This window comes from Hypanus sabinus, chromosome 2 (assembly GCF_030144855.1).
Source record: "Hypanus sabinus isolate sHypSab1 chromosome 2, sHypSab1.hap1, whole genome shotgun sequence".
NCBI lineage: Eukaryota > Metazoa > Chordata > Chondrichthyes > Myliobatiformes > Dasyatidae > Hypanus > Hypanus sabinus.
The window spans coordinates 83,323,683-83,441,672 of NC_082707.1; the positions used below are offsets into that span (position 1 = coordinate 83,323,683).

Consider the following 117,990-nt stretch of genomic DNA (forward strand, 5'->3'; position numbering starts at 1 on the left):
AAGGAGCAATTTATTTCAGAGATGAGTGACAGACTGGCAGTGTTAACTGTAATATCCCTTGTGACTGGTGAGCAAGTCAACAGCTGGGATGGTCAAGACTCAGTTCTTGTAAGACTGTATGTCCAGTGGCCAAGTACATGGGTAAATACTATTCTGCACACAAAACTGAATGGGGAAACCGATTTCCCATTTAAGTACAGAGCATCCTCACCAATATGGGATTGTCAGCAACCTGTTCTCCCTCCCCCTGTATCCACACATCTTCAGTCTTTTACAGACCTGCAAAATTACACTCCTGACGTGATCAAAGATTGAAGATCACAGTTCTGTGAAGATCTTCACAGAAGATCACTCCATAAGGTACTGGTTAGGCACAGGAGTACATTCAGCCAGAGACTCATTCCACCGAGATGCAACACTGAGCGTCATAGGAAGTCATTCCTGCCCGTGGCCATCAAACTTTACAACTCCTCCCTCGGAGTGTCAGACACCCTGAGCCAATAGGCTGGTCCTGGACTAATTTCCACTTGGCATGATTAACTTCTTACTATTTAATTATTTATGGTTTTATATTGCTATATTTCTTCACTATTCTTGGTTGGTGCGGCTGTAACGAAACCCAGTCCCCCCTTGGGATCAATAAAGTATGTCTGTCTGTTAACTTGTGGCTGCTATTGCCAAGGAGGGAGGGAGAGCAGTCAGATGTCTTGGTATATATTGGTACCAATGACATAGGAAAGAAAAGCAAAGATGTCCTGAAAAGAGAGTTTAAAGAGCTAAGTAGAAAGCTGAGAAGCGAGACCTCCAGGGTAGTAATTTCTGGATTGCTGCTTGTGAGGGTAGAAATGGAATGATTTGGCAGAGTAATGCAGGGCAGGGCTTCAGGTTCTTAGATCATTGGGATCTCTTCTGGGGGAGGTATGACCTGTTCAAAAGTTCCGGGTTGCACCTGAACCCAAGGAGGAACCAATATCCTTGAGTGTTGGTTTGTTAGAGCTGTTGGGGAGGGTTTAAACTAATTTGGCAGGAGAGTGGGAACTGAGTGAAGGGACTCAGGATAGGATTTTTGGTAAAAGAGCAAAGATAGCGTACAATCAGCTTGTCAGGAAGGGCAGGCAGATTGGAACATAAAAATGCAGCTGATAGGGTGAGTATCGGTCCATTAGGGATGCAGATCAAAAAGGGCAGAAAACAAAGTGTTGTATCTCAATGCACAGAGTATAAGAAATAAGGTGGATGATCTTGTTGCACTTTTACAGATTTTCAAGGTATGATGTTGTGATCATCACTGAATCATGGCTGAAGGATGGTTGTAGTTGGGAGCTGAATGATCAAGGTTACTTGTTGTATCAGAGGGATAGGAAAATAGGCAAAGGGGGTGGGGTGGCTCTGCTGGTAAAGAACGGCATCAAATCATTAGAAAGATGTGACATAGGATTGTAAGATGTTGAATCCTTATGGGTTGAGTTAAGAAACTGTGAGGATAAAAGGAGCTGATGGCAGTTATATACAGGTCTCCCAACAGTAGCTGGAATGTGGACGACAGATTGCAACAGGAAATAGAAAAGGTGTGTCAAAAGGGCAACGTTATGATTGTTATGGGAGATTTTAACTTGAAGGTGGATTGTGAAAATTAGGTTGGGAATGGATGTCAAGAGAGTGAGTTTGTTGAATGCCTAAGAGATGGCTTTTTAGAGCAGTTTGCCGTTCAGCCTGCTAGGGGATCAGCTATACTGGATTGGGTGTTATGCAATGAACCAGAGCAGATTAGGGAGCTAAAGGTAAAAGAACCATTTGGAACCAGTGATCACAATATGATTGAGTTCAACTTGAAATTTGATAGGGAGAAAGTGAAGTCTGACATAGCAGTATTTCAGTGGAGTAAAGGAAATTACAGTGGTATGAGAGAGGAGTTGGCCAAAGCAAGTTGGAAGGACCTGCTGGCAGGGATGACAGCAGAGCAGAAATGCCATGAATTTGGGGAAAAATGAGGAAGTTGCAGGGTAGATAAATTCCAGAAAACAAAGAAATACTCAAATGGCAAAATGGTACAACTGTGACAAGGAAGTCAAAACTAATGTAAAAGCAAAAGAAGGGGCATACCGCAAAGCAATATCCAGTGGGAAGACAGAGGATAGGGAAGCTTTTAACAACCTACAGAAGGCAACTAAAAGAACGATTAGGAGGGAAAAGATGAAATATGAAAACAAGCTTGCAAACAATATCAAAATAGATAGTAAAAGCTTTCTCAAATATGTAAAAATTAAAAGAGAGATGGGAGTGGATAGAGGACCAGTAGAAAATGAGGCCAGAGAAATAATAACGGAGGACAAGATGGCAGATAAACTGAATTAATATTTTGCATTAGTCTTCACTGTGGAAGACGCCAACAGTGTGACAGATGGTGAAGATGTGAGGGAAGAGAAGTGAGTGCAGTTACTATTACAACGGAGAAGGTGCTCAAAAATCTGAAAGACCTAAGTGTGCATAAGTCATCCAAACCAGATGAACTGCACCCTAGGGTTCTCAAAGAGGTAGCAGTAGAGATTGTGGAAGCATTAGGAACGATCTTTCTAAAATCAGTGGACTCCAACATTGTGCGAGAGGACTGGAAAATTGCGAATGTCACTCCACTCTTTAAGAAAGGAAGAAAGCAGCAGATAGGAAATCATAGATCAGTGACACAGGATAAGATAAGACAAAGTTAGCAGGGTTTCCTTTTTATTGTAATTTATTTTTTTATTGAAGTTCATCAAACAAACATTTCCATAAGATGTATTTCATACATTGTACATATATATCACAAAATCTCCACTAAGTATTTATCTGGGGTATACACTTATAGAAAAGAGTGAAAAGAAAAAACAAGCAAAAGGAAAGAACTATGTACAAGTAGGGAGTGATCTTTTTTTTTTACAACAGATTCATTGATTTGTGAGAATAAAATCAGGCCTATGAGGCATTATGTAGTTAAACCATTTTTCCCAGTATGAATCAAATTGTTCCAGCTTATGATTAACAGATGATGTTATCTTCTCCATTTTGTAAATGTCCATTGTAATTTCCATCCATGTATTTAAAGTTGGGCTCTCCTGTGATAACCATTTCCTAGTAAGAGTCTTTTTACCAGCCACCAAGAGTATATTCATTAAATATTTATCTCTCTTCAACCATTCTTGAGGTCTATATCCAAAATATATGGTCTTACTCTCCAAGGGTATTTCACATTTAAAGATGTCTTGTAGGGCAATGTGTATCCCCCTCCAATAGTTTTTGATGACAGGGCAGTCCCAAAAAATATGATAATGATTTGCATTTTGATTTCTACAATTTCTCCAGCAAACAGGGAGGTTACTATCATAATGGGATTTCTGAGAGGGTGTAATAAAATATCTTATCAAGTTTTTCCATCCAAACTCCCTACATTTCTGTGAATTGGTACACTTCCATTGATATCTCCATATTGTTGTCCATTCTTCCTCAGATATAATTATCCCTCCTTCCTTCTCCCATTTAGCAGGGTTTCCTTAAGAGAGCATCCTGTCTGACAATCCTGTTGGAATTCTTTGAGGAGAGTACAAGTAGGATAGATAAAGGGGATACAGTGGATATTGTATATTTGGACTTTCAGAAGGCCTTTGACAAGGTCCCACACATGAGGTTGCTTACCAAGATAAGAGCCCATGGTATAACAGGAAAGTTACTGGCATGGTTAGACCATCTGGCTGATTGCTAGGAGGCAGTGAGTGGGAATAGAAGGATCCTTTACTGGTTGGTTGCCAGTGACTAGTGGTGTTCCGCAGGGATCGGTGTGGAGACCGCTTCTTTTTATGCTGTATATACATGATTTAGAAGATGGAATAGATGGCTTTGTTGCCATGTTTGCAGATGATATGAAGATTGATGCAGGGGCAGGTAGCGTTGAGGAAACAGGTAGGCTTCTGAAGGACTTAGATTAGGAGAATGGGCAAGAGAATGCCAAATGAAAAACAATGTTGGAAAATGCATGGTCATGAACTTCGGTATAAGAAATAAATGTGCAGACAATTTTCTAAGTAGGGAGAAAATCCAATAATCTGAGGTGCAAAGGCTCTTGGGAGTCCTCGTGCAGAACACCCTAAAGGTTAACTTGTAGGTGGAGTCAGTGGCAAGGAAAGCAAATGTAATGTTAGCATTCATTTCAAGAGGTCTGGAATACAAGAGCAGGGATGTGATGCTGAGGCTTTATAAGGTACCTGAGAGGCCTCACCTTAAGTATTTTGAACAGTTTTGGGCTCCTCATCTAAGAACAGGTGTGCTGGTATTGGAGAAGGTTCAGAGGATGATTCCAAGAATGAAAGGGTTATCATACAAAGAACGTTTGATGGTTCTGGGTCTGTACTCACTGGAATTTAGAAGGATGGGGGAGGGGATTTCATTGAAAGCTTTCAAATGTTGAAAGGCCTAGACAGAGTAGATGTGGAAAGAATGTATTCCATGGTGGGGGGTCTAGGACAAGAGGGCACAGCCGCAGGATAGAGGGGCATCCATTTCAAACAGAGATTCAGAGACATTTCTTTAGACCAGGGGTCGGCAACGTTTACCACTGAAAGAGCCAATATGGACCCATTTCCCACAGAAAAGAAAACACTGGGAGCCACAAAACCCGTTTGACATTTAAAATGAAATAACACTGCATACAACGGGTTTTTTTGCCTTTATGCTATGTATAAACAAACTATAATGTGTTGCATTTATGAAATTGATGAACTCCTGCAGAGAAAACGAAATTACATTTCTGCATGCAACAAAAACATTTTGAACTCCGAAAAAAAGACGTTGGGTTGAAGGTTACTCCATAGTTAGCCAACCTTGGATCGAAGAATTAAAAGAAAGCGCGCACTGGCGGGTGTCAGGCATTGGCAGTGGTGATGTATATTAATAGCGATAAAAAACACGTTGTAGCGGTGTGCTACACGCAGCGCTAAAATAAAGACTGCAGTCAAAGGAAACTTTATTCGAACTAAACAGCCTTGCTTTAAAGCCTCCCTCAACCCGCCCCCCGTGGGCGCGGATGCTCCAAAAGACACGTACTCACAAACCCCCGTAGGCTATCTCCCTTAGCCGGAACGGTGGCTAATTGTGAGCCGGTTCGGATGTGCCAGGAAATGGGGTCTCCACAAAGTTTTTAGATTGTACAAGATCACCATAATCTTCAAATTTCAAATTACATTTCAAAAGCTAACAAACCACGGGGAGCCGCATCACAGAGATGAAAGAGCCGCATGTGGCTCCGGAGCCGCAGGTTGCCGACCTCTGCTTTAGACAGAGCATGGCAAATTTGCGGAATTTATTACCTCAGGCAGCTGTGGAGGTCAGGTTGTTGGGTGTATTTAAGGCAGAGATTGGTAGGTTCTTGATTGGAGACAGCATCAAGTGACATGGGCAGACTTAATGGGCCAAATGGCCTAATTCTGCCCCTATGTCTTATGGTCTTATTATTGCCTAGGAGGAGTTTGTATATTTTTCCAGTGATCTAGTTGTGCTGGTTGTAAAGTTCTTTGGTTACTGGAAAATGTTTCCATTGTATGTGAGTGGATGGAGAATCAGTTACAATTTTCTATTCATCTACCTGTCCAAATGTCTTATAAATATTGTAAATGTACCCCCCTCTTACCAGCTGCCAAAAGAAGTGGTATAATGGCAACATTTAGAAGACATTTACACAGTACATGGATAGAAAATATTATGAGGGTTATGAACAAAAGCAGGTGAATGGCAGTGGCTTAGGAGGGCACATTGGTTGACACGGGTGAATAGGGCCAAAGGAGCTCTTTCAATGCTTTCACTGTTAACAGATTACAAGGAAGATTTATCATTCTTCATAGTGGAAGAAATTCAGGGGGCAGATCTGTGTGCAGTAGCCATTATTAAGAAGGTACAGCATAAGCTAAAAGGTCTGAAGGTGGATAAGATGCCTGGACCAGTTGGACTATGCCCCAGAGTTCTGCCAAAGATAGTTGATGAGGTAATGGTGGCATTAGTAGTGAGCTTTCAAGAATCACTGGAGTCAGGGAGGATCCCAGAGGACTGGAAATTGCAAATACAACGCACCTGTTTCAGGAGGGAGGCAAAAAGCAGAACATTTTTGGCCAGCTAGCCAGACCTCAGTGGTAGGTAAAATTCTGGAGTCCATTATTAATGAAATTTTGGAGTACTTGAAAGATGTCGTAAAATAGAGAAAAGTCAGCATGGTTTCATTAAGAGGAGATCTGTTAGAATTCTTTGAAGAGGTGTCAAGACATAGAAGACAATATTTACTTGGAGTTTCAGAAGATTTTTGACTGGGTGCTGCACACAAGACTGCTAAACAAGATACGAGCCATTAGTGCTAAAGGCAAGTCATTAACATGGAAAGAGGACTGGCAGAAGGCTGGGGGGATATAAAGGTGTCCAGTTCTGACGGCAGCAGTGGCTAGTGGAATTCCACTGGGGGCAATGGGGGACCGTAGAATTTCATTTTATATCTTAATAATCGAGATGAACCAAAGACACGATAGCCACATTTGTAGATAATCTTTGATAGGTGGAGGAACAGGTAGTGTTGTGAAGTCAGGGAGTCTGCAGAAGCATTTGGACAGCTTAGAAGAATAGGCAAAAGGTGGAAAATGTGCATAAAGAAGTGTGGAGTACTTTTTTTTAAAAAGAAGAATAGAAGAGCAAAGGTTCATTTATTATCAAAATATACAACTCTGAAATTCTTCTTCTCCAGACAGCCACAAAACCAAGAAAGAAAAGAAAGTCAACACGATCATTAACCCCCAAATCCTCCCCCCAACAAAAATGAACCAAAATGGAATAGGCATATTAACCCCAAATACCCCTCCCCACATCCACAAAAAATTAGAAGGATCAGGTGAAAAACACAGAATACAAAAAACCATAAGACTGAAAAAAGTCCACAGTCCAAATATACATCCAAAACGCAGACAACCTGGGCAACATTCGCCCTCTCCGTAACAGAGCTATCTCACTAGTAACAAAAAAGCAGTCTCCCCTCTCCAGTAGCAGAGTGCTCTCATCAGTGAAAGAAAAGGCAGGCAGCTGGCGTTTCAATCTCCCTCGTCACTTTAATCTGTGAATCATGGAAGCTTCAATCGCCGAAGTAGACAATAGACAATAGGTGCAGAAGTAGACCATTCGGCCCCTCGAGTCTGCACCGCCATTCTGAGATCATGGCTGATCATTCACTATCAATACCCAGTCCCTGCCTTGTCAAACGTCAGCTCGTAGCCTTTTTGCCATGAGGTTCCTGCACACTGCATCTGCCTTCCGGAAACCCCTTGGAGACTGCAGAGTGCTGAAACACCCAAACATTCTCCAAATTGCAAACCACAGGCTCCAACTCTTCCAGAGTCACATTCAAGATAAAAATCCAATGTATAAGACATAAAAGAAGTGAAATACATGTTTTCAGGATCTGTCCAGAAGACGTCAACTGAAGGAGCGTTGTCTGTAGGTGCCATTTTTAAAACTATTTGCTACTTAGACTATTTTCTAAATGAGAGAGAATTCCAAAATCAGAATGCAAAAGGACTTGGGTTTCCTTAAGGTTAACTTGCAAGTAGAGTTGATAACAAGGAAGGTAGAAATGCAATGGTAGCCCTCATTTCGAGAGGACTGGAGTATAAAAACAACAATATACTGCTGGAGTGTTCCTCTAGTTGCATTTGGAGTATTGTCAGCAACTTCTGGCCTTGTATGTGAGGAAGGATATGCTGATCCAGAGTGGATTCAGAAGAGGTTCGTAAGAATGATCCTGGGAATGAAAAACTTAACATTTGAAGGATGTTTGATGGTTTTGGCCCTATGCTTGATGGAGCTGAGAAGATGGCGGGAGAGGCACGGGGAATCTCGTCTGTAAGAAGGCTTGCCCTCAGAATAAAGATGAATGAGGAAGAAGTTCTTCAGCCATTTGCTGAATTTGTTGCTACAGAGAACTGTGGAAGCCAAGCCATTGAGTGTTTTGAAGGCAGAGATTGATAGATTCTTCATTGGTAAGGGGGTTGAAAATTATGGGGAGAAGCTGAAAGCGATTAAAAAAAATGATTGAACGGTGAAGCAGGCTAGATGAGCTAAATCATCTAACTCTGCCCCTACAGTATATCTTATGATCCTATGATGAGAGTGCTCTAAGAGCTAACATGGACCAAGTGGGCTGTCTGGCTTCTTTCTATTTTGTGTTTCATAATAGGAAATGAGCATGAAATTAAGGTATCAAAATAAATGGTATTGAGAATCATGGGGAAAACTTAGCAATAGCTTGAGTCATATCAATCACCAAGAAAGAAATTTGTGGCTACCAGAAGAATATCATCTTTGCCCTGGGATATTGCTGCAGGAATTGCTTAGAATTGCTCAATTGCCCTTGTATCAAGCGTCTTCAGCAATTCACTTTCAAACATGTGAAGATCAGATGTTTTCTAATATTGACAGTGTACAATTTGCATCCATGTCAAGCCAGAATTAAATCACATCCCCACTTCTCCTGATGGGTTACAAGTAATGTTTGATATTAACAAGGGACAGTTCATAATATCATCATTAGAAAATTTAACATAACAGTTCGCCATTTAAAGTGTTGAATTCTCCACCATCAACACCCTTGGGGCCACTATTGACCAAAATCTCATCTCGACCTTTTGTTTGAGCACTAAGGGCAGGCCAATGGTGCCCTGACTCCCACAGCCCTTTCCCAGCATTTACAATGACAAGTCAGTTTTCCAAAATATTTCCCACATTCTTGAAGAAGCTCTGCTCCGCAATCACCCAAAAATCTTCATACAACTTTCAACCTTAGCAGTTCACTATACCAATGTTAAAAATGTATTCCCTCCACCCCCATACACCAGAATTGCAGCCTGTAATATCTATAAGATGCAGTGCAGAAATGCACACATCTACTGCGACACCAGCAGGCACATGGAGACACCTGTGCCTCGAATTTTGTCCCCTGCTCAACTCTCCTGACTTGGAAATGTATGATTATCAATTTCTTCACAGTTGATGTGTTAAAATCTTGTAACTTGCCACTCCATGACAATGAGTTGCTTAATACATAGAATGCAACAATGAAGCAGTAGTTCACCTTCTTAAAGGCATTTAAAGGTTAAAAAAATGTTTGTCTTGCCCATGATGACCACACTCAATGAATAAATGTAAAGAAAATCCACACCTTCAAAGGAAATGAATAGCTAAGGTAGGATTCTGATCCTGTCTCTTCAATTAAATATTATTAAGCAGATCACATCACATTTGATCATTGCATCTGAGACTGAAATAATTCCAGATGACAGCCTGGTTACTGAAAGATTACAGCTGTTAAATCTCAATTTCTGTTTGTTCTGGTAAATTTTTGATGAATTGCTATAGGGTTTTAATAAATAGAACATTCAACACAAAATGCACGAAATTTATGTGATACTGAGCTTAGTCCCATCACACATAATGACACACAAACTCTGAAGTTTCTAAAGGATTTATCGGACAATGATTTACGTTCTAATTTTATCAGAGACTGTTTCAACTCATCATTTAATTTTGCTCACGAGTAATTAGGGAATACTGTCAGTAGCCCTTATTTATTAACTGTGTTGCATCAGTATTTTCCTTGCAGAACTCAGAATTATTTTGTTTAGGTGCAATGAAACATTGGTAACAGTTGTTTGGGTGTTTCAGAGATCAGGGCTATTCTGCATTGCACTCTTTGATCTCTATCACAGCACATACAAAACGCTGGAGGAACTCAGAAGGACTCAGGGAGCATCTATGGAAATGAATACATAGTTGATGTTTCAGGCTGAGATCAGAGTTCCTCCAGCATTTCGTGTGTGTTGCTTCGTATTTCCAGCAACTGCAGACTTTCTCATATCTTTGTCCAGTGTTCACTTTCTCATGACACTGATAATATGATTTATTATCTTGTCAGAATCACGTGGAGTGGTTAAAACTATGTTCCGTTGGCCTGTCTCAGCTGCCATTGTAGATTTTTAAAAAATGTCTCATCATAACTCAGCCAAAATACACTCAGTGACTTTATTAATGCTAATATCTAATCAGCCACTCATGTGGCAGCAACTCAATCCATAAATGCATGCAGACATGGTCAAGAGGCTCATTTGTTGTTCAGACCAAATAATGGAATGGTAAAGAAATGTGACCTTAGTTACTTTGACTATGGAATGATAGTTGGTGCCAGATGTGGTGGTTAGAGTATCTCAGAAACTGCTGACTTCCATGCACCACAGTCTCTAGAGTTTATGTAGAATGGTGGAGTAAACAAAAACAAAAAATCAGTAGGTGTCAGTTCTGTGGGCAAGAATGCCTTGTTAACGAGAGATGTCAGAGGAGAATGACCAGACTAGTACAAGCTGACAGAAAGTGACTGTAACTCAAGTAACCACATGTTACAACGGTCGTGTGCAGAAGAGAATCTCCGAATGCACAACATGTGGAACCTTGAAATGGATGGGCTACAGCAGCAGAAGTCCCTGAACATATACTCAGTAGCCTCTTTATTAGGTACAGGAATCACCTATTACAGTGCCCATTAAGTGTATGTAAGAATATAGTAGCATGCTGCATGACTTTGACTTTGCCCTTCAAATAGGCTTCCTGGTTTTATGTCAGTCAGTGGAAGAAGGAATGCGAACTTTGTTTTGAACAAGCTGCCAAAGACTAAGTCAGTGTAATGCGAATTTGGGGAACTCTCTGCGGTGGAGGTCAGGTCCATAATACCATAAGACATAGGAGCAGAATTAGGCCATTCAGCCCATCGAGTCCGCTCCACCATTCCATCATGGCTGATCCTGGATCCCACTCAACCCCATGCATTTGCTATCTCGTCATATAATTTGATGCACTTACTGATCAGGAAATGATCAACTTCACCTTAAATAAACCCATGGTCTTGGCCTCCACTGCAGTCTGTGACAGAGCATTCCACAGATCTACTACTCTCTGGCTAAAAATAGAATCCTCCTTACCTCAGCCCTCAATTTTGAGGCCGTGCTCTCTAGTTCCAGATACCCCCACCATATGTGGATCCTCTCCACATCCACCCTAACTAGTCCTTTTGGCATTCAGTAGGTTTCAATGAGACCCCCAAGCATTCTTCTAAATTCCAGTGAGTACAGGCCCAAAGCTGCCAAATGCTCCTCATATCATTCCTGGAATCATCATTGTGAACCTCCTCTGGACTCTCTCCAATGGCAACACATCCTTTCTGAGAAATGGGGCCCAAAATTGTTGACAATACTCATGTGCGGCCTGACTAGTGTCTTATAAAAGCTCAGAATTATCTCTTTGCTTTTATATTCTATTGCCCTTGAAATAAATGCCAATATTGCATTTGTCTTCTTTTCCAAAGACTCAACCTGTAAATTAACCTTTGGAGAGTCTTGCATAAGAACTCCTAAGTCCCTCTGTACTTCTAATGTTTGAGCCTTTTCCCCATTTAGATAATAGTCCACATTATTATTATTTTTACCAAAATACATCATCATACATTTCCTTACACCATATTCCATCAGCCACTTTGTTGCCCATTCTTCCAATATGTCTCAGTCCTGTTGCAATCGCATTGCTTCATCAGCACTACCTACCCCTCCACCTATCTTCACATCATCCACAAACTTTGTCACAAAGCCATCAATTCCATTATCCAAATCATCGACAAACATTGTGAAAAGTAGTGATCCCAATACTGACCCCTGAGGAACACCACTAGCCAACCAGAAAAGGACCCCTTTATTCCCACTTGCTGCCTTCTGCCTGTCAGCCATGCACTATCCATGCCAGTGTCTCTCCTGTAACACCACAGGATTTTATCTTGTTAAGCAGCCTTCTGTGTGGCACCTTATCAAATGCCTTCTGAAAATCCAAGTAAATAACATCTAGTGCTTCTCCCTTGTCCATCCTGCTTGTTACTTCCTCACAGAACTCTAGAGATTTCCCTTTGTCATTAGTCTCCAAGTACTCCGAAATCTCATCATTAATGATAGATTCCAATACTTTCCCAACCACTGAGGTTAGGCAAACTGGCTTATAATTTCCTCTCTTCAGCCTTTCTCCCTTCTTAAACGGTAGAGTGACATTTGCAATCTTCCAGTCCTGCAGGACCATGCCAGAATCAAGAGGCATTGAGGTCAACATAGATCAGCAATGATCACATTGTTGGCCAGAAAGAACTACAATCTACAAATCAGTGACCAAGAAAGAGGCAAGGGTGGTGGAAACAAACAAAACAAAAGTCTCCGTTCTTGCCATGTGGTTGCAGGAATGGAGGCAGCCATTTTACAAGACTGTCCTTAGAGCTGCCATTTTGTGAACTGATTCTTGTTCTGGGATATCTTAGTTGGAGCAATTGAGCACGGACACAATAAGTTTTCTGCTGTGACCATTTTCAGATAAGAAGCTCTTTATTATTAAAAGGCAGGCTTGCAGCAGGCACAGCCTGTTGTCTGGTTGTCTGGCCCAGAGTTTGGCTGATTTTGAATCAGTCTGCGTTGGACAGAATAAAAGACACAAGGTACAAGGCTGCAGGGAGAACCATAATGCAATACTGCTCGTAGCCTTGGGTCACTTCTAGTGATAATCAGCCACTGGTCAGTAAGGTGACTTTGAGCCAACAAATTTGATATATTATAGATTCATAGGATAAGGACAAGTATAAGAATGGAAGAAGGATCTTGTGCTTTCCTGGCGTATATGATGAATAAAGTCTTCTCGGGCTTCCACCTGGATACAGGTATTGATTTTAACTGACGTTTCGATGACAAACGCTACTATCTTCATCAGGAATGATGCCTGGCACGTGCAGTCTGGTGGTACCTATACAACCGTTGTTCATCAGTCCTGATTGGTTATCCCTCATCCAATCAGGTTTCCGTTGTCTCACCTTCCTTAAATCAAATTCCAGTTCTTGCTTTGAGTGAGATCTTAATCTTTGTTGAAGTTCTTTTCGTCCAGTTTTATTTCAGTGGCTTCCTTCACCAGGTGCTCCCAAAAGCCATTAGTGCGGCACAGTAGTTGGTGCCATGAAAGTCAATCCTACGATCATTGTGAATGCAATGTCCTCCTACCACCGGTTTCTCCAAACGGATATTGATACGGGTTTCCAGCTTGTGTCCCATCTGGCCGATATGCACTGCTTTGCATTCACGGGGAATCCTGTAAATCCCAGCTGTCCTGAGTCCCAGGTCATCTTTGACCTGCTTAAGCTGTGATTTGAGCTTCTTTACAGATTTGTGGATGGTATTAATCCTGGTGATCCTTCCAGAAACCGTGGAAATATAGGGAAGCAGGGAGTAGCGACGGATTCCTCCTCACTGTCACGTTGCTTGGTCTTTCCGCCAGCCCTTTTCAGAGCCTAATTGATCTCCTTCACCTTCTGGCCATTCTGTAGGAACGCCGTGCATAATCATCTTATTTCCTCGAGGAGACTCTCCAAGTCCAAAATATCAAAGAATGGAAGATCTCGGGAGTGCAGGCAGTGACAGTTCTGTGGAGACTAACTATTACAGAAGTGGATGACCCCACACCAGAGATGTAGGACCTGCATAAGGATCAAGAAATACGCCTGGCCAGCCTAGACTCCTTTGCCTGGGTATTACCTTTTCCCTCCTTGGAGTGTTCGTGGAGGCTCAGGGAAACCTACTGAGTGTACATGCAGGCACTTCGTTTTGTAAATTCATGTGTTTGCCAACTGAGCAAATAAAGGGTACTTGTCAGTGAATATCTCTCTGCAACATTCGTTCCCGTCTTCACGCTGTGCTTCTGGTACTGAGTCCCATTTCCATCTCATCTGTAGGTTTGCTCTTTGATGTTTCATCTGGATTTGAGAGGGGTTCAGAATTGGCCTGAAGCTCAAGGGTTTGGGATGAAAGGTATGCCAAACATTTTATGTTTCTTCATTACTTAAAGAGTGGACACCAGAAAAAAAAATGGATCCAGTTCGGCTGCAATCCCGCTCACTTTAACACAAATCTGTCAAATTTAACCTTATATCAAAGTCTGCTCTCCTTAAATCCTTCAGATACTGGAAGCAGCCAATTTATGTCTGGTTTGTCCCAGCCCCTCATGATTTGAAATGTTGCTCAAATCTAGCTTGTAATTATTCTACTTTAATAAAACTATTTAAGACTTTTCATAGCTCTAGCTTTGAATTCCTCCTCTTTCATGCAGTTACAAAGTGAATTTCTGATCTCTTTGGTTTTTACAATCTATCAGGAGATACTTAAAAATTCTAAAAAGACTAAAAAAGACAAATGTATTAATCATAGAGTGAAACAGCATAGAAACAGTCCCTTCAGCCCTACTTGTCCATTCTAACCACGTTGTCTGTCAGGGCACTTGCCTGCATTTGGACCATATCGCTCTGGGTCTTTTCTATCCACTTGTTTATCAAATTATACCCACCTCCACAGCCATCACTGGCAGCTTGTTCCATATGCCAACCACACTCGGCATGAAAAAGTTGTCTCTCAGATGCCTTTAAAAATTTCCCCCCTTTCTGTTTAAGTCTATTGGCCGGCTGGTGGCGTAGTGGCATCAGCGCTGGACTTCGAAGCAAATGCTCCCGAGTTCAAATCCAGCCGGCTCCCTTGCACGCTTTCCACCCGTGCTGGGTTGAGCGTCGAGCTAGCAAATCGGCCTTGTAACAACAAGAAAGCCATTGTGACGGCATCCCAATAACTCAACTCAGAGTTCAGGGCTCTCTCCTTCTTTAAATGTATGCCTTCTAGTTTTGGACTCCAATATCCTGGGAAAGAGATTGTGACCTTTATCTGTGCCCCTATTTAATGTACCTTTATAAGGTCACCCCTCTATTTCCTACACTCCCACCGATCCAGCCTTTCCTTATAACTCAAGCACTCCAGCCCTGTTAAGATTATTGTGAATCTTTACAGCTTAATGACATCCTTTGTTTAGCTGGACAACCTGAACTGCAACAATTCTCCAAGACTGGTCTCATCAACAACTTAAACAGTTGTGACATAACATCCCAACTTCTGTATTCTGTGCTCTGACAGAGGAAAGCAGATGTGCCAAATACTTCACCATGGTATCTACCTGTATTGGCCACTTTGAGTGAATTATGCATGTGTAACCCTTGCCTCTTTGTTCTACAACACTCCTAGAGTACTACCATTTATTGTGTAAGCTTATCCGTATTTAAATGATCAAAATGAAACTCCTCAAAATTTATCTGAGTTAAATTCCATCTACTTCTCCTTGGCCTGCTTCGCTAGTTAATTTAGATCCTGTTGTAACTTTCTTCACTGACAACTACACCACCAATTTAATACTAATCATATTAAGTTCAAACCACATTGTCACATTGTCACTCAAGTCATTAATTCAGATGACAAAACAGTAAGAAATAAACTGTTGACTATTTAATCCATGAAATTATATTTTTTCTTGAAACATTAGAGATAGAGAAGATTGTCAGGGAGGCCAAAACACAGTACTTTAAGTATCAGATAGTCACTAGTAAATTCAAAGAGCATTTTGAGAGCAATTAATCCTGTAAATTGTGAACCTTGTGATTAAAAGGAAAAGTAGGGGCAAAAAAGATCAACTTGCATAAATTAAGATGCATGCTGATGAGGAAAGAGGGAGTTCTTGCAGAGCCCAATCATCACCACAGATTTGTAAATAGTGTGCAATTCTAGTCAATGCAATCACCCGGACAAAACTCAAGAAATCTGTTTAAGCTCTTCATATTTATATGTGCATTATAATCAGGTCCATTATTTAAGAAAGGACCTTTCACTACGCTCCCAAGCATTTTAAAACTTCTCAAGTGTTCTGACCTGCAACACAAGAAAAGTGGCAAATAATATTTGCACAGTCCACTCCCAGTTTTGCAACTTGCCAAATATCAGATCTTTTGTGTTATTGGTTGATAAGTAAACTTTGGCCAGAGCAGGAGGAACAACCATTATTCTTTTTCAAATAGAGCTGTGGGAGCTTTTACGATAATCTCAGATGGCTGCTTTTTAGCATGTCATCCAACAAAAGCATCTTCAGCAATGATACAATTTCTCATTTGTATTGCAGAATTGGGCTAAGCATTATGCTCAGACCTCTCAAATGGAGGAAAAACACAGATATCTTCCCAGTCACCCAGGGCAGAGAATACAAATGCACAATCCCAAATGACATAACTGCATAGAGAAAATTAATCTTGATTCCTCTGTGCTTCACATTACAGAAATAGAAGAAAGTACACAGTAACTGAGAAACAGCCACGATCACCTTGCACCATTTCTTTGAGAATCCACACCACTTAGATGTCTCTGAAATGATGCATGGACAATCTTATCTATAACCCAAAATTAAATACATCCAGATTCATCCTTGGTGGCAAAGAGAAAATAATGCAGTTTGAACATCATATCCAGTAAAATGTTCTACATGCCAGAAACTTTAAGGCTCACCTACTACTCCACTATAGAAAGATGTGAAATTCTTTGCATCCATTTCAATAGTGTTTGCTTATCATAGAATCAATACAGCATAAAAAGGCCATTCAACCCATTGGGACTGTATCAGCCTTTACTAGAGAGAAACTATTCCCTTCTCTTTCCCATGGTCCAATTTGTACTTGAAGGCAGCAACTTATTTCCATCACCTCTCTGAACATTAATTTCCAGATGGTGAGAAACCTTGGAGGGAAAATGTTTGTCCTCACATTCCTTTTGAATCTTTTGCCCAAAAATTTAAGTATGTGTCTATTGATCTTTGAACTATTTTCTAATGGGAAGAGCTTCCCTCAGTGGAGCCAATCTAAATTGGTCATTATTTTCTGCTATTGCAGTGCCTAAAAATCTTCCTGACTCCTCACCACAGGTTTGAGCTGGGGGTGGTAATGGGGACAAGCTCCCACTACCTATTAAATGCTCCCAATGGCATGCACCTCAAATAGTCTCTGATAGCCAAGTCCAGCTCCTGGCCTTCACATGTGGCTTAGGTACTAAGCCCAGTGGAACCTTTTCTACTGAAAGGAGAAAGGGCAAAGGGGTTACTGGTACCTTAAAACCAGTTGCTTCGGAGAGATGGGGGTTATCAGCCATGATTGGCAGCTCATCTAGGAGAAGGGAAAAAGGAAAAATCTGATCTTAAACCTCTGCAGCCTTGCATCTGCACCCACTCATGGGGAAGGTTTCAGGAGTAAACTCTGAGAAAAAAAATCCAGAGCTGGAGTTCCTAAGGCAGTCCTACATGGAGTTCAATGCCGACTGGCAACTCCTGCGATGCTGCTGGTGCCAAACTGTATCGGTCTCTGCCATTCCTTTGAGTTCATCAGCTGCGTGGAGAGGGGGAGCTTGCTACATGGGCGACAGCTTGCTCTCCATATCGTACTGCCCTGGCTTGTGTATCTGGACAGCTAGGATGCAAAATCCGTTGTTGACCCTGACTGAATGAGGCTTCACTTACTCACTTTCCACACTTGCATCCACACTGCATCTTGCATAGATTTAGAAATTTTATTCCATACATTGTACTACATAAACAAAAAGATAATCCCAGCACTGGCCACTATCCTTTAAATACCCCAGCCTTGCAAACAACCACCACTCTTGTCTACCTTTAAGTCAGTTTCCCAGCCACCTTGCGGCTGACCTATTAATTACATGAACTTCCATTTTACTAACAGCAGGTTCATAATCGCGTTGTTCAGATAATATCACCTCGTCTTCTCTGGAGAACAGAAGGCCGAGGGGTGATCTGATTTCAGTGCATAAAATTATGGGAGGCCTAGGTAGGATAGTCAATCCTTTTACAGAGGAAAATGTCAAGTACTAGAGACTGAGAGGAGAAAAGTTTAAAGGAGATTTACAAGGCCTGTTTTCTGACACAGAGTGGTGGGAGCCCAGAACGTACCCGCAAGAACACAGGCAATGCTGTCAACATTGGCACACCTCAAGGTGCATACGAAGACCACTGCTCTAATCTATCTACACCCACATCTGTGTGGCTAGGAACATCACAAATGCTATCTATAAACTTGCCTGCGACACATCTATTGTTGACAGAATTTCAATGGTGATGAGGAGGTGGACAGAAGTGAGATAGATCAGCTGGTTAAATGGTGGCACAGCAAACTGGCACTCAATGTCAGAAAAACCAAGGAATTGATTGTGGACCTCAGGAAGGGAAAGTTAGGGAAAACATACCAGTCCTTATTGAGGGATCAACAGTGGAAAGGGTAAGCAGTATTAAGTTCCTGAGAGTCAGCTTCTCTGAAGATCTACACTGGCCTCAACATATTGATGCAATTACAAAGAAGACATGACAGTGCCTGTACTTCATTAGGAGTTTGAGAGGATTTGGTATGCATCACAAAAACCTGCATAAAGTTGTAAACTCAGCCAGCTCCATTTCGGGCACTAGCTTTCGGGCACACATCTTCAAAAAGCGGTCCGTCAAAAAGGCAGCATCTGTCATGAGAGGCTCATCATGAGGCACATAAAGACCCTGCTGCCCTCCCCACTGGACCCCCTGCAGCTCGCATATCGTCCCAACCGCTCAACAGATGACGCCATTGCCATCACCCTCCACCTGGCCCTAACCCACCTGGACAAAAAAGACACATATGTTCAAATGCTGTTCATAGACTTCAGTTCAGCATTCAACACAATCATCCCTCAGAACCTATTTGGAAAGCTGAGCCTACTGGGCCTGAACACCTCCCTCTGCAACTGGATCCTAGACTTCCTGACTGGGAGACCTCAGTCAGTCTGGATCGGGAGCAGCATCTCCAACACCATCACACTGAGCACGGGGGCTCCCCAGGGCTGCGTGCTCAGTCCACTGCTGTTCACTCTGCTGACCCACGACTGTGCAGCAATACACATCTCAAATCATATCATCAAGTTCGCTGATGACACGACCCGTGGTGGGTCTCATCAGCAAGAACGATGAGTCAGCTTACAGAGAGGAGGTGCAGTGGCTAACGGACTGGTGCAGAGCCAACAACCTGTCTCTGAATGTGAACAAAAGAGATGGTTGTTGAATTCAGGAGAGCAGGGAGCGACCACTCTCTGTTGAACATTGATGTCTCCTCGGTTGAGATCGTTAACAGCACCAGATTTCTTGGTGTTCACCTGGCAGAGAATCTCACCTGGTCCCTCAACACCAGCTCCATAGCCAAGAAAGCCCAGCAGCGTTTCTACTTTCTGTGAACGCTGAGAAAAGTCCATCTTGATGCACCATCAATAACCCTCGGAGACGTGAGGCGAGATATAGGCTTTTATTGGCTGGAAGAAAGAACAAGCAGCAAGTGACCACCAGACTACATCCTGGAGACTAAGGCCGGGGCTGTGTCTCCAATTGCCTTTATACCTGGGTCCATGGGAGGATTCACAGTCAGTGGGAGGAGCCACAGGAGCAGTCAGCGGGGGGGGGGGGGGGCGTGTCCAGACAGGTATATGTAGTTCACCACACATCTCCCACCCCCCATTCTCACCACATTCTACAGGGATTGTATTATCCTGAGCAGCTGTATCTCTGCCTGATTCGGGAACTGCACTGTCTCGGATTGCAAGACTCTGTAGCGGATAGTGAGGTCAGCTGAGAAGATCATCGGGGTCTCTCTTCCCGCTATTACAGCCATTTACACCACACGCTGCACCTGCAAAGCTAACAGCATTCTGAAGGACCCCATGCACCCCTCATACAAACTCTTCTCCCTCCTGCCATCTGGCAAAAGGTACCGAAGCATTCCGGCTCTCACGACCAGACTGTGCAACAGTTTCTTCCCCCAAGCCATCAGACTCCTCAATACCCAGAGTCTAGACTGACATCTACGTCATTTATTATTATATTGAAGTTTGTCCTCTACTCTGCCTATTGTCTTGTTAATTAATCTATTTATTTATTTATTTATTTACACTTTATGTAGTCTAGTGTAGTTTTTAATGTTGTTTTACATAGTCTAGTGTAGCTTTGAGTTGTCTCACATAATCTAGTGTAGTTTTTGTGTTGTTTCATGTAGCACCAGGGTCTTGGAGGAACGTTATTTCATTTTTACTGTGTACTGTACCAGCAGTTTATGGTCGAAATGACAATAAAAAGCGACTTGACTTGATAGGACCTCCATCACCTGGGACAAACCCTCTTCTCATTGCTACCTCAAGGAGGAGGTACAGGAGCTCAAAGACACACACTTAATGTTTTGGAACAGCTTCTACCCCTCCACTATCAGATTTTTAAATGGGCAATGAACTCAAGTATACTACCTCACTTTTTTCCCATTTTTAACTCTCATTTCAGAATTATAGAAAACTGCAGCACAGAGACACATCCTAAGGCCCATCTAGTCCATGCTGACCCATTTAAACTGTCTAGTCCTATCAACTTCATCTCATGTAGCCTTCCATACCCCTCCCATCCAAATACCGAACCAAACTTCTCTTAAACGTTGAAATCAAAATTGCATCCACTACTTGTATTTGTAGCTCATTCCCCTCGTATTCTCCTTAAACATTTTACCTTTCATCCTTAAGCAATGACCTCTAAATGTAGTCTCACCCAACCTCAGTGGAAAAAGCCTTTTTGCATTTACCTACCTATACTCCTCATAATTTTGTGTACCACTATCAAATCTCCCCTCAATTCTCTACATTCCAAGGAATAAAGTACTAAACTATTCAATCTTTCCTTATAACTCGGGTCCTCCAATCCTGCCAACGTCCTTGTGAATTTTCTCTATATTCTTTCAATCTTAGTTACATCTTTTCTGTAGGTAGGTGACCAAAACAGCACACAATACTCCCAAATTAGGCCTCACAAAACATCTTATAAAACTTCAACATAACATTCCAACTCCTGTACTCAATAAAAACACAAAATGCTGGCAGAACTCAGTAGGCCAGACAGCATCTATGGGAGGAGGTAGTGATGACGTTTCGGGCCAAAACGTCGTCACTTCCTCCTCCCATAGATGCTGTCTGGCCTGCTGAGTTCTGCCAGCATTTTGTGTTTTGATTTATTTCCAGCATCTGTAGATTCACTCGTGTTGCTCCTGTACTCAATACTGCGATCTATGAAGGCCGATATGCAAAAGATAGTCTTAATGACCCTATCTACCTGTGACACTGCTTTAAATGAATTATGGACCTGTAATCCCAGAATGTTTTATTCTACTGCACTCCTCAGTGCCCTACAGATCACTGTGTAAAAGTTACCCTGGTTGGTCCTCCCAAAATGCAACACCTCACATTTATCTGCATTTAATTCCAGCTGCCATTTTCAGCCAGTTCTTCTGGTTGGTCCAAACCCCACTGCATGCTTTGATAGTATTCCTTGCTGTCCATTACACCCCCAGCTTTGGTGTCATCCACAAATTTGCTGATCCAGTTAACCACATTATCATCCAGATTGTTGATGCAGAAGACAAACAACAACCGATCCAACACAGATCCCTGCGGCACTCCACTAGTCACTGGCCTCCAATCAGAGAGGCAACCATCTACTACCACTCTATGGCTTCTCCCGCAAAGCCAATGTCTAATCCAATTTACTACCTCATCTTGAATGCCAGGTCATCTTGGACCTTCTTGACCGACCTCACTTATGGTACCTTGTCACGTGCTGTGCTGAAGTTCATGTAGACAACATCAACTGCCTTGCCTTCATCAACTTCCCTGGTAACTTCCTCAAAAACTCTGTAACACGACCTTCCACACACAAAACCATGCTGGCTATCCCTAATCAGTCATCATCCAAATACTCACATATCCAGTCCCTTAGAATACCTACCTCCCCATAACTTTCCCACTGCTGATGTCAGGTTCAACAGCCTAAAATTTCCTTGTTTATTCTTAGACTCTTTCTTAAACAACAGAACAACATTAGTTCAACACACACAAAATGCTGGTGGAATGCAGCAGGCCAGGCAGCATCTATAGGAAGAAGCACTGTCGACATTTCGGGCTGAGACCCTTCGTCAGGGTCCAGACGAAGAGTCTCGGCTCGAAACGTCAACAGTGCTTCTTCCTGTAGATGCTGCCTGGCCTGCTGTGTTCTACCAGCATTTTGTGTGTGTTGCTTCAATTTCCAGCATCTGCAGAATTCCTCGTGTATGAACAACACTAGTTATCCTCCAATCCTCTTTTACCTCACCTGTTGCTAAGGATGATTTAAATATCTCTGTTTGGCCTATCCAATGGCATCTCACAAGGCCCTAGGGAACACTTGGTCAGGCCCTGGGGATTCGATCTGGAATCTGTATAGGGTCCATGACCTTGCTGCTGCTTTGCCTCACTTCTAAAGACCATCTCCTAAGTAAATACAGTTGCAATAAATCAATTTATGATCTTCCCCATCTCTTTTGGCTCCATGGATAGGTTACCATTCTGATCTTCCAGAGGACCAATTTTGTCTCTTGCAATTATTCTTACTCTTAAAATATCTGTAGACGCCCTTGGGATTCTCCTTCACCTTGTCTGCTACAGCAACCTCATGCCTTCTTTTAGCCCTCATGATTTCTTTCTTAAGCGTTCGCTTGCAGTTTTTATACTCCAAAAGCATATTATTTGTTCCTACCTGTCTATACCTGCTTTGCATCTCCCTTTTTTTCTTAACCATGGCCTCAATATCTCTTGAAAACCAAGGTTCACTAAACTTTTTAACCTGCCTCTTGACAGGCACATACAAGTGTTGTACTCTCAAAATTTTACTTTTGAGGGCCTCCCACTTACCAAGTATACCTTTGCTAGAAAACAGCCTGTCCCAATCCACACTTGCCAGATCCTTTCTGAGATCAACAAAATTGGCCTTTCTCAACCCGAGGACCTGTCCTATTCTTTTTCCATAATTACCATGAAACCAATGGCGTCATGATCACTAGATGCAAAGTATTCTCCTACACAAACTTTTATCATCTGCCCTGCTTCATTCCCTAATAGTAGATCAAGAATTGCACACTCTCTCATGGGACTTCTATATACTGATTAAGGAAACTTCCCTGAATACATTTGACAAACTATCCGATCTAGTGCTTTTACAATATGGGAGTCCCAGTCACCTACTATCACAACTTCTTGTTTCTTGCAACAGTTTGCAATCTCTCTGCAAATTTGTTCCTGTAAATCCTGTGGACTTTTGGGCGGTCTTTAATGTAGCCCCATTAACATGGTTATACCTTCTTTACTCCTCAGTTCTACTTGTAAAACTTCACTTAATGAGTTATCTAGTCTGCTATGATTGAACTCTGCCATGATATTTTCCTAGACTTGTAACACCATCCTTCCCCCTTTAATTCCTCCCACTCTATCATATCTAAAACAGCGGAACCCCGGAATACTGAGTGCCAGTCCTACCCTCCTACAACAAAGTCTCACTAATGGCTACAATATTATAATTCCAGGTGTTCATCCATGCCTCAAGCTTATCTTCCTTTCCTACCATACTTCTGCACTGAAATATACACAATTCAGAACATGAGCCCCACCGTGCTCAACCTTTTGATTCTTGACTTTGTCTGAGGTCTTAACAGCATCTGTTTCCACTACCTCTCCACTATCTGTTCTGGCACTCTGGCTCCCATCCCCTAGCAACTCTAGTTTAAGCTCCCTGCTCCCCACCGCCCCCACCGTGCAGCACTAACAAACCTTCCCACTAGTATATTAGTCTCTCTCCGATTCAAGTGCAAACCATCTCTTCTGTACAGGTCCCACCTTTCCTGGAAGAGAACCAAATGTCGCAAAAATCTGACCTCCTCCCTCCTATACCAACTCCTTTGCCACATGTTAAACTCTATGACTTTCCTATTTCTGGCCTCACTAGCATGTGGCACAGGAAGCAAGCCTGAGATCACAACCATAGAGGTCCTGTCCTTTAACTTAGCACCTAGCTCCCTGAACTCATTTTGCAGAACATCATCCCCCTTCCTGCTTCTGACATTGGTACCCACATAGTCACCCTCCCACTTAAGAATGCTGGGGACTTGATCCATGATGTTCCTGGCACCCAGGAAGCAACATACTTTGCAAGAAGCTCATTCTCGCCCGCAGAATCTCCTTTCTGCTCCCCTCACTAACAAACCTATCGCTACAGCTCACTTCTTCTCCCTCTTCCCTTCTGAGTCAGACTCCATTCCTCGGGAGGGCCACCCCCCTCCTCCACGCCCAAAAGTATCCAAAAGGTATACTAGTTGAGCGAGATGACCACAGGGATACTCTCCACTGGCTGTTTAAATCCTTTTTACCCTCCTGAATGTCACCCAATTTCCTGTGTCCTCCAGTGTAACCACCTCTCTAGATGTCATGTCTATCACCCCCTCACCCTCCCGAATGATCCAGTTCATCCAGTTCCAGCTCTAACACCTTAATTTGGAATACTGCTTTGTACTACTTATTGAATTTAGTTCTATATATATTTCTCATTGTTATTTACATTATTTTATTGTTCTGTATTATAATGTACCACTACCACAAAACAACAAATTTCACGATATGTACAGTGATATAAAATTTGATTCTGATTCTGAAAGGTGGCAGCAGATATGAAAGCGATGTTTAGAGAGACACATGGTAAGCTGTGTCTTTCTAAGTATCACTTTCATATCTGCTGGACAGGGAGTTGAGAAGTATGAGCCAGGGGCAGGCAGATGGGATTTGTTAGATAGGCACGATGCTCGGTACAGATGTGGGCTGAAGGCCCGTTCTTGTGCTATACTTTAATATGTCATGTTTTTTTTTCTCCTGATCAATCTGTAGTGAATTTCAAATATTTTATGTCTCATAAAACTGTAGTATAGATGAAGCAAGGAATTCCAGTTGCTCAGATTAGCAAGTGTGTGATTCATGGGTGGTATGATGTTCTTCCATTTCTTATTTTAACAAAAACTGGACAGATGATCCAGGGAATGAAATGGTTAATATATGGGGATTATTTTTGGCTCTGGACCTGTACTTATTGGAGTTCAGAACAATGAGGGGCATCTCATTAACTAATGAATACTGAAAGGCCTATATAGAGTGGATGTGAAGAGGATGTTTCCAATAATGGAAGAGTCTAGGAACAGAGAGCGCAGCTTTAGATTAAAAAGGTGCCCCTTTAGAACAGAGATGAGAAGGTATTTCCCTAGTCAGAGGGTGGTGAATCTGTGGAATTCATTGCCATAGACGGCTGTGGAAGCCAAGTTATTGTGTATATTTAAAGAGAGGGTGAACAGATTCTTGAATAGAACCTGGACCATAAGACCGATCATAAGACATATGAGAAGAATTAGGCCATTTGGCCCATCTAGCCTGCTCCACCATTCCATCATGGTTGATCCTTTTTCCCCTTCACAGCCCTGCTTCCTGGCCTTCTTCCCGTAACCTTTGTTGCCAGGTCCAATCAAGAATGTATCAATCTCTGCCTTAAATACACTTAATGACCTAGCCTTCTCAGCTGCCTGTGGTAACAAATTCCACAAATTCACCACTCTCTGGCTATAGAAAGTTCACACATCTCTCTTTTAAAAGGACGCCCCTCTATCTTGAGTCGGTGCCCTCTTGTCCTAGACTCCTCCACCATGGGAAACATCTTTTCTCCGCCTACTCTGTCTAGACCTTTCAACATCTGCAAGGTTTCAATAAAATCCCCCCTTTCTTCTAAATTCCAGTAAGTACCAGCCCAGAGCCATCAAATGTTCTTCATATGATCGCCCTTTTGTTCCCAGAATCATCCTTGTGAATTTCCTCTAAACCCTCTCCAATGCCAGCATATCTTTTCTTAGATAAGGAGCCCAAAACTGTTCACATTACTCAAGGTGAGGTCTCATCAGTGCTTCATAAAGCCTTAGCAACACATCTCTGCTCTTATATTCCAGACCTTTTGAAATTAATGCTAATTTTGCATGTGTCTTCCTTACCACCAATTTAACCTGCAAGTCAACCTTTAGGATGTTAGAACATAGAACATAAAACTCTACGGCATATCACAAGCCCTTTGGCCCACAATGTTATGCCAGCCATGCAAACTACTCTAGAAACTGCCTAGAATTTCCCTAGCACATAGCCCTCTATTTTTCTAAGCTCCATGTACTTATCTAAGAAGCTCTTAAAAGACCCTATCGCATCTGCTTCCACCACTGCCGCCAGCAGTGCATTCCACGCTACCACTCTCTGTGTGAAAAACTTACCCCTGACATCCCCTTGGTACCTATTTATAAGCACCTTAAAATGATGCCCCCTTGTGTTAGCCATTTCAGCCCTGGGAAAAAGCCTCTGGCTATCCACACGATCAATGCCCCTCATCATCTTATACACCTCTATCAGGTCACCTCTCATTCTTCGTGGCTCCAAGGAGAAAAGGCCAAGTTCACTCAACCTATTCTCATAAGTCATGCTCCCCAATCCAGGCAACATCCTTGTAAATCTCCTCTGCACTCTTCTCTATAGAATCCACATCCTTCCTGTAGTGAGGTGACCAGAACCGAACACAGTACTCCAAGTGGGGTCTGACCAAGGGATTATATAGCTATAACATTACCTATCAGCTCTTGAACTCAATCCCATGGTTGATGAATGCCAACACAGCATATGCTTTCTTAACAACACTGTCAACCTGCGCAGCAGCTTTGAGTGTCCTATCGACACAGACCGCAAGATCTCTCAAATCCTCCACACTGCCAAGAGTCTTACTATTTATATTATATTCTGTCTTCAGAATGGACTTACCAAAATGAACCACTTCACACTTATCTGGGCTGAAGTCCATCTGCCACTTTTCGATCCAGTTCTGAATCCAATTGATGTCCCACTGTAACCTCTGACAACCCTCCAGACTAGCCACAACACCCCCGCCCTTTGTGTCATCAGCAAATTTACTAACCCACCCTTCTACTTCTTAATCCAGGGGTCATTTATACAAATCACAAAGAAGAGGGGTCCCAGAACAGATACCTATGGAACACCACTGGTCACTGACCTCCATTCAGAATACGGACCATCTACAACCACCCTATGCCTTCTGTGGGCAAGCCAATTATGGATCCACAAAGCAAGGTCTCCTTGAACCCAATGCCCCCTTACTTTCTGAAGGAGCCTTGCATGGGGAATCTTAGCAAATACCTTACCGAAATCCATATACACTACATCCACTGCTCTACCTTCATCAATGTGTTTAGTTATATCCTCAAAGAATTCAATCAGGCTTGTAAGGCATGACCTGCCCTTAACAAAGCCAAGCTGACTATCCTTATCCCTAATCAGATGCACAAGGACTCCCAAGTCCCTTTGTATCTCAGATTTTTGGATCTTCTCCCCGCTTGGAAAATAGTCTGCACATTTACAGTATTTCTTCTGCTAAAGAGCATGACCATGCATTTGTAACTTTGTATTTCATTTGCCACTTTCTTGCCCATTCTCTGAAGCTGTCTATGTCCTTCTACAGCCTACCTGTTTCCTCAACACTACCTGCCTCTCCACCAATCTTCGTATCATCTGCAAACTTGGCAACAAAGCCATCTATTCCATCATCCAAGTCATTGATATAGCATAAAAAGAAGCAGTCCCAAAACAGACCCCTGTGAAACATCACTAGTCACTGACAGCCAACCAGAAAAGGATCCTTTTATTCCCACTCTCTGCTTCCTACCAATCAGCCAATGCTCTAACCATCTTAGTAACTTTCCTGTAATATCAAGGGCTCTTAACTTGGCAAGCAGCCTCACATATGGCACCTTGTCAAAGACCTTCTGAAAATCCAAATATACAATGTCCACTACATCCCCTTTATCTATCCTGCTTGTAATTCCAATAGTTTCACCAGGTAAGATTTTTCCTTAGGGCAACCATGCTGACTTTGTCCTATCTTGTCCTGTGATACCAAGTACACCACAACCTCATCCTTAACAATTGACTCCAACATCTTCCAAACCACTGAGGTCAGGCTAACTGGTCTTATAATTTCTGCTGCTTCCCTCCTTTCTTAAAGAGTGGAGTGACATTTGCAAGTTTAGAGTCCTCTGGAACCATGTCAGAGTTCAACGATATTTGAAAGATCATTACCAATGCCTCCACAATCTCTACCGCTACCTCTTTCAGAACCCCAGGGTGCAGTTCATCTGGTCTGGTCTTTCAGCTTTTTGAGCATCTTCTCCCTTGTAATAGTAGCTGCACTCACTTCTCTTCCCTCACAATCTTCAACAACTGGCCCACTGCTAGTGTCTTCCACGATGAAAACTGATACAAAATACTGATTTAGTTCATCTCCCATCTCCTTGTCCCCTGTTAATTTCTCCTGCCTCATTTTTTAGCAGTCCTATATCCACTCTCATCTCTCTTATTTTTTTATATACTTGAAAATCCTTCTCTATTCAACTTGATATTGTTTTCTAGCTTGCTTTCATATTTCATCTTTTCCCTCCTAATGATTCTTTTATTTGTTCTCTGTATGTTTTTTAAAGCTTCTCAATCCTCTAACTTCCAGATAATTTTTGCTTTATTGTATGCCCTCTCTTTAGTTTTTACATTAGCTTTGATTTCCCTTGTTAGCCACGGTTGTGCTATTTTGCCATTTGAGTATTTCTTTGTTTTTGGAGTACATCTGTCCTGCACTTTCCTCATTTTCCCCAGAATCTCAAGCCACTGATGCTGTGTTGTCATCCTTGCCAGCATCTCCTTCCAATTTACTTTGGCCAATTCCTCTCTCATACCACTGTAATTTCCTTTACTCCACTGAAATACTGCCAGTTCAGACTTTACTTTCTCCCTATCAAATTTCAAGTTTTATATTGTGATCACTTTCTCCAAAGGGTCCCTTTACATTAAGCTCCCTAATCGCATCTATTTTGTTACATTACACCAAGTCCAGTATAGCTGATGTTGTAGGCTCAACATCAAACTGCTCTAAATAGCCATCTTGTAGATATTCAACAAATTCCCTCTCTTGAGATTTATTACCAACCTGATTTTCCCAATCTACCTGCATGTTAAAATCTTCCATGATTATCTTAACGTTGCCCTTTTGTCATTCCTTTTCTGTTTCCCGTTGTAATCTGTGGTCCACATTCCAGCTACTGTTGGCAAGCCTGTATATAAAATGCCATCAGGGTCTTTTTACCTTTTTAGTTTCTTAACTTCAACCCACAAGAGTTCAACACCTTCCAATTCCATGTCACATCTTTCTGATGATTTAATGTCATTCTTTACCAGCAGAGCCATGCCACACCCTCTGCCTACCTTCCTATCCCTCTGATATAATGTGTAACCTTGGACATTCAGCTCCCAAATACAGCCCTCCTTCAGCTACAATTCAGTGATGGCCACAACATCATACCTGACAATCTTGGAATAGTGCAACAAGATCATCCACCTTATTTCCTATTCTCTGTTCATTGATATAACACTTTGAGTATCCCTAGTGCACTGATACTCATCGTGCTGGCTGCAATTTTGTCCTATCATTTGTCTGCCCTTCCTAAATCTGACTACACACTCTCTTTGCTTTTTTACCATACATCTTAACCTGAGTCCCTTCACTCTAGTTCCCATCCCCCTGCCAAATTAGTTTAAACCTTCCCCAACAAACCTTCCTCTAACAAACCTGCTCATGAGAATATTGGTCTCCTTCGAGCTCAGATGTAACCAGTCCCTTTTGAACAGATTATACCTCCCCAGAAGAGATCCCAATGATCCAAGAACATGAAGCCCTGTTCCCTGCACCAGCTTCTCAGCCACGTATTTATCTGCCAAATCATCCTGTTTCTGCCCTCACAGGTATGTGGCGCAGGAAGCAATCCATAAGTTACGACCCTGGAGGTCCTGCTTTTCAGCTTTCTGCCTAGCTCTCTAAATTCTCTATTCAAGACCTCTTTGCTTTTCCTTCCTTATGTACCAATATGTACTGAGACATCTGGCTGCTCTCCCTCCCCCTCCAAAATGCTGTGGACGCAATCTGAGACATCCCTGACCATGACACCTGGGAGGCAACGTACCACTCAGGTGTCTCGTTCACGTCCACAGAACCTCCTGTTTGTTCCTCTGACTATTGAGTCCCCTATCACCACTGCTCCCCTCTTCTCCCTCTGTCCTTTCTGCACCATGGACCCATGCTCAGTGACTATAATCTGGTTCCCATGGTATTCCTCTGGGAGGTCATCTCCCGCAACAGTATCCAAAACGGTATACTTATTATTGAGTGGAATTGTCATAGGGGTGCTCTGCACTAACTGCCTATTCACCATCCTAGTCCTTCTCCTGGTAGTCACCCAGCTACCCACCTCCTGCAGCTCTGGTTATCTCCTCATTCTCCCATGAAAGCTGAAGGTCATCCAGTTGCTGCCCCAGATCCCTAACATGGTCTTCAAGGAGCTTCAGCGGGATGCACTTCACGCAGATGCAGTTTCCTGGGAGACTCCCAGAACTCCAACATCCAGCATGAAGTACACACAATGGCCATTTAAACTCCACTACATACCCCTGACACTGTAAGAAAAATGGGAAACTTAACTGAACAACTTACTCAGAGCCGAGCCTCCTTTGAGACAAAGCCTGACTCTCCCACTCTCATCATTGGCACACTACCGTCACTGATTGGGATGCCAGAATGATACTGAAAGGCCGCGAAGCTCTCCCTTTAAACAAGAGCTGCCGACCTGTGAGAAACCTCCTCTCTGCACTGCTCGCACTGCTGATTAGGATGCTGGATTACTGAGGGCATCAAAGGTTACGGGCAGAAGGCAAGGAAATGGTTTTGAGAGGGAAAATAAATCAGCCATGGAAGAATGGTGGAAGGGACTCGATGGGCAAAATGGCCTAATTCTGCTCCTGTGTCTTGAGGTCTTATAGATGAGTGAGAGAAATCTTATGCAGAGAGATTAAGCATTTGTTCAGTGTTATCATCAAAAGTGAAATCTAACAGTTTAATCCTGTGGGGAGAAATGGTACTTTCGAGTGCCATAAATAAATGTAATGCAGGTTGCTATATTTAAATGAAAAATCAGGTATGTCAGACAATAGAAACTTTTGTGAGTTGCATGCTCTTAGAAAGATTCAGCTGACAACCTTTAATCTGAGTTTGTAATCAGTCATACTGTTACTGATTATGAATGCTACTTCTCATATATTGTTGTCATTGCCATTTGTGCTGAGTGGACTCTTCTGCATATTAGCACTGTGGCGAAGTAATATCCACAATCAGTGCACAAAAAAAAATTGAAAACGGTGACAAAATGCCAACAGTGAACTATTTATCCACCTAAAATCTGACACGGCATTCACAACCCAGTACAGCAATGTAAAGATAAATATGATGTTCTTAAGTTATTTGAGTATAATTTTAATCTGTTTTGTACTTATTTTTTTTTCAAATTGGCAGGATAATCATACATAATTTTGAGATTTCAAAATATTTCCAGTGTTTAAATGGGGTCAGGCAAAAAGAGGTTAAAAAACGCTGGCTAACAAGATGGTTTACATTTCAAAGTCGATTGTGTAAAAAATATTAAATATGAATACCACAGCATCATTTTAAAATGACCCCATAAGAATCCCACCATCAGCAAACACTAGCGCACCTACATTCTGCAGTCCGCTCCCCATGACTATATGACAGTATATGTTTCAAAATTGGACCAGAGGCGTAGTTTCAGAAACTTTCAAGGAAAGGGGGAAGAAATTCCCTCACAGTTAACAAGGTTGCATTCCTGAAGAACACTCAATTATCTATAAATTCATTCAGTGGAAGGTAGCTTCCTATTATTTTCCAAAGACAAGTGTTCAGTTTGGTATCTAGGTCAAAGAGAAAGGTTTTGGAGTGGATCCAGTCCACTGACTTGTGACCTCCAGTTAGTTTTGCTTTGCCAGGTTGACAGTGGAGACAAAGGTATTCATGTAGATTTGTAAAAATATAAAACATATATTTTTTAATTTTATAAAGTTCATTAAATCCACATCAAAATATAAATAAATAAAACCATTATTTTATAATAAAATAAAATTAGCCTATTCAAATAAACAAGTCACTTTCTTATGACAGTACTGATTGAAAAGCTGAGGGAGTGAGTGTCTCTTCAAGTCACTTCTCCACTGTTGGTTACAGTGGTGAATACAGTGATGGACATGGAGTCTCAAATGGCCTGACATCAGATTTTCACGATACAGTACCTTGCAAAAGTATTAACCCCCCAATCCTTTGTTAATATACATGAAGTTACCAGGGAGTTTGATCTAGTTAACCGAGAATTTTTATTTAAAATTCACATGCTCCTTTTTTCACAGTAGAGCCCCCCCCCACAAAAAAAGGGAAAATTGTGAAGCGTGAAAAACTAAAATTCAAAAACTGAAATGTCAGCAGTTCAAAAGTATTCATCTCCCTTTGCACAGTACTTAGTTGAACCATGTCTCACAACTACTACAGCCAGTAGTCTTTTTGGATAAGTCTCTATTAGTGTGGTGCAATGTGATAGAGCAAGATTTGCCTATTCCTCCTTGCAAAATTGCTCAAGCTGTGCTAGGCTAGTTGGGGATTGGCAGTGGACAGCAATCTGGAGTTCTTCCTAGAGATGTTTAATCAGGTTAAGGTCAGGACTCTGACTGGGCAACTCAAGGACATCAATATTCTTCATTTGCTCTGATAGTGTGCTTTGAGTCATTGTCCTGCTGAAAGACAAATTTCCTCCCCAGTTTGTGCTTTTAAGCAGAGGCTAGCAGGTTTTTATCCGGGATCTCTCTGTATTTAGCAACATTCATCTTCACATCAATCCTGATCAGATTTCCAGTCCCTACTGCTGAAAAGGATCCCATTAGCATGATGTTACCTCCACCAGACTTTACAGTAGGGATAGCACTACCTGGTTGCTGAAGAATATGAGATTTACAGCACATGTACCACTTCATGTTGCGACCAAGAAGTTCTGCTTTAATCTCTTATTAGAGTTTTTTGAGGAGGTTACCAGGAAAGTGGATGAAGGGAAGGCAGTGGATGTTGTATGCATGGGCTTCAGTAAGGCCTTTCACAAGGTCCCGCATGGGAGGTTAGTTAGGAAAATTCAGTCACTAGGTATACATGGTGAGGTAGTAAATTGGATTAGACATTGGCTGAATGGGAGAAGTTGGAGAGTGTTAATGGAGGATTGCTTCTCTGAGTGGAGGCCTGTGACTAGTGGTGTGCCACAGGGATCAGTGCTGGGTCCAATGTTATTTGTCATCTATATCAATGATCTGGATGATAATGTGGTACATTGGATCAGTAAATTTGCTGATGATTCAAAGATTCGAGGTGTAGTGGACAGTGAGGAAGGTTTTCAAAGCTTGCAGAGGGATTTGGACCAGCTGGAAAAATGGGCTGAAAAATGGCAGATGGAGTTTAATACAGACAAGTGTGAGGTGTTGCACTTTGGAAGGAAAAACCAAAGTAGAACATACAAGGTAAATGGTAGGGCATTGAGGAGTGCAGTAGAACAGAGGGATCTGGGAATACAGATACAAAATTCCCTAAAAGTGTCATCATAGGTAGATAGGATTGTAAAGGGAGCTTTTGGTACATTGGCCTTAATAAATCAAAGTATTAAGTATAAGAGCTGGAATGTTATGGTGAGGTTGTATGGGGCATTGGTGAGATCGAATTTGGAGTATTGTGTGCAGTTTTGGTCCCCAAATTACAGGAAAGATATTAATAAGGTTGAAAGAGTGCAGAGAAGGTTTACAAGGATGTTGCCGGGACTTGAGAAACTGAGTTACAGAGAAAGGTTGAATAGGTTAGGACTTTATTCCCTGGAGCGTAGAAGAATGAGGGGAGATTTGACAGAGGTATATAAAATTATGATGGGTATAGATAGAGTGAATGCAAGCAGGCTTTTTCCACTGAGGCTAGGGGAGAAAAAAAAAACAGAGGACATGGGTTAAGGGTGAAGGGGGAAAAGTTTAAAGGGAACATTGGGGGGGCTTCTTCTTGCAGAGAGTGGTGGGAGTGTGAAATGAGCTGCCAGTTGAAGTGGTAAATGTGGGCTCACTTTTAACATTTAAGAAAAACTTGGGCAGATACATGGATGAGAGGGGTATGGAGGGATATGGTCCATGTGCAGGTCAGTGGGACAAGGCAGAAAATGGTTCATCACAGCCAAGAAGGGCCAAAAGGCCTGTTTCTGTGCTGTAATGTTCAATGGTTCTTTGGTTCTTCTGACCCCAAGACCTTCCATGTCCTTACATTATCATCTAACTGACTCTTTGCAAAGTCTTTATGGGCAAAGATGTGTTTTTTTTAGCCAGGGCTTCTTCTTTACCACTCTTCTATTAATACCCTTTTTGTGCAAGGTAATAGGGATTGTGGAGTCATGAACTTCTTTTCCATTTGTAGTCACTGACTTCAGCAGCTCACACAGAGTGACTGTTGTCATCACATCAGCCCTTCCTACAAGTACAATTCTTTTTCAGTGATTAGGCTTACAGGGGTGGCCTGGCCTAGGTAGTGTGGCTAAGGTTTCATATTTTTTCCACTTTTTCATGAGGGACTGCACTGAGCTCCAAGATATGTTCAGTGCCCTTGAGATGGTCTTGTACCCTTCCTTCCCCAGATCTGTGCTTCTCTATTATCATTCCCTGACTTGTGACCTAAGTGACTTTGACTATGAAACGACTGTTGGTGCCAGATGGGGTGGATTGAGTATCTCAGAAACTTCAGATCTTCTGGGATCTTCACACAAGTCTCCAGAGTTTACAGAGAATGGTGCAAAAAAAGAAAAAAAAAATCCAGTGAACAGCAGTTCAGTGGGTGAACATGCCTCATCAATGAGGGAGTTCAGAGGAGAACAGCCAGACTGGTTCAAGCTAACAGGAAGGTGATAGTAACTCAAATAATCACGCATTACAACAGTGGTGCTCAGAAAAGCATCTGTGAATGCACATGTCAAACCTTGAAGTAGATGGGCTTTTGGAGGTGCCACATAAAACGGCCACTGAGTGTACGTATTAAATTGAAAGACACTTATTCCTTTCAAGGGAGTGATATCTACCTCTCTAGGACTGGAAATGAATTACATGGAGTCTCATTCTATAAGTTGTTAACTGCTTTTATGTTCTTCTCACTTTTACTTCTGTCCCCCTTTTTTCTCAGCCTAGTCTTTCACTTTATTTTGCTTTGCACTGGATTCACTATTCTCACTTGTATAATATGATTTGGTGACTGCACTGTGTACAGTAATCCTTGATTAATTTGTCAGGCAAAGAAACTCTTACAGATGGAGATCATAATCAATTTTCCCTGTGTTATGCATAATGCTTTCTTGAATCATTAATAGACTTTCTCATAGAAAGAGATAAATAGAGAGATAGTGAATTTGAGACATTTTGAAACCTCACTCAATCTTGCTAATTTCTTTCTCTACCCTGTTAACATATTCTTTCTTCTATTCAATGGAATTATTTTTAAAAAGACGGAGTATACAGTTATTTATTTGGAGCATGTTGCTTTGGTATTCAAGATCAGATTATATGTAGATCTTCCATGTTTAGAGGCATAAAGAGTACAAACCCTCTGAGGCACTTTGAAATTATAGATTACAAAATCAACAATCAAATACTGGAATATTGTGTTATTTCAGTATAAAGTTTGAAATCAGTTTCAAGAAGTTATTCCTGCATGTGATCTCCACTCATCCAAAATGTAAGAACATAAATTTAGTAGCACCAAGTCTGAAAGTTAGTACAGAGCTGTTTCTATGTATTTTCAGATGAGGATAATGTTACTCCATATGCAGTTCTTTCTCTAAACAATGTATGTATTTGCTGAAAGAAACTATTGGCACTTTTAAGTGCAGAGGCTTTCTTTTTGCATCATATTTACATATTCTGCACAAATAACTCTACCTTATTCTCTGTAAAGCAGTATCCACTGACACCTCTCCCTTGCCTTATTTCAAAAAAGGTCTGCACATGTATAAATTATCCTGATAAATACTAGGGTAAATGGCTTAAAAGAAAGTCAAATAATTACCACAGATTATTTTTCAGACATCCCACATGGCTGCCTAAAATAAGCATGTTTCTTTACATATGTAAATTAAGGGTCTTTTAATCTGATTAACATAGCCAAAATAAAATTAGAAACAAACTTTGATTGATTGCACAACAGATACAAGTCGTTATTAGCAGCCTAACATATTGTTGCCCACACCAGTTTATCCTTGTCTCAGATTACCACTGTGAGACACTTGGTCCAGTATTCATTCTACTCAAGTGAGCAAACTTCCCAGATGCTGCCCAGTGAATGGGTAGTAATGAGAAGATCGAGGTAGTTATTCACTGTACATGAATGGAGAATTAAGGTCTGGTTGCTGGTTTTAAACTTAATGAATTCTTTATAGTTATACCAGACAGGTCGATGTATATTTACTTCCACCCAATCCTCCCGCTTCTCAGCAGCTCACTTTTACTTGGTGAAGATGTTGAGCAGCATTCATCCAACTATCACAAATTCTAACAAGCACTTGGCTTAGAACTGTTGGACTTCTTGTGAACTGTCTCAGCAGTAGAAAATAGTTAAACATGGAAATAATTACTGTGATCATATTTTGCATCACTTCCAGTGACAGTAGCCTTGTCATTAACGGGTAACGCTTGTTTCCCATTATAGCTGACAAAGAAATTGCCACGACAAATCACAGCAGCTTGTATTTACTAGAGATCAGAATAAGAATGGGGTCACTGAAATGTACAGGTTTCTTAATGAGCTGTACAGACAATATGCAGGTAGAGTAATTTCCCCAGCTTCAGAGCTGGTGGGATTTAGGATAAAAGATCACAGTTCATATTTAGAGCAAATCATTAAAGATTGAATGAGGAAACCAGTCATTGGGGAAGTAAACCTGTGGAATTCTCCACATAGAAGGCAGCAGAGGGAAATTGTTAAATATATTTTAAGAAGGAGGAAGAGATATTTCTAGATACATAAGAGTATAGGTTGACAATGTGTTATTGAGGTGGAGGATCAGCCATGATTGTGTGAATGAGTGGTAGACTAAGCCAGTTCCATCGAAGGTATGGTCCTCTCCTCCAATGTGGACATCTACAAGAGGTGATGTCTCAGAAAGATGGCATACATCACCAGAGACCTCTGCCTCCTGGGCCAATGCTCTCTTCTCAATGCTGCCAGATGGCAAGAGGTACAGGGGGATAAAGAACCACACCTCGACGTTCAACAACTGCCTCTTCCTCACTCTCATCACGTTTTTGAACTGACTTTCAAAACCGTAACAACACCATTTTCATTCTAATACCCATTCCCATTCCGACATGTTGGTCCATGTTCTCCTCAACTGCCATATTGAGCAGCTCTCAGGATGGAGGAGTAATTCTTCATCTACCTGGGTAGCCTCCAAACTGAAGTCAAGAGCATTGATTTCGCTAACTTTTGGTAATTTCTCCCCCTCCCTATTCTGGCTCCCCGCTTATCTCTTCTCTTCTCCTAACCTCATTTTGGTCCCTTTCCTTTGTGATCTACTCTGCTCTCCTATCAGATTCGCTTTTCTTCAGCCCTTTAGTTTTTCCACCAGCTTCTTACTTAATTCCTCTCTCCTCCACCTAAGCCATCTCCCCCCTCACCTGCCAGTTTGTATTCCTTCCTCTCTCCCATTTTCTTAATCTGACTTCTCTCCCTTTCCTTTCCAATCCTGGTGAAAGGTCCTAGCCTGAAACATTGACTTTTTCTTCCCTTCCACAGATGCTGCTGAACCTGGTGAGTGCTCCAGGAATTTGCATTTGTAACCTGAGACTACTTTTGTTTCTTTTGATCTTACACTAGTATTCTTGTTTATTTTTTACATGTGTACATTATGTCTAACTCATGTGCATATTAACTTGTGTTTGTCGTCATCTTATAACGTACTGCGCTGTTGCATAGTATTTATACCAAATACATACATGCCCATGGCTACAATAAATTTAAACAAACTCAAAACGCTAAGTGGTCTACTTCTGTTCCTGGTTTCACTTAAAAATATAATAATCTGTCTTGAATACGCTCATCGAATCAGTAAGAAGTTGCGAAGATTCACCGATCTGCTGATCTTCTTTTTGCCCTGCCCTGAGTGGCCCACACCCTTCCACTGAGACTATGCCCTTGATGCTGGCCACAACAACAGTACACTGTTTTTCGGACCAGCGCTGACGTGGAACTCTGGAAACAGCCTAAACTGAAAAAAGTATCAACGACTCAAGAGATTCTGCAGGTGTAAAAATCTTGAATAACACACAGAGATGCTCGAAGAACTCAAAGTCCAAAATAAATTTTATTACCAAAGTACATACAGTTGCAAGAAAACATTTGTAAACCCTTTGCAATTACTGTACCTCATTTTCTAGATTAATTACTCATAAAATGTGGTGATTTTCATTTAAGTCACAACAATAAATGAACACAATTGGCCTAAACTAATAACACAGAAACAATTGTTCTTTTCTTGTCTTTATTGAACACGTTGCTTATCCATTCACAATCCAGGTTGGAAAAAGTATGTGAACCCTTGTATTGAATAACAGGTAGAACCTCCTTTAGCAGCAATAACCTCCACCAAAAGTTTCCTGTAGCCGCTGATCGAATTTGTGCAATGTTGAGGAGGAATTCTAGACCATTCCTCCACACAAAACTGTTTCAGTTCATCAATATTTCTGGGATACCTTGCACCAACAGACCTCTACAGGTCATGTAACAGCATCTCAATTGGGTTAAGGTGACTTGGCCATTCCAAAACACAAGCTTTCTTCTTTTTAAATCATTCTGTTGATTAACTCTTGTGTTTCAGACCATTGTCTTGCTGCATCATCCAATTTTTGTTAAGCTTCAGATGACAGACCACTACTCTGACATTCTCCTGTAAGATTTCTTGATAAAATTTTGAATTCATTGTTCCCTCAAACCATGATGCTTCTTCCACCATACTTCACAGCTGGATAAGGTTTTGGTATTGGTGGGCATTGTTCATTTTCCTCCAAACATAATGGTGTGCATTTCTGTCAAAAAGATAACTTCTGTCTTACCTCTCCCACAGAACATTGTCCCAGAAGCATTGTAGAGCATCCAGATAGTCTTGTGCAAACTTGAGACATGCAGCCACGCTTTTTTTAAGATACATGCACAGAGCTGATGCTTTTTGCTGGTGGGGTTGTTGCCTTGCTGCTGCTTGTGTGTGGGAGGGGTGAGCTGAGGGGTTGGGCTTTTAATGTATAACTGTCATTCATTCTTTGGGGCACTCCTCTTTTTGTGGATGTTTGCAAAGAACAGGAATTTCAGGATGTATATTGTGTACAATTCTGACATTAAATGTACCTATTGAAACAGAGACCTTAGCAAATTAGAGATTTCTGCTGATCTTTTGCTGTTACCCTCCATTTGTAGACAATTTCTTTTACTATGGACTGACACTCATGTCACTAGAAATGTTTTGTAGCCCTTTCCCACTTCGTGCATCTGTACAATTCTTCTAAGATCCTCTGAAAGTGGTTTTGATTGAGGCATGGTGCACGTAAACAGGTGTTTCCTGAGAAGAGCAGGCTCTGTCAGTAACCTGAATTTGTGTGTCTGTTTTACAGAGCAGGACACCTCTACAACCCACACCTCCAATCGCCTCTCATCGATTGGAACACTTGACTCCAAACAGCTTTTGCAGAGGGCATTATCCCTGAGGTTCACATATTAATTTTGAACCTAGACTGCGATTGTTTAAATGGTGCATTCAGTATTGACAAGAAGTACAATTGTTAGTGTGTCTTTAGTTTAGGCAGATTGTATTTGTCTATTATTGTGACTTAGATGAAGATCAGACCACACTTTAGAAAACCTACAGAACAATACAGGCCCTTCAGCCCACAGAACTGAATTTCTGCATTTTTTGAGTAATATAGAAAACCAGGTAAATGCAAAGGGGTCACAAACTTCTTCTTACAACAGTATATGTAACTATGTACAACCCTGAGGATCATTTTCCTGTGGGCATTCTCAGCAAGTCTATAGAAAACTAACAATAACAGGATCAATGAAATATTAATCAGAATACAGAAGACAACAAACTGTGCAAATACAAATATATAGAAATAAATAATAAGAACATGAGATGACAAGATAAAGAGTCCTTAAAGTGTGATCATTGGTTGGGAGAATATCTCAATGGATGGGGAAGTTAAGTGTAGTTATCCCATTTTGTTCAAGATCCTGATGATTGAGGAGTAGTAAATGTTCTTGAACTTGGTGGTGTGAGTAGTCCTGAGGCTCTTGTACCTTCTACCTGATGGCAACAGCAAGAGGAGAGCATGGCCTGGCTGCAGGGGACCTCTGATGATGGATGCTGCTTTCCTATGTCTGTGTTTCATGTAGATCAAACTCAGCAGGTCAGCCAGCTTCTATGGAGGGGTATAAAGAGTTGATGTTTTGGGTCAAGATTCTCCATCAGTCCTCTAATATATTTGCTTCAACCATTATAACAGGAAGTGCATTTCAAGCGTCCACCACTCTGAGTGAAAAAAATTACCCCTCACACCCCCCTTGAACCTACCTTGTCTCACCTTCAATATGTGTCCTCAGGTATTAGACATTTCAATCCTGGGTAAAGATACTCTCTGTCCACTATCTCTATGCCTCTCAAAATCTTGTAAACCTCTACCAGAGAACTCAACCCAAGTTTATCCAGCCGCTTGTGATAGCACATGCCCTCTAAACCAGGCAGCATCCTGGTAAACCTCTTCTGCATCTTCTCCAAAGCCTCAACATCCCTCCTATAGTGGTGCAACCAGAACTGTATGCAATCCTCCTGATGTAGCCTAATCAGTTTTATAAAGTTGCAACAGAAACTCCTGACTTTAGAACTCAATGCTCAATTAATGAAAACAAGCATTCCATGAGCCTTCTTAACCACTTTATCGACCTATGTGGCCACTTTCAATGAGCTATGAACTTGGATCCCAAGATCTCTCTGCTCAGCAACACTGTGTAAAGGGCCGTGTAAATGCGTCCTGGCGCTCGGCCTACTGAGATGCAACACCTCACATTTATCTGGATTAAACACCGCCTGCCCTTTCTCAGCCCATATCTGCAACTGATCTATTGTGTGCTGTATTCTTTGCCAGGCTTCTACACTATGCACAACTTCACCAATCTTGGTATCATCCGTAAATTTATGTTTACCCATCTGCAGTTTCATCCAGGGCATTTATATACATTACAAACAGCAGAGATCCCTGCGGGACACCACTAATTACAGACCCTTAGCTCCATTAAGTCCCTTCAACCACTACCCTCTGTCTTCGATGCGCAAACCAGTTCTACATCCAAGCAGTTAATTTGCCGCGGGTGCCATGCATTTTGATCTCCTAGATTAGCCTCCCATGAGGGATTTTGTCCGATTATAGAGCTAATCCCAGGAGAGGCGCTTTCTGACCGACAGCGGCCTTCCTGTTCTGGCCCCGCCCCTTTCCGCGAACGTAATGACGCTGCCGACGTAGGGCCTGGTTGGCGGAAGTGAGGTAAGGCGGGCAGGCCGGAGGTGTGCTGGTCTTGGAGTTACTGCGCAGCGCCGCCGATGAGAGCTTGAGCCCGGGGGTAAAGTCGAAGAGTGAAGCAGCGACCGTACCCGTAGCGGAACGGAGTAGAGTAGAACAGAGGCTCCATCGCTGTGATAGGTGAGTCAGGGCCCTCCCTGGAATCGCATCTCTCAACCCCGCACCATCCCCCGCGCCCCATTTACTGGGCCCGGGCTTTATTATTGTTGCTGTGCGCGGAGGCCCCGGCTGTCGGCGACAGGAGCCGAGCCCCGCTCTCCTACCGCGCTATAACCTCATCCGCCCCTGACGCCGTCCCTCACCCCCTTTGCCTGACAGGGAGAGTCGTTCGGGGGTGGAGGGAGCGAACACCAGCCTTGCAGGCAACGCTGACCCTGGGTCAGTGGCTGTGCCTCGGCTCTGTAACCTGCTCTCTCTCTCTCTCTCTCTCTCTCTCTGCTGGTTGCCATTGGCACCCTGTCACTGGGAACGCACGAAGCGTGGCATCCATCGGTCTGGCAAACCCGGGCCAGCAGCCTCGTTGGGTGCTGAAATTAAATGTTATAGGCCCAGAGAACAGTGCAACTGCTTTTCATTGCACTCAGTTTTTTTGGTATTGACAGCAGCCCCATCGCCTAGTAAGTGATGTCTTAAGGTTCATTGTGGCCAAAACTATTTTTGCCAATATTAGTTTAGCAACATGTTTTACTCTTCGTAACATTGGCACCAAAACCTTGCAGTGATTCTGTTTTAGTTGCTTAAGTGCACTTTTATTCTTAATATAAGAACGTGAGAAATCAGGAATCGACCCTCAAAACTACTCTGCAGTGAAATCATGATTGATCTAATTTTCACCTCAGCGTTGTTCTCATTCCTTGACTGCTTTGCAGATTAAAAGTCTGTCACTCTTGAAATATATTCAACATTTCTGCCTCCACACTGTATGATAGAGAATTCCAAAAATTAATGATTCAAAAGGATCCTTGTCTCTTGCCAAGATGGATGATCTCTCTGAAATTTACTTGCTCTTCTGCATACCTCAGCAACTACACTAGCAATCTCCCTCAGAATTATGTGCTAATGAAATTGCATCAAGGTTTCCCCATTTTTATGCTCTCAATCCCTTTAGCTTCCCTTACCTGTCATCTTTGTATGTAATTCAGATGTAACCTTTTTTCTTGCGCTTTAATATTTTTTCATTCTTCCTTCCAATGTGAATAATCTTGCATTTTATCACATACTGCATCTCCCAAATTCTTGTCTTTGGACCATCAGACATAGGAGCAGAATTAGGCAACTCAGCCCTTCTAGTCTGCTTCACCATTCCATCTTGGCTGATTTATTATCCCTCACAACCCCATTCTCCTCCCTGTAACCTTTGACATCTGATTAATCAAGAACCTGTCAACTTCTGCCTTAAATATACCCAATGATTTGGCCTGAAAAGCTATCTGTGGCAATGAATTCCTCAGTCACCACCCTCTGGTTAAAGAAAAAATTGCTCATCTCTGTTTGAAGTGGATGCCCCTCAATTCTGATCCTGTGCCCTCTGGTCCTAGATTCCCCTATTATAGGAAGCATCCTCTCCACATCCACTCTGCAAAGGCTTTTCAATATTTGATAATGTTTCAATGAGATTTTCTCTCTCCCATCTTCCCCCCCCCCCCATTCTTCTAAATTCTAGTGAGTACAGGCCCAGAGCCATCAAATGATTCATATACGTTAACCCTTTCATTCCTGGGATCATTCTTGTGAAGCTCCTCTGGACAATTTCCAATGCCAGTATGTCCTTTCTTACATAAGGGGCCCAAAAACTGCTTTCAGTACTCCAAGTGTTGTCTGAAAGGTGCCTTATAAAGCCTCAGCATCCTTTTGTATTTTAGTCCTTTCAAGATAAATGCTAACGTTGCATTTGCCTTCCTTATCACAGAATCAACCTGCAGGGTAACCTTTAGGGCATCCTGCATGAGGACTCCCAAGTTCCTTTGCAACTCTGATTTTGGAATTTTCTTCACATTTAGAAAGTAGTCCAAGCTATTATTCCTTCTGCCAAAGTGCATGACCATGCACTTCCCTACACTATATTCCAGCTGCCACATCTTTGCCCATTCCTCCAATCTAAGTCCTTCTGCAGCCGCCCTGCTTCCTCAACACCACTTGCCCCTCCACCTATTTTTTGTATTGTCTGCAAACTTGGCCACAAAGTCATCAATTCCTTCTTCCTAATCATTGATGTATAATGTGAACAGAAGTGGTTCCACCACTGACCCCTGTGGCACACCATTAGTCACTGGCAGCCAACCAGAAAAGGTCCCCTTTATTCCCATTTTTTGCCTCCTGTCAGTCAATGCTCTATTCATGCTACTATCTTTCCTGTAATACCATGGGTTCTTGTTAAGCAACCTCATGTACGGCACTGTGTCGAAGGCCTTCTGAAAATCCAAATAAACAATATCCACTCATTCTCTTTTCTCTATCCTGCCTGTTATTTCCTAAAAAATTCCGAATGATTTGTCAGGCAAGATTTCCTCTTAGTAAACTGTGCTGACTTTGGACCATTTTATCATGTTTTTCTAAGTACTATGAAAGCACATTCTAAATACTAGAGTACAACATCTTTCCAACCACTGAAGACAGGCTAACTAGCCTATAATTTTCTTTCTTCTGCCTCCCTCCCTTCTTAAAGAGTTCAGTGACATTTGCAATTTTCTAATCTTCAGGAACCATTCCAGAAACTAGTGATTCTTCAAAGATTATTACTAATACCTTCACAATCTTTTCAGCCACCTCTTTCAGAACCAAGGGGGTATATTCCGTTTCGTCCAGGTTACTTGTCTTCCTTCAGACTTCTCAGCTTCCCAAGCACCTTCTCCTTATTAATAGCAATGACACTTCTGTCCCCTGGCACTCTGGAATTTCTGGCATTCTGCTCGTGTCTTCCACAGGGAAGACTGAGGCAAAATTCGTCTGCCATTTCTTTTTTTCCCATTGCTACCTCTCTACCATCATTTCCAGATATCCACTTTTACCTCTCTTACTCTTCTTATCTGGAAAAGAAACTTCTTGTATCCTTTATTATATTATTGGATAGCCTACCTTCATCATTTCTCTATGGCTTATAGTTTTTAAATGCTCCCCAATCCTTTACCTTCCCACTAATTTTGCAATATTATTTGCCTTTTGTTTGTGGCTGTATTTAACTTCCCATGTCAGCCACAGTTGCCTCATCCTCCTTTTAGATTACTCCTTCATCTTTGAGATGTATTCCTATGGCTTTTGGATTTCCCTCAGATATACCAGCCTTCATCCCTGTTAGAGTCCCCTTCCAGTCAACTTTGGCCAGTTCCCTTCTCATGCTTTTGTATTTCCCTTTAATGTAAAATGGATACATCTGTTTTCAACTTCTCAAACCGCAGGGAGAATTTTATCATATTAAGAAATCTGCTTCCTGAGGGTTCCTTTACCTTAAGCTCCCTAATCAAATCTGGTCATTACACAACACTCTTTGCGGTTCCCCTGTTGGGCTCAACCACAAGCTATTCTAAAAGGCCATCTTGTAGGTATTGTACAAATTCCCTCCAGATTTTCCCAGTTTACTTGCATATTGAAATTTCACATGATTATTGCAACAATGCCCTTTTTACATGCCTTTTTTATCAGCTGTTGTAATTTGTAGCCTATATCCTGGCTAAAGTTCGAAGGCCTATATATAACTTCTATCAGGCCTTTTTATCCTTACAGTTTCTTGTCTGCCTGCAAGAATTCTACAGCTTCTGATCTTATTGTCATCTCTTTCTAAATATTTGATATAATTGTTCACCAACACAGCCATTCCACCAAGGATCTGATTTATTTATTTTTTACCACCAGAGCCACACCACCCCCTCTGCCTACCTGCCTGTCCTTTTAATACAGTGTGTATCCTTGGATGTTAAGCTCCCAACTATAATCTTTCAGCTATGACACAGGTGTAACCATTGTTTTTATATAGGTCATAGCTTCCACTAAAGAGATCCAAATGATCCAGAAATCTGAAGCTTTGTCCTCTGCATCAATTCTTCAGCCATGCATTCATCTCCCAAATCACCTTACTCTTATCTTCACTGGCACAGGCAGCAATCCAGAGAGTACTACCCTGGAGGTTCTGCTTTCAGCTTTCTGCCTAACCCTGTACTCTCTCTTCAGGACCTCCTTCCTCTTCGTACCCATGTCATTAGTGCTATTAAGTACCACGACTTCCGGCTGGCATGGACCTGATTTGGATTTCCCTACCCTGGCACCTGGGAGGTAATGTATCAACCAGGTGTCATGTTCACATCCATAGAAACTGCTTTATGCTCCTCTAATTATGGAATCCCTTATCACTAATGTGCTCCTCTTCTCCCCTACCCTTTCTGAGCCACAGAGCCAGACTCAGTGCCAGAGACCCAGTTGCTGTGGCTTCCCCTGAGAGGTTGTCCCCCTCAATGGTATACTTATTATTGAGGAGAACAGCTAGAGGTATCCTCTACATTGGCTGCCTATTCCCTTTTTTTCTCCTGTCAGTCACCCAGGTACCTGCCTCCTACAGTGTAGGGATGACAGCCTGTCTGTAGCTCCTGTCTATCATCACCTCATTTTCCTATATGAGCTGAGGTCATCCAGCTTCGGCTCCCAATTCCTTAATGCTGTCTCCAAGGAGCTGCAGCACAGTGTACTTCACGCAGATGTAGTTAACAGGGATTGGCAAACTCCTAGAGTTCTTGCATCTCGTATAAGGAACAAACCATGAAATATAGGCCCATTCTGAGTGTACTAGGTATTTACTAACAAAAAACTTTAAACTAACTTAGATCTTCCACTGTGCTTGCCCGAGCCTATCGAGTCAAAGCCTGGCTGCTCCGCTTGCACCTCCCTTTTTATCTGCCCCGTGTTGATTGTAGGCCGCTGAAATCCTTGGAGTTCTTTTTAAACCTCGCACTGCACCACCAGTGAAGAACCTCTCGTGCTGAATGCAGGAAGTCGAAAGCACTCAATGTCTTTTTAAACCGAGTTGTGCCACCGACGAACTATCACTCTTGCTGATTGCAGTTTCTTTCTCTCCCTGATAACTTGCTAACCCACTTATTTTTGTATCATCGACAAACTTACTGCTGTACACTTGCCCCCTTTGTCCAAGCTATTAACTGGTTTTAAATATTTGAAGTTCCAGCACTGATTCCAGTGGCATCCCAGTAGTTACTAATCTATATGGAAATAACCAGATTGTCCTGATTAGTTGTCTTATTCGCTACTATCCTATACATTCAATAGTTTGCCTTCAAGCTTGTGCATTCTTGTACAGTAACTAGAAAGACCTGTAAATCCAAACATGCTACATCTATTTTTCATTTTATCCATCCTATTCTTTTCATCACTAAAGGAACTCTAGAAAATCTGTAAAACATATTTCCCTTTGGAGCTTATAGACTGTATGGTTTTAGATATTTTTCTAAACATCCTGCTTGTAACTTGATAACAGATTTCAGCAGAATGGCAGAGGCTAGGCTAATTGGTTTATAGTTTCCTGTATTATCTTCGTCCTTTCCTGAATAGTGGTGTGACATTTTTGTTTTTTTTATATTTTCTGGAACTCTCTAGAATCCAGGGAAATTTGCTTGGTACATTATGACCATTGTATTCATTTAAGTCCCTATTTGGCTATCTTCCATACTTTGTCATTATCAGGATTAAAGGAAGTAGTTAGGATTAACACAGTGGTGGCACAGTAGGTTATTTAGTGGACTAGTAATTCAGTGATCTGAAACAACAATTCAGACAACCTAAAAGCTATGGAACTACAAATAATCTGGAATGATCAGGTCTTCAGTACTGTGTCTGGGGTCTTGTAACGATTATGTATAATGTGGAATAAATTGTATAGGCAGAAAACTAACCTTTGTGAATGAGAGGATGTCAGTCAAGATAGATCACCTACTCAGCCTAAATGCATGACCATAGACTTCCCTACACTATATTTCATCTGCCACTTCTTTGCCCATTCCTCTAAACTATCTAAGTCCTCCTTCAGACTCCCTGCTTCAACACTATCTGCTCCTCCACTTATCAATTCCATCATCTAAGTCATTTACATACAATGTGCAAAGAACCAGTCCCAATACAGACGTCACTGGTCACGGGCAGCCAACCAGAAAGGGCCCTTTGTATTCTGACTGGCTCCGCCTGGTCAGCTAATGTTCTTTCTATCCATGCTAGTATTTTTCCTTGTAGCACCATGGGTTATGTGCAGCACCTTGTTAAAGGCCTTCTGTAAATTCATGTAAACAACAACCCCTGTTTCTCCTTTGTCTATCTTGCCTGTTATTTCCTCAAGGAATCCCAACAGATTTGTCTGGCAAGATTTCCCCTTAAGAAAATCATGCTGACTTTAGTGGCCTACTTTATCACTTGTCTCCAAGTACCCCAAAACCTCATCCTTCAAAATAGACTCCAGCATCTTCCCAACCATTGAAGTCAGGATAACTGGACTATAATTTCCTTTCTTCTGCCTCCCTCCCTTTTCCACTAAAAACTCAATGGTAGTGCTTGTAGTTGTGATCAATTTTGTATCCATGTTCTTTATCAACTTAAGAATTAATCAGTTCATCTGGCTTGAATGAGAATTTTGTGTACCTTTTACTTGACCAGTTAGACCTTTGTCTTGCAAACCAATGTTGTAAATTGACTTGTCAAATTGCTTTGGACACTAGTATTTTCTTTCGCCCAGTCTCTTTTTATCCTGGTAATTCAAAAATTCAATCTGAATTTTGTTTGAAGCTAGATTTCCGATTTTTCTTTTTAGCTGACTCATAAATTAAGTTGATGAATGTAGGGAAATTTTTATAAAAGAATATTGGAGCAAGATTTGAAGAACATCATTTTTACCTTTTCAGTCCACGGATTGGTCATTATTTAACATGCACTTTTATATTTGGTTTTCAAATGCTATGGTTTCAACCCTTTAATAATCTTGAGCTGAAAAAAAGAGGCAAATTTGCACCTTCAAATGAAATTAAAACAAGTTAGGCAAATCTGTGTCTAAAGTAGCAGAGTTAATGTTTCATCAGAACTGGCAGTGCATTCTCTGCATTCTTTTTAGTCTTTTTTGACAGTAGTTACATATAAATGCATGAAGTTGTTTTTCTAGTCATTAAGCAGCATTTAAGGTTTGTAGAAAGATTTGTCAAGTCAATCCAAAATGTACATTTCTGAGCTATAGACTGCACTGCATCTAAAACGCCAGTGATATAATACTCTTTTCACCCATATCTCCTCCATTTCCCCATACATCCATCCTCACCCCATCTTCCTGCCACTATAGTTTAACAGGGAAAAGGGTTCCCTTACTTATCACTCTGTGAGCCGCTGTATCTTCTGCCATTTCCAACAAGATGTTACCACAAAGCACACCCATCCCTGCTTTCCATAGGGATCTTTTCTGTGATTCCTTGTCCACTTATCTCTTCCCATTGATGTCCCTTCTGACAGTTATCCCTGCAAGTGTAACAAATTCCACACCTTCCCCTACATCACCTCCCTTATCACTATTCCCCAAACATTCCCTCCAGGTGAGATGACAGTTTACTTGTGAGCCTGTCAGGATCATCTGTTGCATCCAGTGTGACCTCCTCTTTGTTGATGAAATCTGATGCAGATTGCGAGACCACTTTATCTAGCACCTTCACTTTCTCTACCATAAAAGGCAGAGATTTCCAGTGGCTACCCTTTTCAATTTGACTTCCCAATCCCATTAAGACCTGTCTGTTCATGACCTCCTCTACTGTCACGATGAGGCCAAACGCAAGTCAGAGGAGCAACTTCTCATTCCATCTGGGTTGCCTCCAACTTGATGGCTTGAACATCAATTTTTCCAATTTCTAGTAATTTCTCCAGCTCCATCTTCTCTATTTTTCCATTTCACTATTCTGGTTACCCATTCACCCCTTCTGTTCTACTCACCTGCCCATCACCTCTCTCTGGTTCCCCTCCTTTCTTCCATTGTCATCTCCTATTAGATTCCTTCTTCCATCCATCCATCCCAATTTGATATATCATCTCCCTGATATGGTCTCATCTGACACCTGCCAGCTTGTACTCCTTTCTGTCCCCAACCTTGTCTAGCTTCTGCCCCCTTCTTTTCTAGCCCCGTTGAAGGGACTTGGCTTGAAATGTCAACTGTTTATTTCCCTCCACAGATGTTGCCTAACTTGCTGTGTTCCTCCAGCATCTTGTGTGTGTTGCTCAATTATACAATTGATGGCTTTTGAACATAGAAATCCTGTGAGTTTCCTGCTGGTCTGTGTGTCTTTTTATTATGGAGAAAATGTTATCTGCCAATAAGGGGCTGCAAGAAATGTTAGTGTTTAAAATTCTGATTCACTTAAGCAATAATTATAACCAACACTAAAACATGTTCTCTGATTTTGATGTTGCTGCAAAACTCAGAGTGTAATAAGAGAGACTAATTTAGTTTGTTTTGTACCTTCCAATGTGGGGGACAGAGGATTTCATTCTTAAACAATGTTTAAACTATAATTGCTATTGAAATGCAGGAAACGAGGTGGTCGATATTTGTAATAGTCCTTAAAACTTAAGACAGGAGAGGTTGTAGTCACTGGAAATCTGGATCAACACACAAAGTACTGGAGGAGCTCAGCTGCACTTGAACGGAAATGTTGACTGTTCATTTCTCTCCATAGATGCTGCCTGACCCACTGAGTTCCTCCAGCATTTTGTGCGTTGCTTCATAAAACATGATGTTTTCAAAAAAGCAGGATTTTAAAAAAAATGTTAATATGAATGAGGCATAATAATTGAGACTAGCTGGCTACTCATCGCTTTCAGAAAGTAGTGACAAGGGGGTTTTGGTCCATATATTTGAGAGTTTAGATGGGTGCCTCAGTTCAATGTCTCATCTGAAGGACTAAATTCCAAACAATACTTACTTCAGTATGCAAATTGAGTTTCAGTGTAGATCTTTGTGCTGAAGCATCAGAGTGCGACCCAATCTGAGAACATTAGGAATGAAATAGTATTTTACCAATAGTGCTAGGGTGGACGTGAGGAACAACATTAGATGATCTCCACAGGACATGTATTCCAGGTGCACATCAAGATTTCAGTTGGAATGTTGCATTGCAGTACTTGGTTTATATTGTGTTTCATTGATAAAGATATAGGACCATTATTGAAGTCTGTTATCATTGGCTAAAATTCAGATTTGCTATTGATGCACATGGTTTTGATACAGTTTCTTAAATTGTTGAGGGTATCTTGGTTTTATCAGAAGGAAAAAGTGTTAGCTTTAGTTAGTATGAATGCAGCTTCCAACGGGTTCTTAGATGCGAAATGCAGTTGTGATGCATCAATTTGTTCAGATCAAATGTTAATTTAATGTTTTTAAAAACAAAGTACCCGATCGCCTTACCTCCCTACCCTAAGATTCACAAATCATAGAAAACATCGTAGATTTCCCTTGCCATCATTTTCAGAAGTAATAATTATTAGTATTCTAGTATTTTAATTTTTTGGTGTGCAATATTGATCTTCAGCTGTAATTTGTAAGTGCCCTTCCTTGCAAGGCTATGAATCGCTGCAATTGCTCTTTACTGTTGTACCATGTTATAACTCTTACTAGAAAAAAAACAAACCAAAGCTTAACATGCATTTAGTCTGCTCTTCACAATGTAGTTGGCAGGAATAGGGTATACACAAAACGTTACTGGGTGGAGGAATGAATGGTTCATTTTTATAGAAGGGAGAAATATGTCCTGACTTGCATTACTGTATGTCCAAATTGGGGTGAAGTAGACACTTACGTCAAGTCTGTATGTGCTGAAATCTGCAGCTGAAAAATGAGATGGCAAGAACGCAGTTCGTCAGGCAGCTACAATAAATGGAAATTGAAAGTCATCATTTTGGATCAAGACTCTTAATCTGATGCTGCGTGTTCTGAGTTACTCCAACTGCTCATTTTTGTATCAAGAAAGATGTTTTCTTACAAATTTCAAATTTCATTGGTTTGGATGTACAGTTGTATGAAAAAATTTGTGAACCCTTTACAATTACCTGGTTCTCTGCATTAATCCTCATAAAATGTGAGGTGGCGGTGTGGCACTGCTGATCAGAAATAGTGTCATAGCTGCAGAAAAGAAATCATGGAGGGATTGTCTACTGAGTCACGGTGGTGGAAGTTAGAAACAGGAAGGGGTCAATAACTCTACTGGGTGTTTATTATAGACCACCCAATAGTAACAGGGACATCGAGGAGCTGATAGGGAGACAGATTCTAGAAAGATGCAATAATAACAGGGTTGATGTGGTGGGAGGTTTTAATTTCCCCAATATTGATTGGCATCTCCCTAGACCAAGGGATTTAGATGGGGTGGAGTTTGTTAGGTGTGTTCAGGAAGGTTTCCTGACTCAATATGTAGATAAGCCTACAAGAGGAGAGGCTGTACTTGATCTGCTATCGGGAAATTAACCTGGTCTGGTGTCAGGTTTCTCAATGAGAGCATTTTGGAGATAGTGATCACAATTCTTCCTCCATTACCATAGCATTGGAGAGGGATAGGAACAAACAGGTTAGGAAAGTGTTTAATTGGAGTAAGGGAAAATGTGAAGCTATCAGGCAGGAATTTGGTAGCATAAACTGGGAACAGATATTCTCAGGGAAATGCATGGCAGAAATGTGGCAAATGTTCAGGGGATATTTGCCTGGTGTTCTGCATAGGCACATCCCAGTGAGACGGAAAGGATGGTAGAGTACAGGAACCATGGTGTACAAAGGCTGTTGAAATCTAGTCAAGAAGAAAAGAAAAGCCTACAAAAGGTTCAAAAAACTAGGTAATGATAGAGATCTAGAAAATTATAAGGCTAGTCTGAAGGAACTTAAGAATGAAATTAGGAGAGCCAGAAGGGGCCATAAAAAGGCTTTGGTGGGCAGGATTAAGGAAAACCCCGAAGGTATTCTACAAGAATGTGAAGAGCAAGAGGGTAAAATGTGAGAGAATAGGACCAATCAAGTGTGACAGTGGAAAATTGTGTATAGAATCGGAGGAGATGACAGAAATACTTTATGAATAGTTTGCTTCAGTATTCACTATGGAAAAGGACGTTGGCAATTGTAGGGATGACTTGCAGTGGACTGAAAAAACTTGAGCATATAGACGTTAAGAAAGAAGATGTGCTGGAGTTTTTGGAAATCATCAAGTTGGATAAATCACTGGGACTGGAAGAGATGTACTCCAGGCTATTGTGGGAGGCAAGGGAGGAGATTGCTGAGCCTCTGGCGATTATCTTTGCATCATCAATGGGGACAGGAGAGGTTCTGGAGGATTGGAGGATTACAGATGTTGTTTCCTTATTCAAGGAAGGGAGTAGAGGTAGCCAAGGAAATTATAGACCAGTGAGTCTTACTTCAGTGGTTGGTAAGTTGATGGAGAAGATCCTGAGAGACAGGATTTATAAACATTTGGCGAGGCATAATATGATTAGGAATAGTCAGCATGGCTTTGTCAAAGGAAGGTTGTTCCATACAAGCCTGTTTGAGTTTTTTAAGGATGTGACTAACCATGATGAAGGTAGAGCTGTAGATATAGTGTATATGGATTTCAGCAAGGCATTTGATAAGGTACCCCATGTAAGGCTTATTGAGAAAGTAAGGAGGCATGGGATCCAAGGGGACCTTGCTTTGTGGATCCGGAACTGGCTTGCCCACAGAAGGCAAAGTGGTTGTAGATGGGTCATATTTCTGCATGGAAGTTGTTGACCAGTGGTGTGCCTCAGGGATCTGTTCCGGGACCCCTTCTCTTTGTGATTTTTATAAATGACCTGAATGAGGAAGTGGAGGGATGGGTTAGTAAGTTTGCTGATGACATAAAGGTTGGGGGTATTGTGGATAGCGTGAGGGCTGTCAGAGGTTACAGTGGAACATTGATAGGATGCAAAACTGGTTTGAGAAGTGGCAGAGCTATATAGAGGGCTATGGGTAACCTTATAGGTAATTTCTGAAGTAAGTACATGCTTGCCACAGCATTGTGGGCTGAAGGGCCTGTATTGTGCTCCAGGTTTTCTATGTTTCTAATGTGGTCTGATCTTCATCTAAGTCACAATAATAAACACAATCTGCCTTTGCTAATAACACACAACTGCATAATCACTCAAAGAGTTGATCTACAAGTGCATGTAACGAGAGTTGTGTAACTCATCTCCTACCTTAGGCCACAAACTTATCAATCACTCTTGCTGTGGACACTTTATGGAGGTCCAAGATCCGTATGCTCCACAGCCACTGGACTAGGTGTGTAAATGTAGGAGGGGACTATGTTGAAAAATAAATGTGCTAGGTTTCCTAAAATTGACTCCTTCTACCTTAGGCCATGAACCTGTCCATCACCCCTTGTATTTAATAACTGGTAGAACCTCCATTAGCAGCAAGAACCTCCACTAAACATTTCCTGTAGTTGCTGATCAGACTTGCACAACAGCGAGGATGAATTTTAGACCACCCCTCCATACAAAACTGTTTCAGTTCATCAGTATTTCTGGATTACCTTGCATGACTAACAATCTTCAGGTCATGCCGTAGTAAATCAATTGGGTTAAGGTATGGACTCTGACTTGGCCATTTCAAAACACAAACTTTCTTCTTAAACCCGTTCTATTGATATACTCTTATATTTTGGATCATTGTCGTGTTTCATGATCCAATTTCTATTAAGCTGCAGGTGACTGATTGCTACCCTGACTTTGTCCTCTAAATGTCTTGATGCAATTTGGAATTCATTATTCCTTCAACAATTGCAAGCCGTCTAAGCGCTGAGGCAGCAAAGCATCCCCGAACCATGAAGCTCGTTCCGTGATGCTTCGCAGTTCAATGAGATTTTGGTGTTGGTGTGCAGTGCCCTTTTTCCTCCAAAATGCACTTCTGTGTTTCTGCCAAATGGTTTGTCTCATTGTCACAGAATATTGTCCCAGAAGCACTGTGGAGCACCTGGGTGGTCTTTTGGAAACTTCAGATGTGCAGCAATGTGTTTATTGGAGAGCAATAGTTTCCTCTGTGGTGTACTTCTATGAACACAGTTCTTGTTCAGTGTTTTCTTAAAGTGGACACATGAACAGAGTTCTAGAGATTTCTGTAGTTCTTTTGCTGTTATCCTTGGGTTATTTTTCACCTTCTCTTGGTGTGATCTTTGCAGATGCCCACTCTGAAGGAGAGCAGCAACAGTACTGAATTTCTTCCATTTGCGGCCAATTTCTCCCTCTCTGGGCTTATGAACACTTGCGTGTTTAGAAATGCTCTGTGGCCTTTTCCAGCTTTATGCAACTCTACAAATCTTCTTCTAAGGTCCTTTGAAAGTTGTTTTCATTGAGGCGTGGTGCACATGAACAGATCTTTCTTGAGAGGAGCAGGCTCTTTCAATAAACTGACCTTATGTGTCTTTTTTCTTTACCCCCCTCACCTCCAGTCTCATCTCATCGATTGGAACGCCTGACTCCAAATAGCTTTTGTAGAAGACATTACCCCAGAGGGTCACATACTTTTTTGAACCTAGACTTGTGATTGTTTAAATGGTGTACTCAATATTGATGAGAACTAGTACAATTTGTTTGTGTGTATTAGTTTAGGCAGATTGTGTTTGTGTTATTATGAATTAGATGAAGATCAGAACACATTTTGTGAGCAACTATGCCGAAAACCAGTTAATTGCAAAGGGTTCACAGACTTTTTCTTGAAACTATTTATTACTTAGCATTCTTAATTTTATTATATCATCCTGTATGAATAAGAAACTTTACAAAAGTCCCCTTTTGTTGGATATTCACCTGGAGAATGTGAAGAATGGACCTCTGGACACTGTCAAACATATTTTTGAAATTACTTGGTTACTTGGCTCCCTTATCTACCAACAGGAAATTGGGTGGTGACTGTAGTCACCAGTTAGCTAAGTGTCACTGAGAAGCAGTTCTAAGACTGGTGATGTTCTTGATTTACAGTTAAATGTTCATTAAACAACAGATACAAGTAGTACACATTTTCTCTCCTTAACATTTTAAAGCAAGTATATGCACTTCGGAGTTTGAAGATCACTGATTAATAACTGAAATGCTATCAGTGGCTTCCGGTAATTGGCAATGCAGTTTTCTCACTTGCTGAGTTGTGGCTGTAACAGTAATCAAACTGTATGCATTAAACTGAGTTTGGATGAAATTGTTTAGGGCATTGATTATTTTTCTCTGCAGCATTGTCAGCCCCATCATTGGTCTCTGTCCTATTGCAACCATGTTTAGGTGACATACACAAGAACTAAAGCAGTGAATTAAATACATAATGTACACATCAGTTCATTTCAGTTAATAGTGCAAAACTCTAGGTAGGACACAGTAACTCCAAAATATTTAAGTTGCTTTACCAGGCACAATAACAGTTTGGCGCTTTCTAGATTGGCTTTATTCTGCACTGTAGCGCTGTATAACATTTAGGACATTGGAAGTTGCATTCTAATCTTAGTGATGGAGTAACAGGATGTATCATCCCAGTGATCAAAGAAGATAGTTCAAGAAATAACATGCTGATAGCAATTTTTGTTGGTATAGCACTTTAAATACAACATTATGAATCTCCTTGGGGCAATTTGTTATCCAAGCAAATGTTACCAATGCTGCAGGGATTAATTTGCACCGCTATCAGTCTAGCTTTGTGCATCTAGTGTTCATGATGTGACTTTGTAATAGGAGAAAGCAAGTGTGGATTTAGTAACTACATTGGGGAGAGCCTGTGCTTCTGATTGACTTCTACTTGAAATCTTCATTCCACTGCAACTCTGATTAATTTGTGGCCTCCTGCACTGTTTAATTGAGATCCAATGCAAACTTGAGCAATTTCCCTTTTATGGGCAACATCAGATTTTTAACATAAAATGTATTAAAAATGTATGTATTAGAAATGGCCTTTTCTGTCACTAATGCATCTACGATTTTTGGCTCAGTTTTTCTTTTCCATTCATCTGCTGGGCTTGTCTCACAATCATGCTATTAGCAAGACATATAACTGACAAAGAAACATCATAACCGTCTTGTTTCATTGATCCAATTTACCTGGTCTCACCCAATCACAATATTCCATTTTGTCTATTCCTACCCCCACATTCTCTGCGAATTAAAATAAACCTGTTTAAATGTCATTTCCAGGCTTGACAAAGGGTCTCGGGTGAGATTTACTAGGAAACTGGATTAGAGAGCATGTCTTATGAGGAGAGGGTGACCAAGCTAGGGCTTTTCACTTTGGAGTGACGGACTTGATAATGGTATACAAGATAAGAGGCATAGAAGACAGCCAGAGACTTTTTCTCAGGGTGGAAGTGGCTAATACAAGGCTAATTTAAGGTGATTGGAGGAAAGTATGGTTGGGGGGAGGTGGGTAGGATGGTGTGTGGTGGATGTATGGATTGCACAGCCAGGGGTGGTGGTAGAGGCAGATTTATTAGGCATATTAAGAGATTCTCAAATAGGCATATGGTTGAAAGAAAGATGGTGTGGGAGGGAATGGTTGGATTGATCTTACAGTAGGTTAAAAGTTTGACAAAACATCATAGGTCAAGTGGCCTGAACTGTGTTGTACTATTTTATGTTCTATTAAAAATATTTTTCCCAAGTATTCTGAGTACTTGGACAAATATAGACAAATCAAGAAAATTAGTGTAGGGCTAGTCACATTTAATCTAGTTAAGTTAATGGAGGTTTGTTATTTTCAGAAAGCATTTGCTAAGATCTGCTTAAGATGGTGTAAGTAAATAGAAATAAATGGAGTTAGGTAATTTATTGGCTAACATAATCTTCCACTCATTAGCTGTTTTTTTGTGTCCCTAAAGCAACCGTGCATTGTCCCTTAATATTACTGCAGATTTCCAAAAGGCATCTTGCCATTTAGCATTCTAGTTTTCAACTGTATGGATTACCAGTAGTGATGGCCATCCGTAAGCACAAATACTGAGAGATTTTGAGCTTCAGATGAACTCAACAGTGCAGTGAGAGACTGAATTGAGTACATAACGATTGGAGAGTTAACAGTCGGTATGGACCCTGTCAGAAAGGCAGCTAAATACCAGCATTTACTCAACAATCACTGTTTGGTGGATAGGACAATTTGGTCCCTTGGCTTTGCAAGCCATTTAAATGAAAGGTAGTGGATGCCAGGTAGCCCTATGTCACAGTATTTATAAGAGATTAGATGAAGGAATGATGCTACAAATCTCAGTTTGCTCACAATTTCAGCATGCATGGCAGAGTGATGTACATAAGGTCAAAAAGACAGATGTTGATTTATAAGATGAAGGTGAAAATTTGCCAGGTGAAGTTCATTCTGAAAAAATGTGAGACCTTTAGCTTCAGACATAAGGTATATCAAAGTATTTTTAAGCAATGAAGAGCTAGCAATTGCCAGTGAGTGAAGAGATTTAAAGGCCCTAGTACAGCAATGGTGAGGCTGTTGACTTCCATATTGTGATCATCAACTAGCCACTTGCTGTTAGTATTGATTTCTGAAAAAAAGTTCCTTATAGTTTTTTTTTCCTACATTTGCCTTTGTTGTAAGACCATCCCTCAGCGGAGTGTTCTGTTTAGGATGTGGTTGAGCAAGCGCACTCATCAAACTGATGGGGAAAGAAAAAGCCAACAAGTCTATACCTTGTTATATCAAAGTTATCAAGCATGATCTAGCTTGTTCAAACAGTTTAAAAAAAAATCTAATTACTTTGAAGTTGTTTCAGCTTCATAAAGTCCAAACCATGAAAATGCTGGCAAACTATTCTTTTGGAAGTTGTACTACTTTGTTGATACATGCTTATGGTGGATAGATTGAGTCAAGATACAGTATTGTCTCATTTCATATATTAACACAACACAAAGGTTTACTCCTGTTACTAAGCTCAAGAATATGTGGAGCTGACCAGTACAACTAGATTCCAATCTTTTCATTAAAGTTACAATGTTGTGTCCTCATGTCTTGCAAAATATATTCACTTTCAAGGCTAATGGAGTAGGGAGGAGAGCATTAAATTTAGTCCATTTTGGGGCATCTGCAGAATACCACCTTTGTCACACAGAAAATACTGATCATTATTAAACTCATTGACGTGCAAGCGTCCTTATAAAATGGGTGGCATGTGCCTTTAGAAATAATTGTTCAATTATATTGCCTTCAACACATGGTTATGGTTCCGATGCAGTGGTAAAGTTGGTTCTGTTCATAATCCAGAAGCTGGAGTCCAAATCCCATGATTAATCTTGTCATTGTTGGCTGCAAAATGACTGGATTGTTGCAGTCCACTTGGTTTACAAAAGTCCTTTGGGGAAATATTCTGCCCTCACCCATCTGGCCCCCATGTAACACCAGATCATAGCAGCGTGGTTGTCTCTATTCAGAAAATTATCAAATAGATGTTAAACTCTGGCCTTGCCAGCAGTGCCCATGTCCTGAAAAATGAACCAGCCAAGCAAAGAAGCGGTTAATAAGTACTGCCTTGCTGCTCAAATTGGTTAATAAGTACTGCCTTGCTGCTCAAATTGCAAGAAAACAATGAATTATCACGTTGGGAAGTTTCACTTGTTTTGAATTTTTCATGGAACAATAGATCATGATTCCCAAATTTGGGTGCATTTTTAAATATTACACTTAACTCTGCCTAACTCTTTACTGTTCCATTTTGTTTATAGCCTACATTACCACAGTATCTTGAATTGTCATGAGCAATGTTACAATTTAGTGCTATTTCAGTGAAAACAAACTTTGACTTCAGTAGTAAAGAACTGCATTGGATGATAAAATGCTCTTTTTGATCATACAAACAAGATCAGACTCAGTATCTCAAATTGGATCCACTTTCAGTTAACTTATTTCTATAAAACTATTTACCTATTGCTACTTGTGTTTATTGATCTGACTTGAAAAAGTCTGAGGTAATGAAGTAAGAGCTGATCTGTTAGTGAACTTTTATAAGTGAGCCAGTTACTTTGTATCTTCCAACTATTTGCAGAACTTTTCAAAACTCTTGTCTCCATATTGAATAAGCCAGGCAAGTTGCTATCTGTCAGTCAGCAATACTTGTCTATGCTTCAGGGAAGGGAAATGTCAGCTTCATCTTTAGAAGCTTTTCTTAAGTTTAACAAATAAACTTTTCTTTACATTGTTGAGTGGGTGTTACATAATAGCTATGGAATCTCTGCAGCATTTTGGAAATTTTCAATCAATTGACATTCATTGAATTGATAGAAATTAGTAGTTACATTGTACTATGATTTTTTTTGTCAAGTAAGTGTGAGTGACTTGCCCATTCCTACCCTCAGATTATGCAAAGATCATTGTTAATCCTAATACAGAACCTCCCAGTATGCACTTGTTAATTTCTCATCTGAGCTGACCTTCCTGTTTGTGGAAAGTGGTCAAACGTCATTCAAGATTGGTCAGGTCTTATTCTTGCTGTGGAGTCATAGAGCACTATTGCCCAGAAACAGGCTCTTCAGCCCATCTAATCCATGCTGAACTATTTTTCTGCCTAGTCCCATTGACCTGCACCATAGCCCTCCATGCCACTCTTACCCATGTAGTTATCCAAATTTCTCAAGTGACCTCTAGTTCTAGTGTCACCCGACCTCAGTGGAGAAAGTTTGCATTTAACATATCTATGCCCTCATAATTTTGTATATATTTATCAAATCTCCCCTCATTCTCCTGCACTCCAGAGAATGAACTTCCCTATATCTCAGGTCCTCAAGTCTCAGCAATATCCTTGTAAACGCTCTCTGTATTCTTTTCAGCCTTATTGATATCTTTCCTTTAGTAGGTGATCAGAATTATACACAATACTCCAAATTAGGCACCTCCAACAGTGTATTTGTGTATCTATGTCTGTTCATTGAGTGTGCCTTCAGGCTTTGGTACCTCCCTCCTGATAGCAACAATAAGAAGAGGGCATGTCCTGGATGATGGATGCCACCTTTTTGAGGTACCGCTTCTTGAAGATGTCTTGGAGCTGACTAATTTTACAGCTCTGTAGCTTACTTCAATCCTTTGCAGTAGCCTCCCCTCTCCCCACATACCAGACGGTGCTGTAGCCAGATAGAATGCTCTCTACAGTAAGTCTGTAGAAATTTGTGAATGTTTTAAGTGACATACCAAATCTTCTCAAACTCCTAATGAAGTATAGCTGCTGTCTTGCCTTCTTTCTAGCTCCATTAGTATGTTGGGACCAGATAATACCCTCAGAGATATTAACACCCAGGAACTTGATCCCTCTGAGGACTGATGTGTGTTCTCTCGTCTTAACCTTTCTGAAGTCCACAATCAGCTCTTTGGTCTTAAAGATGTTGAGTGCAAGGTGGTTACTGCAACACCACTCAACTAGCTGGTATATCTCGCTCCCATACACCCTCTCATCACCATCTGAGATTCTGCCACCAATGGTTGTATCATCAGAAAAATTATAGATAGCATTTGAGCTCTGCCTAGCCCAGGGGTCGGCAACGTTTACCACTGAAAGAGCCAATATGGATCCATTTCCCACAGAAAAGAAAACACTGGGAGCCACAAAATGAAATAACACTGCATACAACGGTTTTTTTTTTTTGCCTTTATGCTATGTATAAACAAACTATAATGTGTTGCATTTATGAAATTGATGAACTCCTGCAGAGAAAACGAAATTACATTTCTGCATGCAACAAAAACATTTTGAACTCCGAAAAAAAGAAGTTGGGTTGAAGGTTACTCCATAGTTAGCCTACCTTGGATCGAAGAATTAAAAGAAAGCGCGCACTGGTGGGTGTCAGGCATTGGCAGTGGTGATGTATATTAATAGCGATAAAAAAAAAACACGTAGCGGTGTAGCGCTACACGCAGCGCTAAAATAAAGACACTGCAGTCAAAGGTAACTTTATTCGAACTAAACAGCCTTGCTTTAAAGCCTCCCTCAACCCGTCCCCGTGGGCGCGGATGCTCCAAAAGACACGTACTCACAAACTCCCGTAGGCTATCTCCCTTAGCCGGAACGGTGGCTAATTGTGAGCCGGTTCGGATGTGCCAGGAAACGGTGTCGCCACAAAGTTTTCAGATTGTACAAGATCACCATAATCTTCAAATTTCGAATTACATTTCAAAAGCTAACAAACCACGGGGAGCCGCATCACAGAAATCAAAGAGCCGCATGTGGCTCCGGAGCCGCAGGTTGCCGACCTCTGGCCTAGCCACACAGTGATGGATATAGAGAGAGAAGAGCAGTGGGCTAAGTACACATTCATGCGGTGTGTGAGTGCTGATTGTCAGTGAGGTGGAGATGTTATTTCCAATCTGCGCAGATTGTGATCTTCATTTAGGAAGTCGGTGATCCATTTGCAGAGTGAAGAACAGAGCCTCAAGTTCTGTAGCCTTTTGATTAGGACTGTGGGAATGATGGTGTTAAGCGCTGAGCTATAGGCAATAAATAGCTTTCTGACATAGGTATTTGCATTATCTAAGTGATCCAAGGCTGTGTAGAGAACCATTGAGATTGGGTTGCCATAGACCCTGGCTTTACTACTTTCTTGCCTCAGTTCTAAAGACCCTGTGTCTGACTTCCAAGTAAACACATATGCAAAAATTTAAGTTCCCACCACCCCCCATCTCTTTTAGCTCCATGCATCGATGATCTTCAACATGACCAATTTTGTGTGTCTATCCATTTGCACTTAATATGCTGTATCTAGATGCCCTTGGGATTCTCCTTCACCTTGTCTGCTAGAGCTATCTCCTGAATTCTTTCAGTCCTGATTTCCCTCTAGTGTTCTCTGGCATTTATACTCAAGTACCTCATTTATTCCTTACTGCTTATATCTGCTATGCACCTCCTTTTTCTTAACCAGGACTTCAATATTTATTAAAAAACCAGGTTTACTAAACATGCTGGACTTTTGTTTTATCCTGACAGGAATACTACTATCAAAATTTCACTTTTGAAGGCCTCCCACTTACCAAGCACATGCTTGCCAGAAAACAACTTGTCCCAATTCACATCTGCCAGTTACTTCCTGATACCATCCAAATTGGCCTTTCTCCAATTTTGATCTCAACCAGAGAATCAGACCTGTCCTTTTCCACAATTATCTTGAAATAAGGCAATTATCATCACTACATCCAAGGTATTCCTCTACACATATTTGTCATTTTGCCTCATTCCCCAATAGGAACTTTGGTATTGCACTTTCTAGTTAGATGGGGCCTTTATGCACTCAGTGGCCACTTTATTAGGTCTTCCTGTGCACCTGCTCTTTAATGCAAATATCTTATCAGCCAATCAAGTCAATGCATTAAAACATGCAGACATGGTCAAGAGGTTCAGTTGTTCTTCAGACCAAACAGATGGTATGGCTTCTATGGAAGCAGAATTTCTTGTTCTTTATGACATTTTCCTATTGCAGAATGAAGTTGGGACCAATCAGGCACCTCCCTGATGGTATTGTATGACGGATGAGAATCTGACTGTACTTCTCAGCATTGATAATTCCATTAATTTTGACCAGAGCACCAACTCCATTTGCAGAAATGCAATCCCAGACCTTTAGGGAACTTGCACACTGTTTTAGAGTTGGCTGCTGACACTCCTTGTAGCACTTTCTATGGACAAATTGCCTCCTGTTTGAGCCAAACATTTCAAGTTTTGACTTGTCAGTCCAGAGCACTTGCTGCCATTGTTCAGCACCCCAGTCATCGTTCTTGTGTGTAGATGAGTCTCTTGGCTTGTTTCCACTTCAGAGGAATGGCTTTTTGGAAGCAACTTTTCCATGAAGACCATTTCTTATAAGACTTCTCTGGACTGAAGAGGTGTCTACTTGGGTTCCAGTGGTTTCTATGAGTTCAGAGCTGATAGCAGTGCTGGACTTCTTCTGATTTAGAAGGGGTGTCAGTTTGATATATCTCTTGTCTTTCTGTGGCTGACCACTACATTTCTTGTCCTCAATCGTGATTGTTTCTTTGTGCTTCAGAAGAGCTTGGACAGCACATCCTGAAGTTTTGGTCTGCTGCAAAATTTTTGCTTGGGAAACCCCTTGCTGATGCAGGATGTCCACCTTGCATCTTGTTTCAATGCTCCTCTTGCCATGGTGTAAGAATTGATGATTTGAAGGGTAAACTATCACATCTGCCAAACCTTCACCTTTTAATTTGGTTGTCCTTTGCCTAGTTTAATTCCTTTTGCACCCATTTCTGTTTCAGTTAATCAGTTTAGTTCATTCAACTCATTATGTCATTGATCATTTACCATCCTGTTTGGTATCATTGTTTAACCAGTTCACAGGGCAATCAATATAATCAAGTTTTTATTTGAAAAGTGGTCTATTATAATGCTTTAACAAAATACAAAAAATTCTCTAACATTTAATTTTTTGGAAAATTACTGTTTAGGAATCTACTGCCAAAAATAAACATCTAAAACAAAATATATATGTAAATCTAGGGTGCCTGAGACTTCTGCACAGTACCCTATATCATAGGTTGACAACAGTTCTACCAAGTTTGTATTATCTTGCCATAGAAACAAATAAAAGTATAGCATTGAACCCATGGAACCTGCCCTATTATTTTGTATATTTATTGCTGAGCATAGAAATTCATTTGTCATGATATATTGCTGAGATAGGTTTCATGCCAGCATTCTCAACAGAACAAAGAAATTCAATAGAATTAATGAAAAACTGAAATAGTGACAGTCGATATGAAAAAGACAAACTGAGCAACACAAAAAAACACTGATAATAATAAATAAGTGATTAAATTCAGTATCCTATTTCAGCTTTCTTTCCATTTCCTTGGAATCTCAGATTTCCCAACATTGGGAATACACTCCCTGCATCTGTCTGGTCCTTTTGGAATGTTATAGGCATCTGTGGGTTCTCCTGTCATTCTTCTAATCTCTGGTAAATGTTGTGGACTTGAATAACTTCAACTATTGGTAAAGCTTCATTTGGTTTCTCACTTAATTGGTTCATAATTAAAATTTGAACAAATTACTTGCTAATTAGAGGCTAATATTTGCAATAGCAAATAATTTTATAGCAATTGTGCAAAGTATATCAATTTAAATACTTGTGGTCCATTTCGGCCATGTACCATATGAATCATACAAATTTACTACATGAAAGGAGAGCATTTGATCCATTGGTCCATTACACCTATGCTGACATGTAAAGGTCTGTGTGACTAATATAATTTCTAGCTTTAATTTTTTGTCTGTAGTATCATAGATGCTGGCTAGTGGTATAGTCACATCTGCATTGGATTGGTCGCAGCTTTGAATCTGGCTGGCTCCTTGCACGCTTTCTATTCATGCAGGTTTAAGCATTGAGTTACCAACCAGGCCTCGTCAAAAACAGACAAACATTAACCAAATGACAAGGTTGCAGCCTGATGCACCACAAAGCACAGAAAGGAACAATAACCGTAGATGTTGAGTGGGGGGTAGAATCTTCATCTCCATCACCCTCCCCTTAACCATTCGACAATTAAATCTGTGTTCCCTATTCATCATCATCTCTGCTGAAGGAGGAAAATCCTGTTTACCTTATCGTTCTCTCATAATTTGCTTGCACTTTATGAAATTTTCCCATTTTTATTCTAAAGTAAACAATCATGGTGTGGTTGGTCTCTTGGATGTAACTTGTCAGCCCAGGTGATACTATTGTAAATCGTCCTTATCTGTTAGGTACTGTCGATTCCCCATGTTCCTCCTTGCATAGGCATTCTGAGGACCTCTTTCCCTCTGCATGTCTCAGAATCTTACTATTCACAATGTATTCTTTTGCCTTACTTCCCTTAATAAGTTATCCTTATTCTTTTTTCCCCACCCATCAGTCCATTGGTCTCTGACCTGCAAGATTTTTCACTGTAAACCACATGGTCAATTTTAGTGAAATTTGCTGTGTTCTCAATAATTACACTTACATTTTGTCCAATTTATAACTACCTAATTGCCTTAAACAAAATTGTAACTTTCTAAATAATTTATTTTTTGCCTTAGAAAATTTATAGTTTGTCCATCTCCTGTGCCAGGCTAATCAGCCTGTAGTTATTTTTTCACCTTTTGAAACTACAGTGAAGCATTAGTGGTCTTTCAGATCTCTGCCACCATTGCTGTAGGCCAAGAAAGGATTGAAGTATGATGCTTATATCATCAGTTATTTTTTTCCTTGGTTTACTTGGTTTTAAAACATCCTAGACCCTTTTTATCATATCCATTACAGTTAATTCCAGTTAAGTGGGACACATCAGGACCAATACATTCTGGCTTAGTTAAACAGCTGCCTCATTTAGCCAGTTTCATAGAAATAGTTAAAATGTATATTTAAAAAAAAGCCAACTATGGTTTAATTGAGTGGCAAATTAAGTATTAAAATGAAATACAGAACAAATTAGAAACAGAGTGCCAGAATAGATAGTGGAGAGGTTGTGAGGATACATTTTGTTAAGAACTCAAAGTCAGAAATCACATGGTTGAGCATGGTATGACTAGTGTCCTGAGCAGCGTACAATATTGTAGTCATTAATGAGACTTGGTTACAGGAGGGGCAGGACTTGGCAGCTCAATATTCTTGTGGTCAGGTTTAGATGGGACAGAGTGGGAGGGGAGGTAATACTTGTCAGGGCAAATGTCACAGCACACACATTTGGCCTCCATAAATCAGATATTGAGTACAAGAGATGGGATGTTTTGTTGAAGTTGTATGAGACTTTGGTGGCACTTTATTTGGAGTATTGTGTACCTTATTTCCTTGTTATCCAGTTTGCACTATCAATGGTCAGCTGCTGTCACCCTGAATATTTCCTCTCCAAGTATCTGTCAATAAACCTAACCACAGATTGAGCACCGCTCTGTATGTCTGTAGACTTGTTAGGCTGTGAAACAAATGACAAAAGTCATATCAACAATGCTGTGATTTATCAGATATTGTAAAAGAGGAACTTCTAATATCATTAACCGCCCTATCAGCATTGTATACTTAATCTTTTTGCATATTGGTTATATTAAAGACTGATTCTATGTGGCTCTTTTTCTCATTCCAACAGGTTCAGCAATTAAACAGCCATCTTGCAGCACTCTGTCATTCAATGTTTTCATTGTTTGCACTTGTTTTACATTTTGAGCACATGGAAATAATGCACTTTGTTTAATATCACTGGCACATGTCATTGAATTTCCTGTTTTGTGGTAGCAATACAGAGCAATCCATTAAAAAAAGCTATAAATTATTAAGTAGTACAAAAGAGAGCAAAGAAAAGAGATAATTTACATGGGTTCACTGTCTGTTCAGAGATCTAATGGTGACGGGGAAGAAGCTGTTCCTAAAACATTGAGTGTGTGTCTTCAGGCTCCTGTACCTTTTCCTGGTTAGTAGCAGTGAGGAAAGGGTTTGTCCTGTGTGATTAGGGCTCATTAATGATGGATGTTACCTTTTGAAGCAAAACCTTTTGAAGATGCCAGGGAGGCTAGTACCCATGAGGGAGCTGGCTGGGTTTGCAACCCTCTGAAGCTTTTTTCTGATTATGTTTAGTGGCCCCTCCATACCAGATAGCGATGTAACCAGTTAGACTACTGTCCACAGTACATCTGTAGAAATTTGCTAGTCTTTGGTGACATACTAAATTCCTTCAAGCTTCTAATGAAATATAGCTACTGTCAATGTTCCCTCTAATCTTCGTTACAAGACATCTGACATAAAACTGCTCAGAATAACAACAAAATAACATACATATTTAAGTAACTCAAGTTATTTTTTCTCTCTCCTGTCTTTGGCATTTACCTATTCTTTGTAAACTATCTAGACTAATACAACTTCCGTCCAATTGATGGCTTTTGATTCTCATTAACATATCCAAATGACATTCACCTAAACGGTTTCTCAGCTTGTTTTTGAGTTGATTCATTAGACTCAAACCTCGCTCACAGTCTGCACTAGACACAAGAAAGGTTCCCCCAATGTCCATCAACTGTGCGGAGTTGCAAAACTGTTCATTTTGAAGTACAAATGCCACCATTTGAGCAGAGTTTGAAATCAGTTTGGATTTAATTTTTTTCTTGCACGGAAAATTTGAGATCATTAAACTGTCTAACTATTACAGTATTTTCAACTAGAAAATCATGATATTTTAGACTTTGATCTCTGGGTTTGATTGTTTTCACTCTTACTCATCTGCACTCAACTGTAACATGCATAGCACTCCTGTAACGGCTAATTATAGGTTCTGTTGCCTGAGCTTTTGTACACCGTCCAAATGCGACTTACTTGCTTCAAAAAGTCAAGTTTCCAAATATCATCCCACTTCTCTCCACTAACAAATTTGCCAGCAACTTTTGCATCATGACAATACAAACATACAGTGGCAGGGAAAAGTTTGGGCACCCCAGTCAAAATTTCTGTTACTGTTTTAACTTCTATTTTAAGTTCTGTTTTAAATTCATCAGTCCACAGGACTTGTTTCCAAAATGCATCAGGCTTGTTTAGGTGTTCCTTGGAACTTTTTGGCTGCAATGATCAAAGGTATGTTTGGAGAAAAAAGGGTGCCGAATTTCATGAAAAGAGCACCTCTCCAATTCTTAAGCATGGGGGTAGATTGATCATGCTTTGGGCTTGTGTTGCAGCCAGTGGCACGGGGAACATTTCACTGGTAGAGAGAAGAATGAATTCAATTAAATACCAGCAAATTCTGGAAGCAAACATCACACCGTCTGTAAAAAAGCTGAGGATGAAAAGAGGATGACTTCTACAAAAGGATAATGATCCTAAACACCTCAAAATCCACAATGGACTACCTCAAGAGGTGCACGCTGAAGGTTTTACCATGGCCTTCACAGTCCCCCGACCTAAACATCATCGAAAATCTGTGGATAGACCTCAAAAGAGCAGTGCATGCAAGATGGCCCAAGAATCTCACAGAACTAGAAGCCTTTTGCAAGGAAGAATGGGCAAAAATCCTCCAAACAAGAATTGAAAGACTCTTAGCTGGCTACAGAAAGCGTTTACAAGCTGTGATACTTGCCAAAGGGGATGTTACTAAGTACTGACCATGCAGGGTGCCCAATCTTTTGCTTCGGGCACTTTTCCTTTTTTGTTATTTTGAAACTGTAAAAGATGGAAATAAAAAAAGAAATCTTGCTTAAAATATTAAAGAAGTGTGTCATCTTTAACTTTCATCTTTTACTTGCTTAGCTATTCACAGTAACAGAAATTTTGACCAGGGTTGCCCAAACTTTTGCAAGCCACTGTAACCTCAGTTTCCGAATCATATATAAATATTTCTCGTAGCTGAACGTTCATGACCTCATGAGTTTTGGATGTAGCAGTTTCTATTTTGTTAAGTCATTCAACTTTAAACAAAATTAAGGTTCTTTTGTGCTTCACACCCTTCATTTCTTTTGAATTCGACATGGTGAATCAATATTTTTTCAATAACACTTCGTAAGCTATCTACAGGATTTGAAACAGATATTTGTAAACTTTACGATATGAACACTGTCCGCCAAAGATGGCTGCCACCATGATGCAGCTGTACAAACCGGAACAGGAAAGGTGAGGTGACGTAAATTAGTGATGTGCATTGTGGTATTTGAAAAACTGACTAACTAGTTAATAGAAACATTTAGCTAAAAGATTATTTTCAGTATAATTATTAATTACTACGTTATTTTAGGTAACTAACATTTTGTGTGCACATTAATTTCCTTTGTGCACTGGTTGAAAAATGTGTGCGCGCGCGCACAGTTTAGAGAGAACATAGGCTGCTGTCATGCCTTTTTTGACAGCCAGGAGTTTGAAACTGCTCACTATTTCTACTGTTGATCTCAATGAGGACTTGTGTTTATAAAATGACAAGCTAACTTATTGGCATCATTGGGATGACTTGTATATAGGTTTTCCCAATGCTAAAAATGCAGTGGAAGCACATGATTTGGTTCTCTGATAAATGAAATAGCAAAATGCAAATGACATATTGTTGGTCGTTCTCATCTTTCTTGTGCTTATCGATAGCCTTATCATTGCAAGCACCTGCAGGGACAGAATCTTGCTTTTTAAATTTTATTCATTTTCTTTCTTTTTCAAAATTCATTACTACAACTCCATGCAATGCAAATGTGGCCTTGACTTAATTTTTATTGCATTATAGCATAACGGCATGCTTGTTTGCTTCTGTGTAGTAATATGGTAACATAATGCAGTATGTTTGGCTTTGGATAATTCATGTTAAACTGAAGAGCAGATAAGACCATAAGATATAGTAGCAGAAGTAGGCCATTCAGCCCATTGAGTCTGCTCCACCATTCAGTCATGGGCTGATCCAATTCTTCCAGTCATCCTCACTCTCCTGCCTTTTCCCCATACCCTTTGATGCCCTGGCTAATCAAGAACCTAACCTATCTATCTCTTCCTTAAATACACCCAATGACTTGGCCTCCACAGCTGCTCGTGGCAACAAACTCCACAGATTTATCACTCTCTGACTTAAGTAATTTCACCTCATCTCTGTTCTAAATAGATGTCCTTCAGTCCTGAAGTTGTGCCATCTTGTGACTCCCCTACCATGGGAAATAAGTTTGCCATATCTGATCTGTTTAGGCTTTTTATGAGATTCCCCCCCCCCCCCCCCCATTCTCTTGAACTCCAGGGAATACAGCCCAAGAGCTGCCAGATGTTCCTCATACGGTAACTCTTTCATTCCTGGAATAATTTTCGTGAATTTTCTCTGAACCTTCTCCAATGTCATTCTATCTTTTCTAAAATAAGGAGCCCAAAGCTACACACAATACTCTGTGTTATCTCACAAGTGCCTTACAGAACCTCAACATCACATCCCTGCTCTTATATTCTATACCTCTAGAAATGAATGCCAACATTTTATTTGCCTTCTTCACCACTGACTGGAGGTTAACCTTTAGGGTATCCTGCACAAGGACTCTCATGTCTATTTGCATCTCTGCATTTTGAATTCTTTCCCCATCTAAGTAATAGTCTGACCATTTATTTCTTCCACCAAAGTGCATGACCATACACTTTCCAACATTGTATTTCATTTGCCACTTCTTTTCCCATTCCCCTAAACTATCTGAGTCTCTCTGCAGGCTCTCTGTTTCCTTAACACTACCCGCTCCTGCACCTATCTTTGTATCATTGGCAAATTTCGCCACAACTCGATTAATCCCATAGTCCACATCTTCGACATGCATCATAAAAAGCAGCGGTCCCAACACCGACCCCTATAGAACTCCACTGGTAACCAGCAGCCAGCCAGGATAGGATCCCTTTATTCCCACTCTGTTTTCTGCTGATCAGCCATTGCTCCACCCATGCTAGTAACTTCCCTGTAATTCCATGGGCTCTTATCTTGTGGCACCATGTCAAAGGCCTTCTGAAAATTCAAGCATACCACGTCTACTGCATCTCCTTTGCCCTGCTTATAATTTCCAAGCAGGATTTGGGGTCATTTAATGTAGCGCTTGTAACCGTGTGATTATAATATGGAAACTTTTTTAATGTGCTAAATTAACTTCAAAGTTTAATGTTCTTTGCAGTACTTAGTGACATTAATGCACTGTTTAAAGAAGATTTGAAATACCACTTAGAAAAATGCCTTCAGAAAGTGACATTGGCCTTGGAATACAAGGATGTCCCTTTAAAATAGAGATAAGGAGGAATCTCCTTAACCAGAGGATGGTAAATCTGTGGAATTAACTGCCACAGTCGGCTGTGGAGGCCAAGTCATTAGATACATTTCAATGTGAGAGAAATCCATGAAAACAGAGGAGTGCGCCAAAGAATGAATGACAGCTAAATGTTAGAACCCCACAGTCCCCTCCAGCTTCCCCCTCTTGCGCGTAAGCGAGCAACAATCCCCCCCTTCCCCCATCAGCACTGCCACTGAGCACTCAAGTGTGAGCAAAGCAATAGCAAAGACACAGACTTACATTTGCCCCAAAGACTTTGCGTTTCACCCGGCATTCGACATGCCACAGGCTCTCTCTCTCCCTAATAAGAGAGAAAGAGATGACTCCATTTCCCCAGCGAGAAGGGAGACATAACAAACAACTCGCTGGTTTATGATGTTAAAAGTCCATTATGTCGCTTTTTTCGAGCTCTGTGCCTGAAAATCGCAAAGATTCTGAGTCTCCAGGCATGCAGTGAATATCCCAGCACCCTTCCCCCCCAACCCCCAACCCGAACGCCACATGGGTCTCCTGTTGTGACACTGACCCTTGATCTGCTCGTCTCCAGAGCCCCGAGATCTTAGGCTTCTGAATTTGAGCCGGACTCTTAGGCTGAGCCCTTAGTGTGCCGAACAACGGCCGGTTATGGAACCCTGAGAGTTGGTCCTATTCTCTCATAGTATCATAGTCAGCATCTAACTCCAGGTCAGGGTCTTCAGAAGAATCCTGAAAGGGAAAAATAAGATGGAAATAGAGCTGTTTCCAAATATGCAAGTAAAGGAGTTGCCATTAGGCGCCATTATCCCTCCTAAGCTCCTTGTTTATTTATAGCAGGTTGATTCTTGATATATATAGCAGGTTCTTGATTAGTAAAGGCAGGAAAGGTTATGGGGAGAAGGCATAAGGATGGGATTGCAAGGATAACAAATTAGCCGTGATGGAATGGTGAAACAGAGCTGATTGGCCTAATTTTGCTACTTCTTTATGGTCTTAATCCATTTCAAAGTATTTTGCATTCCTATTTGCACTTAACCCAGCTCAAAACTTGTAGTAAAATAATTGCTTTTTGGTCATAATCTTTAATGGTTGCTTCAAAATTGACCCTGACTTTTATTTCAATATTTGAATGTGGTGCTTGTAAATATCCTTTTGAATAACCATGTTGCTCAGGCAATACATTATCCAAACATTCAGCTTCAAATCATGATCATGTGAGATAACTTTATGGATTAGTGATCCATCAGCAATAATACAGCCATGAGATGGGGTTTAAAATTTCACTTAAATGTACAATGTCCTGTGTATGTTACTCAAAATGTGTTTTTTGGTTTGTTAAGAGTAGGAATGCTTCTTTGTCTGATAAGTGTTTCTCTTGCAGTTGTTTTGCTTTATACTTGTTGATATGGTAATTGTATTAATTTGTTAACCAATGGGGAATGTTATTTTGTCTTGTGAGGCTGGGAACTTGGGGGATGGGTTTTTCGCGGGCTTTTGGGAGAGAGCGGGAGGAAGACGTTGAGGAAGGTGGACGTGCGCTGCACTGCTCGGAAGACCACCGGGCGTGGTCCTAGATGCGAAGATGTGGAGGTCGGAGGCAAGCGACGAGGGGTCAAATGGTTCGATGTTTGAGCTCCAACGATGTGCACTAAACTGACTGAACTTTGATAAATTGGCGCCTTTCTGTTTTTTTCCCTTGCATATATATTGTATTGCCTAATACTCTTTTAATTTTAGTAAACTCTTTAAAGTGTATTTCATAATGGTATTTGTTGTGGGTTTGATACTGTGGGCGGGCATGAGGCATAAACTTGATTCTCACAGCACCTGCGTGTACGGGAGGTGGGATTGGTGTGTGGCTGGATCTCCTTTTCCCCTAGACATATACCAGCCTGTTGGGTAAGTGTTACATAAATTTGCCAAATTTAAATGTCTTTGTAGAAACCTGTCCTGTTAACTGTACATTGAAGAGAAATAATTTTATTGTTCTTAATCTGTATGTGGTGCATGTAAAGTTTAATCCACAACAATGTGGTTGACTCTGAATTCCCCTCAAGCAGCAACTCAGACAGACAGACAGACATACTTTATTGATCCCGAGGGAAATTGGGTTTCCTTACAGTTATTGAGAGGAAATTTAGGGTAGGAATTAAACTCTGGCATTTTAAAATCTAGTAGCATTCATATATTATTTATCTAAAAAGAAATTCCATGGAAAGAAGTGCCATGGAAAGCTAAAACAAAATTACTATTGTAAGAGTTAAGAAAAATATTCTCCCAGCTTGTTATTTTTAGCACCAAAAAGGTTCGGGTTATTAGAGGTCATTCATCTCAGTCCCAAGACAATGTTCTTAAGACTCCCCAAGGTTTATGAACCATCAACAATGCACACCAGCAATATGTTGAAATATGATCCCTCTTTCTTGGATAAATACACTGGTAACAACAGTCAAAACTTTTCAGCATCCAGGACAAAACAGCTTGTATGATTGGTTTCCAGTCTTCTTCCCCAATTCCTTTCATTACAGATACAAGATAGGCACTTTCTCTTGACACTTTCCGAATTCCTATAGAACAGATGCAGCTATATGCCACCATCTGCAAGTTCCTCTTCAAGGTACTCCAGTCAGGAAATGTGTCACTGCATCATACATTTCCTATCCAACAAAACTGGAATATGGTATTAACATGGACACAGCAGTTCAAGAAAGCAATGTCTCATGTTCTGTAGATAAAGAAAAGAAATTAAGTGCAGCAAAATCATTGTATATTGTTTGTAAATAGTTAATCATGTATTCCAGGTTTGATCCTAACTTTTGAGTATTTGCAAACACAGTTCATAAGACTTCCAAAAGAATATACAAGTCTGACCAGAAATGTGCAAGCTAGCTGAGCACAATTCTGCTGAAAAATAGTATTTCTATATTCATACCTAAAAGCTCATATTAATTTTTAATCAAACATTAAAATTAAAAGTGGCAGTTTACTTTACAAAATAGAATGACTAAAGAATCTTCTTGGCCAAGATCTAAAAAAGTATTTAGTCGAGACAGCAAAGTTGTTTAGTTTGGAACTGCCTTGATCTAGCTTTAGTAATTGGAAAGGACAGTGTAAAACAGAAATTCCAGAATCTGGGACTAATAATTTATATTTATTCAGCATTGCAATAGATGTGGTTATCCAGATCTTCTAAGTATTTTAAGACAAAATCAGGTTTACTATCACCTATATATTATGTCATGAAATTTGTTAGCTTTACAACAGCAGTACATTGCAATACATGATAAATAGAAAAAAGAATTACAGGAAAAAATATATATATTAAATCAGTAGTGTAAAAACAGAAATAGAAAACTAGTCAGATAGTTGTGATGGGTTCAATGCCCATTCAAAAATTGGATGTCAAAGGGGAAAAAGCTGTTCATAAATCATTGTGTGTGCGTTCAGGCTTCTCTACCTCCTTCCTGATGGTAACAATGGGAAGAAGGCATATCTTGGTTGATGGGGGCCACCTTTTTGAGGCACTGCTCCTTGAAGATGTCTTGGATACTATGGAGGCTAGTACCCATGAAAGACCTGACTCATGTTATAACACTCAGCAGCTTATATTGACCCTGAACAGTAGTTCTCTCCCCCCCCCCCCCACCCCAAACCAGATGGTGATAGTCAATTAGGATGTTCTCCATGGTCCATCTGTAGAAGCTTGCGAGTGTTTTGGGTGACGTACCAAATCTTCTCAAATTCCTGATGAAATTTAGCAGCTGTCTTGCCTTCTTTGTGGTTGCATTGATATGTTGGAATAGATATCAGAGATATTAACAGTCAGGAACAGTGAAATTGCTTCTGGTCCCTCTGAGGACTAGTGTGTGTTCTTACCCTTTCTGAAGTCCACAATCAGCTCTTTGGTCTTACTGACGCTGAGTGCAAGGTTGTTGCTGTGACTCCACTCAACTAGCTGGTTTCTCCCGTTCCTGTACACCCATTTGTCTCCATCTGTGATTCTGCCAGCAATGGTTGTATCGTTAGCAAATTTATAGTTGGCATTTGAGCTGTGCCTAGCCCTACAGTCATGGGTGTAGAGAGAGTGGAGTACGGGAAGTGTTACACAAGTCAATCTTGCTTCTCTTTTTCCCTGTACATTGTTAAGGGTAAATTGTTTTCTTTAAATTTTTATTTAAAGATGCACCTTGCTGTTAAATTATTGCATTGCATTGTTGCTACAACATAGCAGATATATTTGTAGGATTTTGTGTAAGACTGGGAGATGAGTGGATTTTTTAAATGTACTACACATCCTTCAGTGCTTTGCATGGAATGGGCAATAACACCATATTTTAAGTCCACCTTTCATAATTTTTATTTGTGATTTCATTGGCGCAAGTAAATAAAATTGTGCAAAGAAGGAATATTAAGTTCACTTGCTGTTTTCATTTTGGGAAGCTTTTTTAAGCCCATAATTTTCTTGTCTGAGGGATATATAAAAACTGTTTTGGTGTTATTTTGCTACAGTGGACAGTTCTTTTGTTTCAATGTATATGACCACCATGTTTGTACGTTAAAACTTAGTGCCTCTAGCTATGTTTCATTATAATATTTACCTATAATCATATTGTTTTATGAATTCTGTCATTTGCAAATGGGCCTATTGGATGTATATGGAATTAATATTTTGAGAGCAAAAGTGTGCTTTTCTGTGAAGTGGTAAAATGTGTTGGTGGTTTGATTTATCATTATTTCAAATCTGGAGTTGATCTTCAATGATGTTTTGTTGGACTATTTTAATCTGTCAATTCGATTTATTAAACAGAAGACGTCAGAGAGTAAGGAATTTATTAGATGATAATTGTCTAAAGCAAATTGACATACTCTGCTTTTTTAATATCTAGCCTTTGAAATTTATTTAAAATGTTTGATGTAAAAATTGCTGTCATATTTAAAAAAAAATTATAGCCATTGTACAGCTATACCTAGCTTCTTAAATCTGATATTTTCTTAAAATACTATCATCTGAGTTCATCTGCTCTGAATGTTGATCTGTTGAAAAGACAGTAACCTCTGTATACATTAATTCTGTTTCACATGAATCCTGAAATTATTTGAGCATTTTCTCTGAACTAGCCTCTTTCTACCACTGCTGCCACATCAGCCCTCCCCACCCTAACTCGTCATTCAATATTCTGTTTCAGTTTCAATTGAACTTCTACAAAAACCATTTGAGACTAAGGCTCAAAGGTTAATTTATTATCAAAGTGTTCAACACTGAAATTCTTCAATTCTCCAGGTAGCCATGAAACCAAGAAAGAAAGGAAAGGCAGCAAGCACGATCATCAACCTCCAAATCCCACCTCCTCGCAAAAGAAAACTGAACAAAATAGACCAGGCGCATCAACCCTCAAAGCCCCCCCCCCCCTCCTCGCACAAAAAAATGAAAAGTTCATGCAAAAAACACGGTATAAAAACTGTAAGACTGAAAAATTGAGTCTATGGTTCAAAGTCCACATCTCAAACACAGAAAAAAAAACCTGGACAATACTCTCCAGGCCAGAGTGCAGCAGCAGGCTTTCCCGTTTGCAGTTCAGAACAACCAATTAAAAGATAAGCATCTGGTGCTCATCCTCCGCACTTGCTTCAATACTTCAGTCTCCCTTGTAGCTTTAATCGGTGCAGAATGGGAGCTTTAATCTGCAAAATGAGGCCACGCTTTGGCTTGCGCACCATCCTGCAGCATGCTTGCTGTGAGGTTCATATATACTGCCTCCTGGAATTCTTTCGGAGACTGCAGAGTGCTGGAACACCCAAACGATCTCCAAACTTCCATACACTTCTTGATGTTTCAGTTGCCCTTATCACTTTAATCGGTGAAATGGGATCAAAGGTTGGCTCATGCGCCATCCTGCAGTCTTCACTCCGCGAGATTTGCTCATGCTGCTGAGTGAAAAAGCTGGTTTCATGACTACAAGAGTATTGTACACAGGTGCCATCTTGACTGGACTAATTAGAATCTTAAATGTTGGTCCATCTTAATGATTTGTAGAGATTATTTTTGGAAGATAGGTCTTCTATGGAAGCTAAAATTGTGTTTCTTACAAAATAACTAAAATGAGCCAAAAGGGCGGGATACACTAGTCCTGATACGCGGGTCACGGCCTGAAATGTTGGCTCTTTATTTCACTTCATTGATGTTACCTGACCTGTTGAGTTCCTCCAGCATTTTATGTATGTTACTTGGATTTCCAGCATATGTAGAATCTTTAGTGTTTAAGTTTGTTGATGTGGTTTGCTAGTTCTCTGAATTCCAAATTGGGTAGAATTGAAACAAATCTTGTGTGAAGAATTCTCTGAAAAATTTAGTACTCTCCTGGGGGTGCTTTAACAAAAAGGAAGTATGGCAAGAAAAGGCTTTGCTTACAGTAACTGGAATAACCTGGTCCAACCAACATATGTGAGAACTTCAAAGAAGTCTTGGAGTACAAGGGAATACTGTAGAATACAGTCACAGCTTGATTTGAAGGTTCTGTACCACATAGTTATTTAAGCCTTCAGATCAGCTGCACAAGTCTGGTTTTAATTTATAAAAATGTTTTTGTTACAAACCAGTCATAGGTGTAATGGTTCTGTAATCCCAGTGAAGTGTCACCATCTATAACACACTCCCAGGTGTGTGTTATAGATGGTGAACGTTGAGGTCAGCTATAGAGGTTTTCAGTGTTGATCTGTTACAATAGAAAATCTGAAACTTCAGAAAATTTGGCAGCAAAGTCATTTTGGCGCTTGATAAGGAATTGTTTTGCCACTGAAAGTATTTCACATAGTATTGAACTTTGCGCATTGCTTCCTGTAAGCAATTCCTGCTTACAATGAAAAGCAAAGCTTTATTCTCCAAAGCTTAAGTTTGGCTAAAAAACATAATTTGTTTAAAAAAAACATTGCTAAGTTAATACATCTGAATTATTTCCTGGTGAGAGGGAGTCAAGGGCAATGTTATTCATCGTATACACTTAATAGGAATTTGCCTTGTTGGTGTGGGCATAACATGCAACATTAAACAACATTCAACAATTGTAAAGAATTCTATAACAAAATAATCTTAGAGATTAATGGACTGATATGGAATAAAAAGCATAAATACCAGCAATTATTTACAATGTAATCAGCATTATTAAAAAGTTATCTATGTGCAGTGCAGTCATGGGGTATTAGATGGAGAGGGGCAGTGGGGAGGAAGGGCTAACTACAGTACAGGTGGCCCCCGTTTTTCAAAAGTTTGCTTTACGACAGCTTGCTTTTACGAAAGACCTATATTAGTACCTGCTTTTGCTAACCAAAGAGGATCTTCGCTTTTACAAAAAAAAAGCCCACTTTATACATGTGTTACCCCAAGAAAGACCAACATGACTGTGAAGCCTTGTGCGGGCTGTTATGCACGCATGCGTGTACATGCTGATTTTTTTTCTCCACGTTGATTTTGGCTCGCTGTCTTCCCGATTTTGATAAGTGAAACTACACAGTACATACAATATTTCTATTTTATATAGGCTGTATATTTATCATATCATTCCTGGTTTTACTATATGTTTGTGTTAATTGGTTTGATTTGGTAGGTTTTTTTTGGGTCTAAGAACGCTCAAAAGTTTTTCCTTATGAATTAATGGTAATTGCTTCTTTGCTTTACGGCATTTCAGCTTACAAACAGTTTCATAGGAATGCTCTACCTTTGGATAGCAGGGGATCCTGTAGTTGATCAGATTAATTGCCTGGGGGAAGTAACTTTTAAGATGGTATGTTGTTGTAATAACCCTTCATTGCTTTCCAGAAGGATCTTTTTGGAAAAGGCTGTTTGCAGGGTGGATAGTGAATAGTGGATAGTGCAGGGTGAATGATTTTTTATGCCCTCTTTTTAAAATCCTGGACGCATGCAAATCCTACAATGATGGTAGACTGCAGCCAATGTCTTTTTCTGCCAGCCTGACAGTTCACTGTAGTTTTCATATATTGTGAAAGGACGCTGTACCAAACCAGACAGTAATAGCTCCACAATCATTGGGAGAACATATAAACTGACAGACAGTGGTGGGAAAAATACTTAATATGTTTTCTATTCCACAGCTCCTCAGAATAAAAACCATGAACCCAGTCTATAGTTCAGGTGCTTCAGGGGTTCCATATGCGAATCCAAAAGGAATTGGATATCCAGGTAAACAATTAATTTAATTTGCTAAGTTAAGAAAAAATGCTCATTTGTTGTGTGGAAGGTGGCACCAAAGGGAAGGAGTGAAAAATCACAGATAAAATCAGCACGAAGATTTGATGTTTAACTGCAGGAGCTCTAAATTTCATTTCATTAGATCTCAAAATTTGCAAAGACCCAAGTTTAAAAAAAACTAGTCAGTAATATGTTTGAATTGTATATTTCTTGAGAATGGAATGAAGTTTGTTTCTTTGAAATGGTACAAGTCATAGTAATATTCAGTGAGTCATTGACTTTGATTTCCACTTAACTTTCATTATTTCACTTTGTCATCAGCAATGAGAATGTTAATTGATCATTGTGATTGGAGAGAGAAGCTGAAAATAATTTTTAACTGTTGGAAGTGATTCTCAGAAGTATGGTTGCAATTTGTGCCATGGGTTTTATGAGTAATAAATTTTGTTTTTTTTTACTGTTATATTTTTAAATTGCTTTGGATTAATTTGTCCGTTTATTATTTTTTTGAACAAAGCAGGTTTTCCGGTTGGTTATGCAGCAGCTGCTCCTGCCTTTACTCCTACTGTGTATGCTGGTACAAATCCAGCCTTCCCAACAGGTAATGCACCTTGCTAATTATTACATGTAATCAGTGACCAGCAAAAATAACTATTTACCCATGTAGCGGATGTCTGATTCAGAAGGTACCCAGTTATTCTAATGTGTTTATTAGGACTGAAACTCAATTATATAATAGGCCTTTTTTGTTCTTGTTGGTTTTAATGAGCGGAGTGATAAGAACTGCACTGTGTATTTACACACCAAGTAAAGCTCAGAGATAACAGATTTCCTTTAACATTTAATTTAATAAATATAGAAGAGTGTAATTATGGTAAAGAACTTCCCCACAGAATTGAATGTGTATCAGTAGGCCTCCATTAGTCTCAATAGACCATGGATTTGTGCATTGGAAAGTTTCCAGGGCGCAAGCCTGGGCAAGGTTTTTTTTTATGGAAGACCAGCTGTTGTCCAAGGTAAGGGCATTAGGACCCATACAGCTTGGCACCAGTGTCATTGCAGAGCAATGTGTGGTTAAGTGCCTTGCTGAAGGACACACATGCAGCCAAAGCTCACCTTCAGATCACTAGAAGAGCGCCTTATCCACTTGGCCACGCGCCAATGCAATGTGCATCAATAATTATACTTTATTCTACTAAAGATCAATCAGCATAGACTCAAGCTAATCATCCTTTCCTCATAAAGTAACTCCTTCCTCCTAAGAATAAATTTAGTCAATCCTCAATTGACTACCTCTAGTGAAAGTATATCCCTCCTCCATAGGAGATCTCAATTGGAATGTATTCATGTGTGCCCACCAAAGTTCTAATACAATGGAAGCAAGACTTATTTGCTGAAGACTGTTCCCCATTTGTGGTATTCTCAATTCTGTTTAATAGAAGCAAGACTTTTCTGGTGTATACTCAAACTCCTTTGCAACAAAGCCAGTTATTCCATTTACCTTCCTTACTGTTTGCTGTTTCTCACTCTGAGCTTTCACTCAAATATTATGAAACTCGAATTGGCATCTTAATAGTTAATATTATGATTATGTATCGTCCTTAGTTTGCAGTGAAATATATATTTGCTGAAATAGTTTTTCTGTTATTTCACCAGCTCTTTGCATCATTTTGGAATGACTCGCGCATCCCTGATTAATGGTTATTCTACCATTCTTGGATTCTGCTTTGTTTCAGGTTATACACCGGGCACACCTTATAAAGTTTCATGTTCTCCGACCAGTGGAGCTGTACCACCCTACTCCTCCTCTCCCAACCCATACCAGGCAGCTGTATATCCAGTTCGAAGTGCCTATCCACAACAGAATCCTTATGCACAGGTTTGAGATAGCAGTTTGTTCCACAAACCTATTGAAATTAAAATGTTTGATGGTCTGCTCTTCGATTAAGTGTGACTAGTGATTATTCTGTTACTTAATGGGCCAAAGATCTTGTTTCAGAACTTGCAACCAATTTGTATTTTGTATTGCAGATAGCCTTGAATTTCAGCTGTATAAATCCTGGCATAAGATGTTTGTTTTCAGCTGTTTGGACTGCAGATGTATTATCAAAGCATCATAGAATTGTTTATGCTTCCCTGATGCTTCTGACAGTTTTAGAATCTTTGTTTCTGGTTATGCATCAAGCGTTATTTTCTGAAGCATTTTTCCACAGCTGAAGCATTACAGAATATTTTATCTGGATTTTGTATTAAATTAATTTCTTCCACATAACCAGATTTACATCATGGCTTTACATTTATAAATGACTTCTTTTTTTGTTCATTATTAAAATTTGTGGTACTAAATCATGTGGCTTCAGTAAAGTATCTTTGTTAAATCTGTGCAAGTGCAGACCTATTGTGATGTCAGTGCATTTTAGGTAGAACCTTAGGTCAACCAATTGCATTTTCAATGTTGGGTGATCAGCCAGCATTTATTCAAAATGCTTCAAGACAGAGTCTAATCTGGATCATGTGCTTGAAGGCATAGAATGTATTTAAAGTGTTTTAAAATTAATTTACTGTGAGATGGCTGAATGGTAGGTGGAGTATTCCCACTGGAGTATGATATAGAAAATCAGCTTTTGCAAACGCTGAATTTCCAGAATTAGCTAGTATGTTGAGATAATCCAACAATGAGTTAATGATCCAACTTAGAATAAGCATAAAATATATAGTATCACAAACATGAAAAATCTGCAGATGCTGGAAATCCAAAGCAACACATACAAAATGTTGGAGGAACTCAGCGGGTAAGGCAGCACATTTGGGAAAAAGTAATCAGTTGATGTTTTAGTCCTGATGAAGGGTCTCGGCCCAAATCGTTGACTATTATTGTTTCCCATAGATGCTGTTTGACCTGTTGAGTTCCTCCAGCGTTTTGTGTGGGTTTTTTTAAAAACTTTTTTTATTGAGTTTTCAAATAATTACAGAAAGAAAAAGAAAATATGTAAAAAAAAAATACCCTTCCCCCTCCCCTTAACCCCTCCCTCCTAACATCCCTATAGAAAAAAAAAGAAAAAAAAGATTGCCTGGATATCGGAAGATCCCCACATGCTCCATGGAGTTCATAATAACTTTAGTATATATATTTATTTCTTTCCCCAAATAACCAATTATTTTATGTTCGGAGCACTTATATATTTAATACTGCCTTTTGTAAATAAGGGTGCCAAATTTTCAAAAATGTTTCATATCTATCTCTTAAATTATAAGTAATTTTTTCAAGTGGAATACAGCTGTAAATTTCATTCTTCCAATGATCTGTACTTAAGTATGCATCCGATTTCCAAGTAACTGCAATAGCCTTTTTGGCTACTACCAGTGCAATTTTTATAAATTCTTTCTGATATTTATTCAATTTGGGTTTCAATTTTATCCCTTCAGTGTCACCTAATAAAAATAATATTGGATTATGTGGAAGTTGTGTTCCAATAATTTGTTCCAATAAAACTCTTAAATTTGTCCAAAAAGGTTGAATTTTAGAACAAGACCAAGTAGAATGTAAAAAAGTACCGATTTCTTGTTTACATCGGAAACACTGATCGGATAAATTTAGGTTTAATTTAATTATTTTTTGTGGCATAATATATAATTGATGTAAAAAATTATATTGCACTAATCTTAACTAGACATTTATTGTATTTGTCATACTATCAAAACATAGTCTTGACCAATTTGTTTCTTCAATTTTAATATTCAAGTCACTTTCCCATTTTTGTCTTGACTTATGGACTCCTTGTTTAATTGCCTGTTTTTGAATCAAGCTATACATACAAGAAATAAATTTTTTAGTCTTTCCTTTTTGAATTAAAGTTTCTATTTCATTAGAGTTCGGCAATAACATTGTTTGACCTAATTTTTCTCTTAAATAAGCCCTTAATTGGAAGTAACAAAAAAGAGTGTTGTTTGATACTTTATATTTATTCTTTAATTGATCAAATGACATTAATATACCTCCTTCAGAACAATCTCCTATATATCTAATCCCTTTTTAAAACCAGTTATATAAAAGTTGATTATCCATTGTAAAAGGAATATTTTGAATTAAAGATCTCTTTGCTAATAAAGATTTCTTTGTCTCATCATCAACATTTATCTTATTCCATAAGTCAATCAAATGCTTTAATATAGGAGATTCTTTCTTTTCCTGTATCCATTTAGATTCCCATTTATATATAAAATCTTCTGGTGTATTTTCTCCTATTTTATCTAGTTCTATTCTAATCCATGCCGGTCTATCTCTGAAAAAAAGATGCAATAAATCTAAGTTGATCTGCTTTATAATAATTCTTAAAATTTGGAAATTTTAACCCTCCTAGATCAAATTTCCATGTCAATTTTTCCAACAATATTCTTGACATCTTACCTTTCCAAAGAAACTTCCTCACATATTTATTTAACTCTTGATAAAACTTCTGGGGTAGTTGTATTGGTAGTGATTGAAATAAGTATTGTAATCTAGGGAATATATTCATTTTTATGGTATTTACTCTACCTACTAATGTTATTGGTAATGCCATCCATTTATCAAGATCTTCTTGAATTTTTTTCAATAATGGTAAGTAATTTAATTTATATAAGTTCTTTATATCATTATCAACCCTTATACCTAAATATTGTATATCATTTGCCGGCCATCTAAATTGAGTTATTAATCGACATTGATTATAATCTCCTTTAGTAAGAGGTAAAATTTCACTTTTATCCCAATTTATTTTATAACCTGATATTTTCCCATATTTTTCTAATCTATGGGATAATTTACGCAACGAGTGCAATGGGTTTGTTAAATAAAACAGAACATCATCAGCAAATAAGTTAATCTTGTATTCTTCCTGATTAACTCTGAAACCCTTAATATCTGGGTCCATTCTAATTAATTCAGCTAATGATTCTATCGCCAACACAAATAAAGCAGGTGATCATGGACAACCTTGCCTAGTTGACCTTGTTAACTGAAATGGTGTTGAAATTTGACCATTTGTCACTACTTTAGCTTTGGGATTAGTATTTAAGGTTTTAATCCATTTTATAAAAGATATTCCTAATCCATACTTTTCCAATACCTTAAATAAAAAATCCCATTCCAATCTATCAATTGCTTTTTCTGCATCTAAAGCAACTGCCACACTCATTTCCTCCCTCTTTTGCGCCAAATGAATTATACTAAATAACCAAGTTATATTATCTGCCAATTGTCTATTTTTAGTAAATCCTGTTTGAACCATATGTACTAATTTTGGTAAGTATTTAGATAATCTGTTAGATAAGATTTTTGCTAATATTTTATAGTCAGTGTTTAATAAAGAAATAGGTCTATATGATGCTGGCTTTAAAAGATCTCTATCTTTTTTTGGCAATACTATTAAAATAGCTGTCGAAAAAGATTCTGGAAGTTTATGCGTTCTTTCCGCTTGATGTATTAACTCCATAAAAGGAGGAATTAATACATCTTTAAACTTTTTATAAAATTCAGGTGGAAAACCATCTCCTGGAAATTTATTACTTTGAAATGATCCTAGGACTTCTTCGACCTCTTTCAATGTAAAAGGCATATCTAATCCCTTCTGGTCTTCTGTATTTAATTTTGGAAGAGTTATTTGTGATAAAAACCTTTCTATCTTGACATTATCATTTTGTGATTCTGATTTATACAACTCAGAATAAAAATTCTTAAAAATTTCATTAATTTCAAAAGGTTTATAAGTAATTTTATTTACTCTTGTTCGAATTGCATTTATTGTTTTAGAAGTCTGGTCTGTTTTAACTGCCATGCAAGGACCTTATGTGATCTTTCACCTAGTTCATAGTATCTCTGTTTAGTTCTCATAATTGCTTTTTCTGTTTGATATGTCTGAAGTGTATTATATTGTAACTTCTTATTAATAGGTTGTCTTTGTTTTTCTTCTGTCATATTTCTTTGAGATTCTTTTTCTAATTTTGTGATCTCTTTTTCCAATTGATCTATTTCTATCATATATTCCTTAATTTTAGAAGTATCTTATTATCTGACCTCTCAAATATGCCTTCATTGCTTCCCACAATAGAAATTTATCATCAACTGAATGTGAATTTGTATCTAAAAAGAACTGAATCTGCTTTTTCATAAAATCACAAAAATCTTGAAGTTTTAGTAATATTGAATTAAATCTCCATCTATCAAATGATTCCTCTTTATCTATCATTGTCATTATCAAAGGAGAATGATCTGACAATATTCTCGCTTTATATTCCATATTTTTCACTCTATCTTGAATATTCGTTGATAATAGGAAAAAATCTATCCTTGAATATGTTTTATGTCTATTTGAATAAAATGAATCTCTTTCTTTTGGATTAATTCTTCTCCATATATCAATCAAATTTAAGTCTTTCATCAATGATAGAGTTAATTTTACTACTTTTGATTTTGTGACAACCTTTGTTAATCTATCTAAAACTGGATCTAGACAAAAATTAAAATCTCCACCTATTAATATTTTGTCATGTGCGTTAGCCAAATTCAAAAAGACCTCTTGTATAAATTTTACATCATTTTCATTTGGTGCATAAATATTCATAAGAGTCCATAGTTCTGAAAAAATTTGACAATGTATTACATATCTTCCCGCCAAATCAATACATTTTGTATTTTAATTGGTAAATTTTTATTAACCAAAATTGCAACTCCTCTTGCCTTTGAATTAAATGAAGCTGCAATAACATTTCCAACCCATTTTAATTTCTGATGTTCTATGTCTGTTAAATGTGTTTCTTGTAAAAAAAGCTATATAATGTAAAAATGTTTTCATTTTTCTAATTTATGTTAAAATTCTTTTTCTTTTCACCGGTCCATTAAGCCCATTAACATTAAAACTTAAAAAATTCAGTAAATTAGTCATTATTTTTAATTATGTTACTCCAATCTATAATAATACCTAATCTTTCAACTTTCATGGTATCTTCGGAAATCTTTTTAAGATTCTCCATGTTGCTATGTGTGTCCCCACCGATCATCCAGGCGGAAAGACAGAAGAAAAATAGAGTATAAAGAAAAAAACAAAATACCCCCCTACTAATGTTGTGAAAAAAAAGAACACAACATTACCACCCTCTGCTGTACGGGTCATGGCGATCGCCATGATTACACACGTGAATCCCGTAGTAATCGATCCAAAGCTCCTCAGCCCCCCTGCAACATAAACAAGTGTATGTGTATATGTGTGTGTGTGTGTGTATATATATATATATATACACACACACACACACATACATATACAAGAAGAAAAAAAATACTATTCTCAATTAGTATTTCTGAAATTTTGCTTTTCTCCCCTGTATCATCCTTAAATGTCCATCACTTCCATTCACTGTCTCTATCTTCATCTTTAATCCATTACGCTTGGAAATCTCTATGTGTAATTAGCAAATAGATGAAAGTTTTTGTGCGAACTCCTCCGCTTCTCAATAATCGGTAAAAAAATCTTCTTTTTCCCTCCTCCAAAAAAATTATCAGTGTTGCTGGGTGACGCATTATAAATTTATAATCCTTTTCCCATAAAACTTTTCTCGCTGGGTTAAGTTCCTTCTTTCTCTTCAAGAGGTTATAACTTATATCAGGATAAAAAAGAACTGCCTTCCCTGCTATCATCAATGGCCCGTTTCTCTTTTTGGCACGTTGGGTAGCCACCTTCAGGATCTTTTCTTTATCTTGGTATCTTAAGCATTTTATCAAAATTGATCGTGGATTTTGATCAGCTTGAGATATTGATGTTAAAGCTCTATGAGCCCTTTCAATCTCAATTAGAGTTTCTCCTTCCATTTCCAATTTTTCAGGGATCCATTTTTGAAAAAAATTTATTGGATCTTCTCCTTCTATATCTTCTTTAAGTCCAACAATTTTAATATTGTTTCGTCTACTAAAATTTTCAAGCTTATTAATTTTTTCCATGAATTGTTTTCTTTCTTACGTCCAGGCAGTAGTATCATTTTCCATTTTATTCATTCTTTCAACCATGTCTTCCGTTTTAGTTTCCAAATCTATAATTCTCTTTTCCATTTTTTCCTGTCTTTTTGTCATTTTATCAAACATAATCTCCATATTTATCACTCTTTTTTTGATTACTTTTAATGAGTTTAATTTTTCTAATTTATGCATTATTTGCATCAAAGTCTTTTCTATATTTCCAGAAAAACTTTAACCTCCATCTTCGTATGATTTTTCCAAAGAATCTGACTCTCCCTCAGATTCACTTTCACTTTTGGTTTCATTCGTAACTGGGATTTGTAGTTCTGGTTGCTCCCGTTTGCATATGCTCCTTCCTTCATGTTTGCGCAGTTCTCGTTGGTCTTTTTCTTTAAAATTGTCAATGTTGCCACAGTTTCCTGTTATGTATCGCCAGTAGTATAGTGTACCTGAGCCCACGGTTCTTTGGCAGAAGTGGGCCTTGATTCTGTTCCAACTTGCGTTGTTTTCACGGTAGTAGTTTTCTTCATCTTCTGTTTGTGAGGCATAACTTGAAAAATCCGGAGTAGTTTATAAGTAACTTTTAGAAAGTATTGACTAACTTTTCTTCACTTAAACATTAACTTATTGATTTTTTATGGGAGAGCTGGGTTCCAGCGTCTCGATCCAACATCGTCACGTGTCGTCCCAGCATTTTGTGTGTTGAATAAAATATATAGGTTATATCCTAGCAGAAGGAAACCTTTTTTTTTTCAAGCAATCTACATTTGTGTTTTACCCCATGGGAAGTTTTTTGTATAGAATGGACAAATTTGGTAAACAGATTTGGATGGGGAAAAGACATTATTTATTTTAAGTGATGTGCAGGATCATGATTGAAGAGATCATGTCTGTTGTCTTTGAATTTGATCTTTTTTGTGCTAATCCTTGAATTCACTGCTGAACTGTGATGGAGGAAACTGTGGGTACATGTGCTGTGCCTATGTTTATACTTTGCCATAATACAAAATAGGTGCAAATCAATTTAGTAGCACAAACTGTATCACCTTGCCATAACCAAATGACTTTTAACCTGGATTTATCCTGAGAATGACATTAAACATTAGATTACAAAAAAATGCAGAGGAAATGCTGAACCTCCAAAATATTTGTTGCTACATTTTAGTCCTGATCAAACGGTCAAATGTAGAATGTGTGGTTAATGAAATCAGATTTAGAATTATATGTGCTGAACTTGCCACTCTAAATTATTTTGATAATTGAACTGAGAAGAAAATATTCTTTTCTGTTGTTAAAGAACCGAATCAATCTTAAGATATAAAAGCTTTTTCAAGTATGTTAAAAATAAAAGAGAAATGAGAGTGGATATAGGACCGTTAGAAAATGAGGCAAGAGAAATAATAATGGGGGACAACGAGATGGCTGCTGAACTAATTGAGGTTTTTGCGTCATTCTTCACTGTGGAAGATACTAGTCGTATGTCTCATGTAGTGTGTGAAGGAAGAGAAGTGGGTGCAGTTGCTATTAGAAGAGAGAAGGTGCTCAAAAAGTTGAAAGACCTGAAGGTACGTAAGTCACCCGGACCAGATGAATTGCAACCTAGGGTTCTGAAAGAGGTTGATTTAGAGATTGTTGTGGCATTAGAAATAATCTTCCAAAAATCATTGGACTCTGGCAGAGGACTGGAAAATTGCAAACATTAGTCCACTCTAAGAAAGGAGGAAGGCAGCAGAAAGGAAATTATAGACCAGTTAGCCTGACCTCAGTGGTTGAGAAGATGTTAGAGTGATTTGTTAAGGCTGAGGTGACGGAGTACTTGGTGACACAGGACAAGATAGTGCATAGTCAGCATGGTTTCCTTCAGGGAAAATCATGCCTGACAAACCTGTTGGAATTTTTTGAAGAGAATACAAGTAGGATTGATAAAGGGGATGCAGTGGATGTTGTGTATTTGGACTTTGAGAAGGCCTTTGACAAGATGCCACATATGAGGCTGCTTACGAAGTTAAGAGCCCATCGTATTACAGGAAAGTTACTAAGATGGTTAAAGCATTGGCTGATTGGTAGGAGGCAGTGAATAGGAATAAAAACATCCTTTTTAGTGACTAGTCGTGTTCTGCAGGGGTTGGTGTTGGGACCACTTTTTATGCTGTATATACATGATTTAGATGATGGAATAGATGGCTTTGTGGCCAAGTTTACAGATGATGTGAAGATTGGTGGAGGGGCAAGTAGTGTTGAGGAAACAGGTAGGCTGCAGAAGGACTTAAACAAATTAGGAGAATGGGCAAAAAAGTGGTAAGTGTCAGAGGGCAGGATGTCAGGAAATGGATGGTCATGCACTTTGGTATTACAATTAAATGTGTGGGCTATCTTCTAAACGGAGAAAATCCAGGAATCTGAGATGCAGAGGGACTTGGGAGTTCTTGTGTGGAACACCCTGAAGATTAAGTTGCTGGTTGAGTTGGTGGTGAGGAAGGCAAATGCCATGTTAGCATTCATTTCAAGAGGTCTAGAAAACAAGCAAGGATGTGATGCTGAGCCTTTATAAGGCACTGGTGAGGTCTCACCTTGAGTATTGTGAACAGTTTTGGGCCCCTCATCTTAGAAAAGATGTGCTGGCATTGGAGAGGGTCCAAAGGATGATTCCAGGAATGAACGGATTATCATATAAGGAACATTTGATAGCTCTGGGTCTGTACTCGCTGGAATTCAGAAGGATGAAAGCTCATTGAAAGCTTTTGAACGTTGAAAGGCCTAGATGGACTAGATGTGGGCCCCTGTCCCCTCCTCCTTCAGTCAAATGGTCTCAGTTTGAAACGTTGACTGCTCATTTCAATGGATGCTGCCCGACCTGCTGAGTTCCTCCAGCTTGTTTGTACTTGTTGATTGACCACAGTATCTGCAGTGTACTTTGTGTTTAGTAGATGTGGAAAGGATGTTTCCCATGGTAGGAGAGTCTAGGACAAGAGGGCACAGCCTCAGGATAGAGGGGTGCCCTTTCGAAACAGATGCGGAGAAATTGCTTTAGCCAAAGGGTGGTGAACTTGTGGAATTTGTTGCCACGTGCAGCTGTGGAGGCCAGGTTGTTGGGTGTATTTAAGGCAGAGATTGATAGGTTCTTGATTGGAAATGGTATCAAAGGTTACGGGGAGAAGGCCAGGAACGGGAGTTGAGGAGAAGATAGAGAAAAGGATCAGCCATGATTGAATGGCGGGTCAGACTTGATGGGCCAGATGGCCTAATTCTGCTCCTAAGTCTTATGGTCTAATGTAGCTGAGCTAGCTTCAGATCGGGTCTCAATCAATAGGGTTTCAATAAAATGTGAAGTGTTTGCAATGGAATAGAACAAGCAGGGATAAGATTCATCAGATTAAATAAAATACAATGAGTCCAATCCAAATCATCTTCCTGCTTGCATCCTCTCCTCTGACATCTCCCCTCTGAACTATAGTGTTTGTGAGGCTATTAATCATATCTGTTCTATTTACATAGATTTTGTTCTCACTTTGACTCACCCAAGGACTGGGTTCCATTTATCTTTGCCTTCCACACCACCGTGCTCTTCAATTAGAAAACTATTGTGTGAAATTTCCAACACCTTAACTTTGATACCACCACTTTCCTCCCCTATCAGCATTCTCTCTGGCACTCTTAACTTTTCCATCCCTACCAAAACACACTCTTCATGCAAGAGTATTTTCCAGTATAGCTGTTGGGCGTGCAACGTCTGTCCACTTACAACCTCACCTACCATCATTTAGAGCCCCAAGCAACATTAAAGTAAGGTAGTTTAATATGTTGCATTTGTGGTTAACATTGTGATCTCCTTGACATGCAGAAATCAAATACGGATTGAGTAAACATTTTGTATACCCCGTCCACTCAGTCTAGTAGTGTTCACCTAAGCTACTAGTTTAATTCCCCAATCTACTTCCATTCTGATCTATGTTCGTCAAACAAAGCTCAGGCAGCTCTGCTTGGAGCTCGATTCATTCCAACATTCTGGGCTCCTATACAGGAGTTTGGTAATTTCATATGATCAGCAGTCCTTGCCTTTGTATCTCATATTTCCACCAATCAGTATTTTTCTTCTGGTGGTTTCAGATACTGATTTTTCTATCCAATTTACAATGCTTTGAGCACCACCAGTGATTGACCATTGCTTTTGTTAAATTCTTTTCCATCTTTTTTTTGTTTCTTCATCTTCTATGTCTCTCCATTTTCTCTGCATCTCAAGGTTTGTTTAACTTGTGACACTTCTAAGTTTCAAAGACAAGTCATTGACTTGAAACCTCATTTCTCTTTGCATGGATGCTGCCTGGTTCATTGAGTATTTAAAGCATCTTCACTTTGTAATATAATTTACTAGGAACAGTTTTTCTAATTGAAATGGCTTTGAGCAGTTTATATTACAGATTCTGTATGTTTATGCTACAACATATCTATGCTACACTGTCCCCAATGTAATATGTCAACTGTTTTTGTGAAATTGTATGATATTTGAGAGTATTTCATTTGTCTAGAATTTGAAGATTCATATTGTGTGTTCTATGAATGTCCTAATTTACTCTTTCAATTATCCCTCAACAGTTTCTTTCACTTTTTTTTGTTAAATAGCAAGGCACTTACTATACACAGCCACTATATGCAGCCCCACCTCATGTAATTCATCATACCACAGTTGTCCAGCCGAATGGAATGCCTGCTGCCATGTACCCACAACCAATTCCATCACCCAGAGCAAATGGTGTTGCCATGGGAATGGTAGCTGGGACCACTATGGCAATGTCAGCAGGTGGGTTTCCGTTTTTTCAAGACCAATGTTACAAGTATGATTGTCAACCAAATCTAATGCACAGTGTGCTACTAATGAAGTAAGTGGAAAGTGAAGTGTTAAAATGTTAAGTGGGGAGTCAGGCAATTTAATACTTCAAGTTGTTCAAGAACATTACATTTTAAAAGAAAGTGAAGAAACAACAATTGTTTAGTTCGTAGCTGGGAAATTTAATTTCAGTTAATATGACATTACCAGTGTTTGGAAAACTATAAAGATTATATGAAGTGGTTGCAAATTTATTGAGTTGGTGCCTTCCAACCTCATGTCCAATTGTCCATTCATTCAAATTCCTGCCCCTCCAAGTTCCAGTAACAACCTTGCTGTTTCTCAATAGTTAAGATCTAGTGACCATTTACCTCCAAGTCCACTCATTTTCTTCCAATATGTTGGAAATTCCCTTGTCTAATATTCTATATAGTCATAATTGCTCATTTCAATTATTCCGTCTCATACGTACATCGGGATTCTTCAAAGTATATTTCATTGATCTTTGCTTCTTAGCAGCAGCATGCAGTACAACCTTTGTATTCTGATGATGCTGTCCTATCTTTTTAAGTCTTCACTGTGGTTCCTCGACACTGTTTTCTGACACCCAGTTTTGAATAACTAGTAATTCCCTTTAAAGTGATTTTATAGGCCAAAGCCCCCTCTTCCTTTGTTCCTAATTCCATTCTCATCTTGTTAATAATTTGAGGCTGAACAAAAAAGTACCTGGGTTTCCACCATGTACCTGCTTCTATCTGGCTCATGATTTACCTCCACCTGTTGCTGAAAGTTTTACCCATGCCTTTATTACATTCAGACTTGACTGATAAAGCACTCTGCTAGTTTCTCATCTTGTACATTAAAGATGCTGTTACCCATATGTCACCTATTGCGCACATTCTAGTGATTTTTAGATTGCTTTGGGTGTTGGGCTGACATTGCCGTGTTATAGTCTTCTTGATTTCAGATCTCTTCATATTCTTGTCTCCTTGTAGTTCTAATGTCAAATACTAAGTGAACTGCTTGAGTTAATTTAAACTGCAAGGTAGCAAAAAGGATTGCTCTGTCAGAAAAATAAAGTTTAAGTTTTGTTGATTTGTATTCAAATGAGCTCATTTCCTTCAGTTTTTGTTCTGTTTAAGCTAGTTTTTTTTTCTATGTTCAAATCAGTAATATGTTGACAGTGCCCATTATGCTTGAATATTTTTGTGGGGAGGAAGTTACAGAAATGATCATGTATTCTGTCTGGTTTTGTAACCATTTAGCTTTCCATAAATGCATTTATCACCAGGTTTTTTTCTTTGAAGATATAACTGATATTGTATTCTGTCTTTTGGTTTAAGCTGAATGTGACCAATATTTAACTTTGTTCAATTCTGCCTTGCAGGCACCTTGTTGACGACCCATTCCCCAACGCCAGTAGCTCCTCATCCTGTTTCCATGCCTGCTTATAGGACTCCAGCAACACCGACTTACAACTATGTACCCTCGCAGTGGTGATCAAGCTGTCACTGGAAAAGCAAGTCTTTATGCTTTCTTTGTAAAATAGTTCCCTCTTAGCATTTCAGCCAAAAGAGATGATGAAGAAATGCTTTTGTCTTGCAAGTTAATATATAGGAGCTCTGTATGCAATTGGCTGAAATTCAGTATTGAGGGGATTCTTTCTGCCAGATTTGTACTGGATTCAGCAATGCACACTTTCTGAATGTGCTGAATTACAGAATTGCTGCTATATTTATGCATTGAATTGATTTAAAACGTGTAGTGAGATTTTTAGTGTGACTTTATCACTGATAAAATGAGAATGACTTAACTGTGTCCTCAAAAAGGGGTGGAGCCCAGGGAACAAAAAGGAAAGGTATGTTGATTGGTTTAGGGAAAAGAAATCTTAGAATATAGAACAGTATAGCACAGTTTAGGCTGTTTGACCCATAAGGTTGTGCTGTGCTGACTTGCATAAACCTAATCACAGCCTATAACGGTCCATTTAACTTGTATCTATGTGACTAAGAGTCTTTTAAATGCTTCTATTATATCAGCCTCTACCACTACCCCTGCAGTGCGTTCCAGACATCTACCACTCTGTTGTTCATATATTTTTTAAAAATGGGGCCTTTTTCTCTGTCTCACGTTTGCTGAAAGTTCAAAACTTAGGAAAGATACATTCATGGCTTACACCATTGATATAGCACAGATTCTCTGGGCATGAGAGACTGGTCACGACTAGAATCACCATAGCAAAGCCTTTGCTTTCCTCTGCCCTCACTATGGTGGTAAAATTTTCTTGGCTTCATAAATTTGAATTGCAGTGTCAAATTTGTTATGTTAACATTTGCGATAACCCTGCACACCATTTAATGATTGGGAATGGAAATGTTGATTATACAGAGGCTTTCAATTTACAAACTTTTCATTAAAATATAATTGTCCATCTTTTTAGTAGTTTATTTAACTAATAGAAAAAATAATGAGATCAATCAGATCTACTTGCAGACCACAATGTTTTCTAATAAATGGAATAAATTTTTGTTAGTACATGCATTTGTTTGCATGTACTGATTTTGAGTTCCTTAGCTTGTCAATTGCTAACATAGCACATCAATTTGTTTAAAAGAGTCAAATAACTGACAGAAAACAGCTGTTCTGGATAAAAGCAGCTATGTCTTAGAATTGAGTTATTAAATAATTACTCCCTTCAGGGGTTACATTGAGTTTTTCTACATATCCCTGAAAAGTGCAGGAAATGTTTTCAAATAAATTTGCCTACCATCTGGAAGCAATTGCAATTTACAAGCCTTCAGTTAGCATGGGCATCTGTAGCCACATGTGCTTGCTATATTATCCCAGTTATTTGCATAACTTTAGAAAGCAAAATAAATAGATTTGTGCTAACTTCACAAAGCAACCTAGTGCAATCCCCCTTTTAGAGAGAGAGAGAGAGAGAACGAACACACACACACACACACACACACACACACACACACACCATCATTGAGTGGAAATTTTTCTCAATGATGCCACATCTGATTTGCCTGTGTGTTTTCAATGCAATATATTCTAATGAGCTCTGGAGCTAAATTCCACCACAGGTTTGCCTCTGGAGTTTTGGATCACTCCACTTGACCATCTAATAGTTTAGACTGAAAATCACTTACGGAAAATTCTGTGCTTCTCTTTTTTTTTGATAGCTTGTTAAGTGGTAAGCAAGCATTTCACTAAAGTAAGTGGTAGAGATATTCCACATGATGGATGATGCTTTGAAATTTTTGTCCCAGACGATTGGAAAGTCTGAGAGGCACAGAAATTTGCAGAGCACAACTCTTGGTGAGAAAATGTAAATTTTGAATAGGTATTTCCTATTATAAAATCTTTCATGTGCATTTATATTGGGAAGACGATTCCAGTATTTGGCCCATATATGTTAGCATAGCATTGGTGGTTTATATGAAATGCTGCCACATAAAATTTTTTTATTACAAAATACCTTTTTTTTTGATAATCAGTTCACATAAGATCTCTTCACATCATCACCAGGATTTTGAGGTATTGGAGGAACTGCATGAAATGAAGTTAGATTTGAAGATAATTGTTCAGTAAAATGCAGCATATGAGACACTTAGCATTTTCCGAATGCCTTGAGTATTCCCCTCATTAATAGTGTTTTCAGAGGTGCATAAGAAAAATTCAAAGCATACATTAGCAGACTAATGGAATTATATTTTACTGTCTGCAAAATAGTTACTTCATCATGTGGACATTTTAAGCTGTGATTCTGGACAAATTTGCTTATTGAGCATTTGGCTGATTTAAACTCTGAATTTAGTAACTAAGGGTAATACATTTTAAGGCTACAGAAGTTTAATTGGTTAAAAATATTCCTGTAAACATTTACAGGCGCAGGTTGAGCATCCCATATCAGAAATGCTTGGGACCAGAAGTGTTTTGGATTTCAGTTTTTGTAATATTTGCATCTATATAATGAGATACCTTGAGGATGGAACACAAGTCTAAACACAATCTATTTGCAGTACATGTACAGCTGGTGTGAAGCTCACAGAGTGAGCAGCCTGCAGTCAGAGCATATTCTGACATGATGGAGCTGGGTTTTCCATAGACTGTCAGAGTTGAATGACTGCACCTGTTATTGGGTTCCAACTCTACAATTAGCTTCAATGATTTTAAACGACCACCCATTCCACAGCTACTGTGATTGGGGTGGGGAAACATGTTGTTTTATACAATATTGTTAATAATTTTGTGCATAAAACAATTACCTCCAGTTTTCAGTTCATCGTGATATAAATCTTTGCTTGTTTCATGATCTGCATGCCGTTAACTGGTATATGTTCACTCCAATGCTGATGAATCCACTCTTTCAAATTATGATCGAGCTCTTCATTTTCTATTTTTCATTAACATATTACATAGGCAAGGTCACTTCTCAGACTGACGGTGGTGTGCAGAGACCTGCACGTTGCCTCGGAACCTTCCTAGCACCTTTTGGGATTTTCCATTTGTGACATCATGTCAGCACTCAATGAAAAAGGATTGTGAAATTATGGATAAGGGGTACTCAACCTGTATAATCAATGTATTGTCTGTGTAACTCCACTGGCTGACATTTTCATTTATTGTGATGTCTATAGAGCAGCTTATTAAATTGTTAAATTCCTATTTTTTTTGAGCTAATTCTTGGAAATGTTCATCAGTGAGAATTACAGATTTTATAATTTAGAATCTGGATTTTCTGTTTGTAAGTCATGGCAAAAGTACCACTGTATGCTACCATTAAAGAGTGAAGGTTTAATTTGTACATACAGTGCCTATATTTTTTAAAAAAGTATTCACCGCCCTTGGAGGTTTTCATGTTTTATTGTTTTGCAGCATTGAATTGCAGTGGATTTAATTTGGCTTTTGTGACACTGATCAACAGAAAAAGACCTATCAAAGTGAAAGCAAATCTCTACAAAGTGATCTAAATTAATTACAAATATAAAACACAAAATAATTGATTGGATAAGTATTCACTCCCTTCAAGTCAGTATTATTAGATGCACCTTTGGCAGCAATTACAGCCTTGAGTCTGTGTGGATATGTCTCTAACAGTTTTGCACATCTGGTTACTGCAACTTTTTCCCATTCTTCTTTACAAAACTACTCAAGCTTTTGTCAGATTGCGTGGGAATTGTGAGTGAACAGCCCTTTACAAGTCCAGCCACAAATTCTCAATTGGGTTGAGGTGTGGTCTCAGGAATGACTTAACAACAAAGTTAATGTCCTGGAGTGGCCAAGTCAGTGTAGCTTTGGCTTTATGTTTGTGGTCATTATCTTGCTGGAAAATACGTTTTCTCCCAAGTTGCAGTTCTCTTGTAGACTGCATCGAGGTTTTCCTGTATTTATTTTACCCTCTACCTTCAGAAACCTTCCAGGGTCTGCTGCAGTGAAGAATCCCCACAGCATGATGCAGCCGCCACCATGCTTCACGGTAGGGGTGGTGTGTTTTTGATGATGTGTGGTGTTTGGCTTATGCCAAACATAGCATTTAGTCTGATGGCCAAAAAGCTCAGTTTTGGTTTCATCAGACCATAGAACCTTCTCGCTGAATTCAGAGTCTCTCACATGTTTTCTGACAAACTCTAGTTAAGATTTCATGTGTTTTTTTTTTCAACAGTGGTTTTCTCTTTGCCACTCTCCCATAAAGCTGTGACTGGTGGAGCACTTGGGCAACAGTTATTATATGTGCAGTCTCTCCCATCTCAGCTACTGAAGCTTGTAACTCCTTCAGAGTTGTCAAAGGTCTCTTGGTGGGCTTCCTCACTGGTCCCCTTCTTGTATGGTCACTCAGTTTTTGAGGGTGGCCTGCTCTGGGCAGATTTACAATTCAGTGACTTCAGTGACTTGGAAATTTTCTCGTATCCGTCTACTGACTTCTGGTTTTCAGTAACCTTTTTGTGGAGTTGCTTGAAGTGTTCTTTTGTCATCTTGGTGTAGTTTTTGCGAGGATACTGACTCACTAGCAGTTGGACCATCTAGGTACAGGTGTATTTTTACTACAGTCAGTTGAAACACCTTGACTGCACACAGATGTCCAAAAACATCACAATTCAACTAATTTTGTGACTTTCAAAGGCAATTGGATGCACCTGTGATGATTTGGTGCGTCTTATTGGGGGGGGGGGGGTGAATACTTAGGCAATCAATTATCTTGTGTTTTATATTTGTAGATAATTTAGATCACTTTGTACAAATCTGTTTTCACTTTGACACAAGTCTTTTTCTGTTGTTCATTGTCAGAAAAGCCAAATTAAGTCCACTGTGACTTAAAACAATAAAACGTGAGAACTTCCAAGGAAGGTGAATACTTTTCATAGGCACTCTATGTTATTTATTGTGGAAATTCCCAATTTACTATCAATGATTCGTTTTTTTTCTCCAAGACTAAACCATGTTCATACTTCTTAATGGACAGGAAATCTCTAAATTAGTGTATTAGTTATTTCCAAGTTAATTTTGTTATAAAGTTCCCTGAAAATGTTACAATTTCTTGCTCAAGCTCAAAATCTGTTTAAAAAAAAGCGTGCCATACTATAGGTACTGCTGAGCAAACTTGGGTTCTAAAAGTATAATTTTATGAATGCAAGCTATGAATTCTTGACAAAATATTTCAAGATCTAAACACTTTAAAGGGTTTTTAAGTCATTTCAGTTTATATTTTAATAATAGTTGTATTTTCCCAGTCTTTATTCAAAATTGTAAGGTGCTTCAAAGAGTTAATTAAAATGATGCTTTTTTTCTTGGTTTGCTGCCTGAGAGTTATTTAATAAGACTGATAGCTCAGTCAGTGTGATGACACCACAGCTGCTGGATGCCTCTGTTCTCATTTCAACTGATATGTGATAGCTATCAACATTAAAAGCAAAGCCATGTGCATCTTTATAAGAATTTGGCTCTAATGCTAGGAGCACATGCTATTACTTTGCTACTGACCATAAATTGTGTACCTTGACTTTACCTAGTTAATTTATTCTTCCATGTTAAGCATACTAATGCTGCACTCTTAAACCAGATGTCATTTTGCAATGAATATTTGTGCAGGGTCTAATGAAAATTGCAGTCACTTTGCAAAAAACAGTCATTTAAAAAAAATTACATAGCACTTATGTTTTCTGTTTTTGTAGCTAAGAGGAATGTACAGTGGTTTTAGTTTATTGGCTTGGAAAGAATGGAAGTATTGGGATCTAAATATCTAAAATGCTCTTTCACAGGTTGAAAGGTGGGAGATATGCAATCAAACAAGTTTTAACACTTGGTGCTGATTCCCACATGCCTCCAACCAGGATCCTTCCTTCCAGTTCATCAATGCTCTCAATACTTGCCAAACACTACCAAAAATAACACGAAGATTATCGTGGCTGCATATCTTGCATCTTGGAACTCAGCAGTACTCAAGTCATGAAAAACCTGTTTTGTGGACTGTCTTGCAATTTTATAGATTATACAAAAGGGAGTATACGTATATTTGGATTCATATCTAGTTCAATGCATGTTACAAATGCTTGCTCAAATCTACCTGCAATGACTGATGCAAAACCATCATATGAAAAATCCAAAGGAACTGAGATACAAAAATTTGCAACTTAATTTCAATAATGCAGAATCATTGTATGTAATGTCTCAAAAGAAAATGCAAGTGAATTTCTGTAACAGAAAGAAAAACTTCTGGCTGATCTGTTATGTTCATTGTTTTTTTTTAATGGGAACAGTTAAATTCCTTTAGCTAGTGTATCAATTTACTTTCTCGAGCAATTGATGCATTTAGAGCACAGCACCTGGAGGTAGTGTTCCGGAAGGCATGAAATGAAGCCCGAAGGCATTGACTTACCAGCCCTTTTTCATTTAAAACTGCATTAGATCCAGTGTTATATTTGGGAGAGGCAACCATAGGGATTAAAGCATGATGGATAAAGGAAATGTACTAACTTCTAAAGAATCAGAAATGGCTAGTAGTAAGGTAAAATAACATATTTTTATATTCTTTGATTTAATATTTCAGTAACATACACCTCTGACTTCAAATCATGTCACTTGATGATTTGTAGTTCATGAATTTGGAAGTCTTTAAATATTCACATTTTGTTCACGTCTAAATTTTTCACTTTAAATTCAAGATCACTGGTCATTTGGGCAATAGGTAAATAAAATTATCAGTGCTTAATACCAATCCCTAAATGGTAATACTTACAGGATTAGGATCCTGGTTGTAATAAGACATTTAAAGGCCTTGATTGTTCTGAACATTAAGGGTAACAAAGGTGATATTGTTAGGTCCTCACATATAATTTGAATTATCCAGATCTGTTCTGTGTTTTCTATCACATCGGATGACTTAATTGTTTAAAGCAAGCATGAATAACATTTTCAATGGCATTTATGACTTCATGATTCCAAATATTCACACTAGTATTAAACCAAAGGGGGTAAGTTTCATGTTGCTGGTTTGAGGAATCTATTCGTTCGAAATCTGACTTTTGCAGGGCATGCTAGTTTCTGCAGCAATTGTGATGTGCAGATTGTAACAGTTTAAAAACAGTTTTGTTGTTAATGATAAGAAAGGCAGGTAGTCTTCTTTTCAGCATTTAAGAGCTTTCATCCTGATGTCTCTGTGCATTTTATTGCAGCAGACGATTGAGTTCCCATGACCTGGTAATGTCATCATTGAGTTTTCTTTTAGACCATAAACTGAATAGTGCAAATTGACATGTCCTCTAATGTTTCCTGTTTGGGCTAATTGCCTTACCCAGATGACTGAGTTAAGGTATAGACCCTACAGAATTGGAGGAATACTTGGAGGGGAAACAGAAGCTGAGGAACTTGATTAATAGTAACCATGTAAAAATCCTGAGTCCTGTTGCATTTTTGATGGGTAACAAAAAAAAAAGCAGTCATGCAGATTTAATGGGCTCAGTTAGTAAATTCACTGGTACATCTTTTGAAAATGACAAGATTATTTGGGTGGGTCAAGGGTTTAGGATTTTTTTTGTGTATATATTTCATAGGACCTAACACTTTCAATAAAGAATGTTTGTTTTATAACATCAGGAAAAAAAAGAGTATAATGTTACCCTTTAAGAGATTAATAATGATAATAGCCTTCATTTATCATGAAGTGTCATTTCAGAAGTGGCCCTAGACCCTAGCAAATTCTAATTGATGATTAAAATGGTCTTGCAGTGCAGTAGAGGGCATACAACTGTCTTCCTTTATGTGGGTGAGATATGATTGATGTAGGGAGTTTAACAGGTTGCTGCTGGTATCATACATGATGCATAAAGGATCCAAAATTCTGTGGGATTGTTACTTTCTAAACTCTTGTCAGATTCTACGTGAATTAGCACAAATGGAGGAAATTAGTCGTGGAAACCATTTATGTAGAGGAGTTAGTCAGTTAATGAATTAGAATTGTTTTGATAGTAGCTAGCAAAGAAGTATTCAAGGGGAACAAGCACACAACTTTTAGACTCAAATCTTTCCTATTCCATTTTTCTATATTGAACTTTTATAATTGATTTAGCATGTATGTTAATTTCATGTTTAAAATACTCCCGAGACCAGTTCTTCAACACTTTTTGGATAGTCAGCGCATTACTGCTGGTAATAGTAATGGTCAAGGCATTTAACTTCCAAAAATAGAGCATTATGTAACTTAATGGTTTGTCGTGAACTCATTTAACATCTAGTTTTGCAGACTGCAAAAATGGAATACTTCAGACCTCCTATGTAGCTGCATTTCAGAATGGCGGTGTGTGTGTTGATGGGACCTGAAGTTCTTTTACAAACCTTATATTAAAATGGCACAAACAAGGAAGTAATTTTATGATTGTAATTCTATTCTTGATTCCTCTTCAGTTTGGTGAGTTAGATAATGAAGTCTTCACTCATTTTTCATCGTGAGATTTCTGTGATGTTCGCAGGCTGTTTCTACCTGGTGTTTACAGGACTTGGAAACAAATATAACTAAAATGAAGTGATCTTTATTTAGGAAAGCTGTACTGTGGCTTTTTAAAATCCTTGAACTTTCACAGTTACAGGCTAAATTAACTTTACAAAAGATTTCCCGATTTTAAAAAATATGTCGTGTTTTCGGTGCTCGTTCTTTTAAAGATTTAGTAGTTTAAAATTTTACATGAAAAGTGAACATAATTACCAACCTGAAACCAACACTGTACACTGGACTAATGCTTTAATTTCCTCTAAAAGAAATGCATCTCCAATGAATTCTATATCAACCCACCAACTAAACTAATATGTACTGAATTTTTGGTCTTAACTGCTATTGTGGCATCAATGTGGACAATGAGTGCAGAATGGAAATTAGAGTGGTTTTTCAAATATGCAATCCTTGCTTAGGCCACGATCATTTGGAATCTATTCTAGTTCTGTAGTATTTGTTGCATACCAGTGGTTAGTGGATGAACAAGTTGTGAAGTTTAAAAATAACAGTGCAAAGCAGCTTAGGCAGTGTTCATAGATTGTACACTTCCTTTAATGTATATTTTAAGGAAAAAGATAATGGGCACTGATGTGAAGGAAAAAAAAACCATGGAAACCTATCAAGGATAATGTTTAAAGCACTGTTTAAATCTGGGAATTTCTTCATGTTACACTGCTGTACATGAACTCGTGCTGAGTTTGACATTTAGTTGCTTTTTTTATTTTTTTAAAACTTGGCAGACCAAATTATGCTTTATTGCACATTATAACAAATCACTCTCATTTGGTGCTTTAGCCACCCCCCAGTGTTCATATTTCTACTCACATTTTGGTGAGTACTCATTCATACAATTTTTTTTTGAAAAGTGTGGATGGAAGGGAATCCAAAATTTAATTTTCTTTTAGCATCCAGAAACTTTTCAGGGGTCATATTTGAAATTTGCAAATGGATGTACAACTTTACTGCACTTTGTAATGCATGCAGACTAGTTCTGAGCTACTGTTGTATTTTTTTATATATAAAGGAACATGTAATTTAAGCGGACTAAACCTTCTCCGCTGTCCAAAGGTTCTGTTTGAGAGAACCAAATTAACTGACCCGAGTTAAGATATTGTACCAATAACCTCATGCAATTTTGAGACTTTGAAATATTTTCAAACTGCTATGGTGTATGTGCTTTTGCTCAGAAACTGGAAAGGAACATCTGATGTTGAATTGTCTGTATAAACATAAACATGATATCTAATTAAGTTTTCCTATTAACCTAATGCTTTGTTAATTCATTCTCTTAAACTTGGTTGTATGTATTCTTATAGTGTCATTTGGTATTCAATTAAAGTAATTTGGCTTGAATTGGGACAAATACAGAAGTCAGCACAGATTCCTGGGCAAATGCATATTTGTGTTCAAACATTTAATAGTTGAGTTGACATATTCCAAAATGTTAGATTCCTGTCAAGCAACTGGATGCTATTTTTATCGTTAATTCTTCGTATGGTGATGGAGAGGGTCTTTTTTCTCTCTTTTGCTTTCTGAGTATCAGTTGGGATGCAGTAGTGCTTAATCTGAAGAGCAGTCAGTTGTGAGAATTTCCCCCGACCACCCTATTCATCCACCTCCTGCTTAAATTCCCATCAGAGCCACTGAGCCAGCATACTCACAGCAGTTGAGATGGACGTGATCCAAAATATTTCCTCTCATAATAAGAAATTGCAATTTTGAATTGCAGAATTTTACTGAATGAGTAGATTTGTGTATGGTGATGTGCAGTATAGTGCTGTATGACAGCTTTTCTGTTCAAAGTAAAACACCATATTCAACACAGGCACAACAGAGTCACCATAGAGAGTTTATGTTTTTGTTAAGGGCACACTTTTAAAAAGAAATTGACTATTCAACACTATGCTTAATAAATATAAACATATTATTTTGGTACTTATTTAGTCTAGGTCAGTGTTGTCTTCCAAAAAGCAGTTTTAAAGCAAAGCACCGTTTTACATTGGATAACATAAACAAATTTTGACATTTCCTTTCTGAGCCAATTCAATTATGTGTAAATTCATACATTGTTATTTTTTTAAAAGCAATCTGACAAGTAGGTGAGCTCAGATTTAAAAAAAGAAACTTCAAGGCATGTTTATTGTAACAAAAATTGTTATGTATTAATACTTAAGTTTTCAATAAAGATTGACTTGTGTTGCTTACATCGTGCTTACCTCATCTTTTGAAAAAATATTTATTCTTTCATATATCCTTTTAGATGCGTTTAAAGGGAAGATAACTCATTACAGTTTGCAGTACAGTAAAAGATAATTTACTGTCTGTCCAGAAATCTATTGTTTGGTATCTGGCATATTTGTTACACTATAGTGTGAGCCTGGGATGTGGAGTGTGGGCAGGGTTGTGCAGCTGGAAATGGGGCCGAGGCTGTGAATGCTTGGGGGTTGCAAAGGTTGGTAGGCTATGGAGCCAAAACACAGAATTAAGCGTGAATTGAAATACAGTATACAAGCCACGCTTTAAGCTGTAAGTCACTAGGTTCTGTTTCCTGCTTCCTTCATGATTGTGGGTAGTCTTCCACCTCAGCCATATTTTCTAACACTTCCTCATAGACCTTTAAACCCCAAAAATATACCAGTCTCTACTTGGAACATGACTCAGTCACTACAAATATCTGGAGAAAAAATTTCTAAAAGCTCTGCTGGTATTGAGTAATGGTATTTCTCATTGTCTCAATCCTATGTTTTCAAACTGTGGTGCCTGGTCTTGGATATCTTAGTGAGAAGAAATGTTCAACTTGTACCTGTTATGCCAGTCAATAATTTTGAAGTTTCAATGAGACCTTCTTGTATCATTCAATGGAAAGAATATAACCCAAGTCTGCTACTTATCTCTCATGTATGACAGACTTGCCATCTTTGAAACCAGTTTAGTCATTCTTAACTGTATTTCCTCAAAGGCAAAGATGTCCTTCGATATTTAAGTAAATAGACCAAAGTTACAGGAGTAATCTCACCTAAAATAAAATACAATTGCAGTAATTCCTCACTTCTAAAATCGAGGGCGCTTGTAATAAACAATAAGATACCAGCTGTCCTGTTAATTGCTTGCTGTACTTGCATTTATCTCTGGTCAGTGTTCAAGCACATCTTGCTTCCTTCAAGCTTCACATTTCTCAGCCTCACGAATTAAGTCTTTTTATGTTCGTGCATCTCCTTTTTCTATATTGCATATTTCTACCATGTTCTTAACCATTACCGAACTTGTCTATATCTCCATGTCGTCATTCTGTATTCTTTATACCAACAATCCAACATAGTTTAGAATTATTAGTAAACTTAAAAATATAACATTTCAACCCCTTAGACAAATCATTGATATAGGTTGTGAATCACTGCGACCAAAATTCTGATCCTTGCATGTCCCTCCTGGTAAGAGTGGTCATTCTGAGAAGGAGCTATTTTACCCATTTAATTTTGCAGTCCACTGAACAATTTAGTACTCCTAGCTGAAGTGCTTTAACCTTGCATACCAACTCTCTTGTGTTGGGATCTAATCATAATCCTCCCAGAAATCCAAATACACAACATCCAGTCGTTTACCTGTAAATATTTTATGAATCATGTCCTCAACAGGTTAATCAATCTTGTCTATTCCCTTCCAAAGCCCATGTTGAGGTAGTACAATCCCATTATTTTCAAAATGTTCTGCTCTAGTCCTCACTAGGTATCCCACCACTGATGTTTCCCTTGGTTTTCGTGTCTGGATCCAGGAATCTCAGTTTCAAAACAGGAGGTTTGCAATTCTGGTATGAAACAAGAAATTCTTTACCCAGAAGATGAATTTTAGAAGGTTATCCCCAAGCAACCATGAAACCGAGCTTCAAATTTGTTTCATAGGCATACATACCTAGGGTATAAATGCCATGACTTTTTGGTTTTTGTGGCAATGGTGTGGACAATGACAAACATAAGCCATATCCTCAGCACATTAGTCAAACTTGACTATTCCCTTCATAGATTCGTATTGAAACTGCTCATTCCCATTAATTTTAAGAATAGTGTTCTGTTGCTCTAGTGCTATGTTAGCAGCCATAAGTTAACCAGACATAAATTACCTAACAATTTAAATAGGCATAATTACATGAGAGTAAGTTCAGAGAGAGCAAAGAGAAATACAGTTTGAGGATTAGGATCTTTTCAGTTAGTTCAAGAACCTGATGGCAAGGGACAAGAAGTGTCTGTTGAACGTATGAGGTGAGGGTCTTCAGGCTCGTGTACCTTGCCTGAGAACAGGATAAGGGACAAGATGGAGTGAGAACTTAAAGGTTAGATATTGCCTTCCGGAGACATGGACTCTGGCAGGAGCAGCGGTACCCATGAGTGAACTGGCTGGGTACATTATTCCACTTAGACTCTTCCATTTCTGTGCACTTTCCATACCACACCTTGATGCAACCAGTCAGAATGATTTTACACTGTACATCTGTAGATGTCGGTCAGAATTTTCCATAACAATGAACTTTCTTGAATTTCGTGGATGCATCTATGCACTGGGCCCAGGATAGATTGTACAAGATGTTGACACCTAGGAAATTGAAGCTGCTCACCATTGCCATTGCAGGTACATTTGCCTTCCCCTTTTCCTAAAGTCCACAATCGATTTTGCTGAATTTGACCGCAAGGTTGTTGTTACGACAGTAGTCAGTTGGTCTATCCATTTCACTCCAATATGCCTCCCTGTCATCATTGTATGTGTTGTTGAGTACATTCAATACAATTGATAAGTTTTTGGATATGAATGGAATTGAGGGATTATGGAGCTTTTGTAGGAAAGTGGTACTGCATTTAAAAAAATAATTTCAAAATTCTCTAAGGCTTGACCTTTCCAAGTTAAATACTGAGTGTCAACAGGGATGTGCTGAATTTCTTTAGCCTCCTAAAGCACAGACGTTGATGAGTTTTCAGACATTTAAATAAACACTTGAATGGATAAGGCATAAAAGGATATAGCCTGTGGAGGAAAATAGGTTTGGTGTATTTTCTAAAGTTGTTGGAAAGTTGCAAAACAATGATCAATGAAAGATCTTCAAAGTGCTTAATGCCCATTCTATATCAATCATGAAATGTTGAATCTTGCATAGAAGGTAAGAAAAGATGATTATGCAAGATAGGACTAGAAACAGAGAAAACATGAACACCATTAGATTTTCTAAACTGGGCCCATATTCTCAGAGCATGTCTAATAAGAGGATTAACAATTATTCTGGGCAAGCGATAAGGGAGTGCAGATCCAAGAAGTGCAGGAATAGAGAGATCCTTAATAGAGTTAGACTCCATTGCCACCCATTTAGGACAATTAGACTGATTATAAAAAATGGACCAAAAAGTAAGAGCGAATGTTAGCTGCCCAATAGTATAAACGGGAGTTAGGTAAAGTCATACTGCCTTTTTTTAAAAGATTTTTAGAGGTAAGCATTAAGTCTAGAACATTTGCCCTTCCATAGATAGGACAAAAATGATGTAATCTAAGGAGTCAAAAAAACTTTAGAAATAAGAATTGGAATAGACAAATACGTATAAAAATTTAGAAAGGATGTATATTTTAATAACATTAACTCGACCTACCAGAGACATAGATGAGGGTGAGCATTGTGTCAAACTCTTGTAGAGTTCAAAAGATTAGCAAGATTTTCACGAGAAAATCCTTGAAATTCCTTATTACTGTAATATCAAGGTAAGTAAATTGATTATTAACTACCTTAAAAGGGATGTCATGAAATACTAATGCTTGTGCTTCTTTATTAATTGGAAAGATTTCACTCTTGTGTAGATTGTGTAGAAGTGAAAATATTGGGGGTAAGGAAGTGGACAGATTTGATAGAAAAAGTAAAAGATCATCGGCATTAAGAGAAACTTTATGCTCAACACCCCCCTCCCCATATCCCCGTCAATAGAGAACAACTTCGAAACGCAATCGCCAGTGGCTCTATAGCCAAGTCAAAAAGGAAGGAACTTCAAGGGCATCCTTGACGGGTGCCACGTTTAAGGCTAGAAGACTAGGATTGCAGAGAGTTAGTCAAAACAGAAGCCGTGGGACATAGGTATAACAATTTAATCCATGAAATAAAACTTTGACTGAGATTGAATTTTTCTAAAACCGCAAAAAGGTAATTCCATTCCACACGATCAAATGCTTTCTCTGCATCAAGAGAAATAACACATTCAGGAGTCCCAAATGAGGGTGAATGTAAGATATTAAATAAATGCTGCATATTAAAAAAGGAAGATGATTTTTAATAAAACCAGTTTGGTCATCAGAAATAATAGAAGGTATAATGTTCTTCAATCTGTGGGCCAAAACTTCGGCCAAAATTTTAACATCAACATTTAACAAAGAAATCAGCCTATACGAGTAACACTCTATTGGATCTTTACTCTTTTTAGTTAAAAGAATAAATGCCTCATTAAATGATGGTGGCAATTTACCATGTTTAAACAAATCAGATTGAACTAAAAATAACTGAGATGAAAGTAATGAGGAAAATGATTTATAAAATTCTGCAGAGAATTCATCAGCTCCAGGAGTTTTACCTGACGGCAGTGCAGAAATGGCAGAGGATACTTCTAGTGATATTGGCTCATTAAGTTTTGCTTTGAAGTCAGAGGAGAGGGAAGGAATATTCAAACTATTTAAAAAAGGTCAACAGAAATATCATTTAAAGATTCAGAGGTTGAGAATAAAAATTCTTGAATGAGTCATTAATTTCAGAATGATTTGAGGTAATATTTCCATACTCCATTTGAATCTTTGTAATATGTTGTTTGGTTTTAGAACGTCTCAATTGGTTAACTAGGAACTTGACAGATTTATCACCGTGAATGTAAAAGTGGCTCTTGCTTTCAAGAAGTTGATGTTCAACTGGTTGAGTGGAGATAAGGTCAAATTGAGTTTGAAGTTCTACTCGCTTCTTGTACAATTCAGGATTTTTAGTCTGAGTATATAGTTGGTCTAATACTTAAATCTGACTGATCAAATCTAATCGCTCTAAATGGGTCTTTCTTTTGAGATTCTCTGTATATGAAATTACTTGACCCCTAAAATATGCTTTCATAGCATCCCGGATAATCTGGGATGAAATTTCAGATGAAATGTTGCTGTTTATGAAAAAAGTTATCTGATCCTTCATAAATTTTACAAAATCATCATCCGAAAAAAAAGTAGCATTAAAGCGCCAATGCTTATTCATTTGAGGGAGATTGGGGAAATTTAAAGACAAGGTAACTGGAGCATGATCCAAAATCAATATACTATGATAATCACAAGAGTGAACAAATGAAATCAGTTTTTATCGAATAAGAAACATCAATTCTAGTAAAAGTATGGTGGACATGTGAAAAAAAGAATAATCTCTCTCAGGATGAAAAAAGCGCCACACATTGGAGATACCATAGTTAGAAAGGAAAGAATGAATAGCTGAAGCAGATTTAGTAGGTAATCCAGGAACAGAGGACAATTAATCCAAAGCTGGATCTAACCAACAATTAAAGTCACTGCCCAGTATAAGAATATAAATTAAAATCAGGTAATAAGGAAAGAAAAAGGTTCAAAAAAAGTTTACACCATACGAATTAGTAGCATACAAATTAGCTAATACTACCTTAGTGTTATATAATTTCCCAGAAACAATAAATGACCTTTTGTATCAGGTACCTTAACGTGGAGCTCAAAAGGAACATTTTGATTAATAAGGATAGAACCCCCCCCCCCCCCCCACCCGGCTTTGGCCAGGAAGGAAGAATGGAAGTGCAGACACACCCATCTTGACGTAAGACGAGAATTGTCAAAACTTCGAATATGAGTTTCTTGTGGAAAGGCAATGTGAGCTTTAAGTTGCTTAAGATATGTAAACACCTTCCTTCTTTTAACAGGATGGTTCAATCCCTTTACATTCAAGCTTATTAATTTCAAGGAACTAACCATTATCAATTATTAAAACATAGAGAGTACTTTAGTATGCATAAACAGGATCAAACATTCAAATAACAGTTCTGGAGCAAAGGTATAAATCAATAAAATCAGGACAAAAAATGTCCTGAATAACAAAGAATAACAAAAAAAAGCACTAAGTAATGTTGGCACTAGAGAACCTGCCCCACCCTCTAATTCCAAAACTAGATGGCTACCCAAAAAAGCAGCTAGCTCTGCAAAAAAAGACCCCAAAAACCAGCTTCCAGTTTTGTAACATTGACATAAGCTCCGTTTAACTAGTAGAACAGAAACTAGAGAACTCATGCACTACAAATCAAAATTATAGATGAAGAGAAACAATTCCGTCAAAAAAATATAAAACTTAATTCAAAATAATAATTAAAAATAATCTACCCATGAGAAACCATAAATGTAAAAAAAATAAGTAATTTAAAAAGAGAATGGAGGGGAAAACACAAGAAAATTTTTATGTGTAAAAAAAAGTACTTATCAGCCATTTAACGTTGTGGACCTGTTCTTTCTATTAATCCATTGGGCAAAGGCTTAATATTTTTTATTCGTGTGTAACCCCCTGGGTCGCCCCAGGCTCGCTCAGCTCGTTCTTGTCTAGGGGGAGCAGCCTTCGGCCCCGCCAAACTGGGTAATCAGCTGGTGTGGATGCTGTGTGATGTCCCCGCCTCGCCCAAAAACAGACAGTACACCATATGCGATTAAATGAGTACAATTTATAAAGGTTACTATAACTAAGTGATTAATAACGATACAGTATATATGAAGAGAAAATTAAAGAAAAGGCGCCAAACTTATCAAAGTCCAAACCACTTCGTGCACAGCCGTTGGAGCTCAATTACTGAAGTCTTCTGGCCACCATTCGATCCCCTCCGAACTCCTCGACTCGCAGCTCAGGACCCTCCAAACTCCTCGACTCTCCAAACAGCTCAGGACCCTCCGAGTGGTCAACCAAGCACATCTAGCTTCATCCACCCCCCACTCGGAGAATCTCCCGGCCGCAGACCCCCCCTTTGGGGTCCGATCCTCGCCCAGCTTAGAGCATTGCGTCCTCTCTCTCGACCCCCTCGCGCCGATCTGCCCAAAAGACCGTCAACAAACGCTTACAGACTCAGAAGAAAGAACATTAATCCCCATTTGGTTTACAAAGGAATACCATTCTCGTTATCAGTAAATTAGCATTCCTGCTAGTTAACAAAAAAGAAGAAACCCTCTTTACACGTGATAAATTAATGACCCTAAGGCATGTCCCCTTTGATAAAATTAGAACTGCTTGGGAGCATGATTTAAATATTTCTTTATCTGATGCAGTTTGGGACTCAATTCTCAAGTCAGTTAATTCACCCTCTCTATGTGCTGACCACTGTCTTTTACAGTTTAAGGTTGTACATAGGGCTCACATATCTAAAACTAAATTGTCCTGATTTTATCCTGACATTAGTCCTGTTTGTGACGAGTGCAAAGGTGGCGAGGCTTCTCTTATCCATATATACTGGGCCTGTCCTTGTCGAGAGAAACTTTGGAGAGAAGTTCTTTTAACTTTATCCCATGTTCTTAATTGCCACTTAGAACCTAATCCACTGATTGGTCTTTTTGGTACCTTGGGTGAGGCAGATATACATTTGAGTCTGACTAACTGTTGAATGTTATCTTTTGCCTCTCTTTTGGCTAGATGCTTAATTCTTCTTAGATGGAGAGAAGTTGCCCCAACCACCCATGATCAATGGCTTAATGATATGTTCTGTTAAGACATTGAAAAAATTCACTACTCACTTCTCAACTCGGACATAAAGTTTCAAAAGGTGTGGGGACCTTTTCTGGAATACTTTCACAACTCCTCTTTAGATTGTCTATTTTATTTAATCCCTTACTTTCAGCTTATTTTTTTCTGTAAATTCTGTGGTTTCTTGTTTGAAATTTCATTTTAGTTTTGGTAGTAGGCATTATTATTCTTTGTTTTTATTTATATTTACAGTTTTGGGGGTTTGAATGCTCAGATTATTTTTTTTTACATCTTGTAATGGTTGGCCCGGAGCTTTTTTTTCTGTGGGAGGGTGTGGAGTATACTATATATGATTTTATTCTGAGTGCTTTTTCCTTACTGTTTTGAACTATATAATTGATATGTTTATTTTGCACTATTAATCTCATTTTGCTGTTGGGTTTTTGGTTGTAGAAATGCATAAAAAATCAATTAAAAATTAATTCTAGTTTTTAAAGATAATGATTGTATCTGATATTGTCCTCTAGCGGAGCATTTGAGATTAAATTCCTCTGTAAAAATTACTTAGCCATCGGATCCCCTTTTTAATTTCTTCCTTTCTTCATAAATCAGTTTATTTCTGAGTATCTCTCTTACTTATGCCTCATAATTTTATATATATCTCTCACCATCACCCTGTTCAACATTGTTTAGCAGTTTACAATTTGCGATGTACAGTGCCTTGTATTCGGCCTCCAACCCTTTGAATATTATATCCAGGGATTTAGATCAATTTAGCAGAGAATTTTTATTTAAAAATCATATGCTCCTTTTCCCCCATCTGAAAAAAATAGGGAAAATTGTAAAGCATGAAAAATTCAAAATTCAAAAGTACTCAGTACTTAACATCTCACAGTCATAGTCTTTTTGGCTAAGTCTCTTAATAGCTTTGTACAACATGATGGAGCAAGATTTGCTATTTCCTCCTTGCAAAATTGCTCAAGCTGTGCCAGATTAGCTGGGGAACAATCTTGAGGTCTTGCCAGAGATGTTCAATTGGGTTAAGGTCAGGACTCTGACTGGGCCACTCAAGGTCATCAAGTTTCTTCATTTCAAGCTACTTCATGGTTGTTCTGGCAGTGTGCTTTGGACTGTTCTCCTCCTGAAAGACAAATTTTTCCCCCAGTTTTCTTCTAGTAGAGGCTAGCAGATTTTTATAAAGGATCTCACTGTAGTTAGCAGCATCCATCTTTCCATACATTCTGACTAGATTTCCAGTCCCTGCAGTTGAACAGTGCAGATGCTACCTCCACCAAACTTGGCAGTAGGGACGGTGTTACCTGGCCGGTGCACAGTATTCGTTTTATGTCAAAGTACCATTTAGTGTTGATGCCAAAATGCTCTAATTTAGTCTCATCCAACCACAAGACCTTTTTCCACATCATCACAGTATCTTCTAAGTGATGTTTTGCAAAGTTTTGATAGGCGAGTATATGCATTTTTATTTTAGCCAGGGCTTCTTCCTTGCCACTCTTCCATAAATTCCATTCTTGTGCAAGGCCCTAGAGATTGAGGAGCCATGAACTTCATCTTTAGTTGTGATTGTGGGAGATTTTGATTTTCCACACATAGACTGGGAAGCCCATACTGTAAAAGGGCTGGATGGTTTGGAGTTTGTAAAATGTGTGCAGGATAGTTTTTTGCAGTAATAATAGAAGTACCAACTAGAGAAGGGGCAGTGTTGAATCTCCTGTTAGGGAATGAGATAGGTCAGGTGATGGAGGTATGTGTTGGGGAGCACTTCGGGTCCAGTGATCACAATGCCATTAGTTTCAATATAATTATGGAGAAGAATAGGACTGGACCCAGGGTTGAGATTTTTGATTGGAGAAAGGCTAACTTTGAGGAGATGCAAAAAGAATTAGAAGGAGTGGATTGGGACAATTTGTTTTATGGGAAGGATGTAATAGGTAATCTAAAGGAGAAATATTGAGGGTACAGAATCTTTATGTTCCTGTTAGGTTGAAAGGAAAGGTTAAAAGTCTGAGAGAGCCATGGTTTTCAAGGGATATTGGAAACTTGGTTTGGAAAAAGAGAGAGATTGACAATAAATATAGGCAGCATGGAGCACATGAGATGCTCAAGGAATAAAGAATGTAAAAAGAATCTTAAGAAAGAAATTAGAAAAGCTAAAAGAAGATACGAGGTTGCTTTGGCAAGTAAGGTGAAAATAAATCCAAAGGGTTTCTACAGTTAAATTAATAGCAAAAGGATAGTGAGGGATAAAATTGGTCCCTTAGAGAATCAGAGTGGACAGCTATGTGTGGAGCCAAAAGAGATGGGGGAGATTTTGAACAATTTCTTTTCTACAGTATTCTCAAGGAGGATATTGAATTGTGTAAGGTAAGGGAAACAAGTAGGGAAGTTATGGAAACTATGATGATTAAAGAGGAGTAAGTGCTGGCTCTTTTAAGGAATATAAAAGTAGATAAATCTCCGGATCCTGACAGGATATTCCTCAGGACCTTGAGGGAAGTTAGTGTAGAAATAGCAGGGGCTCTGACAGAAATATTTCAAATGTCATTAGAAATGGGGATAGTGCCAGAGGATTGGCGTATTGCTCATGTTGTTCCATTGTTTAAAAAGGATTCTAAGAGTAAACCTAGCAATTATAGGCCTGTGAGTTTTACGTCAGTGGTGGATAAATTAATGGAAAGTACTGTTAGAGATGGTATATATAATTACCTGGATAGACAGGGTCTGATTAAGAACAGTCAACATTGTTTTGTGCGTGGAAGGTCATGTTTGACAAATCTTATTGAATTTTTTGAAGAGGTTACTAGGGAAGTTGACAAGGGTAAAGCAGTTGATGTTGTCTATATGGACTTCAGTAAGGCCTTTGACAAGGTTCTGCATGGAAGGTTAGTTAGGAAGGTTCAATCTTTAAGTGTTAATGTTGAAGTAGTAAAAATGGATTCAACAGTGGCTGGATAGAAGATGCCAGAGAGTAGTGGTGGATAATTGTTTGTCAAGTTGGAGGACGGTGACTAGTGGTGTGCCTCAGGGATCTGTACTGGGTCCAATGTTGTTTGTGATATACATTAATGATCTGGATGATGGGGTGGTAAATTGGATTAGTAAGTATGCAGATGATACTAAGGTAGGTGGCGTTGTAGATAATGAAGTAGGTTTTCAAAAGTTGCAGAGAGATTTAGGCTAGTTAGAAGAGTGGGCTGAAAAATGGCAGATGGAATTTATTGCTGATAAGTGTGAGGTGCTACATTTTGGTAGGAATAATCCAAATAGGACCTACATGGTAAATGGTAGGACATTGAAGAATGCAGTAGAACAGAGTGATCTAGGAATAATGGTGCATAGTTCCCTGAAGGTGGAATCTCATGTGGATAGGGTGGTGAAGAAAGCTTTTGGTATGTTGGCCTTTATAAATCAGAGCATTGAGTATAGGAGTTGGGATGTAATGTTAAAATTGTACAAGGTATTTGTAAGGCCAAATTTGGAGTATTGTGTACAGTTCTGGTCACCGAATTATAGGAAAGATGTCAGAGAGAGTACAGAGACGATTTACTAGAATGTTACCTGGGTTTCAGCACCTAAGTTACAGAGAAAGGTTGAACAAGTTAGGTCTTTATTCTTTGGAGTGTAGAAGGTTGAGGGGGGACTTGATAGAGGTATTTAAAATTCTGAGGGGGATAGATAGAGTTGACGTTGATAGGTTTTTTCTATTGAGAGTAGGGGAGATTCAAACAAGAGGGCATGAGTTGAGAGTTAGGAGGCAAAAGTTTAGGGGTAACATGAGGGGGAATTTCTTTACTCAGAGAGTGGTAGCTGTGTGGAACGAGCTTCCAGCAGAAGTGGTAGAGGCAGGTTCAATATTGTCATTTAAAGTAAAATTGGATAGATATATGGACAGGAAAGGAATTGAGGGTTATGGGCTGAGTGCAGGTCAGTGGGTCTAGGTGACAGTAAGCGTTTGGCTCGGACTTGAAGGGCCAAGATGGCCTGTTTCCGTTCTGTAATTGTTATATGGTTATATAGTTGCAGCCACTGACTTTGGAAGCTCACTCAGAGTGACTGTTGTAGCCTCTCTTACAAGTGCCATTCTTCTACGGTGACTAAGTTTAGTGTGGTTATGGTTTCATATTTTTTCCTATTTTTCACAATGGACTGCAATGACCTCCGAGGACTGTTTAGTGCCTTTGCTATAGATGGTCTTGTACTCTTCCCCAGATTTGTTTTTATTATTTTGTCTTGAATGCTCTTTTTATCTTCAGTTTAGTTTGGTCTGTTGAAAATCTACCATACTGTTTGACCTTGCAGAGAGGAATTATTTATTCAGGTGATCCTCCAATTTTCTACATCATCAAATTGGGTGAGTTAGTAAGGCGATACTGTGTAGTGTACCTGAGGATAGTCAGCGTAGGGGATAAATACTGTTTGCAACCCCACAGTTTTGGTTTTTAATTGTTACTAAATTACTGGCAGGTTTTGGAATCTTTCTTTTGATTTGACATGCACAATGTTTTGTAGATTCGCTCACAAATCTTACATCAAAAAGTTTTAAATTTAGAAATTGAGACAGTAAAATGTGAAAATAGTTGAGGAGGCTGAATACTTTGTCAAGGCTCTGTAAGTACTACCCCTATTTAACTTCCTAAAATGCATCTGCTTGCACTAGTTTAGATTAAATTTCTTTTGATGTTCTCCACTAAAATTTCCATCTGATTTCTGCCCTGTAGAAGCACTGGGCTACTTTCCTGACTATCCATAGCATAAGCAATTCTTGTGCCATACCTGCTGCATTCTCATTCAAATTGTTAACATGTATCACCAACAACAAAGGTCAAAGCACCTGTCCTTATGGTACACTACTGATTTAAAAATTCCAATCAGAAAAGCTTGATAACATTATCACCAAGCATACAACATAAGTCACCCTGCTTTCTAATGACCTTCTCAACAAACATCAGTTGAATTAGTGACACACACAAAGTGCTGGAGGAACTTAGCAGGTCAGGCAACTTCATGGAAAAGTGTAAACAGTTGACCTTTCAGGATGAGACGTTTCTGTAGAGCTTTGTGTCGTTTTGGATTTCCAGAATCTGCAAATTTTCTCATAATTGAGTTAGTGAGACAGGATTTCCTCTTCAGAAAGAAAAGTTGAATATCTGAAATCAACCCTGCCTTTCCAAATGTACTTTAATCTCATCGTTTGAAATATTTTGCCAGAATGTCCCTATCAGTGATGTAATATCCACCAGCCTTTAGTTACTAGGTACATTTCTGCTGCCCTTCTTGAAAAAAGGAACAAGTTCAGTATTCTTGATACCTCACCTTTGACTAACAAGGATGAAAAAATCTAATCTGATACTCCAGCTATCTCACACCTCACTTCTTGTAGTATCTGGAGATAGATCTGGGAGCCCTAGGAGCTAGCCACCCTTGTGTGTTCTGGGACATCATCCACCAATTTAACACCTGCACATTTTCATTGCCTGAGGTTATTTCTGCCCTAACTCTAGTCAACCTATCTACATATCCTCAAAAAATTTCCTTGGATGCATTTAACAAATTTTGCCCAATCTAAATTCCATTAATGTAATTTACCTTGTTCTTCTGCCTTCAAAACTGTATAATCAACATTCGGGAGAGTGGGCTCATGGATTCTGCACAGTCTAACCTGAGACAGGCTCAGAAAGCTGATTCACCAATGCTATTGCAGGAAATCGCCTGCAGGTTATCACAAACAAGGTCGAATTTGTGTGGAAATTCCAAAATTTTGAGTCATTTGCACAGTAAATATCAACTCTTGCAGGATTGCTGAAAACGGACAAAATCTGAGTCAATCTGCTCAGAAAACTCAATCTTCCATCCTGAAGTCCCTGTGATGTCTGTTCTGGCTAAGTCAACTAATTAACCTTACATATTGTAGCCTACCGGGCAATCCTTATAACCATATAACAATCACAGCATGGAAACAGGCCATCTCGGCCCTCCTAGTCCGTGCCGAACTCTTAA

General features: G+C 39.1%; 1 protein-coding gene across 2 annotated transcripts; it reads left to right on the forward strand.

The window, feature by feature from the left end:
- Positions 1 to 41,481: 41,481 nt before the first annotated feature.
- On the forward strand, positions 41,482 to 104,455 carry fam168b (family with sequence similarity 168 member B). 2 transcript variants are annotated; one of them, XM_059949098.1, is made up of 7 exons: positions 41,482 to 41,651; positions 79,352 to 79,439; positions 79,966 to 80,049; positions 81,185 to 81,327; positions 92,056 to 92,233; positions 93,648 to 93,779; positions 99,526 to 104,455. In XM_059949098.1, exons 2-6 carry the CDS (start codon positions 79,370 to 79,372, stop codon positions 93,758 to 93,760), a joined length of 588 nt encoding a protein of 195 aa, XP_059805081.1. In that variant the 5' UTR covers positions 41,482 to 41,651; positions 79,352 to 79,369; the 3' UTR covers positions 93,761 to 93,779; positions 99,526 to 104,455. The 2 variants fall into 2 exon arrangements, with proteins under 2 accessions (XP_059805081.1, XP_059805083.1); XM_059949100.1 differs by having other exon boundaries at positions 79,969 to 80,049.
- The last annotated feature ends 13,535 nt before the right edge of the window (positions 104,456 to 117,990 follow it).

What these genes read in the sequence shown, in the direction of transcription:
- fam168b (XM_059949098.1), top strand. Translation starts at nt 79,370, where the DNA reads ATGAACCCAGTCTATAGTTCAGGTGCTTCAGGGGTTCCATATGCGAAT. An exon ending in AAATCCAGCCTTCCCAACAG is followed by an intron (nt 80,050 to 81,184) that starts GTAATGCACCTT and finishes GCTTTGTTTCAG; the next exon opens with GTTATACACCGGGCACACCT. An exon ending in CACTATGGCAATGTCAGCAG is followed by an intron (nt 92,234 to 93,647) that starts GTGGGTTTCCGT and finishes TCTGCCTTGCAG; the next exon opens with GCACCTTGTTGACGACCCAT.